We start from the raw sequence: 121,896 nt of genomic DNA, 5'->3' as shown, positions 1-121,896 counted from the left end.
TGGTATGTGCTGTCTGCATCCGGACGTTGGAGACCACCTTGTCGATTATTTGTAGATAACCGCATCGGTCGCAGATGTTCGCGAATCTCAAATGCATACTAATGCTTGTTTGTAAATGTCACTTTGATTTTGATGAGCGCTGTTTTAGACATCTCACGGTCTAGTCTGCTAGTGGATGGATAGGTGTCGGGAGTTTTCTGACATTGGATGGATAGGTGTCGGGAGTTTTCTGACATTGGATGGATAGGTGTCAGAGATATATTAATAATGCATTTCTGCTGCGACAGTCTGAGATTCGGTTTGAATAATTCATAACGAATAAATTTTAAAACGTTGCACAAACAACAAAGAAAAAACATTTTTAAGGTCAAGGATTTTTCTAGCGTTGTGAAAGGGGCACTCGGTTTTTCTTTGTATTGTATATTGTACGGGACTAGCTCCCCATTGCCGGTAATAATCCTTCGCATAAACAAATAGGTTTGATGTCTGAAAAATAGCGAAGAAAATATGTTTACCCTTTCGTGCATAGCTCAGACTCCTTGTCAATGCGGCCCGGAACGGCTACCGCCATTTTGCGGGCCGCACTTGTCGATCCGGCAAGCGTGCCGAGGCCCTTAGTGACTTTTGGGGGAGCGCTGAACCATTCCCTGCGTTGTACCGTAGTTATGGAGACGTGCCGCGTAATATTGACACAATTTATTTATTCGTAAGTGTTTTTCTATTGTTATAAACATTTGCGTGGTTGTTAATTTTTCAGTATGGCAGCCCCGAGTTGTTGTTATTTGCGTCGTGGTGCGGAGCAGTGGGTTGGCACGCGTGTCGGATGGGCACACTAGCGCCCCGACGCGGCAGCTGCGCAATGCCCGGTGCGCAGTTGCGGCTGTCGTATCGGGGGCTAGCAGTGGAGCCGGGGCGGCTCTCGCCCGTTAGGCGTGCGCCATGGCGGCGGCGCCCAAGCTGACCGCTCTGGAGCGAAAGGACCTGGACAAGTTCACCAAGTACTTGGCGCTCAAGTCCGTGCAGGTCATCGTGCAGTCGCGCCTCGGAGACAAGGTCCACACCTCTTCAAAACCGCACACCAGCGCCACCGACTGGGTGAGTTTCCACACGCATCCATATGTCTGCCCTTTTCTTCCAGCTCTTTCTACGCTCACTCGCCGCGCATCGCAATTGTGCAATTGCATGGCGTCGTACTTTTTTGCGCGTATTGCGTCTCATGTCACGCGGGAGATGCTGCTTGCTCTCCACTAAGATGGGTGGGGCTCTTAGACGTCAAACTCATCAAAACATTCCCTCAACACTTTCAATGTCACCTTTGCCCCCTCCCCCATCATTTCATATGAAGAAAACTTTTTTTTTTTTTTTTTTTTTTCTCTCTATCGTAGCGGATATTCTGAACAATAAGGTCTGTTCACAATACATTATCTTTCAAGGACTCTTGATGTTTTTTAATTTAATTTAATCACTTTTCAACAATATATGTAACCATTTATATACACACATCGGATCTACCTCACGGATGGCGCGTTGTACCAATGCCGAGTTGCTAGCCCTGATGGGCAAGCATGTCGAAGTGCTCAAAAGTGTGAAAAGGCATACTTTAGACAAGTGATACAGAACGAGAGATAAGATCTCGTGCGGCTAACAATCCAGGGGAAAATCCCAAGCCAACACAGTCGGTAGTGAATCGCCGACAGTGCTCGGAGATAGAGCACTATTCCGAGCAGCCATTGACAAAATACGAACGGGAAATCTAGTTGCTGACGTTCTGGAAGAGCATGGAACGTGAAGATTAAAAAAATGGGTTGGTTTTCAATATGATAAAAACAACAATATGGTGACCTTACCCGGTCTCCGTGACGGGCCAGAATGTGAAATTACCGAAAACGCAAACATCAGAAGGCAAAGGTCGAAAATCGAAAAGGTGCAAGGTACATACTCAATTTGCGCAAACAGGAACAAGAGGAACAGGGATTTCCTCCCGTATTCTGCGCGCGCACATTAATTCGGGAGGAAAAAGCTGTTCCTCTTGTTCCTTTTGTATCCTGCTCACGCAAATTAAGTGAGTATGTACCGTTTACCATGCACCCTTTTTTTTTTGATCTTTCAACTTCAGAACTTTCGATTTTCAATCTTTGCCTTCCGATATTTGCGTTTTCGGTAATTTCCATTGATGTATAATACACTAGATCCGCCCTCACGTGTTATACTGGCCTCCCTTTTGGCGCATGCAAAATACATGGCGCATGCACAGTTTCTCTTATGTAGTAGGTACCGCTTCATCGTTGGGAAAAAAAACCCAACTTCCCCACTAGCTAAACCCCCCGCACCCCTCAGTTAGTGAAGACAAGACTTAAGACTCTCGACTTAAGATCTTTGCCTTCCGATATTTGCATTTTCGGCAATTTCACATTCCGGCCCGTCACGGAGACCGGATAAGATCACCATATTGTTTTTTTTTTGTCATATTGAAAACCAACCCATTTTTTTAATCTTCACGTTCCATACTCTTCCAGAACGTCAGCAACTAGATTCCCCGTTCGTATTTTGTCAATGGCTGCTCGGAATGGTGCTCTATCTCCGAGCACTGCCGGAGATTCTCTTCCGACTGTGTTGGCTTGGGATTTTTCCCTGGATTGTTAGGCGCACGAGATCCTATCTCTCGTTCTGCATCACTTGTCTAAAGTATGCCTTTTCACACTTTTGAGCACTTCGACATGCTTGCCCATCAGGACTAGCAACTCGGCATTGGTACAACGCGCCATCCGTGAGATTCTCAGCAGCCACATCTCAAAGGGCTGTAGTTTTCTGCACGTGGCATTTGTCAGGGTCCATGCTTCTGTCCCACGCAGAAGGATGCTGAAAACGCAGCATCATAGAAGTCTTAGTCGGAGTGTTATACTGAGATCGCGTGTGGTTAGAACATTCAATTTTAATAAGAATGCAGCTCTTGCTTGCTCCACTCGAAACCGAATTTTCTGTTAACTTTCTAGCAAATTCTATGTCTGGAATTTGATGTATTGCGCTCCATTGTATTGATTAAAAGCAGAAATGTTGAAAATTTTCTATAAATAGAAATAAAACGACATTTCTTTCTGCCTTATCTAATAGAAGGAATGATTAATTTATGTCATTCCAACAAATATGAAAATTTTACTATTTAATTGACGAAGCGAAACAATGGAAAAATCATTTGAATGTAATTACATATGTTACAGTGAAAATGTATCAAACAATGAATTTACAACTTTTCACTCTATAAATTCAACCCTAACAAACCAATCTTAAATTATTGGGGCCAACCCCCTTACTTAACCTAACAAGTAATTCCCAATGCGCCTTCCTGGCCAATTACAAATAATGTGGCATTTTCTATTACATAGAAAACTAGACATCTATGAATTTTAGCTTGTACATAAATTTTATTATACATTTATCATACTAAAATAGTGGTGACATAGTAGACAGGAAGGTTTTTTTTTTTTAGCCGATAGGAACCGTTTCAACAATTAAATCTGAAGAATTGACAAACTCTGATAGGAAACGATCAACTAGTCACAAATATTCACGTCTGACCAGCAGTATTACGGATATACTCTGAATTCTTTTCAATCGAGGTAGATTCACAGGATCGAACCCGGCGCCTCTTGGTACTAGGCAAAAGTCCAACCACCAAACCATGCTGCTGGCTTAATTATTCTTCGGGCAAAGTGGCATATTCGTTTAAAAAAATAGCATTTATTTGCCCAAATGCACCTCTTAATTTCCACTTATTTACTACTGGACATATCTTCTTCCTCATTTGCTCAATGCTGAGCATCGTGGTGATCGATGTCTGGAATTTTATCGACAATCTACTTCCACTCTTCCCGGTTGAAGGACAATCTAGTCGGTTCTTTAATATGATCTGATCATCTCTCGGGAGACTGTCTTCCCGTTCTGGTGACTATCAGCCTCTACATTTTTCCCGGCAATGTGGCCAAAGTAGGAAATAATCTTTTTTGCGCATATTGTGAAGTCTGAAACTGCCATCTCTTTGAGGATTTAAATTTTCATGCTTCTTGCAGTCCATAACATACGCAGCATACAATTTCGAATAGATATTACAACATTGTAAATGTGTTTGATCATCTTGATTCCTCCCCCCCCCCCATTATTTGATTAGTTCTGCAGGAATTATGTCGCTTCCGGGTGATTTGTTGCATTTTGGTATGTGCTGTCTGCATCCGGACGTTGGAGACCACCTTGTCGATTATTTGTAGATAACCGCATCGGTCGCAGATGTTCGCGAATCTCAAATGCATACTAATGCTTGTTTGTAAATGTCACCTTGATTTTGATGAACGCTGTTTTAGACATCTCACGGTCTAGTCTGCTATTGGATGGATAGGTGTCGGGAGTTTTCTGACATTGGATGGATAGGTGTCGGGAGTTTTCTGACATTGGATGGATAGGTGTTAGAAATATATTAATAATACATTTCTGCTGCGACAGTCTGAGATTCGGTTTCAATTATTCATAACGAATAAATTTTAAAACGTTACACAAACAACAAAGAAAAAACATTTTTAAGGTCAAGGATTTTTCTAGCGTTGTGAAAGGGGCACTCGGTTTTTCTTTGTATTGTATATTGTACGGGACTAGCTCCCCATTGCCGGTAATAATCCTTCGCATAAACAAATAGGTTTGATGTCTGAAAAATAGCGAAGAAAATATGTTTACCCTTTCGTGCATAGCTCAAACTCCTTGTCAATTTTTTCCCCTGAGCCTTTTTAAATGACCTTTCCCAGTCCGACATAATTCTTGGGTAGTTTTGTTAGAATCCGATTGTACCAATGAATTTAATGTGTCATCGATTTTTAGAGGTCTTTCTGATTTCACCACTCTCAAAAATTTTCTACCATCATAGGAATTTCCAAATGCTCAAGATGTTGCTCTTCATGGCTCCTTTCGGTTTCACTTCCCTTTTCAAATAAAAATAGCAAAATATGTCTCTCCGATCCCTGGCTTTGACATTTCTGTTTTTCCGCTTTATATATGTATTTCATTACTTCAATTATGGAAAAGTATTTCTTTTTAAATTTTAATATTTGTACGTTTATCCATAAACTATAGGCATATAGTGGCCAGTGGCATAGCTCGGTGGTTGCATTAATGCTAACCACCGAGAGGTTGCCGGGTCTGATTCCGTAGTTAACCTCGATTTCATTGTTGAGTCGTTCCTTCCATCAAATTGGCAAAATCCTTCCTACCCACTATGTCGTCACTATTTGAAAATGAGTGTTTTGTCGATTTTGCTTCAGCTTGAAAGAAATGCAATAATTACATAAATACGAGTCATTAAATTGTCCTGACAGTCTTTTACAAAACAAATAGTTGAACAATTGAACGTGTTCTGTAAATACGGTACGTTTGACCATTCTGTGTGTATGAAATAATAAGAATTGTACTATTCTTATAAATGTTCATTATATATTTTTTAACCTCTTTAAAATCGACGATCTAGCAAATATTGTTTTTACACTTGAAAAACGTAGACAAATCTTGTTGTAGTGCTATTTTGGGGTTGTCTTTTCAGATTTACTGCATTAATACAGAGGCGTGTTGTAAAAAGTAATTTGAATGATTATGCTAGGGTACCACATGAGAGTATGCTACATATGGTGATTAGGATAAATGTTAATCTGGTGCCACTTCAGTATGCGGTCTGCCTTTACATATTTATGTACTTTAGTATGCGATCTATCTTCACGGTTTTACTTAAATATGCGGTCTCAGCTCTCGCGTGTGACAGTGAGACTGAATAATTCCGACCCTAACAACACAATCTTAAATGAATAGGGCCAACCCTAACCTAACCTAATCCTTAAATAAATGGGTGTTGGCTGCCAAGATGTTTCTTTTTGTGAAATAAAACTTAAAAAAAAACATATGTTAGCAGCCAACACCTATTTATTTAAGGGTTAAGTTAAGGTAGGGTTGGTTCTATTCATTTAAGATTTGGTTGTCGGGGTCGGTAATTTCTTCGCTGTTTGATATTTTGATAGAAATGTTTCGACAACCAGATCGTGAAAACGTGATCAGTAATCGATTGTGAGTTCGAATCTGAATCTGATTAGATTCAAAAGTAGATCGCGTACTAAAGTAGCACCTATTAATCTTATGTATACATGGATAAAAAACAAGATGTAGTGGGTTTTTCGAATAAAAAATGCCACTTTGCCCGAAGAAGAAAGTTTTTAATCGAATCGCTTTGCCTGTAGTGAATTAATGGATGGCTGGTTACGAAACTAGAAAATTGAAAATTAGGAAACGCGCAATACATTCACAGAGAGAGAGAGAGAGAGAGAGAGAGAGAGAGATGTAACCTAATACCCGAGAGAATTTAAAAGGGCGCAATACATTTTATTAGTAAGATGCAATAGAAATACACTATGTGTGGGGTAGGTAGACGGATGAGTGTTGTTGTTGCTCAGAACAAAGGAATGAAAGCAGCTGATGGTTGATGAACGATGACGACATACACGTCCGTATATAGTTGAGCTTTTTCAATACGACCACAGAATAATCGCGTTACGACAGATAAGCTCACAGAAGGAATGTTTGTTCAGCATTGTTGTTCTCAGAAGCTGATTCTCGGTTCTTGGGGCTCGTCAGTCCGATACGATAACAATGGCTCCCGAAGTCAACGCACCCAACATCGAGTAATTGATTACAAACATGCGTTTGAAATTCCCAAAACACAAGTACACACACACACACGCGGACTTTCATACTTGGTGTGTGTACGTACGCACGTGTTCTGAATTCATGGAATCAAAATGGACACCCGACCATATTTTTGCCCTTCGACATTGATTTTCGCACGACGCCTGTTTTCTTTTCTTTTTTTTTTCGTCATAGCAACCGCCGAAACCCCAGCCTCGCACAAATACACCGTCTGGATGCTATTTTTATTATGAAGATCGATCGCCCCTTTCTCCGCGTTTATTGCGCATTTATTTCGCCGAGAGGAGATGGCAACGCTCTCTCTTTCTTCTTATCGCATTGCGTCATCGACAGGATGAAGCTAAAAAATAAAAACAACAAAAATGTGAGAGCATCATGGGGAAGGGGGGGGGGTGGAGGGGGGTCAGTCGTAGAAACATTCTTGCTATGTCTTGTTTCAAAGTCGTAAAACCGTCCAATTACATTTGTATGTTTGTACTTTGGGCTCAAAATCAACACGGATCATTGGTGTAAAATTCACACCAGCGATGAGGATACTTGATTTTTTTTTGAATCGTCTCACAGATATGAGCTTTTTGAGAGCGGATGAATAACAGATTTGAGGAGTTGGTATGTGCGGAATGCAATGATTTGTCCTCACTTGAGAGGGCTTGGACACCAGCGCCTTGTTCATACAAACGTATTGGAATTCTCCCTTCTTCGATTACGGCACTAGATAGATTATTTGTAATATGCTATGGATATCCACCATGGCATGTTTCTATCTTTTTATTTTTTTATAGGAGCTAGGAGCCACCAAGTATCTATAGAATCGCCTCGTTTTTACACCCACGCTAAGAGTCCAGCGTGCTAATTTAACGGTTGATTTTTAAAAAATTACGAAGACACAAACTTAGAAAATATCTTTCTCATACCGTTGAATTTTTTTTTTAAATTGGTCCAGTTTCGGATTAGAAAACTGGAGAATACGAAACCTCGATTGTGTCGATTTATAATAGGTATTATCTGGTGGAAGCGCAACTGTCGCATTCACTCAATATATATATATATATATATATCGAAGAAAGGGACTTAGCTTAAGGATGTTATGTGGTAAAGGTCTTACAACCTATGTATGTATCTATATTACTCTGCAATCCTCACGTGTTGTCTGATCTTGATTGCTTGAGCGCACGTTTATTTCTTATTATTTGTGAGACTTTCAAAATCTTTATTGCTTTAGCTGTATTTTTGTCTCTCACGATTCGTGTTACCCTCAAATATCATTATCCCTCTCAATCTGCATGACTAATTGAGTGTATCTGATACTCAACTTTTACTCGATACCCTCAAAGGATACGTATGGAAGTTAAATACTATTTGTTTTTAATTATATCTATTGCTTTAGCTGCGTTTTTCTCACGACTCGGGTTACCCTCAAATATTATTGTACCATTTCTCGATACACTCAAAGGATACATATATCAAATACTGAAACTGACTTACGCAACGAATGCCACTTTATATCTTAATCACCATTTGTTTTACCCCAAACTGTGATTGGTTGAAATTTCCACCCTTATTTGTATATATATATGCTCAGGCTAACTATATTGAAGACCACCTGCGATTGAACTGTCCAACTAGCATTATATCTAAAAGACTTATGATCAAACTGCCGAACTTGTAACCTGTATCTGTAAAAAATAGCAATTTGTGTTCGAGACTTGCTTCATGCATCTCAAAACATGTCTGCATATATCTCACTAACACAGACTGCTTCTTTTGGCAAATAATATATAAACATTCAAATTGTTTGTAAATTATAACGTCTCCCACTCGTCCCCATAACGAAGATTTGGAATTTTGTTCGTCGTTCTACTACTTATTCGGGATATTTTGTTTATTTCTTTTTCATTTTTTTTTTTACTATGTACTTAATTAGTTTTATGTGCTCGGATTTCAAAATGCAACTTAATAAGCAAACAACCGCAAGATATCTCAAGTATTTGTATAAACAAATATATATTATAGAAACATATGTAATTATAAACAAGTCAACATATAATACGTAGACAAACAGAAAATGTGTGTTGCACTTTGTAGCTCTGAGACTTCCTCAGCATCAATCGACAAAGCCCTTAGCCCTCTTGTGGTGTTTTATGGTCTCCAATTTCGTTCCATATCACTGAGCAACAACAAATAAAAATTACTGCCATGGAGACTTCTAGATCTCTACTGAATTTGACCCGCTCAATTCGAACATAACTTGGATTTTTTTGGTTTCTTTTCATTTATGAGACACGAGGTATATTAAAAAATCGGGCAATTTTTACAGATGTTTGGCTTTTGTAGTCTTTAACTCAAAATCTAGTATTGCTTCGCAAAAACTGAGTATTGGAATCAATAGTCTTTTTTCAAATCAATGTTTTTTTTTATATTGATTGCGATTTTTTTATTGCTTTAAAATACTTATAATTTTATTATCTAAGTCAGATTTTTTTTTATACATTTTTTCCGTAATATTACGAACTTTTTCGCAAATTTTTCACTTTACTACGTTTATAAGGATTTATTTTAATTTTTTTTTTTTTTTTATCTAATCGTACTATTTCGACCGGTTAATTGAGTTTAAAATTCTTATGAGTATTTTAAAATCATTTACCACTCGAATTAGTACGTTCAGATAATATAAATAAAATATATTGCTATTGAAAACTTACGCTTTAAAACGTAGTGAAATATAGAACTGGCCCAATAAACCCATGATCGTTCGAGAAATATAAAATATAAATTTTTGACTTACTAGGTGATTAATTATACGTATTTTAAAGCAATAAAAAAATCACAATCAATGGAGAAAACATCTGATTGTTGATTAAATACTTAATTTTTTAAGCATATACATTGGATTTTTAGTTAAGGTCTGCAAAAGTCAAACATATGGAAAAATTGCGCGTTTCCTTTTTTAAACGTTCATATCTCATAAACGCAAAGAAACCAACAAAAATAATTTATTGTCATTCGAATTCATTCAGTCAAACTAGGTAAATATCGATTAGCCTCAGCTGTAGTAAGTAAAAAAAAAATATGATTTTTTTTTTTTGTTGATCAGTTCTCTTTTCGTAATGTTATCCGAATGAGCTATAAGTATGTAAGTGAAATTTCCTTTTGTTCAGGGTATTGTGCAACACGTTATTGCGCAAGATTCCTCTTCGTCTTTTCCAAGAAGGAATTAATTTATGGCCTTTTTTTTTGGCTTGGGATAAGAATGAATGCGTATGTCGAATTCCATGGGATACGTTTAGTATTTAAATAAACGAAAACCATGTGAAATGTATAACAGGTTAGTAAAAAAATTATACCCTTTTTGTGGGTAAGTGCCCCCTTGCATATACGAAGGGTGTCTACATAGGGGCTGTAGCATCTGGATGCGATATTTAAATTAACGCATGCGCACTTGATATGTGCGCAGGATATACCTGGGTAGGGGATGCGTAGTTTTCAACGTTTCGACAGAATATATCAAGCCCAATTGCGATAACTTCACACTTTTGAATTATACAATTTTAGTTAGCAGTTTTCAAAATGACGTAATTTTTTTTTCACAAATTACAATTCGTGAATTGTGGTGTATGTGCACCCTTGAAACAATTTTGAAATGCCACATCTTAGGGGTAGAAACTTGAAGTATTCTTGAAGCATTCTTTAAGTGGATGAATATTGCTTAAGAGAGACTATTAACGTCAAAAAGCTGATGATATCTTCAGCCACCACAATTGGGGTAATATCCGAGAGTTGAGAAAGACGACGCAATATAAGTTGTTCGATTATTATTATAAAAGTATATACGACGTTATTGTGGCACTTATTGATTATTCAAATGATGTCACTTAAAACGTTTTTATTTTCTAATATTTGAGCTTTATTGATTGCTCATTGAATGATTATATGCAATACCTCGCAAAAGAGTTATTGTTTACTAATATTATGAATTTATGCACTGTTTGTTGGTTTAAACAGTTCTAAATCTGTCCTGAAAGCTCAATTTAATGGCACTTGAAACGTTATTTTTCGTCTTCTTTGTATGTTCCTCGATAGTTTGGCTACGTTGTCTCATCTAGACGAAACTTTATTATAAAAATCTCGAAACTATTTAACTTCAGTAAGATATCAAAGTGACCTAAAGAGTGGTTCAAAATCAGATCACAATTTTTTGATTGGCAGGAATGTCTGAACTAATAGTGATGCTGATAAGAAGCTTTCATGCACTAAGATTGAGGATAATGAAGATGCGTACATATGTGTAAATACAATTTTAGCTCTGTTAGTTTAAGATACGATTTTCTAAAGTCAACTTCAATGGTGTAATGATGCCTTTGTTGAGTAAAGCTTTGCGACCCTCCCGAAATCCCTAGAGGGTTAAAAAACCCCCACTTGAAATTCATAAGAAAATTTTTAAGTCCTTGATAGTTGAAATATATATGGCAAGGGTATTGCGTCTAATGGAGAGTCCTTTGGGTTTTCATTTTGTGTGTATTATATACGTATGTGTGTACATGTTTTCTTTTGTGGTGTTTCAGTTCAGCTTGGACATACAGGACATCCCGGACGTAAATGTGGAGACAAAGAAAGTGCTGCAAGGCGACCCTATCACCAGTTGCCTTCCGCTGTGCGTTGAGATATCGCTTAAGACCGTAGACGGCGATCAAATGATCCTGGAGAATTGGATGCTGGGCGTTTTGCCCGACCAGTGCGATCCGTCGGTGAAAGTCACCTGCACCGTGTACAACAGGATGAGCATCATGCTCAAGTCTTTGATCTCCGTCACCAGAGTCACGCCGGCGTACAAACTATCACGACGGCAAGGCTCCGACTCTTACGTCATATATTACCGGATATACATGGGCGAACCGCAGTTTCAAAATCTAGGTCAGTATTCGTTTTTATTCTGAAGTTGACAGATTATCAGCGTTCGTTCTTCCGCATAGATATGTATGTTTTTGCGCAGATGTGTTTATCTCTTTGTCACGTGGATTTTTCTCACTTGATTTGAAATGCAGTTCCACATTTGTATATGTGTGCGCGTGTGAGTGTGTGTATGTGGCTTATCGCGCATTCTTCTCCATATATATTAGGTGCGATCTGTTACAGCCACTCAGTCTGCTTTCAGAACTGGAAGAGATATCACGTGTGGCTAGGATCTAATCTGTGCGGTGTCTGCGCTGTGTCGAGTGGTTTTTTAATACTTGTATTTGTTTCTTGTATGTATGTATTTACCACTACTTGCATTTGATAGCGAATATTGATTTGTTTTTCACCCGGCGATTGTTTTATATTCAAGTGTGTTTTTTTTCTTGCGAAACGTTGCTGTTTAGTTTTAAATACTATTATACTTTTAGATTGTCTGACATGCACTGAAAATCTATCAACTGCATGCATTTAAATATATTTGTAATGCCAAACGTTTGGCGTATGGAAAATTACGAATTACATTTAAAGTGAGAATAAACAATCGTTCAATCTTTTTTCTTGTATATTGAAATGGTTACTTTTTGCTACTATTATAATCCGATGTCTGAAGTCAGTTGATGGATTTTCGTTGTAAATTGACAAAATGATGTTTATTAGAACGTTTGGTCGGTTGCATCGTTACAGGAGACGGCTATAAACAATTTAGAGTAGGCCAGCTTTGTGGCCCGTTGGACACGTTGTACTTAACAGTTGCTTACAGAACGAAGATGACCATAACTCCCATTCAGGCCCAGCAAGAGACCTCGATCATGGTCAAAAGTGATCATTTTCATTCAGATCTTAGTCCGAAACACATCCGATACAACAAACAGAGGTGAGGATCTATTTTGTTCATTTTAAATCCTTTTTAATGATGATATATATATATGCATATATAAAGTCGTATGAAGAATTACAAGAATATATATATATATATATATATATATATATATATATATATATATAAATATATATATATATATAAATATATATATATATATATATAAATATATATATATATATATATATAAATATATATATATATATATAAATATATATATATATATATAAATATATATATATATATATATAAATATATATATATATATAAATATATATATATATAAATATATATATAAATATATATATAAATATATATATAAATATATATATAAATATATATATAAATATATATATAAATATATATATATATATATATATATATATATATATATATATATATAAATATATATATATATAAATATATATATATATATATAAATATATATATAAATATATATATAAATATATATATAAATATATATATATATATATATATATATATATATATATATATATATATATATATATATTTATGTTTTTATATAAATATTTTTAATGTACTGGAGAAAACTTCACTAAAATCGATTCAATCTTTTTCGAAATGTAATTCTTCATACGACTTAATATATTTATACTGTTAGCGTGTATTAGAATCCTCATTGATCGATTTACTCAGATAAAAATCGCCAAGTCGTAAATAACGTATTTGATAATTTCTTCTCAAATCCTTTACGAAAACCAGTCCAGTGCGTCATTGATGAAATGATATACAGCAGTTTGTTTTCGATGTTTTAATTTAAATATATTTGGTTTATAAGCACGGTTGATTTGCAAACTGAATAATCGAACATACATACATATGTATTTTGATGGATGCAACTTTACGAATCTCTTTTGTGCTGCGCAAATGTTTAAATTCTTAAAATTTGATAAATATAATAGAAGCAATTATATACCGCTGGTTCATACTGCTTTTAAAATATCCCTTGAAAGAGTGCTTTGTATTTGACATTGAATCATATCAGTCATCAATGCGTTAGTGTTGTAGTCCTATAAATACTTCATAATTCATGTCACTGTTTAAAGTCTTCTACACATGTACAGTGAATGTGTGTATTACAGAAGTGAATTTGAGTCACTCCCATAACGGATATTGTTCGTTGATTCAGTGTCCTGTGTATTTTTGCAGCGATAAGAAAAAAGTTAACTTGGACAAGCCGATGAGAGCCGGCGCTTTCGTCGATATGTCGAAGATAACTCAGTTTAAAGAAACCGATTTCATTTTACCCGAAGACCCACCCTTTAGTTGGCTACTGGAAGATCCTAGAAGAGTAATGATCCGTTTATTACATATGTGTGGTGTTATAGTTGTATTATGGAAATATTTACAATTTCGTTGTTTGCTTCAGAGGGGCGATAACTTTGACTATTCGAAAATAGACTCGTCTGAAGATCAATTTAATTTTAAGGACGACGAAGATAGCGGTAATGTGAACGACGACGACGACCTCCTGGATATCCAAGAGAATTTAACATCGGAGGAGAGAACACCGAGTTGGTCCCCAAAGGAGTCGATCAGATCCAAACCCGACGATGACAAATTTATGAAAGAACTTGTAAGTTATTTGGAGTTGTTTTCGAAATATGATAATTTGATCGTATTTGCAGACACAAACCGGAACACTATAGAAAAAATGCTTTTGCGTGATATTTTGGGGGTTTTAAATAAAACCAACACTCGAAAGTCATTACAATTTTAAGTTATAAAATAGTTCATTATTTCAACAGATAAAACCAACACCCAAGAGTCATTAAAATGTTAAGTTGTAAAATAGTTCATTATTTTAACACCAAAGTTGGGACAACAAATGGGTTGGGGAGAATTTTAATGGGCGACCGATTTTACGACCAAACACTGTCTGCATTGTTAAAAACTATTGTATCCATTATACATTTTATTAATTGTATCCATTATACTTTCTATTTATATTTTTCAAAAAGGAAATTAATATTTCGCAGCAGCTGTTTTTGATTTTATAACTGCTTTTAACTTGTTAGGCATAGAATCGATTAAATTTTGCGAAATTTCGATGAGGAAGTACATAGTTGTACCAAACCGTTTCAATTATTTTTGTAATAATTTAAGACTCGATATATTGCATTTACTTACCCTATATTTGATTCTTATCCACAACAATCCCAAACCAAAAAAAAGTAAGTAATTGAAATATTATTCTTCTAATGCCTAATCCGTATTCGGATTTAGGCGACTACCATAGGCAAACATTGATGGTCCGTGCGAGATGTGTTCTATAATGGGTAAGCTGAAACAATTTTTCGAGTTCGAGTCCCATTCATGATCTGATGTTCCGGAGCCAAGAGAGCCTCTTTCTCCCAAGCTAAGCCATTTATTTGCCTTCTATTATCGTTTATAGATGGCTAAATTTGGGGCCATGAATAATGTGGCCAAAATATTCCAATTTACGGCGCTTAACCGTGTCAAGAAGCTCTCTCTTTTTATGAATAAGTTGGAGGACTGTTGCGTCCCTCACATGCTCCTTTCATAATATTTTTTATATCCTCCGGTACCACTTACAGAAATAATTATATTCAATAACGTTAAATAATAAGAATTCTCACCAATTTGGTTCGATAACAGAGGGCAGAGCCATCTTCAAATATGGTGTCATCACTATATGGATGGTGTTTTTTCTTCGATGGAATGACTTTATATTTATTTTTCCGTCGATGACACCTAGCAGAATCTGCATTTGATTAACTTCATAGTCAGAAAATGATTCCCACACTATTTAGCTTGGAGGATGCTTCACTGTATATTTTGTGCTCTTCTTTTGTCTTTTTCCAATTTTCTTCGAATGTATGGAAAACCATCAGAGCTAAGAGGTTAAACTTTTGACTCATCTGAAAATATTATTATTCGTTGCCAATCTGAGCCCCGATTTTCATGTTCTTTGGCCTATTCCGGCCTCCCTGAATCGTCTTCTCAGTCTTGTCACTGATATTGATTAAAAAGTCATTGGAGATATTTGTCCTTATCTATTAGATATTTGTTTTAAATCGCTGCTGTAGAGATAATCAGGTTATCAGGAAATCTTGTCTCTTGGTTGTACTTCTCTTCAGTCCAGTCCCCTGTTTACGAACAAAAATTCCAAATTCCTTCTACAATATTCTTAATACAGTAGATATGGAACATCTCATTTGTTTAGAAATTGACCTCGATGATAATCCCGAGTGACAAAGTCATGATTTTTATACTTTCCTCCAATGATGATTGAACGTATTTTTTCATGGTATTTTGTATTTTAAAAGATTTTAATCCTTGAATCTTGAAAGCTCATATGGAACTAAACTTAATTTATATAATCAATCATATTTAAAATACATGATCGCTAAAAGTCACATAAAGGGCAATATATTTTTTAATGCCTAAAAATCGTAAAATAAGCGTTCCGGTTTTTGTTTGCAACTATATATTTTAAGAATTTTTTTTTTATGTTTAAATTCCCAAGAATTTAATACAAAAAATCATGATAGTTTAACATATAGACTTTCTCATGTATGTAGTTTTTGGTTTTGAATTCATACATGTGAAATCTAAGAGTAATACTTTGTTTTTAACGCTGTTTTCAGTTGACTGTTTTGAATTTATTATTCATATTTATACTAAATGCTAGTTTTGCTTTATATAAAGGCAGATTTCCTTTCACACATTCTTCATGTGTGAACAGCCAAATTGGAGGAAATGAGTGTCGAGTATGATTCACGTTAATTAATATGTCTACTTATTGAGTAGTTGTTTTTTTTTGTTGTGTTGAGTAATTGTTTTTTTTTTGATTTGTAAATGCTTTTTATCGTTACTAAATTATGTTTCAAATACATCTTATATCTATTTTAATAGCTACTGATCATTTTCTATTTTACAATTTTAATTTAAATTTGTTAGTAATCATAGTATTGTATTATACTAATGTTAATGTACAGCATAATAGGAAAAAGAGCTCAAATGTCTATTTACAATTCTTATAAATGCTCATAATACATCTAATACATAATAGAGTAATTGTTAAATAAGAGTGACTGTTTCTAAAACGCATATTGCGTCCGCCCTTGCTAACTTTTTTGACAATATTGTTTTCAGTCGTGTCCGTTCGCAACGGCAGGCCCGTTTGGGGAATTGGCTCAATTTTACCGCGAGTGCCATCACGCTCCGCCCCTCCAGTCGTTCATGGGCAGCGAGGTGGACGAGGCCGGCTCCGTGCCGAAACTGGAAGATCCCACGATAGACATCACGAAACAGCTGGAAATGTTCGAGACTTCGCTCCTCGAGTACGACAAGATGGTGTCAGCGCTGTGCCAATCCCCAAATAACAATTAATCGTAATGACTATGTATCTGTATAAGATAAGTTTAGTAATAAGCAATTAGTAATTAGTTTTCAAATGTGTATCTGATGCAATATCAATTATGTACATAAATTAGCGAATAACTGCGCGTTATCATGTAAGATTATTTCATTTGCGTATATTTACAACCCTCGTATGGACTTAACGTCACTTTGCTTATCCTCTTATTTTGCTTAACCACTTAATCGCCACGCGTTCGTAGAAATCCAGCGCCACGTATTTTAAATTATTACAAATATATAGATTTCTAAATTAGTGCCAACACTAGATGCCATCTTTTGAATATATCGAGAGAAAAAAACAATATTCTTTGGTTATTTTAGTACTTCAAAATGTTACTGCAAAGTGATCGAGACTAATTTTTTGAAGAATATTTGAATACGACGTCAGAGCACACCCGTGTGCTTACAGCATTTGCCTACATCGGGCACACATGTGTGCTTACGGCGATGGAGTGGTTCAATTTGGCAGATCATATGTGTATGCGTCATTTGACTATTCATGTGTGTCATTTGCACTCGATGCAATAGTTAAATTTGCTAAAATTCAATTCTGCTAAATGTTATTTATTTGTAGAGTATATTTGCCTCCATACGAGGAGTAATTATTGTGAATTTTAGTTTTTAATGTAATGTGTATATGTATGTATAGGACTGCTTTGACGAATTTTCAAAAAATATTGATGTTTATTTTTAGTAAATTGTTTTGCTGTTCTTTTATAAATAATAGATTATGGATGTTTGCTGTGTCTGTGTGCTGCAGTACTGATTTGGTCTATTGAACAGTTTAATATTTCTGTCGTATACCAGATTTGGAATGTAGTATTTCTTTTGCTGTATCGATATGTTCATTAATTTGGCATTGCTAAATTCAATATACATGTAATGGTTCTCGGCTGTTCGGCGTCACACCTCAAGTTGATTTCAATCTGTACGGAACTAAACATAAATCAAAAATTAATATCTTAGTTTTGATTAATTTTATCTAATTCAATATGTAATATTTTTCTCCTCTGTTTTCATATGATATGCCGAATAGCATGGAATTGTTTATATCTTGACCTTTTTTACTGCCCATCACTGACTTTAGCTACATTGAATATTTCCAAAGAAAATAAAATCTGTTTCAGTAAAAAGTAAAATCTGTGTCAGTAAAAAGGTGTTTATGTTGCAGTTTTACTCGTTTTAATTTTCATTTATTTATTTTAAAAGACTATCTTATATCTTATACTAATTTATGTTGCGGTTATATATATATATATACATATATTATTATTTTTAATTATTGTCATTGATTTGATTGATTATTTAGTTTCATTTTTGGCATTACATGTTTTTTTATAATTTGTCTTTAAGAGGCCAAAATATAAATGAAAAGTTTTTTTGTTTTCATACTAAGATTTAGAACTATACAAAAATTTAAATTTTCTTCTGCCACTTCAGGTTAATCTTTAATAATATAATAATGATTTTAAAAGAAATCATTTATTTTTTTTTTGCTTTACGCTTTATTAATTATTCTGGTTTTTTTCTGCTTTTTCCGGTATGGGTGTATTTGGATTTGCGTCAAAAATGTACATACATATGTATATTTAGAATTATAAGAAAATTTATATTTTCCCCATCATTTTTGACTAAAACCAGATGTGGAGTTGTTAAAAAAAAGGATTCAACTCGGCTTCAATCAGATCACGACATTCTTCACCATTATTCAACCGTTTTCAAAACTCCTTCCTTCCATTGATGTTCAGGATAAATTTTAACATTGTAATTTTTTCATGCTTTCATTTCAATTTTAATTGATTTTTAAAATTCGTTATTTAGATAAAATATGGATTTCATTTAAAAATTTCGACTTCATGCTCAAAAAAAAATTGTCATTTGATCTACAAGGAAGGAATTTTCATATTCAATATATGTCATTTACTTACTTTCTATCTTCAGTAATAAATAATTGTTTTAAATTTAATCTATTTAATTTGGGCCTTATATTCAGATTTAAAGAAGATTTCATATCGAATTTGATAACTACTAAAATCTTTAAGAAAATATATGCGATTTGGGATAAAAATTAAATTTGATACATCAAAATTCGACTACACAAGTTTTACACCCATTTTCTATTGTAAAAAATTGTATTTCCAGATTCTAGTATTTAATGTTGTACATTTGTAAATTTGAGAAAATCATTATAACTAATGTTTTTATGACATAATTTTAATACATAATTTTAAGTAAGATACATAATTTTGTATCGTTTTATGTTTTATGTTTGTAAATTTAATCAGATCATTATAACTACTGATTTGATCTTCGAGGGACAATTGCATAATAATTTACTAGCATAGAATTAATTGATTATATAATTTAATCGTATTTTTTAATTTCCATCTTCAATATTTAGTTTTAGTTCTTATTTCTTCTATTAGAAGAGTAAATTTTATTTAGTTTTGACCACTTCTAAAGAAGCCTTTAGGACGAATTCTCGGAAAAATATTTGATTCATAATTAAATTCTTCCTGTAAATAAAAAAATTGACCCCACGTTCTGCCTCATATTATGTTAGCAACAATTTAAAATTTTCAAAATTCTAGTATTTAATATTGTACATATATAAACTTAATCAAACCAATGTAACTATTGGTTTAACTAATCGGTGGATGACCAGTCATATATGAATATATATATATATATATATATATATATATATATATATATATATATATATATATATATATATATATATATATATATATATATATATATAATATATATATATATATATATATATATATATATATATATATATATATATATATATATATATATATATATATATATATATATATATATATATATATATATATATATATATATATATATATATATATATATATATATATATATATATATATATATATATATATATATATATATATATTGCACATAGACTTGTCTTGGGTTTGTAAATTTAATCAAATCATTTGTAATTATTGATTTGATCTTCAGGGCGACAAGTGCAAAATAATGTATATAGGCTTAGCATAGCATTAATTAGTTATTTAGGTTAATCGTATTTCTGTTTTTAGTAATGGGTTAAAGTCCTTTTTTTTTCTTTTCAATTTTGGTTATTTCTTTTATTAAAAAAGTAAATTTCATTTAGTTTTTGACCACTTCTAGAGAAGCCATTAATTAGGACGAATTCTCGGAAAAATATTTGATTCATAATTAAATTCTTTCTGTATATAAAAAATTTGGCCACACATTCTGCCTCATATTATGTTAGCAACAATTTAAAATTTTCAAAATTCTAGTATTTAATGTTGTGTACATATATAAACTTAATCAAACCAATGTAACTATTAGTTTAGTTGATCGGTGGATGACCAGTCATATATGAATAAATATATATATATATATATTGCACATAGACTTGTCTTGGGTTTGTAAATTTAATCAAATCATTTGTAATTATTGATTTGATCTTCAGGGCGACAAGTGCAAAATAATGTATATCGGCTTAGCATAGCATTAATTAGTTATTTAGGTTAATCGTATTTCTGTTTTTAGTAATGGGTTAAAGTCCTTTTTTTTTCTTTTCAATTTTGGTTATTTCTTTTATTAAAAAAGTAAATTTCATTTAGTTTTTGACCACTTCTAGAGAAGCCATTAGGACGAATTCTCGGAAAAATATTTGATTCATAATTAAATTCTTTCTGTATATAAAAAATTTGGCCACACATTCTGCCTCATATTATGTTAGCAACAATTTAAAATTTTCAAAATTCTAGTATTTAATGTTGTGTACATATATAAACTTAATCAAACCAATGTAACTATTAGTTTAGTTGATCGGTGGATGACCAGTCATATATGAATAAATATATATATATATATATATATTGCACATAGACTTGTCTTGGGTTTGTAAATTTAATCAAATCATTTGTAATTATTGATTTGATCTTCAGGGCGAGCAGTGCAAAATAATGTATATAGGCTTAGCATAGCATTAATTGGTTATTTAGGTTAATCGTATTTGTTTTTAGTAATAGGTTACAGTCCTTTTTTTTTTTTCTTTTTCTACAATTTTGGTTATTTCTTTAATTAAAAAAGTAAATTTCATTTAGTTTTTGACCACTTCTAGAGAAGCCATTAGGACGAATTCTCGGAAAAATATTTGATTCATATTTAAATTCTTTCTGTATATAAAAAATTTGGCCACACATTCTGCCTCATATTATGTTAGCAACAATTTAAAATTTTCAAAATTCTAGTGTTTACTATTGTGTACATATATAAACTTAATCAAACCAATGTAACTATTGGTTTAGTTGATCGGTGGATGACCAGTCATATATGAATAAATATATATATATTGCACATAGACTAGTCTTGGGTTTGTAAATTTAATCAAATCATTTGTAATTATTGATTTGATCTTCAGGGCGAGCAGTGCAAAATAATGTATATAGGCTTAGCATAGCATTAATTAGTTATTTAGGTTAATCGTATTTCTGTTTTTAGTAATAGGTTACAGTCCTTTTTTTTCTTTTTCTACAATTTTGGTTATTTCTTTAATTAAAAAAGTAAATTTCATTTAGTTTTTGACCACTTCTAGAGAAGCCATTAGGACGAATTCTCGGAAAAATATATGATTCATAATTAAATTCTTTCTGTATTTAAAAAATTTGGCCACACATTCTGCCTCATTATGTTAGCAACAATTTAAAATTTTCAAAATTCTAGTATTTAATGTGTACATATATAAACTTAATCAAACTAATGTAACTATTAGTTTAGTTGATCGGTGGATGACCAGTCATATATGCATAATATATATATATATATATATATATATATATATATATATATATATATATATATATATATATATATATATATATAAATATATATATATATATATATATGTTGCAGATAGACTTGTCTAGGGTTTGTAGATTTAATCAAATCATTTGTAATTATTGATTTGATCTTCAGGGCGACAAGTGCAAAATAATGTATATAGGCTTAGCATAGCATTAATAAGTTATAGAGGTTAATCGTATTTCTGTTTTTAATAATAGGTTACAGTCCTTTTTTTCTTTTTCTTCAATTTTGGCTATTTCTTTTATTAAAAAAGTAAATTTCATTTAGTTTTAGACCACTTCTAGAGAAGCCATTAGGACAAATTCTCGGAAAAATATTTGATTCATAGTTAAATTCCTCCTGTAAATAAAAAATTTGACCCCACGTTCTGCCTCATATTATGTTAGCAACAATTTAAAATTTTCAAAATTCTAGTATTTAATGTTGTAAATATATAAACTTAATCAAACCAATGTAACTATTGGTTTAACAAATGGGTGGATAACCAGTCATATATGAATAAATATATATTTATATTGCACATAGTCTTGTCTTGGGTTTGTAAATATAATCAAATCAATAATTACAGTAATTATTGATTTGATCCTCAGGGCGAGGATTGCAAAATAATGTATATAGGCTTAGCATAGCATTCACTAGTTATTTAGGTTAATCGTTTTTCTTAATTTCTGTTTTTAGTGATAGGTTATAGTCATTTTTTTCTTTTTCTTTAGTTTTGGTTATTTCTTTTAAAAAAGCAAATTTCATTTAGTTATATTACCACTTCTAGAGAAGCCATTAGGACGAATTCTTGTAAAAATATTTGATTCATAATTAAATTATTTCTGTAAATAAAAAATTTGGCCACACATTCTGCCTCATTGTTAGCAAAAATTTAAAATTTTCAAAATTCTAGTATTTAATGTTGTACATATGTAAATTTAATCAAACCGATGTAAGTATTAACAAAGTCTGCAGACATTCCGGCCCCATATTCTGTTGGCAAAAGTTTAAAATTTTCAAAATTCTAGTATTTAATGTTGTACATATGTAAATTTAATCAAATTAGTGCTAATATCAATTTGATCTTCAATAATGAAATTCAAAGATCAATTACAAAGGCTTAGCACAGCATTAATTAGTTATTTTTCTGCAGACATTCCGGCCCCATATTCTGTTGGCAAAAGTTTAAAATTTTCAAAATTCTAGTATTTAATGTTGTACATATGTAAATTTAATCAAATTAGTGCTAATATCAATTTGATCTTCAATAATGAAATTCAAAGATCAATTACAAAGGCTTAGCACAGCATTAATTAGTTATTTTTCTGCAGACATTCCGGCCCCATATTCTGTTGGCAAAAGTTTAAAATTTTCAATATTCTAGTATTTAATGTTGTACATATGTAAATTTCATCAAACCGATGTAAGTATTAACAAAGTCTGCAGACATTCCGGCCCCATATTCTGTTGGCAAAAGTTTAAAATTTTCAAAATTCTAGTATTTAATGTTGTACATATGTAAATTTCATCAAACCGATGTAAGTATTGATTTTCCCGATTCGTAGAACAATTTTCATATGTTAAAAAAATATGAATAATAGACGTGCATAAAATACAGGAATAATAGCATAAATTTTTTTTAATAAACGTGCATAAAAGGCATACATTTTTTTAATAGACTTGCATAATATAGACATGCATAAAATGAATCATTTTTTTTCCGTAAATTTAATCAAATTAGTGCTAATATCAATTTGATCTTCAATAATGAAATTCAAAGATCGATTACAAAGGCTTAGCACAGCATTCATTAGTTATTTGTCTGCAGACATTCCGGCCCCATATTCTGTTGGCAAAAGTTTAAAATTTTCAAAATTCTAGTATTTAATGTTGTACATATGTAAATTTAATCAAATTAGTGCTAATATCAATTTGATCTTCAATAATGAAATTCAAAGATCAATTACAAAGGCTTAGCACAGCATTCATTAGTTATTTGTCTGCAGACATTCCGGCCCCATATTCTGTTGGCAAAAGTTTAAAATTTTCAAAATTCTAGTATTTAATGTTGTACATATGTAAATTTAATCAAATTAGTGCTAATATCAATTTGATCTTCAATAATGAAATTCAAAGATCAATTACAAAGGCTTAGCACAGCATTCATTAGTTATTTGTCTGCAGACATTCCGGCCCCATATTCTGTTGGCAAAAGTTTATAATTTTCAAAATTCTAGTATTTAATGTTGTACATATGTAAATTTAATCAAATTAGTGCTAATATCAATTTGATCTTCAATAATGAAATTCAAAGATCAATTACAAAGGCTTAGCACAGCATTCATTAGTTATTTGTCTGCAGACATTCCGGCCCCATATTCTGTTGGCAAAAGTTTAAAATTTTCAAAATTCTAGTATTTAATGTTGTACATATGTAAATTTAATCAAATTTGTGTTAATATCAATTTGATCTTCAATAATGAAATTCAAAGATCAATTACAAAGGCTTAGCACAGCATTCATTAGTTATTTGTCTGCAGACATTCCGGCCCCATATTCTGTTGGCAAAAGTTTAAAATTTTCAAAATTCTAGTATTTAATGTTGTACATATGTAAATTTAATCAAATTTGTGTTAATATCAATTTGATCTTCAATAATGAAATTCAAAGATCAATTACAAAGGCTTAGCACAGCATTCATTAGTTATTTGTCTGCAGACATTCCGGCCCCATATTCTGTTGGCAAAAGTTTAAAATTTTCAAAATTCTAGTATTTAATGTTGTACATATGTAAATTTCATCAAACCGATGTAAGTATTGATTTTCCCGATTCGTAGAACAATTTTCATATGTTAAAAAAATATGAATAATAGACGTGCATAAAATACAGGAATAATAGCATAAATTTTTTTTAATAAACGTGCATAAAAGGCATACATTTTTTTAATAGACTTGCATAATATAGACATGCATAAAATGAATCATTTTTTTTCCGTAAATTTAATCAAATTAGTGCTAATATCAATTTGATCTTCAATAATGAAATTCAAAGATCGATTACAAAGGCTTAGCACAGCATTCATTAGTTATTTGTCTGCAGACATTCCGGCCCCATATTCTGTTGGCAAAAGTTTAAAATTTTCAAAATTCTAGTATTTAATGTTGTACATATGTAAATTTAATCAAATTAGTGCTAATATCAATTTGATCTTCAATAATGAAATTCAAAGATCAATTACAAAGGCTTAGCACAGCATTCATTAGTTATTTGTCTGCAGACATTCCGGCCCCATATTCTGTTGGCAAAAGTTTAAAATTTTCAAAATTCTAGTATTTAATGTTGTACATATGTAAATTTAATCAAATTAGTGCTAATATCAATTTGATCTTCAATAATGAAATTCAAAGATCAATTACAAAGGCTTAGCACAGCATTCATTAGTTATTTGTCTGCAGACATTCCGGCCCCATATTCTGTTGGCAAAAGTTTATAATTTTCAAAATTCTAGTATTTAATGTTGTACATATGTAAATTTAATCAAATTAGTGCTAATATCAATTTGATCTTCAATAATGAAATTCAAAGATCGATTACAAAGGCTTAGCACAGCATTCATTAGTTATTTGTCTGCAGACATTCCGGCCCCATATTCTGTTGGCAAAAGTTTAAAATTTTCAAAATTCTAGTATTTAATGTTGTACATATGTAAATTTAATCAAATTTGTGTTAATATCAATTTGATCTTCAATAATGAAATTCAAAGATCAATTACAAAGGCTTAGCACAGCATTCATTAGTTATCTGTCTGCAGACATTCCTGCAGAATGCAGTTTAATAAACGTGCATAAAAGGCATAAATTTTTTTTAAAAGACTTGCATAAAAGGCATAAATTTTTTTTAATAGACTTGCATAAAAGGAACATTTTTTTTTTAATAAACGTGCATAAATTACTGAATAACAGCATAAATTTTTTTTATTGAATGCATAATTTGCATAAATTCTTTTTTAATAGACGCATAAAAGGCATAAATTTTTTTCAATAGACTTGCATAAAAGGCATAAATTTTTTTTTTTAATAGACGTGCATAAATTAATTGAATAACAGCATAAATTTTTTTTATTGAATGCATAATTTGCATAAATTCTTTTTTAATAGACGCATAAAAGGCATAAATTTTTTTCAATAGACTTGCATAAAAGGCATAATTTTTTTTAATAGACTTGCATAATAGGCATAAATTTTTTTTATTGAATGCATAATTTGCATAAATTCTTTTTTAATAGACGCATAAAAGGCATAAATTTTTTTCAATAGACTTGCATAAAAGGCATAAATTTTTTTTTTTAATAGACGTGCATAAATTACTTGAATAACAGCATAAATTTTTTTTATTGAATGCATAATTTGCATAAATCCTTTTTAATAGACGCATAAAAGGCATAAATTTTTTTCAATAGACTTGCATAAAAGGCATAAATTTTTTTTTTTAATAGACGTGCATAAATTAATTGAATAACAGCATAAATTTTTTTTATTGAATGCATAATTTGCATAAATTCTTTTTTAATAGACTTGCATAAAAGGCATAAATTTTTTTTTAATAGACGTGCATAAATTAATTGAATAACAGCATAAATTTTTTTTATTGAATGCATAATTTGCATAAATTCTTTTTTAATTGACGCATAAAAGGCATAATTTTTTTTTTAATAGACGTGCATAAATTAATTGAATAACAGCATAAATTTTTTTTATTGAATGCATAATTTGCATAAATTTTTTTTTAATTGACTCATAAAAGGCATAATTTTTTTTTAATAGACTTGCATAATAGGCATAAATTTTTTTTAATAGACGTGCATAAAATACTTTAAGAACAGCATAATTTTTTTTTATTGAATGCATAATTTGCATAAATTCTTTTTTAATAGACGCATAAAAGGCATAAATTTTTTTTTAATAGACGTGCATAAATTACTTGAATAACAGCATAATTTTTTTTATTGAATGCATAATTTGCATAAATTCTTTTTTAATAGACGCATAAAAGGCATAAATTTTTTTTTAATAGACGTGCATAAATTACTTGAATAACAGCATAATTTTTTTTATTGAATGCATAATTTGCATAAATTCTTTTTTAATAGACGCATAAAAGGCATAAATTTTTTTTTAATAGACGTGCATAAATTACTTGAATAACAGCATAAATTTTTTTTATTGAATGCATAATTTGCATAAATTCTTTTTTAATAGACGCATAAAAGGCATAAATTTTTTTCAATAGACTTGCATAAAAGGCATAATTTTTTTTAATAGACTTGCATAATAGGCATAAATTTTTTTTATTGAATGCATAATTTGCATAAATTCTTTTTTAATAGACGCATAAAAGGCATAAATTTTTTTTTAATAGACGTGCATAAATTACTTGAATAACAGCATAAATTTTTTTTATTGAATGCATAATTTGCATAAATTCTTTTTTAATAGACGCATAAAAGGCATAAATTTTTTTCAATAGACTTGCATAAAAGGCATAAATTTTTTTTTTTAATAGACGTGCATAAATTAATTGAATAACAGCATAAATTTTTTTTATTGAATGCATAATTTGCATAAATTCTTTTTTAATAGACGCATAAAAGGCATAAATTTTTTTCAATAGACTTGCATAAAAGGCATAATTTTTTTTAATAGACTTGCATAATAGGCATAAATTTTTTTTATTGAATGCATAATTTGCATAAATTCTTTTTTAATTGACGCATAAAAGGCATAATTTTTTTTTTAATAGACGTGCATAAATTAATTGAATAACAGCATAAATTTTTTTTATTGAATGCATAATTTGCATAAATTTTTTTTTAATTGACTCATAAAAGGCATAATTTTTTTTTAATAGACTTGCATAATAGGCATAAATTTTTTTTAATAGACGTGCATAAAATACTTTAAGAACAGCATAATTTTTTTTTATTGAATGCATAATTTGCATAAATTCTTTTTTAATAGTCATAAAAGGCATAATTTTTTTTTAATAAGACTTTCATAATAGGCATAAAAATTTTTTTAATAGACTTGCATAAAAGGCATAAATTTTTTTTAATAGACTTGCATAAAAGGCATAAATTTTTTTCAATAGACTTGCATAAATTACTTGAATAACAGCATAAATTTTTTTTATTCAATGCATAATTTGCATAAATTTTTTTTATTCAATGCATAATTTGCATAAATTCTTTTTTAATTGACGCATAAAGCATAATTTTTTTTTAATAGACTTGCATAATAGGCATAAATTTTTTTTTAATAGACGTGCATAAATTACTTGAATAACAGCATAAATTTTTTTTATTCAATGCATAATTTGCATAAATTCTTTTTTAATAGACGCATAAAAGGCATAAATTTTTTTTTAATAGACGTGCATAAATTACTTGAATAACAGCATAATTTTTTTTATTGAATGCATAATTTGCATAAATTCTTTTTTAATAGACGCATAAAAGGCATAAATTTTTTTTTAATAGACGTGCATAAATTACTTGAATAACAGCATAATTTTTTTTATTGAATGCATAATTTGCATAAATTCTTTTTTAATAGACGCATAAAAGGCATAAATTTTTTTTTAATAGACGTGCATAAATTACTTGAATAACAGCATAAATTTTTTTTATTGAATGCATAATTTGCATAAATTCTTTTTTAATAGACGCATAAAAGGCATAAATTTTTTTCAATAGACTTGCATAAAAGGCATAATTTTTTTTAATAGACTTGCATAATAGGCATAAATTTTTTTTATTGAATGCATAATTTGCATAAATTCTTTTTTAATAGACGCATAAAAGGCATAAATTTTTTTTTAATAGACGTGCATAAATTACTTGAATAACAGCATAAATTTTTTTTATTGAATGCATAATTTGCATAAATTCTTTTTTAATAGACGCATAAAAGGCATAAATTTTTTTCAATAGACTTGCATAAAAGGCATAAATTTTTTTTTTTAATAGACGTGCATAAATTAATTGAATAACAGCATAAATTTTTTTTATTGAATGCATAATTTGCATAAATTCTTTTTTAATAGACGCATAAAAGGCATAAATTTTTTTTTAATAGACGTGCATAAATTACTTGAATAACAGCATAATTTTTTTTATTGAATGCATAATTTGCATAAATTCTTTTTTAATAGACGCATAAAAGGCATAAATTTTTTTTTAATAGACGTGCATAAATTACTTGAATAACAGCATAATTTTTTTTATTGAATGCATAATTTGCATAAATTCTTTTTTAATAGACGCATAAAAGGCATAAATTTTTTTTTAATAGACGTGCATAAATTACTTGAATAACAGCATAAATTTTTTTTATTGAATGCATAATTTGCATAAATTCTTTTTTAATAGACGCATAAAAGGCATAAATTTTTTTCAATAGACTTGCATAAAAGGCATAATTTTTTTTAATAGACTTGCATAATAGGCATAAATTTTTTTTATTGAATGCATAATTTGCATAAATTCTTTTTTAATAGACGCATAAAAGGCATAAATTTTTTTTTAATAGACGTGCATAAATTACTTGAATAACAGCATAAATTTTTTTTATTGAATGCATAATTTGCATAAATTCTTTTTTAATAGACGCATAAAAGGCATAAATTTTTTTCAATAGACTTGCATAAAAGGCATAAATTTTTTTTTTTAATAGACGTGCATAAATTAATTGAATAACAGCATAAATTTTTTTTATTGAATGCATAATTTGCATAAATTCTTTTTTAATAGACGCATAAAAGGCATAAATTTTTTTCAATAGACTTGCATAAAAGGCATAAATTTTTTTTTTTAATAGACGTGCATAAATTAATTGAATAACAGCATAAATTTTTTTTATTGAATGCATAATTTGCATAAATTCTTTTTTAATAGACGCATAAAAGGCATAAATTTTTTTCAATAGACTTGCATAAAAGGCATAAATTTTTTTTTAATAGACGTGCATAAATTAATTGAATAACAGCATAAATTTTTTTTATTGAATGCATAATTTGCATAAATTCTTTTTTAATAGACGCATAAAAGGCATAAATTTTTTTCAATAGACTTGCATAAAAGGCATAATTTTTTTTAATAGACTTGCATAATAGGCATAAATTTTTTTTATTGAATGCATAATTTGCATAAATTCTTTTTTAATAGACGCATAAAAGGCATAAATTTTTTTTTAATAGACGTGCATAAATTACTTGAATAACAGCATAAATTTTTTTTATTGAATGCATAATTTGCATAAATTCTTTTTTAATAGACGCATAAAAGGCATAAATTTTTTTCAATAGACTTGCATAAAAGGCATAAATTTTTTTTTTTAATAGACGTGCATAAATTAATTGAATAACAGCATAAATTTTTTTTATTGAATGCATAATTTGCATAAATTCTTTTTTAATAGACGCATAAAAGGCATAAATTTTTTTCAATAGACTTGCATAAAAGGCATAATTTTTTTTAATAGACTTGCATAATAGGCATAAATTTTTTTTATTGAATGCATAATTTGCATAAATTCTTTTTTAATTGACGCATAAAAGGCATAATTTTTTTTTTAATAGACGTGCATAAATTAATTGAATAACAGCATAAATTTTTTTTATTGAATGCATAATTTGCATAAATTTTTTTTTAATTGACTCATAAAAGGCATAATTTTTTTTTAATAGACTTGCATAATAGGCATAAATTTTTTTTAATAGACGTGCATAAAATACTTTAAGAACAGCATAATTTTTTTTTATTGAATGCATAATTTGCATAAATTCTTTTTTAATAGTCATAAAAGGCATAATTTTTTTTTAATAGACTTTCATAATAGGCATAAAAAATTTTTTAATAGACTTGCATAAAAGGCATAAATTTTTTTTAATAGACTTGCATAAAAGGCATAAATTTTTTTCAATAGACTTGCATAAATTACTTGAATAACAGCATAAATTTTTTTTATTCAATGCATAATTTGCATAAATTTTTTTTATTCAATGCATAATTTGCATAAATTCTTTTTTAATTGACGCATAAAGCATAATTTTTTTTTAATAGACTTGCATAATAGGCATAAATTTTTTTTTAATAGACGTGCATAAATTACTTGAATAACAGCATAAATTTTTTTTATTCAATGCATAATTTGCATAAATTCTTTTTTAATAGACGCATAAAAGGCATAAATTTTTTTTTAATAGACGTGCATAAATTACTTGAATAACAGCATAATTTTTTTTATTGAATGCATAATTTGCATAAATTCTTTTTTAATAGACGCATAAAAGGCATAAATTTTTTTTTAATAGACGTGCATAAATTACTTGAATAACAGCATAATTTTTTTTATTGAATGCATAATTTGCATAAATTCTTTTTTAATAGACGCATAAAAGGCATAAATTTTTTTTTAATAGACGTGCATAAATTACTTGAATAACAGCATAAATTTTTTTTATTGAATGCATAATTTGCATAAATTCTTTTTTAATAGACGCATAAAAGGCATAAATTTTTTTCAATAGACTTGCATAAAAGGCATAATTTTTTTTAATAGACTTGCATAATAGGCATAAATTTTTTTTATTGAATGCATAATTTGCATAAATTCTTTTTTAATAGACGCATAAAAGGCATAAATTTTTTTTTAATAGACGTGCATAAATTACTTGAATAACAGCATAAATTTTTTTTATTGAATGCATAATTTGCATAAATTCTTTTTTAATAGACGCATAAAAGGCATAAATTTTTTTCAATAGACTTGCATAAAAGGCATAAATTTTTTTTTTTAATAGACGTGCATAAATTAATTGAATAACAGCATAAATTTTTTTTATTGAATGCATAATTTGCATAAATTCTTTTTTAATAGACGCATAAAAGGCATAAATTTTTTTCAATAGACTTGCATAAAAGGCATAATTTTTTTTAATAGACTTGCATAATAGGCATAAATTTTTTTTATTGAATGCATAATTTGCATAAATTCTTTTTTAATAGACGCATAAAAGGCATAATTTTTTTTTTAATAGACGTGCATAAATTACTTGAATAACAGCATAAATTTTTTTTATTGAATGCATAATTTGCATAAATTCTTTTTTAATAGACGCATAAAAGGCATAAATTTTTTTCAATAGACTTGCATAAAAGGCATAAATTTTTTTTTTTAATAGACGTGCATAAATTAATTGAATAACAGCATAAATTTTTTTTATTGAATGCATAATTTGCATAAATTCTTTTTTAATAGACGCATAAAAGGCATAAATTTTTTTCAATAGACTTGCATAAAAGGCATAAATTTTTTTTTTTAATAGACGTGCATAAATTAATTGAATAACAGCATAAATTTTTTTTATTGAATGCATAATTTGCATAAATTCTTTTTTAATAGACGCATAAAAGGCATAAATTTTTTTCAATAGACTTGCATAAAAGGCATAAATTTTTTTTTAATAGACGTGCATAAATTAATTGAATAACAGCATAAATTTTTTTTATTGAATGCATAATTTGCATAAATTCTTTTTTAATTGACGCATAAAAGGCATAATTTTTTTTTTAATAGACGTGCATAAATTAATTGAATAACAGCATAAATTTTTTTTATTGAATGCATAATTTGCATAAATTTTTTTTTAATTGACTCATAAAAGGCATAATTTTTTTTTAATAGACTTGCATAATAGGCATAAATTTTTTTTAATAGACGTGCATAAAATACTTGAAGAACAGCATAATTTTTTTTTATTGAATGCATAATTTGCATAAATTCTGTTTTAATAGACGCATAAAAGGCATAAATTTTTTTTTATTAGACTTGCATAAAATAGCATATACATGAATAATAAATAGCATAAATTTTTTGTTCGTAAATTTAACGAAATCAGTTAATATCAATTTGATCTTCAATAATGAAATTCAAAGATCAATTACAACGGCTAAGCATAACATTCAGGAATCAGTTAATATCAATTTGATTTTCCATAATGAAATTCAAAGATCAATTACAACGGCTGAGCATAGCATTCATTAGTTATTTGTCCACAGACGTTCTGACCCCACATTCTGTTGGCAAAAGTTTAAACTTTTCAAAATTCTAGTATTCAATGTTGTACATGTGTAAATTTAATCAAACCAATGTTACCATTGGTTTTCCCGATTCAATAGACTTGCATAAAATACATGAATAATTGCATAAATTTTTTGTTCGTAAATTTAATGAAATAAGTTAATATCAATTTGATTTGCATTAAATAGGATTGAATATTTTGACATAATTTTTAGTCAAAATATTCAATCCGGAATTTAATTCATTCCTTAAATTTTATTTTCATAATTCCAAAATTTAGTATTGAATGTTTTATGTAAATATTGATTTGATGGATGAATTTTCATAATTGATTAACTTAGATTTAACTTGGAATCCATTCATTATGTATCCTAATCGTATTACTTATTTTCAACTTCCACTAATTTGACTTTTTGCCTTTTTCTCTCACTTCCCATTTTGGAAATAATTGTTTTAAATACAATATTGGCTTTTTTTCACTGTTAAATACCATTGAAATATTTCGCGATTTATTTTGGTAACAGTAGTCTTTTTAATTATGACAAGGGTGGTTTTGAAAAGGAATTGAAACTCAATAAAAATAAAGTTAAAGATATACTTTACATGTTGAAGTGGTCTACATCTAAATGTTAGGAGAAAGATTAAAGAAGTTAGGCTTGGATTGGGATTGGAGTAGATTTCTATTTCATTAATTAAATTTTATTATATTCAAATTGAATTTCATTCTTTAAGTTTTTGATAAGGACTTTCCACGAATGGTTTTAAAAAATGGTATTTTTAATTTAATATTGTTTTATGATGTACTGTTATGGTACTTTTGTTTATCATATATATATTTTAGTATAATGCTAATTGAATTTAGTTTAATGTAAATTGCTGGTGTAATTTATTTGGCTATTGGGACAAATTTAAAAACTAGTTATAATTTAAGTCAAAAATGAAACTATCTTCGTTTCACTTGTAAATTTATTTTGTTTGGCTACAATCGACATGATTTATATAAATCTATATATCTGACAATATATATATATAACCGACAACTATAAGAATATTTGACATCTTCTGTAATCATACATTTTTATTATTTTTATAATTATTGATACTTATATTTAACCAAATTAATCGTTCCTTTTAATTTTAAGTATTTCTAACAATAGTTTATTTAACATTGAATAATGGCGTATGCTATATTCAGATTTGTACCATTATATACTCCACTCCAAGAAATCTACGTCGATCCATTTAATTTTTAATATTTTTTAATAATTAATATTTTTTTTAAATATGCTTTAGTGAGATAAAATCGTTCTGTAAAAGAAGCGAATTTGTTTTTTGTTCATGGATAATGTAGTTGGCTTTTTTTTTTTCAAATATATTACACAATTAAATTGCGTGAATTGTTCTGTACTTTTTAATTATAACAATGTGGTACAAATGAAAAATGAATGCTTTTTTATGATTAGTGCTATGTTTTACTGTGATAGGTTTTATATTATCACTTATTCTAGTTTTAAGTTGAAAAAAAAACCATTTAAGTACTAATTTAGTTATAGTGTAATATTGCATATATTATTGCTTTATTCTGCATCAGATACACTGAAGGTTAAATTTTTGCCCATTGTTTTTATTTTATTAGATTATATCATGTTTTTATTTTAAAACGATACTTTAAGACTGGAAGTCAGTGTTCGTATTGGTGTGAATCTCCGCACAAATTCCATGTTTGGGATGATACAGTTTTGTTCTCTAGTGATTCTATTTTATTTTTTTGTTGGAAGGTTATAAGGAAAATAGTTGAAAACGCCTGTTTATTATTTAGCTTATTGGCCTACGCTTTTATATCGCTGTCGTAGGCTAGGTATGTGGATATTATAAGTTTAAAATTGATAGTTAAGTATGTAAGTGCTTATGAAAACTATAACATATAATGTTTTGTATGAAAAATTATGATACTACTGTTAAAAAATTTATATACAGATTTATCTAATTATTTTTTACTGAGATATCTATCTTAAAATGACTAAGTTAAATAATGATCTGAGATTGCAAAGACGTTATGATGGAAAATTGCGTTGGTTGGGCAAAAAATGTAAGGCACCGGCCACGGAACTATCAACACGATCTGCTGTGGTTGTGTGCATTGTGATCGTGTATATTTGATGGGTTAAGTAAAATAGGATTCTAAATTAAGGTGAACTTCATATATATATATATATATTTATATATATATATATATATATATATATATATATATATATATATATATATATATATTATGTAAGATATATTTTAAATAGAAAATAATGCCCCACTGGTGACTAGTAGAGAGCAGTTCAGTTCTTCACCATCTTATCCGCTCCAACTCATTTTCGAATGATACAATGAGACAAAGTTATGCAGCGAATAAACGAAATTTATTTTCAAAATATTACCCTTACATTACATCCTTTGCAGTTTTTTTTATGTAGATTATAATAAAGCTTTTTCTTTACTCGATATTCATATAAATGTCACAATATTATAAATGTATTCGTTTTAAGGACCATCAGAGTCGATTATGTGTCTATTTCTTAAATTATGAATGTCTAAAATTTACATTGAAATTGTTAATTGTATTGAACTATGCGAATGATCGGTGTTTTGATGCCGATGTTGTGGATTTGAATGTATTGATTCAGCGTTTTCCAAATTTCATGTATCGGATAGCTTTATCGTATGTATTTCAAATTCCAGATTATATTTCTTGTCATGTTCTAGAATTTCGTCTTGAAGCGAAGCACACGTATCATAAATGTGTACGTAAGTAAAATCTATAATAGATTGAGATCGGGTGAAAAGAATGTGGGGGGCTCGTAGGGTTTCAATAATTGAAATCAAAACTATGTATGTTTGAATAAATTGACACTTTGTAGATTTGTTTGAATATCATGTTGAAAGAAATTTAAAATTCATTTTCATTGTAACTGGTATGCATATCATAAATTGATAATAAATAAATATGTATAATAAAAATTAATAATTCTTGTGTAGGTTTGACGCCCCCCCCATTGTCCCCAAATTTGGAAAGCGCTGTGATTGATCGTTACATATTGAGTAATAAGTTTAAGAACTGTATTAATGCTGTAACACTTTTTGTAAATTTTTCATACTTCATAACAATTAAAAATTTTGAATGAAACATTGTTTGCCTTTATTAAATTTTTCACAATTAAATCCTATCATATGATACCTATTTTTAAACATTTATTGTATTTGTAAGCAGGCGCGGCTCGTGCATAGGAACTGCGGTGCTGCAGCACCCCCAGAAAAAATACAAGAAAATCACATTTGTATACATTTACAACTTGTGAATATAATTTAAATAAGAATGATTAGATATTTGACACAATCATTATTAATGAGTATGTCAAATATATCTAAATACAAGTTGTAAATGCGATTTTTTTGTAATTTTTTTGGGGATGCTGCAGCGCTGCATTTCCCATGCACGAGCCGCTCCTGTGTGTAAGTACAAAATGTGATTAAAAAAGGTTAATTAGTTGATATATGTAGTAGAGAATCCTCACAGATGAAACTGTTCAGGACCACTGTTGGGATGAAGATCAAACACGTGCGTTTTCAGGCATGTTGTTTATTAAGACGATACGTGCAGAGACTTGAACCGCGCGGAGCACAGGTCCGACTGCGACTAACCGTTACATCTCTACCCCTTTTCACTTCCTTCTCACAATGAGTCGTAACATACCCTTTCTCAGCCATAGCTCATACATCAGCCTTTCGTTCAATTCCAACCCTACATATATATATACATATATATATATATATATATATATATATATATATATATATATATATATATATATATATATATATTTATTTATATCCAATTATTTTTTTAAACCCTCCCCATCCCGTTCACGAATTTATATTATAAAAAGTAAATGGATCAGAAAATTGCTATAAATATAGTATTTTTGTTTTAAATTGACATGTTTGTAATGGACTAAATTTTTTATTGTCTTTATATATGTACATATAAATGTAAGATTTGCAGTAGCGAAATGTTTGATATAATTATGTTTTTCCTCTAAATTGTGTGTGAATTTAAAAAGATACATATTTATGTTGCGAACTTTTTTATAGACCTCTATTGGTGTATATGAATTACAATGAGCAACAAAATTCATTGTCATATTCGAATTCAATGGGGGCAAAGTTAGTAAATATCGAGTAGTCTCTGCTTCGGTATTTTTTTTTGTCGCTCAGTTTTATTGATTAATAATAAAAATAATCACAATGTATGCGAGCCGAAAATGAAATTATTTTCAAAAATGTGCATGATGTGAATAACCAGTTGTTTTAGATTTTTTTTCAAACTTGGAATTTCATAATATGCATGTGATGATAGTTAAACATTCCGTGTTCTTCTATTCTAGTCTTTATCAACGAGTTAAAATTTGTAGGTATCATTTTGTCAATGCGCCCAATTTACAAGCTTTCTTTTTAATTGTTGTATTTATGATTTACAGTTGATAAGACAATAGTAGTATTTAGTTTTAACACTATTTTGGCCGCTGATAGCGAGCGAAAAAAAAAAAGCTGATTTTGAGATTTCTATGAAATTTGATTTTACTCTTATATGTAGCGATATTCTCAGTACAAAAGTTTATTGAACGATGATGATAAGGATCATAAGGATATTAAAACAGGACAAACTATGAATTTGTACTACGTGTTTATTGAAATATTGAAATTATTTGCGAAATGTATAAAAATGGGGAAAAACGTGTTGGCTGCATTTTTGTCGTGTTTCACTTGTTTTGAAGCGATTTTCAACCTGTGAATTTTATTATATGTTGTAAATAAGCTATTCTATTGATAAACATAAAGAAATATATAATTATTTACGTTAATAATTTGTTACTCCACATTTATTTTTTATAACTACCCGAATTCTTCTGGGCATGGAATCAAACGTGCTGTTCTTCAAGATCGATTTATTACTGCTTCTAAAATCAGGGATGAGGTCTACGCTTCAACATCCACAGCAGTACATACCCGTACGATCCAAAGGAAGCTGAATAAATTAGGGTTTAGAGCGATTAAATTCGCGAAAAAGCCACTCCTGGCGGTTTCAATAAAGAAAAAGCGGTTGAAATGGGTCAAGGACAAGAAGAATTGGATCACAATTTTGAATCACGTTTTCGTTTATGACGAAAACGTGATTCAGAATTGTGTCATCGGCCACAAACGATTGACGCAAACGTGATACAAAATTATATAAGCAGACTGATACAGTTCGCGCAGTTGTAAATCATATACATATGTACCAGCGGCCACTAAGCGTTGTGCACCCAACATGATACAAATATGAGTCAGCGGCCGCCATCATGTTAATATTTGTTTTTAATCAGCCAAGAATTTAAGATGATTTTTTGGCTACATCAGGGTATTCTTAAATTAATCCTAAATGAAATCTGAATTATCTTTCAAATTAGAATACATCTCTATGGAGTTAATTTAATTTTTTGATCATGTTTCATTTTGTCTATGAAACGGTTACTTTTTGTATTATATATAATCATAGCGAAAGGAAGTCATTTTATTTTTATTCATTTTTAAACACCACAAAAAATAAAATTCATTCCATTGACCATTGTTCAAATATTGATACATAATGATAATTGTTTTTAAACGACATATTATATTTTATGTAAAATAATGGAAGTCAATATCGCAAATACAATCTGAAAATATGGTTATTTCGTAATTGTATCCGGTTCGAAATAAAATTTAGTGTTATTGTTACCGTAGACTAGGTTGTAGTTGATTTTACTTCCAAAATGGTGAGGGTATATGAGCTTGCGTTTTGTTTAACGTTGATGAAAATCTGTGGTAAGTCATTGCACTGATCTTTATTGTTCTCTTTGAGACCTTTCAAATGCAACGTTTTTAAATTGGCAAGTGTAGAATCGGCACCCAATGCTTCGCCGAAGCAGTGCTATGTTCATTTAGGATGCTTGGATACTAACAATTCTTGGTATTCTCCCAATCGTCCTTTCAACCCTGCAACGAGCTCGCGTGAGTTGATTAATACTACCTTTCAACTCTACACAACCTTAACGAAGGTATTGCATCGAGACTGACATTCTATCAATTCATTTCGATACTGTTAACTGTTTAACCTTTTTCTTTTTTAGAGAGACGGTGAAGATGTGTTTTTGGATTATGAAACGTTCAACTCCAAAAACTTTTTTGAGAAGGCGGAGTATAACTTTTTCATAGTTCACGGATTTTTGAGTTGGGGAAAAGCAGACTGGATATTAGTAATTATGTTTCTATACTAGAAATTCAGATATTTTGAATTTGCAAATAAGAAAAAAAGATTTAACTGATGCATTTGAGATTCTTTTATATGCTATCATCAGCATCTAAACTCCTCAATGGTACTAAACAGATTAATTAATACATTTGGAAGGTTATCTTTGCTGATCCTACAAATATGTCTAAAGCTTCGGTTATCATTTGCACTGTAGTTTAGTCTTCATAGTTTGGATATTATCTTCATAAACTGAATATGACGGTTGTCACTGCCAGCTATCGTCTTTGATTTTCTTTCAACCTTCATTAATTTAACTATGGCAGCTGCTGCCTCACATTTGTATCATGTTGGGTGCACAACGCTTACTGGCCGCTAATACATATGTATATGATTCACGACTGCGCGAACCGTTTCAGTCCGCTGATATATGTTTGTATCACGTTTGATACAAAATTGCATCATTGGCCACAAACGATTGACGAAAACGTGATACAAAAATATATCAGTGGACTGAAACAGTTTGTGCAGTCGTGAATCATATATGCATCAGCGGCCAGTAAGCGTTGTGCATCCAACATGATGATACAAATGTGAGTCAGCAGCCATCATAGTGTTAAATTGATAAATCCATGGTTTTCTTATTACAATTTTCTCTATAAATATTCGTAAAAGAAGCAGGGTTATAATGTCAGGGTTTTTCCAACTCAATTTAACTAAGAATATACATAAGTATGTATATATTAGGCCCTAATACATAAGTACATGCTAATAATTAGGGAGTCCAATTTCCAGTAATTTTCATTTACCGGCAAATTACCGGATTTTTCAATCAAAAATAAATGCTTTTTTTGTACTAAATATATTTGACCAAAAGCGAATACACATAATTTTATTATATACAAAGATATATTGCATAAAAAAATGTATGAGTGGTAATGAGTTTTTTATAAATGGAAATTATACATTTTTCTATTTGTCATTTAAGAAAATAGTGGCGAAGAAAATATAATGTATTCACACTTTGTCCAATAGTTATAATCTAATTATTTCAGTCTTATTTTATATTAAAAATGTCCTTTCTCACAATGTTTTTATTTTTTTTCTGGGCAAATTCCTTTTCCAAACTGATTTCAGTTTTATTTCTAATGGCTAACTGAAGCCTTTCTTTTACTGATAACACATTTAGTCGTAGATGAAACTATTGCAATATCATCATCAGAATCTGAAGCTGATTGATTTATTACATCTTCCTTGAAAATAATTTCTACCATTATTTTCATTAATTTCTTTTTTTTCTCCTGGATGAAGCACTGGGTTGGACCAGTGTTCACAGCAAATAAAATAAAGGAGAGGAATGTGATAAAATGCAGCGAATATGTTTTGTTGTTTTAGCGGTAGATGTAATAACTTAGACGTAAATTACCAAACTATTATTCGGCCATTTACCGGTCATGACCTTCCTAGTATGTAGGTATATATGTATGTACTTTAAATTTAATCAAATCCATATTCACAAATGCAAATATAATTTCAAACTGACACCATTTGTAATTATTAGATAAAACAAGTTAGCAAAAGTTAATCACAAATATAGCATTGAACGATGTATGCCGAGTAACATTTTTTTTGCCCTGAACTTAAATTTAATCGATCACAGGAAATTAAAGATGAACTGCTCAACATTTATAAAGAAAAAACCAATGTTTTTTCGGTCGACTGGTCGGGTCACGGCGTAGACTACGCCCAGACGGCAGCAAACGCCCGAGTCGTCGGTTTAGAAATAGCCAAGTTTATCAACTCCATTTTGATAGACAAATTCAAAGTGAACATGAGCACCATACATCTCATCGGACACAGCCTTGGAGCCCACGTCGCTGGCTATGTCGGCGAACAGGTTCCCAATCTATACAGAATCACAGGTTTCATTTCCAAAATACATACAAAAATATACATTATAATACAATCCAAGCGCCATCACTGTTTGCGCAAATCATTATGAACGATCGTTAAACTATACATTGCAAATACAATATACTGCTGATAATATCGGTGACATTGTCCCCTGATGATGAGCCATGTTTCTTTAATAGAATTCTAAGAAGAGTACCCATTGTGCATTTTTCTTTACTACTTTTATTCATGGATCTTGCTCAATAGTATAATCAGTGACGTCCAGATACTATGTGCATAGTTTAAAATGCTACCCTTTTAAGAGATTTCATAATTATAATATTCTTCTTCCCCTTAATGGCTTGTCTGCATCTGGACGTTGGCGACCACCTCGTTGATATGGCTCGGAACAGTCTTCGGTGCTCATATCGGTCCATATGCGCATGTTTCAAAGCCAAGACAACTTCTTCCTGCCAATCCAATTTCTACCTTATTTTTTTCCCATGGTTAACAAACGGAGAAATTCGTATTTTGGACCCCGTATCATGTGTTCGAGGTACTTCATCTTTCTCTGCTTGATGACAGAAATAAGTTCTCTGCCTCCCTATCATGCTGAGGACAGCTTCATTTGTGATATTTTTGGTTCATGGGATCTTCAGCATACGCCTATAGACCCTCATCTCAAAAGTTTCGATGCGGCTGCGATTTTAATATTAAACCCTCCGATAATATCATAGACGGTTTAATATTAATAGGGGTTGGAGGCGTGATATATGACTTGTATTTTAAAAACATTATATGTAAAATATGAGTCAACATAATTTTAAGATTAGAATATCAAAATAAAATATCTTAATTCAATTGAATAATAAAAAAGAAGCATGCAGAAATCTATTGTAGAATATGAGCTCAATGGGTCACTGTACGAAGAAGAGTATCTTCAAAAGCTATAGAGCTTTTCATATCTTCATATAAGTTGTGTTATTAAAATATATCTATCACTTATTTAATTTCTAGTGTAAATAAATATGTATCATCATAAGGAAAAGATTATTGAGTTCGACTTTCAAAAATGTGTAGTCATATGTTGGTAACATGATTCATTCCAGATATTAGTCAAAGGAGTGCAGGACAATTTGACTCTAAAGCCATTAATCAATGATGTTATCGCCATTAAAAACTTACTCTTTGATGTTTTTTCGTCGAACAGAGGGGAATGAGATTCTTTCCAAGAATTTTATTTATCGCTAACTTCATTTAAAATAAATTTTATTCTGCTAGAATTTGTTGCCTGTAGGAGTTGCCTTACCTAAAAGACTTCACTGATCACAATCACTTCATAAATCGAATTTACAAGTGCCATCGGTTAGCCACCGCTAACCTTGATTCAATTTGAACTATTGAAAAAAGAAATACAGTGATGGGATTTGGACTTATGTAGTATATTTTATTTTGATACGGATACTACAATATAATTACTACAGGACTAGATCCAGCCGGGTTGCATTTTGCCGGAATGCCGTCTTATGTCCGATTAGATCCGACAGATGCACAATTTGTCGATGTCATCCATACAGACACGCAAGGTACCGATGAGACATGTACGTCGAGAACAAGTAAGATATGTGATTGAAAGTATTATATAAACACTATTTCAGGATACGGCACGAATCGTCCGATGGGGCATGTGGATTTTTATGCAAACGGCGAAGGGGAACAGCCGGGATGCGGCGCTCTGAATATGGTAAGTTCCATCTGGTATAGATAATGAGACTTGTGTTCGGTCTGGATTTGTACGATGCTCGATTGCAGTTTCCACAACTGTTGAATCAAGGCATGAACGCAACTCTCCAAGAGGCGGGGACTTGCTCTCACAGCCGATCGCATCAGTACTTTATCGAATCGCTTCAAACTTACAACAAATCGTCGAGAGCCTTCTGCAAAGTCGTCGCGTATCAGTGTCCCAACTACCGAGAAGTCGCCGAGGTAAATATAATCAATTACAGGTAGTCCTCGACTTACGACGGTTCGCACTTACGACCGAAAAAAAATAATATATTTTTTATTTTATCAATTAATTATTTTTCAAAAATTGATTGATAAATCTCAAGCGGATGTGAGTTATGAAAACGGGGAATTCTCTTTCGGAAGAAATGAAACATCGCAGTAGTTTTAAAAATTAAGTTATGACTCATTCCTTTGGGATTCGTCACCAGTCCCAAACTCATAATGTTGTTACTGTTTGTTACATAACTGTTCGTTATTGTTTTAGGATGTTTATTTTCTCAATTTCGTGTTGATTAGTGCTCAAATTTTTATTTATAAGAACATTTATAATGTGTGATCAAGAAACGGGATAATGACTGATAAAGACTTGTTAAAAAAAAGAGAAAGGTGATAGACTTAGAAATGAAGCTTGAAGTGATAAAACAATATGATAGTGGTAAAAAAGTGATGGACTTGGCAAATAATTTGAAATTGTCACATTCAACGGTCTCCACTATTTTTAAAGATAAAGAAAAAATTCGTAAAGCCGTTAAAGGGTCCTTGTCAATCAAATCTAAAATAATAAATAAAAAAAGACTCGGACCCATTCAACAAATGGAAAAATTACTAGTGATTTGGATCGATGACAAGATTGAAAAGCGAATTCCATTGCGTCTCTTAAAGTTCATTATTTAAAAATTACATTTGCGCAAGGCCTTGAAGCAATAGAAGAAGGAAAAACTTTTCAAGAATTTTGGAAAAATTATAATATCCTTCATGCTATAAGAAATATAGATAAGGGATGGAAAGAAGTTACTTCAGCATCTATGTACGGAATATGGAAAAAACTCACCAATCGACTTGAACCCGTTTCTCTTTCCATATACGAAAAAGGAAAAAATGTCGAGGATATTACTAACCTAATCGTACAATTTAGTGAACGTCTACAATTTGACGTAGATAACGAAGACATCAACCAACTTCTATAAAATGATTCAGAAGATCTAAACAATGCAGAATTATTAGATCTTGAAACTCAAATGGTTGCAGAAGAGGATATTGATGAAAATTAATCAATCACATCTGCGGAACCACTGAAAAAATTTGTATTGAAAGAAATGGCTGCTGCTTTTAATTTAATTAATCAAGGAATACAAAAGTTTGAAATGATGGACCCAGACAGTGAAAGATTTTCAAATGTGAACCGCAGGATTCAAGAAAATCTCGCATGCTACCAAGAAATATATAGAGAAAAAAAACAGGATACTGTTCAATCAAAATTAGACACATCTTTTCAAAAAAACTAATTTTTGGGTGTGACCAGTTTTAGTGTGATGGGTGATCACTAGAGGTAGGATAGTCACAGTGCTATCCATTGTTCGGCAAACCTTTAACAATGCATTTACAACTTTTGAACAATACACGGCCCCCTCAGGCTCCGGTGACTAGTGATCACGTGTGACCGATCTAGAGCGACCGGTTGTCCTGTGACCAGTTCACATTTGACTAGTAATCACCGAACCGGTGATTGCCACATCACCTATTAGTGTTAGGTCGACACTATTAATTAGCGATAAGTACACTGTCGGTAGCCCTCTATTTATACAAATTTATATACTATATTAAGGTGGGGAGCGGCCATAATAGTATGAAGATTGTACAGATAATTTTAATGTCAATGTTTTGAAAGAATATTGTAATACTGTGTTTCTGTTTTTAATTAATAAATATTTATGTACGTAGTATAGTTATGTGATAACGAATTTAAATTCGACTTAGTACAGTAAATATACATATCTACTACACATATGTATATATATATGTAGAAATTAACGAATCGATAAGTTTTTCTTATGAATGTGACGAATTTGAGCAAGTTCGGTTACTGGGTTTTTAATCGGTACACTAGCAATCACATATGTGTATACCGCGGATTGTTTATCTGCAGTTTTACCATTTTATTAAAATTTTCAGGGTAAATGCATTAACAATTGCAACCCGAATCAAGAAGGAAAGTGCATGTTCATTGGTCTCGGAGCGAGGCAAATCGCCAATCAAAAAAATGTCATTATGTATTTTAAAACCTCCAACATGAGACCATATTGTCGTGAGTAAATTCAAGTGAGTATTAAACATATGATCACCGTGGCTGATTAGTGAATAATTTTTTTTTATTTGTAAATTTCAGTGTCGCCGTATCGAACTTATATAGACGTTGGGGCGACCTCATCACCGGTTCTGTATACTGTTATATTTTTGACAATTTATGATTCAAAGGGTGCAGCGACCACTTGGACTTATAATGACGGGTATTGTTTACGAATCTTACCATCCGCTGACCACTGGATGCAAGAATTTTCCAAATTTGTCCCATTTCTGTATATCTTGCATAGCTTCCAACTCCTCTGACGTCCTCTAAATTTTTCTTGGCTCATTTTTCTAACCTTTTGCATATACATGTGTAGATACGTACATACTTGAATACCATTTGAACACTTTACGGATCAAAAATTTTACGCTATGTAACGAAAACACAACGGAGAATCAACAACCATAGCAATGCATATGTATAATACGTAGATTTTCGTCGCACAATATAACATGTTTACTGTATCATTCAATGATCCATTTGTCTAATTTTGTGCTTCTTCAGGCTTTGCTTGGTTCATTTTTACATATTACATATCTCCTTTACGTTTCACTTACGATTACAATTCAGGAAAAAATTTGCCTGTTATCCGATCGTTTTCATACTTTGCCATATTGCTCATTTTGGTCATCAATATAAGTAAATGTATCCTCCGCCATTACAATGGTGCAAAAATATCGTGTAAAACGCGTTTGAAATTTGAATTTCTGAAAAGTGCCTGACGTTTATCCAGTTTTTAGTTTTAAATATAGATGGCGGTAGTAAAATAAAATTATTGGTATTTTTATTCAAAACAATAATTTTATATACAAATTATAGAAGAGGTATGTTTTTAAAAAACTATTTTTTATAATATAATTATGATTGAAAATCATTTCACGTTGCATACATATGTATAGGTATAAAGCGTTTTCTCAATGCCAAATATATCTTTAATCTTTATATAACTAACCAAATTACAAATAAAGAAATTGAAAGCGATTTTCATTAAAAAAATTACTCATTGCGCATTTTTATTTATTTAATTTGTATATGTACGTACATATTTTAAATGAAAACATAATTGTGTTATCTAATTATTTGCGTAATAATTTCGCTGTATTTGATTTAGGTATAATAATATTATAGTCATTATGGGTACTGAATACACTTTTATGTAAAATCAATGTTTACACGTTGCGACTTATTTGTATATAAAATTATATTGATTCATATTATATCTTACTTTATGCAATTTTTATCTATTTATGTCATGTTTTATTTATATTCTGTTAAGGAGAGCGTTGAGCTAAGCGATTTTAAGAAACACTAGAGCAGGCATTGGGTCATCACGTGCACAAATAAGTCATGTGATGACCCGGGGGTCATCTCATTTTACAAGTGACCGAAGTTAAGAGATTTTAACTCAATAAAATTTATCTTATAATCCACTAAAAGACTCTTTACATTAAATGAAAATACCTACTGACCCAAAATATCTTCTTAACAGTCACATTTTGGTTAATTTTGACCCGTAGTCAATAAAGGCTGCCGACGCCTGCACTAGAGTCTAATTATATTCACTTGCTCACTTCGTCTATACCTTATCTTGTTCATATGTAATTTACATCCACGTCTTGTGATCTCTTCTCGTTATTTCTAAGTCTTTTAAATTTCATATGACTTAATATTGATTTCCCCCCACCTTTGCATGCATCCAGTCTTAAATATAAAACTAATTACAATCTTACAAACATGTAACATCACTTTTTTACTTGTTTTTAGTCATCCCATGCCCGTACAATCACGTGTCCTCATTTCCACATTAGTGTTTTCATCGTTGGTTTTATCCTCGTCGGAATTGAGCACAGTTAATCTGCATTGGAACAGTAGATTTTATCCTTTCGGACTGTTGAGAAAGACGTTTGTCAATGGGTTCATACGAGTCAAGAGCATTGAACTGACAACAATAGATGGAAAAAGGTACGCTTTTAAATCGAAAAATTCGCTAAACTAATAATGTATGTATACTTTGTAAGCAGATTCAATACTTTAATTTGGAATCCTGGTATGAAATTTTGGATTTTTAGAATAATGCTCTGCCCCAGAGGCGGTGAAATCAGTGTAGATGTGTACGAGTACGAAAAAGTTATGTTTCATCGCGATGCATGCAACAAAGGCAAAAATGCATCAGCAACGGAAGCTTCGACAAATGTTGCGGTACAAACCAGCACCAACGTGACGAATCTCACCAACGATACTAAACAATGATTGGGATTATGATCATCACATGAGAAATGAAACACGTGCAATTCATATTAAATATATTTATTTTTCAAAATAGATGTATAAATTCAGATTATATAATAACTAATCAACACTAATAGGAATACTTTATAAATTTGGTATAAATATAAAAATGGTTCGTTACTTATATAAATATTTTTATTGAAAAACTCATTGTACTCTTATATGTATACAGATTGGGACGGAAACAAACAAGATTATTATAACTCGGCCAACGTCCATTGAAATGTTTCCGCACTACATTCTAGACTATATACCCCTAATGTCCTAATATAATATTAGAAAATAAATATAAAAAAGTTTCTATAAGAAACAAAATTTTCGTGCATAAATCGAGGGATTTGTTTATAACATAATTAATGGTAACGAATATTTCTTCAATTCAGATGAAACTAATCATTGAATACCATATGGGTTTGATTGTTGACTAAGAAGTGATGTACAAACATGGCTTTTTTTCTATCGTATATCGATTTGGATTTATGTTGGGGCGGGTCTCTCAGAAATATCGCGCCAAAGAGGCTGGCCAAGGTTTTCGAGTCGGTGCCGTTCTCGCTGCTGTGGTTCAAGACTTCTTGTAAAAAGCTGCACAGGTACAGGAAGACGGCTTTCTTTGGCGCGGGCAGCTCTGCAATGATCTGCTTGCACAGCTGATAGTTGGACGAGGCGTTAAGGCACGCGTAGTGGTAATTGTACGGAATGATCGGCTCCAAAGTGCTTTCTAGTAGCATCATCAGCGCTTCAGTTATGGAATGTATGGAGCCAGGCAGCTCATCGAGCGATCCGTTGTCGAGCCAGTCGCGAACGCCCAGCAGCTCGCAATGCCGGCCCGGCAGTTTGAAGAGATTCGGCTCATCCAGACCATTCGCATAAATGTGATTGACTAGGAAATACACCTCCTTTGGTATGAAGTATGGATTTTCTTGATTCTGGACTTCTGTTTCTATTAACCTTTGGTAGTGGACTTCTCGTACGGGCGACTTCAAGTGGATTAAGGTTTCTATGGACGTGCCGAAGCAGCTCTTTTGGTATGTGCCGTTTACTGTAATGAATATGTCCTTGCCGCCGTCCAGATGCAGCACGAGGATGTCGTAGAGCTTGTCTTCGCCCGAGTTGAACTTGTACGCAGACTTTTTGTGGATGAAGACTTCGAGTCTCACGTCGCACTTCTCGCCGGGATTCAAGCATTTGGTGTACGGTTCTATGTTCAACCAGTCCTTGCAGTATGTAGACTCTTCAAGCTTTTTGATGAATTCAAACTGGACCGGCACCTGGCCAGTGTTGGCGATGCACACCTCTTGCGTTTGCGGCTCTAGATATTTGACGTTGTCAAAGATTATCTCGGTTGGCTCGACGGTGACGTGCGGCAGGTATTCGTTCTCCAGTTTATCAAACTTTTTGATCACCTCTTCGTGAACTTTGCGGTATTTCTTCAAATCGATGACTTTCACTTGTGAGATAAAGAGCGCGCTCACCGGTTTGTGGTCGCTGATGTTCAGTTTGGGATGGCTCTGGTAAGACAGCTGCTTGATATCCTCACCTTTCCAAAATATTCGATCGCACCAAGCGGGCGCTCTGGCTTTTTCGCTGGTATCCCAATTGTCAGTTCCTGGATCGTATTTATACGTCGGTTGGAAGGTTATAGGACCTTCGATGAATCCGCTCAACACGTTTTTGGCCTCGTATTGAGTCTTCAGCTGATCGGCATTCAAAACTGCCTTTACATTATTCTTCAGTAGCAGCTCTTTAACGGTGACGTGATTCATATTGGTGATTCTGTAATTTAAATCGCCGAGCCAGAATATTTGATTGTGATCCTTTATGGTTTTGTTGGGGGATATTCTTGAAAAGCGGGTCCTGTTGCATATGTCGTGATAGTCTTGATTGCGCCTTTCGTACTCTTCGACGTGTGCCGCAAGATGCGTGTTCACAAAGCAGAACGAAGTGTTGTGAAGTTCAAATCGAATGGAGACTCCTCCTTTGTTGCCCATCTTGCCCATGATTCCCGTACCGACGGTGTCATAAGCAACGTTTTTAATATGATCTACGTGTTGCCTCTGAGCGTATATTATCAGCATCATGCCGACGAGTCGGACCAATTCGACTTTGTGATATTTGGCTCTGGTGTCCAATCCGGCGTTGACAGCGTCCAGCCATTCGTTCTCCCTGATGGTGAAGTCGAACAGAAGCGCCTCCTTTGACAGATCCAACTCTTGAAAGCCGACAGCGTAGATGTCCGGTGGGGATGAATCTATGGTAAGCCAAGTCTTCAGCGACGCTGTCGGCGGTTGCCCGTTGATATTATAAGTGCCGACGAATATCTTGAACGACTGTGTGTCCGTGAAGTCGTGCTCTTTCAACGACATTCGGTATTTTATCTGGCTGTCTCTGATAGCTGAAGTTGTGACGCCTTGGGCGATTTGCTGACGTGAGACTACTATGTCGGGGCTCTCCATCTCGGCTGACGACAGGCCGTTCTTCTTGGAGCCGGTGTATTTGTGCAACCAGGCAAACTCCTGTTGGCGCGCTTCTGGGGACTTCACCGCAACGTCGATGGCTCTGAAGAGCTCGTCGATGAACTCGGCTGTGGGTTTGCCGTGTTTTAATTCGAATTTCAGTTTGAGCTTCTTGGCGGAGACGGTGACGTAGAGGAGGCATTCGGTGTCGGAGCTGGCGTCGTCTATTTCGCATTTGAAACTCGAGTCGACGGGGACCACCCTCTCGATGGAGAGGTCTGAGAATGATGCCGGCGAGGACGACATGCAGAGTAACACGAAGAGGGCATAGTCATCGTTGAAGGAGACCAGCGCTAAGACGTGTTCTCGAGGAAGCCATTCAGCTCCAACGAGGGCTGCATCTCCCAATAATGCAGCCACTCGTTCTCCGCTGGCGAATTTAGCTGCAACTGCAGCAGCCACACTCTCGCTCACGTTCATCGCGAACAACTGACAGATAACAACTGACGTTTCTCGCTCGGCGCTGCCAGTACTAATATTTTAATATGTCAATTTGTTACAAGACTATTTTTAAAAGATAATTAATTATATTTAACACTTTGAGACCCGCTCATATTTGCATTAAACCTAGCCGCATATTTTTCAAGAAATTTGCAATTTTTTTTTGTGATGACGAGGTAAGGTCTGTTCATACGGTAATTGGACTATTCGTCACATTGGGGTAGTCACAAAGACAATTTTTGTCATGAAAATCGCGAATACACAATATTTGGGACTCAAGTTCTCGTTACTATGATAGTTATCGTTAGTATGATGGACTTTTCGGCTGCCAGATGTTCCGTTATAGAGATTTTAGTGACTTTGTGACCAGTTATCACCGAACCGTTCATACCTATCCAGCACGACCCGTATCATGCAGGTGTCATGCAAGTGCGGATAGTATTCTTTGATACATTCTATATGGACGCGCATGAATGCGTAAATGCGCATGCGCGAATGGAGTATGAATACGTCCATATAATGTACCAAAGAATACTATCCGCACTTGCATGACAACTGCAGGATACGGGTCGTGCTGGATAGGTACGAACAGGGGTTTCGTGCAAGCGCTCGACAATTACCAGACAGACTGAACGACAGATAAACTGGATGGCAGCTTTAAATGCAATTCTCGTCTTCTCGAATGATAGATTGCACATCAGATGACGAGTAACCTTTCGATGTGCACAGATGCAATTATTAAAATTGAGTTGGATCTCTCAGGCGAGTTTAATAAGGCAAGATTTGATAAGTTCCGAATCTTGCCTTATTAAACTCGCCAGAAAGATCCAACTCAATTTTAATAATTACCATTTTAATAATTGCATCTGTGCACATCGAAAGGTTACTCGTCATCTGATGTGCAATCTATCATTCGAGAAGACGAGAATTGCGTTTAAAGCTACCATCCAGTTTATCTGTCGTTCAGTCTGTCTGGTGATTGTCGAGCGCTTGCACCACACCGGTACGAACAGACCTGTAGGCGTATGGTCGGTTCGGTGATTACTAAAGGCCGGATAACCAAGGTGCCGTCTTGAAAAAAACGGACCCAGACTGTGCTGTGTATTGTTCATTGCATTGTTAAAGGTTCGCCGAACGTTTTTTTTTTGGACTTTAGCTTTGTAAATAGAACTAAACCGCCCCGATTCCTAGAAAAAGCACTGTGACTATCCGGTGTCTAGTGATTACTCGTCACAAAGTCACTAAAATCTCTATAACGGAACATCTAGCAGCCGAAAAGTCCATCATACTAACGAAACCTTGAGTGCCACACATTGTGTATTCGCGGTTTTCATGGAAAAAATTGTCTGCTTTGTGACCACCGCAATGTTACGAATAGTCCAATTGTCCGTACGTTAAAAGGCGTGAACGGTTCATAACGGTTGGCTTAAAAATCACGCCAAAAGGCGTGAACGGGTCTCAAAGTGTTAATAACATTTATTATCTTTCATTTTATTTTTATTTTAATACAAGGCTATCTAGACCAGGATTGCTCAACTTTTGATTTTCGCTCGACAATTTTAAATTTAATATTTTTCTATACCCTTACACCAGGGCTGCTCAACTTTTGATTTTCGCTCAACAATTTTAAGTTTAATATCTTTCTATACCCGTCCTCCCCAAAATAGTCGCTCGAGAGAAAAACAAATGAAAAGGAACATATGCATATTTTCAAAATTACCCCGTTTATTTTTAAATGACAAAATATATTTCTTAAATATAAACGTATTTAAATAATATATTGTAACGTGGGAACATTATGGGGATTAGCCTCGTCTAAAGTGCATAAGGGGGCTAAAAATGGAGACCCCGCATTGGCCTAGAATTCCTAGAACCCCGAGAGCGTGAAACTCACTTAAAACTGCACGTGTCTAGACAATGGAGAAACAAATGGATCAGGGAAGCTGTAGTGAGCGACTTGTCCTTTATAAGGAGGTACTTAGGAAATATCCTTCGCCATAGCTCCGCGTGGACCTTCTGAATCATTTAATAAATGCTGTGAAGCGATTTTGGCCTTTCATTTGGATCCTCCACCCACCCCCTACGCAACACATATATTTTACAGACATATATACAGGAAGGCCTAACTGGCAAGCCCCAATGCGCCTTCCTAGACAATTATTTACAAAAATTGCATGCAGCATTTTTTATTACATAAATCGCTATATTTCGAGAGGCTGAAGAACACGAAATAAACAATTAATTAATAGCTTAATCGCCACGCGTTTTTAGACACCGATTAGATTGTTTTATGTTTGTGTTAAATGCCAATCCTTGACACTACCTCTTGAATATATAACAAACTAAGGGAAAATATAGACTTTTTTCAATTTCATTAGTATTACAGGATATTTTTAGATGTCACTGTGAAGAAACCAAAATTTATTTCGAATCATAGTCTAAAACACGAAAGAGCGTGCACTGGTGCGCGCTTGGCGATTAAGTGGTTAATTAATGTGTTAATCCATAGAGACATCTATGGATTTAGACTTGTACATAAATTTTTACATATTGTACATTAATCAAATTCAGATAGCGGGTAGGATGTTTTTTGCCAATTTGATGGAGGCACCGTTTCAACAATGAAATCAGATAAATTGGCAAACTCTGATAGGAAAAGATCGACTTGGAGTCACAAACATCCAAGTCTGACCAGCAGTATTATTAATCAACACGGGATCAAACCTGGTAATCTCTCGGTGCTAAACATAAACGCAACCACAGAGCTTTTAAGCGTTTAATAATTTTTTTTTTCTTTATTTAGTGTGATCTTTGCAGGGCCGCGCCTACCATATGTACAAATGTGTGCAACGCACACAGGCGATCGAAAAAATTATATTCCTTAAAAAATATGAAACAAAATATCGTACTTTTTAAAATGTATTTATTGTACATATGTACCAGTTAGTATATGGTAAGATTACACTATACTAACTGGTAGGAATACACGTGCATATTAACCCTCCAAGTACGTACGTAGCCATACGGCAACAGTATTTGCAATGGCGAAATTAAATCCCCAGCGCCCCCACTTATACCTGATTACGGTTTTTTTTGCGCGAGTTTTGTCCCTTTGGATACGCTTAACAGTTATTGGTGTGCTACAGTGGAGGGAACAGCTACCAGAAACAAAGAGAGGATTTACAATTTTCGGTTGAAATTTTTAACCAAAAATGAACTGTTCGAAAACGTAAGTGCATTTTTTTTTAAACTTTTAAATGCCTTTCATTACTTTTATGAATACATTTATTATGTCAATGTGTAGTGGTATAAATGTACATACTTAGGTGCTTTCAAATATGTATTGTATAGCTATAATTCAATCCCAAATGCTTGCGTATCCATATGGCTACGCTAGTCTTTTCCCGTGTCAAATTATTTTGATTACTGTTCGATGTTTTTGGTGTTTTTTTGTTATATATATACACAAAATCTAACGCAAAATTTTGAGCCCATTTCAGATCTAATGAAGACTTAACTGTTGGAGACATATTAAATTTGTTAGAAGAACCTGGGACTGACGATGACGATTTGCTCGATATGGAGATGGAGATGGAAACGGATATATTTATTTGTCCTCCCGAATCGAACGTATTGACCGATGAAGACAGTGCCGAAGAAGATGATGGCGGTCTTGTAAATAATCTTAGTCGTCGTCAACTTGCTGCAAATGCAGAAATGCGAATTAGAGGGAGACAGGTCGGAGGAAACGACAACTTTACGAGCTACGAAGCGAGTACAACACGCATATGGATTGATGGAGAATTAGATCATATATATTAAAAAAATGTTTTCTTTTATGTAAATGGTTGCTTTTTATTTCTCCTTGGTCCTTCAAAGTACCTACATATATAATGATTATTTTTAAGGGTTTGGTATTGGTCAAATTGGTCAAAATTCCGATGTCTTGGGGTGTGGTATGTTTGTAACAATTCACCGAATTATTGTTTTTACTCAAACCCTTAGCTTGCAGGTATATTTTGTATCTGACAAAATATACTGATTTTATAAAAAAAAAAAATATGGGGTTATAAATAGACTAAGCACATAACTAAAGGCATCTTGGATTTTTTTCTTTTATCTAAAAATATTTTGGAGGGCAGGATATTCGTCTAGCGTATTGCGATCTGTTGTCGCGCGGAATTACTGACACGCCCCCTGTAACGACGAGCGCAGCCATATGGCTACATGGATTTTTACCTGAAAGCGCTTTAATTTATTTTTTATTATTATTTTTGCTTGATTAAGATGAATATTTGTCAAAGAAATATGGTTGAAATATTCTTTTATTAATGAAAAAAATCTCTCGTCTCCGGAGGGTTAATTCGATGTTAATGCATTATTTTAACATTTCCCAACGTTTATATAATATTTAAGAAAAAGTAGCACATCTTATAAATCATATCTTCCATTCAAAATGATACTATAATATATAAATTCCAAATCGTTTATTGTTTTAATACCTTTTTTTGTATGTATTATATTATACCTATAGTGAACACATAGATCGTAATATTTAAAACAATAAATCATTATTGTCTAAAAAATAAAATTACAAATACAATCTATTTAATATAATTTTCATGTGGATGCATTCTACGATAGGTGTTTTCGTCGATGCGATTGTACGAATTCCAGCCATCGTAATGTCTCAAATTTACAGCATCTGAAATAATGACATTTGTTAAAATCATCCTCCACGTTTCGTTTAAATTAACACGAATCGTTTAATGATATTAATTACTTAGATAATTCGCCCCCTTGTGAGTGTAGCTTTCAGGTCTCGTCAGATGTTCGTTTTTAGGTTTCACCCAATGCAAAACGCATCCTCTGGGCACGTGACTCTGAAATCGAAAAAAGATCATTTTATTTGTAACTAACAAACAATCATTCGTCTGCTTCAACTTCGATTTGTCTCCTTTCTGAGCATCATTCATCCATCTCACCACATTTTCTTTATTTCATCTGCCTTTCTGCACTGTCTTTGGTACTATTCGAGCACTTCTCTTGTCCACCTTTATCTCATCATTTTAGCTACATTGCCATTTCAATATCTTCACTTATGTTTAATATGTTCCACTATGTCAACCTCCCATTCATGTGTTTCGTTTCCTGTTTCCTCATTATACCGAAAATACAACGTTCCATACACCTTTGAGTAACATTTTGGCAATTCATACAAAATGTTCGCATCCATACCTCATCACCAAAGGGTCGCGGATGTTTTTGCAAATAAAAATAGACTGCTCCATTAGTGTTCAAAGCAAGATAGCAAAAAAGCAAGGTTTCTCTAAGAAATTAACAATTTTTTGTGCGAAAAGAATTCATCCACCGCTAGTGACTAGTCATCACTAAACTTAGGAGTTGGCTTGGTACTCGTTAAATAACAATAGACCTCTCCATTACCGTACAAGCCAAGACAGCAAAAAACATGGTTGATATTAGTAATTAACAATATTGAATCATTTATTGTTCATAAAGCATTGTCCGAACGCTGCTCTTTAGTCATTACCTGATTTAAGGCGAAATCACACAGGAAGGAAACGTGGCACATGGTTTTTTTTTTGATACTTTTTAACGTGCAAAATAAATATGGCATGTCTTATGCTGCGTACGCACCGGGTTTGGTGCATCCGCTCTAAAATCGCCAGATTAACAGAACGGCAGCTTTAAACGTAATTCTCGTTTTCTCGAATGATAGATTGCACATCAGATGACGAGTAACCTTTCGATGTGCACAGATGCAATTATTAAAATTGAGTTGGATCTTTCTGGCGAGATTAATAAGGCAAGATTCGGAACTTATCGAATCTTCCCTTATTAAACTCGCCTGAAAGATCCAACTCAATTTTAATAATTACCATTTTAATAATTGCATCTGTCCACATCGAAAGGTTACCCGTCATCTGATGTGCAATCTATCATTCGAGAAGACGAGAATTGCATTTAAAGCAGTCGTCCGTTAATCTGTCGTTCAATTTGTCTGGCGATTTTAGAGCGGATGCACCGCATCCGTACGCACCAAACCAACGAACGACCCCCAGGCCAACTTTTTAAACCAGTAGCGTACAAAATATCGAAATAAAAATAAAATTTAAAAATTGAAATTAAATATCAAAATTAAAACTATTATTATTATATTAAAATTAAATTCAAATATCAAAATAAAATTATAATCATTATATTAAAATTAAAATTAAATATTGAAAGTTAAAACAACATGCACAATTTAAATAAATTTTCGATATTGACCTAAAATTAGATCATCAACAATCATATACAAGTAGTCCTCGACTTAGATGTTTTGACTTACGAAGATACGCACTAAGATCGAAAAAAAATCATCCTGATCGCCTAAGTCTTATCATCACTGTCACACCCATTGATTGTAAACAGCGTTCATTAATCCAAATGTATTTAATTCTAATTTTATACGTCCTCTTCTACACTTCTGAACATATCAAAAGTTTTTCCTGAATAAATATAGCCATTAACTGCTTCTACTGGCTTATTATCTATTTAATAAGTCTTATATGACTAAAAAAATACACTTATAATAATTTTACCAGTTCGCCCGGGTGAGTTTTTCTTGGCGATTGTCCTGGACATATGAGTACTCCTTCCCTCACGCGAAATTCTTCAACATCACGATTAGTTTCTAAGCAAAAAATGTTCATTATTAATGACGATCCCCATGGTGCTATTATTAAAAGCTATATTCATCAAATTACCTATAACGTTTATGGTGAAGTGGCAATAAGCTCGATTTCCCGCACTATCGGTTGCTATGTAGTCCACGTGGTGTATGCCACTTCCGACACGCGCTCCAGGAACCTGGAAACAATTATTGAGAGTTTGAACCTTTAGATCGATCTTTCATTCGCTGACACATACTCAATCCTCTTGGAATTCATCTAGGAGTAATGTATCGTTTTAGCGGCCTTAATGGTTGGACCAATTTAAGTTGGCAGCAACACACACATATATAACCATTTTTTTACTAACCTCTTATACAGTTCACATGATTTTCGTGTAAGTGGTAATTTTTTATATCTCTTATCTCTTATTGACGTTTGACTATACTATATTCAGTGCCGGCTTTACACCCTATGGCGCCCTCAGTCAATTTTTTCTAAGCGCCCCTAGAAAATTGTGACATTGTAGACCGGAGATAAGTTTCAATTTAAAATATCAATTTAAGTTTCGCCTTTGGCACTCTAATCTAAAATTTTTTAGGGTATTTGGCACCCTAATTTTAAATTTTAAGGCGCCTCTGGTGCATGGAGTGGCGCCTTAACATACTCGGCGCCCTCGGGCGCCGCCCGACCCAGTTAATTTTACATGTTATGACTATATTCATAACATGTAAAATTAAATGAAATGGCTGGCCGAGTTGATTAGAAAAGCAAAAGGAGAGGCAGAGGTCAGAAGCGATACGAGCGTAGGTTACTTTGTACGTCAAACTACGAATGAATAAGTGTGCGTGTATAATATATAACGTATAATAACCGTATAATATATAATGTATAATAACCAGTTTAAGTTGGCAACATGCCATGTTGCCAACTTAAACTGGTCTAAGCGTTAGATACACTAAAACGGGTTCGGTGGTTATTGGTCACAAAGCACTCGTCCAAAAGTACCTAAAATCTCTATAACGGAACATCTGGCAGCCGAAAAGTCCATCATACTAACGAGAACTTGAGTGGTTTTCATGGAAAAATTGTCTTTGTGACCACCGCAATGTGACTAATAATCCAATTACCCTAAAACGATACATTACCCTTCTAGGTATGTCTTGAGAGAAACATCCGGCTTACACAGTGGGCACTAAGCAAGTGTCAGTTAATGTTGCTGCCAGCTTAACCAAGATGAGGTATTCATGAGAACTTCATATTTTTATTTTATTTCAATCTAACGTACATACATTCGCATTTACAATCGCTCCATAGAGTGTACTTATACATATACAATACAAGCATTTTGCACAATGCGAATTCATACAAACAACAACCACAGTGATATCTATGGAGAAATTTTTGCAGCATTTTATTATATAGAAATTGGCGAACCTTAAGACGCTGAATAATTTCAAATTTGCAAGAGAGATTGGAAAGGAGATGCCAATTTACAGGAACCGTTTCAATGAAATCAAGGTCTGGTTAACAGCTACTAGTGGGAATCGAACCGTGACCTCTCTGCTTGTAAGCATAATATGCTAACCACTAGTCATAAATTGAAATCTGCATTTATTTGCCATCAACTTAAATTTGAAATCAGTTTTTGATTGAATGAAAAAAGCTGCCGAGAAGTGCATACATATGAATCGACGAGATGTAGACGTATATACATACGTACATACGTTATTAACAATAAATAAAAAATAAAAGCTTTACCTTGGATCTATGTATTTCATTGATTCCAACATTGTCGTTAAATTGAGGCTCATCCCAAACAATACGACGAAATTGTTCTCCTTGGTTCAATCGTATTTCTACAGAACTAGGACAATATTTCACAGTTGGATTTTCAGCATCTTAAACGTGATAGAGATTAACAGGAATGACGCGTTGAACGTTTTTATTAGTATACAATGTAAATATATAACAGATAAAAATGGTAGATATGACAGCTAAATGTCGCAATAATAATAAATATTTATGTACATGCTACGCTACGCATCGAAACCCAGCGGGGTGCTCAAGTCTAATCGTGTACACTGTGGAGCAAGATTCATTGGGTTTAAGACCATATTTTTTGAACATTTACCGATTACAGATATGGTGAATTTGCACGATTCAGTGGTATCATTTCGGGCATTTCGAACTTGATAAATCACGGGGGTAACTCCAGGTCCGAGGCGACGATGTCCTTGCTTGGCCCAAGTTGGATCAGAATCTATATATCTGAAATTCAAAAAAATAAATATAGAAAATATTCGTATATATATTTGATGCTTTTTTTTGGCATAAATTTAACATATCAATAAAAAATGCGCCGCAGAATTTTAGAAAAGTAAGCCTGTTTGCTATAGACAACCTGACCTTTGACCCAAATGGGCTACAAGTAAAAATATTTGATAATGCGCTGCAGTTGATTGTTTTATGAAATGGTTAAAATGTGTTTCGCATTAAATATCAGAGAAATGTTATTTTCACTACAGAAAATAATATAAAAGAAAACATGGCGAAAAAATAAAAGAAAACATTTTTAAAAATTTAAAAAGCACCCAATATCGCATCAAATATCATATTGTTAGTTACATTTATACGATAAATACCTCCACCAGTCCATATTGGATGTAGGCCTTGGTATAACGACATCGACTTCACGTTCTGAAGATCTCAGCTGAAGCTTAACATCTTGTGGACACTTTATGTACGGCTTGAAAACCACCGAAGCTGGAAAAATGCAAAAACTTATACATATTTAGAGATTTGGACGGTGAAATCGAACCAGATTTAGATTCCAAGTTGTCAAATAAATATTTATGGTGCACAACAATGCAATAGGTTGAGTTAAGAATGGTCGAAGGTGAAGCTGTGAAACTTAGAAGCTGATCTGGAGCCATAACTTAGTGTTTTCATACTGCTATTAAGTTGAGCTATAATCTTACGTTTGATCGGAATACAAGTAACGGGCAGATTGTATGGTGTCCATTTGTTGTTGTGGGTGCATGTGAGCATTCTGGCACCTTTGGGCTTGTGACCAGGTTGGCAAACCAATGTGCAAAATTCAGATGGAAAGGTGTCACCATTGGTGCAAGTAGACGGCGTGAAATAACCGTAGTTTGGCTTTGTCAAACGTGGACAAGGATGGGCTGAAACAAAAAATAAAGTTATATTTGTATCGAGAATCTTCCATATGCCTTAGGCGTATCCTCCAGTTCTTTAGACACATCGTGGGGTGAGACCAGAACTGCCTGAAAAAAATGATCATTATGTGAAGCGTTGAGGGAAACAGAGGAAGAGAATAATCCCCAACAAGATTTGGATATTTAATTTTGGTGGTTGAAATTAGAGTGACCAGGTCAGGGCTGTCATTGGAGAAACTGTAGTCGAGTCACCGCGAGCTGCAGGGTATCGAGAGGGTATGACGGGCTGCATTATGGAGATTAGAAGACAGGGAAGTCAAGACCCTCAGACACGAGGAAATCAACCAGGTGTGTCAAAATCAAACAAGTGAAGGGAAGCCCTATAAAAAAGATACCTTTGTCGATAAAGTATGATTTAAATAGTCACGAGTCTCGTTCTGTCGACCCAGACCACTTGTTCCACGTGATTGAATCTTAAATACATAATCATCATGTTGCACAAAATACTTGAGGTTTAATGTACTAACGTATACACTGGGTTTCATCTCCAACCCAGACTCCACTTCCATTACAATGACGCACTACTGATCCTTTCAATTTGAATCCTTTGTCACACCAAAAACGACATCTCGTTCCGGACCGGAATCCTCCCAAGCCGTCATGAGCGCATTTCATGTTGCCATGCAAAGGCACCACCAATGGTGTACATTTCTTGGCATCCGCTAAAACAGAATTAAAACGGTAAATAGAACATTGATAAGATGTATAAATCGACCTCCACGAAGAAGCAAGACATACCCAAGCAGATAGACATTGTGCCGTTCACTCGTAGCGAATAGCCCATCTTGCAAACACATTTGAAGTTTCCAGGTAAGTTAACACACTGCATGTTATCACCGCAAGGTGATGCGTCTCTGCTGCATTCATCGACATCCTTACAAGATCCTCTGTATTCGATGAATCCCTCTTTGCAAGCACACTTGTAACTTCCTGGCGTGTTGATACATTTGTGTTCACATTTTGAGGTGGATTCAGAGCATTCATCGATGTCCAAGCATGAAAGTGCATCTTTTGGATCTACTTTGAATCCCGGTACACAACTGCAAGATACTTTGCCGAATTTTGGCTTGCACAGTTGTGCGCATCCTCCGTTTTTGAAAGAGCAAGGATCTTCCAAAATACACGACCGATCTTTTTGTAGGGCGTACCCTTGATTGCACGAGCATTGGAACCCTCCTGGAAAGTTTTTGCAAGTTTGGGAACATCCACCGTTGTTTGAGGCGCACTCGTCGATGTCTAAACAGCTGACTTCGTCCAATGCCAGAGCGTACCCCTCGCGGCAACTGCATTTATATCCTCCTATTAGGTTGATGCATTTTTGAGTGCAGTTATGAGCTGAGCTGCACTCATCCACGTCGGCACAAGTATAAGCATCATCAGACAGAGCAAACCCAGGAGGGCAGAGGCACGTATAATTGCCTTTTGAGTTCAAGCAATCATGAGAGCAACTATGCAGATCTTCGCTGCATTCGTCAATGTCGGTGCAATTGGAATTGGAATTATCTAAAGCGAACCCATCGAAACAATCGCAAAAGTAAGCACCTGCAGTGTTGATGCAAAGCTGTTGACATTTATTGTAAACAGGCAAACATTCATCTACGTCATCACAGGTTTTTTTATTCTTAGACAGTTGATAACCAGCATTGCACGAGCATTCAAATCCACCAGGTGTGTTTTTGCAATCAAAATCGCAAACCCCTGTAAGACACTCGTCCACGTCATCACAATTCCTTTCATCCGCATTCAGGGTATAGCCTTCAGGACAAGAGCAAAAGATTCCACTAGAATTGTCAACGCATTTATTCGAACATCCTCCGTTTTCTATTTTGCACCTGTCGTATCTTATGCAAGTGTGATTATCATCAGAAAGCTTGCTCCCTTCGAGACACGTGCAAAAGTAACCACCTTCGTAATTAACGCACTTATCTGAACAATCGTTTGCAACTTTTGAACACTCATCAATATCGTCGCAAGTGATTCCGTCTTCGTTTAAAACGTATCCTTCGAAGCAAGCACATCCTTCATTTTCGCATCGTTGAGCACATCCTCCATTATCCTCAAAACATGGATCGGCATACTTACATGTTGCATTGTTGGAGTCTAGATTGAATCCTTCAGGACAGGCGCACTCGTAAGAGCCTACTGTATTTAGACAGTCGTGAGTGCATTCTGCTGTTTCAATTTTGCATTCGTCTATATCGAAGCAGGTTGACAGATCACTAGAAAGGTCGAATCCTGAGTAGCAACTGCATTCGTAGCTTCCATAGCTGTTTATACAGATTTGATGACAAGTCGGAGAATTCGAGACGCATTCGTCAATATCGTCACAAGTAATTTGATCTGAATTCAGTACAAATCCGTCGTAGCATGAGCATGGAATTTCAGAAGAGCTGTTGCACTTTTGGGAACATCCTCCATTGTCCAAAACGCAAGCGTCGATGCACTTTCCATCTATTAAAATTTTCCCCAAGGTACATTCGCAGTGAACAATTCCGTCAATGGTGATGCAAACATCAGAACAGTTTCCATTGTTGATATCGCAGGGATTTTCAATTTTGTCGCAATTAAAACCGTTTCCAGAGAGATTGTAGCCTTCAAAGCAGCTGCACACAGGTGCACCAGAAATTTCCTTGCATATTTGTGAGCACATTCCATTATTTGCCAAACAACTATGCATTTGAACGCACTCAAACCTGTTGATTGGAGATAAGGTGTGATTTGCAGGACAGGAGCATACTATTTCGTCATCGATTGCGTGACATTTATGAGAGCAACCTCCGTTGTCGATGTAACATAGATCTTCTATGCATTTAGTGCTGTCCTTAAGCTTGTACCCCAAAGGACATTCGCATTTTATAGTACTGTTAGCAAACTTGCATATGTGAGAGCAGTTTGCTTTGAGCAAGGTGCATCCTTGCGCCGATGTCACACATCTAGTTTCGTTGATTAAGTGATAATTAGAAGGACAAGTGCATATTCCGTCGTCGACACATCCATGAGAACATCCTCCGTTATTCTTAGAACAAGTTTTAACTATTATACAAGTAGTATTATCATCGTTAAGAGTCATATCCTCAGGGCATCTGCAAGTAAATACTCCGTCTGAGTACATACACGTATGCGAGCATCCATTATTCTTATTTAAGCACATATCTGCGATGCAGATTTTATCTGATTCTAAAACGTATCCCTCGGGACAAGTGCATACTCCATCATCGATACAACCATGAGAACACCCTCCGTTATCATTAGAGCAAGAGCTAACTTTTATACACGTGGTATCGTCATCATCAAGAATCATGCCTTCAGGACATTCGCAAATGAATGATCCATCTGAGTACATGCACGTATGCGAGCATCCATTATTCTCATTTGAGCACATATCAGCGATACATACTTTGTCCAATTCTAAAACATAGCCTTCGGGACAAGTGCATAGATATTTTTCGTCCTCATCTTGCTCGCAACTGTGGCTGCATCCGTTTGAAGTGCACACGTTTTTACAGTTAGTTTTAGATGCGTCCAATGTGAATCCTTCAGGACATCCACAATAGAAGCCACCTTTGGTGTTTGTGCATTCGTGAGAGCAAGACGATTCTTCTTGGCATTCGTCAATGTCAATACAATTCCGCATATCGTCATCTAGATCGTATCCTTCAGGACATTCGCATTGTGCTTCTCTGCCTACATCCACACAAGTGTGAGAGCATGGATTGCTTGAGCAAGGGTTAATGTTTTGGCAAATATCGTCTATGATTTGATATCCTTCTTTGCAACTGCATTCGAATGATCCTGGGGTGTTGGTGCAGATTTGGGAACAATTTCCGTTACTTACTGAGCATTCATCCACGTCTGAACAACTGTATCCATCGTTGGATAGTTTGAATCCTGAGCGGCATGCACATTCGTTACCTTCAATTGGGAAATGAGAGCAATTTTTATCCTCCAAACATATGATACCATCTTCATCCGAATGGAAACCCACGTTGCAAAAATTCTTAACATCGTCCGTGCAAGATCTGGAATCTTTGTTGAGGTGCATTTCCTTGGGGCATGTGCAATGGTAGGAACCGATGGTGTTGACGCACTTATGCGAGCATAGTTTGTTTAGTTGACGTTTGTTGGCATTTCTCTTTCTTCTCGTATCTTCTTTGTAGTCTTCTTCGTAAAATTCATCTTCCTCGTCATCGTCGTCGTCTTCAACTATGTCGTAATTTTCTGCTTCTTCAGCACATTCGTCAATATCAGTGCAAGTCTTATCATCATCGTCCAAATCGTATCCATCTGGACAAGTGCATTCAAATCCTTCACCTTCTCTGCAATCGTGCGAACACCCATATACAGTTTTGCATACATCTAAACAAAACAAAAAAGTAAAAATATAATATATACGATGGAAGGATACCAAAGGGTTATTCCTTAAAATTAAAATTATATTTGTACTTAACACTTGTACTTTATTAAAGAACAGGTAAAGATATCGGTTTGAAAATCAAAATACGTTTATTGAAGTTAAATTGAAGCATCATGTGGATGTCTATAACTAAATCAGCCGCAACTGGTTTCCACGTGTACCAACACACCCTTAAGAGGGCTGGACACCTGCGCCTTGTCCATACAAACGTATTAGACTTCTCCCTTCCTTAATTATGACACTAGAGAAATTATTTTTTAATATGGTATGGATATCCACCATTGGGTTGCATCTATTGTTTTATTTTTTTGATTAGTAATTTTTTATAGGAGCTAGGAGCCGCCAAACATCAATAAAATCGCCTCTTTTTACACCCACGAAAAGAGTCAAGCGTGCTTATTTAACGGTTGATTTAAAAAAAAAAATACGCGCATAGTTGCACAGAAAATATCTTTCTCATACCGATGATGAATTTTTTTTAAATTGGTCCAGTTTCGGATGAGAAAATAGGAGAATACGAAACCTCAATTTTGTCAATTGAAAATACGTTTTATCTGGTCGAAGCGCAACTGTCGCATTCACTCAATATATATATTGATATATATTGTCGCATTCACTCAATTTATACATTCACTCAATATATATATCGAAGAAAGGAACGGCAACAAAATTAAGGTTTCGAGTGTACAGCCCTCTTAACACAACACAATGAGTAACTTTCAGATTCAAAACTACAATAAATCAATAGTTAATCACTGTTTATCTATTGATTTATAAATGTAATAAATAGGCGAAAAATCTCTTTGACATATTATTGAATCTTTTAAATTGAATTAAATTTAATTGAGCAGGGACGGCTCGAGACTTTAAAAACAGGAGAGGCACGATTTTTTTTCAAAAATCCAACTCTTAGTAACATTTTATGCAAGGAAAATTTCTTTTTTTTTTTAGCAAATTATTGACTTCGATCATTATGTATTCTAAAAAAGCAAAAATGTGGTTAATAAAAAATATTTAATTATAAAATTGAAAAAATTGACATATTGTGATTGACAATCTAAGCATACCTTGCAAAATATAATTGAAATGTCGAAAAATATTGACGGTGGCGTGTATTTTTCGAATCGTATAGAAAATTTAAACGATCGGGGCTAGCGTATTCTGTCCCAAAAATACCTTTACGCGGCCAACTAAAAGCAACCCTCTTTATACGGAAATATGGTTCATTTTATTTTTTTGACTCATCAACTCGACTCATTTTCTACAGTCTAACCACTACCATTCGCAAGTGCACTATTATTAGGCAAACCGAAGCTGGCAACCACGGTAACACGCCAGGAACTGGTTCAACTTACCGAGTGGTGAGCGGGATAAAGAAACGGCAATTGGATTATTAGTCACATTGCGGTGGTCACAAAGACAATTTTTGCCATTCGCGAATACGCAATATTTGGCACTCAAGTTCTCGTTAGTATGATGGAATTTTCGGCTGCCAGATGTTCCGTTATAGAGATTTTAGTTACTTTTGGACGAGTGCTTTGTGACCAATAATCACCGAACCCGTTTTAGCGTCTCTGACGCTTAGACCAGTTTAGGTTGGCAACATGGCATGTCTGTATTATACACGCACACTTATTCATTCGTATTTTGACGTTCAAAGTAACCTACGCTCGTATCGCTTCTGACCTCTGCCTCTCCTTTTGCTTTTCTAATCAACTCGGCCAGCCATTTCATTTAATTTTGCATGTTACATTTTAGTGACTTTGTAACCAGTGCTTTGTAACCAGTAATCACCAAACCAAAGAAACACTTCTTGACTCTTGATGAGTCACCAACAATGCACAAATTTATTTTTTTTAGGAGAAATTTGTGTGGGCCAGTGTCCCGGTTACCTTTAAAGACGAGCCGCCCCTGTGTATAAGTATACAGCCAATATATTAATATTATGACAATTCTAAATTAAATCCGGTTAAAATGAATGTACGTAAAACATGACGAAGATTCATTAAGCCATTTTAACAGATTAGGTAGAACAGATTTTCTTATTTACATGAAATTGATTTGAGTGACCTACTAATTAATAGTTTTCATAGCTTTAACACATTTGTAAATATGAATCACTTCTAGTTTCAATTAGAAACTATTTTACTTACCGACATTCGTCGAAATCGTCGTTGCCACTACGTCATCTTCACATCTGTAACTTCCAATCGAATTCACGCAAGTATGGTTTTTGCACTCATTTTCAATTTTGCATTCGTTTATATCTAAAAAAAAAAATATGAATTAAAAAATAAAATTTATTTTGAATATATTTTTCAGATTTTTAAATAGCAATTTATACGTAGGTATGTCTTACCATGGCATCTTGCAAAATCGTCGTCGTCCAAGCGAAATCCCTCGTTACAGGAGCATCTTGGCTTACCATCTACCATTTGACAGTTGTGATCGCAATTGTCATCCTCGCAGCTAATGATGCTCTCGCTGTCTTCTTCCAGATCACCACTGCCCTCATCCATTGACTGGGCATCTGATAAGACCAACAAGTTTTTTCAACCAAGTTCAACTGAATGCTCATCCTACACATGCACGTACTCACTGATATGATCCATGCAATAGTTATGTTGGATAAATTGTATCTATTTACTTGGTTATATTAAATATCCTTTATAGTTATTATACATCCATTATATTAAAGTGAATTTGTTGTTTTATAATATTATAGTTGAGAGTACAACAACGGTATATACATATTTTATAAAAACGTTTAACTCAAAAAATATTTCTTCACAATTTTACTTCCATAATCACAATCAGATTTATTCAGCTTTCATATACATACATACATTTGTAAGTATTTCATATTTCAATTAAGTGAACCAAAGCAAAAGGCGTAGTTTATTTATTTTGGACAGGAAAAATCCCATTTCTGTACGTCATATAATATAAATAATAATAATAATAGAAAACAGTATCAATAGATAAAAGCAATGAAAACAATAATATCGGATGTTACATATATTATTTATTTACTATTTGTTTTTTTATACATATCTATGTACATCCTGTCTGTTGATTTTTCAATTAATAAAATAAAATAAAATAAAAAATAAAATAATATGCTGTTAATCATATGACATATGTATGTATGTATATGACAAAAAATATAAAAATGAAAAAATAGTAAAAACCTAATGGATAAGATAAAATAAGAGAGCACTAATAAAAATAAGGAAAAACAATATTCTGAATGGATCTAATAAACTGACTAAAAGTCACACTACATAAATATGTTGATGCCCGTCTGGTCATCTACATACATACATATATGGTTAAATCGCAAATGGCTGTGCATATAGGAGTATTGAAAAGAATGCTAGATTTAGCAATAATAGGTGAAAACAGAACATGTTTATGTACTCTAAAATAGTTTTGGGTGCATAAAAAGTGAATTCACTGAAAATCGGTGGATTATAAATAATTCCACGAAGAACATGTGTCGTTATCAGTGGCAGTTTATCATATCATGAACAATAGATACCCCGGATTAAGCTAACTGGACTTAGTGTTTGAACAAAGAATACGCTGGAGTTCTCACAGACCTGGGCGAGTGCGTGCGTAAACAATAGACTCGCCAGGGTAGACCTTTAAGTGCCTAGACAATAAAAACATTAATGGATCGGGGAAGCTGTGCTGGGCAACTTGTCCTTTATAAGGAGGTACACACGGTAGATCAGATTATTCTGGAGTACGCGGTGGATCCTTATGGACCTCTTGAATCGTTGAATAAATGCTTTGAAGTGACTTTGGCCTTTCATTTGGATTCTGAACCCACCCCTACGCTACACTTTTTCCATAGTTATTTTTTAAACAGTACCTATGTATTTTATTCCAAAAACTCAGTACATATGTACATATAGTAAATAAATAAAAAAAATATGGTTTTGTAAAATCCTAATGAAAAATCATATACTGAAAAGCACGGTAAAAAACGATGATAGCATTTTTTTTACTTAAGTGGGGGCCTCAAATTTCGAATGCGCCTGGGGCCCCCCATTTACTTGATCCGACACTGGTTGTAATAATAAAATACGACGACGAGATTCAAAACTAACTAAACCCGCAATTCCCCAAATAAATTTGCTTCGATATAACTAAGGGTAGTATTCATGCATTTTAAAATAGAGAAACCGACAAAACTTTTTATGGACTTTTCCTATAAATTAATATACATTTTTTTTTGCTAGGTGACCAAATTATGCAGTTAAACTCCAATATGGACCTAATAAAATAATTGTAGAGGCAAATAATCGAATTTAAATTAGACAACAGATAAGAATGTCTGATTACGAATGCTTAATGTTTGTTAGACTTGTTGAAAATATTTAAAATTTTATTTTAAACGTCACCAAGATTACGAATCATTCAAAATCGATTTAGAACAATCTCATCCATTGAATATTGCAAACATGTAAAGTTTCAAAAGTAGTTCAGTTTATTCCAAAAATAAACATCTTATGTAAATATGTATATGTATGCCTATACTTAGCGTACTCGTAAATAAATAATAGTTCATTGGAAGAAAGTATACACCAGGTTATTAACCCTCTATTGTTTTCATACGGGGAAAGATTATTAATACGTTTCCATTGCTAAAATAGCTATTTTATGTACATTGCAATGGGTAGTTGGAATGGACAACATTTGAAGCTGTGGTATACATATATTAAATTCCGTCTTTGAAGATTTAGATTTTTTTTTATAACATACATACAAACGGGGATTACAATACCGGTATCGGGGTAAATCGGCAAAATTTTGCCATCGGTAAATTAAAAATTGGATTTGGTTGTATGGAATTTGTTTTTTTTAGTATTAAATATGGCAATTTCAAATTCACTGGCAACACCGACCAACCAAATTGTAATAAATGCGATCAAACGTTTGTTTCATTTATGATCGAACCTTTCAAATGGTTCAAACTTTAAATAAATAAAATTTATTTATTATTAAGAATTTATTTTAAGAGGGCTGGACCCCAGCGCCCTGTCCATACAAACGTATTAGACTTCTCCCTTCCTCAATTATGGCACTAGAGAAATTATTTTTTAATATGCTATGGATATCCACCATAAGCATGTTTCTGTGGTTTTATTTTTTTGATTAGTTATTTTTTATAGGAGCTAGGAGCCGCCAAACATCTATAAAATCGCCCACGAAAAGAGTCCAGCGTGCTTATTTTTAAAATTAATACGAATACGAACACACAAACATAGAAAATATTTTTCTCATACCGTTGATGAAATTTTGTTGAAATTGGTCCAGTTTCGGAGGAGAAAACTGGAGAGTACGAAACCTCGATTTTGTCGATTTAAAATACGTATTATCTGGTCGAAGCGCAACTGTCGCATTCACTCAATATATATATTGATATATATTTTCGCATTCACTCAATATATATATCAAAGAAAGGAACGGCAATAAAGTTAAGGTTTCGGGTATACAGCCCCTTAATGCAAATTTATATGACATTATTCACCTGAGATTTATTATTATTTATTTACGATTTAATCTAGATTAATGTTTTTAGGAAAAGTAACCACAAAATTATCCAATCCACGATTTTTTCATTTATCGGTAAATACCGGTATACCGGTAGTATGAAAAATCACTCGCCGTTTACCAGTTTAAAAAATTTGACGGTAAATTGCAATCCCTAATATGTAGGTACACAGTTTTTTTTTTAAATATGAAACTCTTCCCAAATAAACGAATACTAATTTAAAACGGAATAAATATAAAATAAGGAATGCGAAGTCATGAAAGTTGAACTTGTTAAACTATATAATAAATTGCCACGTGTAATGTAATCGCCATATCGACGTACATACATACCTACGCAGTTTTATGTGAGCAAGATTTACGACTTTTTCGCTGTAGCTTGGTCACATTTTAAACCTCCTCGGAGACAATGGAAGCTTCCAAGTGATAAATAAGTGTGTCCTCTTGCGAATTTACAGAGCTACAATACGCTGTTAAGCGATTTTAATGATGGAAATAAATTGAGAATCAGTTACATGTAGTACGTATATGAACTTTTGTGCGTGTTTCTGAATGCGGACTTCTAATCGATTTAACAGCGAAACTAATATACGAGGTGTCATAAAAATGCTGCAAGCACAAGCACTATATATTACGTATCAAAAGTCGGCAAACTTTAAATAGTGAAGTTGTCATGGGAAAGGTTTATATTTGGGGTGGTCACCCATTAACTTATGGAGCGAAAATAATAGAAAGTGGGATGGATTCTGATTTTGGTGGCTAATATGGATATTTTGGTGTTCATTTTGTATGGAACTATCTTATAGACAGGGAGAAGGGTCCAATAGGTCCAGACTGCAAACATAATTTCTATTAAAAAAAAGATTTTCAGTGGCGTCACTTAATAAAAAAAAGTTTTTAAAAAACTTACCTCTTCTATAGTTTGTATATAAAATTATTATTTTGAATAAAAATACCGATAATTTTATTTTACAACCGCCATCAATGTTAAAACTAAAAACTGGATAAAGCACTTTTCAGAAATTAAAATTTCAAACACGTCTAAAATGATATTTTTTCTCCATCGTAATGGCGGAGGATACATTTACTTATATTGATAATCAAAATGAGCAATATGGAAAAGTATGAAAACGATTGGATAAGAGGTAAACTTTTTCCTGAATTGTAATCGTAAGTGAAGTATAAAAGAGGTATGTAATATTTAAAAATGTCTTTTTAACTGTCATGACTTATGAGAGAGAAGCGCCAAAAGAGAAGCTGAATCAGTCAAGCACTTTTCAGAAATTCAAATTTCAAACGCGTCTAAAATGATATTTTTTCTCCATCGTAATGGCGGAGGATACATCTACTTATATTGATGACCAAAATGAGCAATATGGCAAAGTATTAAAACGATTGGATAAGAGGGCAAATTTTTTCCTGAGTTATAATCGTAAGTGAAGTATAAAAGAGGTATGTAATATGTAAAAATGTCTTTTTAATTGTCATGACTTATGAGAAAGAAGCGCCAAAAGAGAAGCTGAATCAGTTAACCTTCTTTCCTTTAGGTATATACATATATACATATGTACATACACTGATTTCTCAGGAATTCGAACAAGAGCCAATTATGGCTCATATGTTATTATAAGCTGCACCAGACGGGTTTCGCGGTAGCTGTATAAATACAGAAAGCTGTGTATATACATAAATTGCAATGACGAAATTTAACAGGAGATTGTTGATTTGGATTTTGTAATACTCTAGGCATTATCAGCAGCAATGTGTTTATGATAATCATCGAGACTTTGATTCTACTATTCGACTGGTAAATAATTGCTTTACCAATGAGCTATTTTATGGGTAATAACCAGGACTGTGGAGTCGAAGTCGTAAAAAATCAACCGAGTCCGACTCTTTTTTTATTATTTTCGTTAATTAATAGTATTTAATATATGTCAACCTCTGCTTTCATTGAAGTATAAATCTCTGATTTTAAGTAAAGTAAAGCCTCCGATTTTATTGAAGTATAAATCCACCAATAAATTGAAATTTAATACTATATTTATAAATAAAATCGTTGAATTTCACGTATTTTAATTTAATTACCAATAAATAAATACCTATTTAATTACCAATAAATAAATATATTGGATTACATACCAATTTTTAGTGATTTTTTTTTAATTCTTTTAATTTTTTTATAATCTCAAAAACGCTATTATTTTTACAACTAACAATTTTATTCGTTCAAATTTGAGTCGGAGTCGTAGTCTGTAAATTTTGAAACGACTCCACAGACCACAGCGTATATTTTATTTTAAAGTTACGATAGGAGTCATATTTTATATGACGATATGGAGAGTTGGGGGGGGGGGGGGGGGGTTATTTTTAGTTATTTTTTTTTGAAAATAAAAGGTGTAAAAGTTTAAATTTTAATTTCAAAATATTAAACATAAAGAAACATTGAAAGACAGTCAGCTGCAGTGAATTATGAAAAATTATCATTTTATACTAAGCCCTCCGATTTATTTTAATCTTATAATCGATTTATTTAAGATTTGAGTACCTTCTCAGAGTAATTTACTATTTTGTTCTGACGTTGACCCACTTACAAAAGTACATAAGAGTGATTGAAGATCAAACTTTGTTCGAGATTCTGTCAAAATGAAATCAAGTGTATGATTCAATGATTTTCTTTTAGTGAAATTAATATAATGTAATAAATCAAACGGTTCATTTCCCATTGGTTATTCAATCAATTCCACTAGCATGCGATTGAATATCAAGCTCGAAAGGGTTTCGATAAAGTTATACATACGTATTCAGGTTCACGTATAATTTGACCGGAACATAAATCTACGCGACTCTATCGAGAACGGAACGAAAATAAAATGAATGAGCCTTTCTTTCTACGATTCGAAAACTTGTCCGTTAGACCATTTAATTTTTATTTAACATCAAATACCACGAACATGTGAACTTACATACATGTCGCGTGAAAGCCGTTGGATTGATTTTGTTAGGGCGTCACCTAAAGTGAAACACTACACGTCACGGACTTATATGCAATACAATATCGTTCACTCATACGCAGTGCTTCTACAATATAAAATATGGTCGATTTGAATCTGAAAAGTATACCGATAGTGAAACTGGTAAACGGGTTTAATTGTAAAAGTGAACCGCTACCAGGATAAACCGCCGCTATGAAAATTGCGAGCGCGGATCGCCTGGCGTACGAAAATTTGGCGTACATCCTGCGTATCCTGGTAGTTATCCTGGTAGCGATTCACTTTTGCAATGTAATCACCGAACCATATATGTATTTGTATATATTTTTTAATTGTTAAAAAGTATTGGACATCAAATTAAAGTATGTATATTAATTATAGAATATGAATTAGTGAATAATACAAAATTTAGATTTATTTACCACTAATAGATAATTGAGTTTAAGTTAATAATCTAATAAATAATGGTATTAGAGTTAATAAACTAAATTGAAAACAAACATTAAAAATGATAAAAACGATAAATGGACAACAAAAGAAAATATAAAGCACAAATTTTTCATTGTGTTATTTTATTTAATATAAAATGTTGATTTCACGTTTCCAATATTAATAGAGTAAATAAATGTATAACTATTGGTTTGAAATATTTTAAGAGAGGAACTTCTATTTTTAGCAATACACCATTTTGTGTAAGTTTACTGATAATTTTTACAATAGAATAGCAATATTTTGGGACATTAGCCATAGGGGGTATTTATAACATTAACCCTCCCTCACCGAAGGGGGGTATGCAAGTGCCCCAATTTTTACGTTTTTCGTAATAACTATGTGGTTTTCAAAACTATACACCCTATATTTATTGTATTCTTAGAATGAACGAAAAGGAATTTATTTGAAAAGATTTTTTATGATTTAGAAAAGGGGTACATCGTAAAAAATACATTTCTACGTTCCAAAGTATGATTTAAAGGCGTGTTTTTGACTGTTCGCTTGCATATTCTTGTTGATCGATGAATCAATGCGAGAGAAAGAGACAGCTATATTTTCGTAAGCTATTGTTTTCGTCGCTTTCGGCGCGTGGCTATTGAGCTGTGCAGTCGCCTATTGTCCTTACCTATGCGCGTTTGCGTGTTGATGCTTGTCGTTATTTTTTAATACAAAAATAGTCAAAAACATGCTATAGGACTAAAACTTTTTTATGTTGGTGTATAAAATGATTAATAAGATGTATATTGAACCCATTTGTATTGAGAATAGCTGTATTTTGACTAAAAAATACTCGACCCCGGTTCGGGACACTCGTTCGATCTCGATGCTCCATCCTTCAAAGGTTAAAAAAAAGGTTTAATAAAAAATAAAAAATACAAAGGGGTGCTAAATTAAATATTTGCCATGGGCGCCAAAAACATTGCTATGGCTCTGAATCAGGAATACAGCAATGCTATCACCAAGTAATCGCTTGTAGTTAGTATGGGGGCTATCACCCGTGTAAGAAGATGTTGATGATTCGTTTATTGTTTAAATTATTTTTACAATTACGGAGCAACAGTCTTATTAACTTTATGTATCGTCAATAGTTTGAAGACGGTTTACGCGAACCACAGTTTGAAGGCTTGTAGTACAACATCGCCGTGTGAAAAGTGAAAAATTAACATCCCACGCGCCGGACGAGCAGGCTTTAAAGGGCCCACAAAAAAGACTCGGTCCATCAATACAAATTAACACATCAAATCGTTATGTTTCACTTTTAATTCGAATTTATTGTATGTACGTATGTTTGGGATTCTTTGTCACGATCAGACGGTTACGAAACCTGAAGGGTCCATTTAACCTTTTTCACCCCGATTATTGTTTGTTTATTATTATTAAGCTGGTATTTTTTTTTATAAATAACAACGTTCTTCAGACAGCTTGTGTAGTCCAATCCGTTGACGATTAACGTGTGCGTTTTGGAATAGATAATTAAAACCACCCAATACATTTTATATTGTAGAAATATAACATACTAGCTGTATAACCCGGCTTCGCTCGGTATTTGTAATATAAACCGCTTAAACATGACTAATCTAATAGTAAACATTATATTAAATTTATTTGAATAGTTTTATTTTATATAAATTTATTTGAATACTCATTTGTTTTTTTTATGAAATTGACTGTCACGAACAAACAAACATACATATATAGTAAGTCTCATATAAAAAATTATATGTATACCAGAATCCGGCGCCTGCGCCCCCGCGGCTTCACCCCCGGAGGCTTCGCCCCTTAGGGCTCCGCCCCATAGATACTAGCTGAACCCGGGATGCGTTGCAATCATAAAGTATAATGTATAGAATAGTCATTCCTAACAAAAGTATCGCTTAAAAGCGAGCCATCGAAGAGAGAGACGGAAAGTCAGAAGAGAGACAAAAGAGTGTGGAAAAAAAATTCGTGGAAGTGATCGTCCCTTACAACAACTGGACAAAGCAGCTGACATCTCCGGGCACACGGATTTTTTGTGGCAACATTTTTAGGGGCTGAGAGCAATTCTATGCATACTACTTCAATGTAGATAAAGTAATAATTAGTTTTAAAAAAGAATACGGCCCTGTTTTTCAATGAGTGAGGCTGGTCCGAACATCTAGCACGTGCACATACAGATGTTCGGACTTTGTCGAACTAATACTACCACACAATTTCACTAGTAGAGCCTATTTCAAAGAGATCCTACTGCTACAGAGTTTAACAATCAACTGAGCAAAACAGCCGAAATCTCCGTTTGCACGGAGTTTTTGTAGCAACATTTTTGGAAGCTAAGAGCGCTTCTACCCATTCTACTTCAATGGTTGCAATGCTAGAATAAGGCATGCACTTTCCGTTTCCGTTGCCCCGTTTCAAGTGATTGTTGGAGATAAAATAACGTGGTCACCAACGAACACATTTCCTTGACTACACAATGGCGCTTCAAACTTTCGCGTTGGCTTAATCGTAATTACGAATATTATTATTACGAGGTTTCTTCCCGTTTTTTTTCACAGTAAGCTTCCCGGACATGCATACAACAAATCCTGAAAGTTCCATCGTAATCAGTTGAGTGGTTTAGGAGCCTATACGAGATAGACAGACAGACAGACAAACAGACAAATAGACATTCAATTTTATATATAGAATATATAAATGCCGAGAAAAAAGTGCCGGAACGCCGTTCCACCGCATTACATGGGAAAAAAGCCCTGTATATAGCTATGTATATAACATATATGCGAACTTCATCTACGACGGTTGATGCTCTGATATTTGACGTTTTCAAAAGTTTATCTGATTTTTTTACACTTTCCCATGCATGTGAGTGTTATTTTGTATATTATGTAAACATAATAATATGAGCCGTTTTATTTGAAAGTGGCGGAAGTCTAATTTTCAGTTCTAAAAACACTATTTCAGTTTGACTTGATTCACGAATTGTTTTCACTACTTTTAATTCGATATGTCCAGAATCTCGGAAAGGCAGAATAAACTTATTACAGGCAAACAGCATTTTAATATATTGTAAAACGCAAAATATAATATTGAATGTTTTGCGAAATATTTCCCGAAATGAAGAAAAGCGGGCAAAACTTGACAATAACAGATTTCCGGCACCTTGACATATATGTACATATGAACATATACATACATACATATGAACATATGTAGTTATGTAATGTTTAGTTTAGTTATGTAATGTGCTATTTAATCATATTATAGCTTTCATTCTTTTCCTTTTCATTTGTTTATTTTGTATTTACCTTTTTCATTTGTTTTATATTTGTAAATTTCAATTTCTTCTTATATTCTATTTTATAACCTTTTCCAAATATTTTAATACTTTAGTTTAATTATGCAATGTTCTACATATTTTGTCATGCCTTTATTCTTTACTTTTTAATTTGTTTTCCTTATATTTATCTTTTTCATTTTTGTAAAAATCTATTATTGGACTCGGATGTTACATATATTATTTATTTACTATTTGTTTTTATATACATATCTATGTACATCCTGTCTGTTGATTTTTCAATTAATAAAATAAAAAATAAAAAAATAAAATAAAACATATCGATGGCTTGGTGCACAGATATTGTATGTCCATTTATGTAATAATGTATATAATAAGTAATTTAATGTAGTAAGTAATATAATAAGTAATTTACATATGTGATATATGTATGTACATATGTATATGTACATACATAAACTACATTGAAAGGAAAAATTTTGAACATCATTTGAGAAACACTCATGTCAATATTTTGCATACGAATTTCATTTTGAAAGTTTTATGGTCTTTTTACTTTTAATATAATTTCTTAAGTCAAAATATGAATAATGATTTAGGTCACAAATTAGAGAGCTTCAAACTTCTTGCTTTGAAAAAATCGATTTTCTCAAAATAAGGATTTTTGACTTGAAGCTTTCTGCCATTATACCGATGATATGTATACAGCCATTCATAAGATTTAACTCGAAAAATTTTGTTTAAAGAACATTACAAATTTTACGCCTTTTTGGGGTTGATACATTAGTTTTAATTAGTTTCAATGTTCATTTTTTGTACTTGTGTACATATATCCATGAAAGAAGAAAATGAAACTTTCACTAAAATATAATACTTTTACAAAAAGACAAAATATTGATATGAGGGACACTTAAAAGCTCACCCGTCAACGGAAAGGTCAGCAAGAAAAATATCAGAATGGTCCAAGAAGTGTATCCAAAGGTTGAAATCATGGTCGGTTCGCAACGACCAGCCAGGAACGGCACGCGAACAGCAACTGAGGGAGAACTCTCCTCCACTTGGATTTATGGGGACTGAGACATGGCCCTCTCCACTGAAGGTCCCGGGGACCCCGACGGTCCTTCTCCATCAATCAGTTGGGTCACGCATGCCGCGGGGGGGCCCTTATTGGATGAGGGATTCTCTCAAGTTCTCACCGAGAGGGACTCTCTAACTCCTTTTGATGAACCTCAGTTATCATTGATAAATAAAAAAGTGGCTATGTGGTATGAGGACTATCCGCAATCGAGTATTTTTTTTAATTATACACATGTCCATACATACAATATATACAGTGGTGTAGTGCTAAATAAAAAAAGAACCAGGTCGGTGTTTAATTTTTATGACCCACCCCCCCACTTTTTTTCCTTACTAAAACAAAAAGTTGTATCCTAATATTGGTAGTCGAAATATTTATAAAAAAAATCAAATAATAATTAACAAATATTCTTACTTGTTGAAATTATAATGTATTTTTTTTATATTTTATAAAAACTTCCATGATGCACCCTATTCAAAATCTTTGATTTTGAAAAATCCGTGTTTGTGTGTCAACAGCAACATTTGCTTTTAGCAATGCCAAAACCATGTATGTATGTATGTATGTATAAAAAACTATCAAATTTTAACATGTGAATTTAGATATGACTATTCATTTAAGCTGAGTTCCCTCATTTTATCTATCCTCAAGTGCGTATGGTCAATAGTTCAAAGAATGTTTTCTATAGAAGTTTTGGGTGGTTTTAGATAAAAAAATCCAATAAAGTTCATTAAACGTCTTTTAAGTTTTGATCGAGTGTCAGAACGAGAGTCTGCTCACAATATTTGGAATACAAAATTTTATATGAAATTTTAATCAAAATATTTTTTAATTGTGCTCGAAAAACAATGTTTATATGAAAGTGCCAGGGCAGCGACCTGGCTCAAAATAAAGTACCAGGTCGACGACCTGGCCCGACTACACCACTGCATATATAGCCAGCAGTACAGATCAGTAGTTGGCCTATGTTGCTATCGACTGAGAGGTCCCGTGTTCGACCCCTGGTTAAACCTCAATTGAAAAGAATGATACATTGTATGATTCATGTATTACTAGCTGAACCCGGCATGCGTTGCAATGCCAGAATAAGGCATGCAATTCCTGTTCCCGTTTCAAGTCATAGTTGGAGCTCTACTAACGTCTCTTCAACGCCGTTTTGTCATAAACCAACTGGTAACATGATTACCAACGAACAAATTTCCTTGACTACACAATGGCGCTTCAAACTTTCGTAATGACGAATATTATTTTTAAGAGACGAATATTATTATTCCCGTTTTTTTTCACAGTAAGCTTCCCCGACATGCATACAACAAATCCTGTAAGTTTCATCGTAATCGGTTGAGTAGCTTAGGAGCCCATACGAGACAAACAGACAGACAGATAGACATTCATATATAGATTAAAATAAAAAGAAAATAAATCTAATATAAAATAAAAAATGAAACATATTTGTTTCATCGACCAGAAACGATTGACGAAAACGTAATACGAAAATATATCAGCGGACTGAAGCAGTTCGCGCAGTCATGAATCATATATGCATCAGCGGCCAGTAAGCGTTGGCACCCGCATGATGCAAATATGAGTCAGCGGCCACCATTGTGTTAAGCAGATGTGTGGCCGCTAGTACTAATAGTTAGTACTACTGTTGCCAAAATATAAAAAAAATCTAGTCAAACAGCCAGACGAAGCATTGAATTTGTCTACTAATCTGTGTCTGTGTATTTTGGGGATTTTTTGAACACCGTTAGTCCTATCGAACCAAAACTTGGTATCGGGTACTGAAATTCTTATGGACATGACGAAAACTTTTTTCAAATTTTTAAGTTGACCGGAAATGGTGCCTCCCCTTATAGGTGTCCTCTTTTTTTTAAGTTTTTGAATTTAATTATCTCCCAAACCGCTAACTGAATCGGATTAAATTTATTTTACATGTAATAGAAATAATAATATCTATAACCTTATATTTTTTAAATATTTTTATCTGAACCGGAAGTAGTAGTTTTACTCTAGAGAATCGAGGTTTTTTATGTTTTTCCCAGAAACCTTTTAGTTTATTGAACTGAAATTTTATATCTAGAAGTTTAAGTGTAATAGGAAGTTATGGATAAAATTTGGTAAGCATACCTCAACCGGAAGTGGCAGTTTACTCTTGTTCGATTTATCTTCCACTATGTTTTTCGACCCCTTAAACATGTGTGATCTTCACGAAAAAATTCAAGTATACTTTTTATATTAATGTGATGAAAATAAAAAAAACATCACTAAATTTATTTTGTTTAACTATATTTCGAACAGGTATGTAAATCTGAAATATTAATAGCAAAGAAAATAATTTCACACACAAATTATTATAATTGATAATAATTAAACATAAGTATGTTCGAAAAAATCTGATCTGAATACACGCACTTGTTACTTCTGAAATAATTGAAAAGCGACTGAAAGAATTGACGCAATAGTAAAATAGATTTAATAAAAAGGGAACGAAAAACATTTCTGTGTGACATAATTTGTTTCAAATAACACGCATGCTTACGATCGCAATCAATCCGTGCGTCTCATTATCATATCACAACAAAATTTAATTAATTTAAAAAAATTAATTAATATTTTTCAAGTACGGATAATCCACAAACCGGATAATCCGCACCCGGATAATCGAGAGTACACTGTATATATATGTAGATATGTAAGTATTTCTGCCCTTCGGATATTTGTGATTCCAAGTCGATCGTTTCTTATCAGATTTTGCCAATTTATCTCATTTCATTGATGAAACGGTTCCGAATAAATTGGCTACCTACCCTCTATTTGTCACCACTGTCTGAGACATTGACTATCATTTCAAAATTAATTCTCAATTTGAGGCAACAGTATGGGTAAAAAATAAATAAAAAACGACATATACACATTTTGAAAACGACTGGCTCATAGAAGCAAAATTTTTACTGTATTTTATTCAAATCGTGGATCAAATAGTATGTACGTAATTTCATCAATAAAACAATATTATATCACCATTCTTAAAATTCTTGTTAATAGAAATGGAAATTGAGAATATTGGCTGATATATTGCTATACGTGGGGCAAATATATATCAATTGCAAATATATCATTGCCTAAAGTAGTGGTTGGGAAACTTTTTTTGATCAAAGACCTAAATAGGAAAAATATCGCGAAATCAGCAAATTCATATCAAAATACTTGCATATAAAATAATTAAATTTCATATAAAAATTATTCCGATTCAATTGATATATGTATGTATGTATGCATATGTATATTACTGTTAAATGTTAAATCCCGTAATGTTTTATTACAAATATCAAAAATGTTTAAATGTACATATGTATGTATTTTTTATCATTATTTTGAAATATACTAAATAAATACTTATTATTGTTGGTTTTTTTTATTGTTTACTTCTTATGTTTACAATCCATCTTGTCTATTATAAGTTATAACCAGCAGTTTGGCTTAATGGTAGCGTATATGTTTAGCACCATGCGATCACTGGTTCGATCCACCAAAACTGCTGGTTAGATTTGGGGGTTTTGTATGATCGGTTTGGGACTCCAAACCGATCGTTTCTCTATCAGAGTTTTCTAATTTTATCTGATCATTGTTGAAACGGTTCCTCAAATTGGCAAATAAATCCTTTCCTGTTTTCATAAAAAATATATAATTTGTATAATCGTATAATTTGTAAAAATTATGTACAAAACTCTAAATCTATAGATGTCTCTAACTCTAAATCTATAGATAATTGTAATAATTGTGCACAAAATCTAAAATCCATAGATGTCTCAATGGATTAGTTCTGTACTTAATTAATTGTTAAAATTAATTCAATGGTCCTTGCGGCCGTATATATGTATGTAAAATAAATAAAATACAAAATAACATGTATGTAGTTTCTGCTCTGGTAATTAATGGTGACAGAAAGTTAAGCAATTTCACATATTACAGAAAATTATTTACTAGTACCAAATTTATTTAACTGCCGTGTATTTGCTTGTGTTAGTGAAGTGTAAATATTACAGTTGAAGTGTATCTTCAAGTTGTAATATATGTATTTTGACTAGTTGGAATATATGTATTCCATCGAACCTGGTGCCAACTGTCGTTATAGTTGAAGTGTATTTTCAATTGTAATATATTTTGACTAATTGGAACATATTCCGTCTAGCCCACGTGAGTTGATTCATATGGCGAATTACATTCCAACTGGTCAAAATATGTATATTACAACTGAAAATACAATTCAGCTATAATTTGGTGTAGATGGAGAGGTTAGGTTTTCGTGAAAACGTCCCTGCACTAGTAAATTGAGTTTTAAAGTCACATTTTTGTTTTGAACACATCCTTAGAGTTAACATAATACGGTAATCATTGCCTTTATTCGTAATATCCATCAAATATTAACAACGCATTATTGAATTCTTTAAAGCATTCGTAAAAGCATAAGAGCTGTCAAAATTCAACTGTTGTATTATAACTAGTCACCGGACCCAGAAGGTGCCGCGTATTGTTCAAAGGTTGTAAATGCATTGTTAAAGGTTTGCCGAACCTTTTTTACAAAGGATTTACAACATTGGAACAATAGATAGCACTGTGACTATCCGGTGTCTAATTACAACTGTCGCGCATTGTTGAAAGTGTATTTGCGCTTATAGAGTAGAGAGACATAATTTACTAGTTGAATTGTATTCGAATAAGAGTGACCTAAAACGTCAGTTGGAATATATTACAACTGAAAATACACTTCGACTGTAACATACATATGTACAAACAAATATTGAGTAGATTATGTACATACATATCAACATATGTTATGTAAAACTTTATATTTCAAACTCGTTTGAAATATGTACATACGGCGGTCTGTAACTTGATGTACTGATCTAGAATAATATTCCTTTGAGGAGGCGTTTTATGATGCTTGGTCAAATGATTATGCCACTGTCAATAAACTTGTAAATGTCAGACCACAAAAAAATTGAGAGAGTGAACAAAAAAACATACGTGCACATCCCGAAGATGTACAATCTGTTTGAACAATTGATATATTGTGAATTAATTGATTTATAGCGATTCAAATTAAAAGGGGCTACATATAGTAATTTTGTTATTATTTATCGAAATCTCAATTAAGTGCAACTTTCCAAAGAAATAAAAATGTGATTAATGGATATTCTCACTGGATAATAGCGGACACGGAATTTAAAAAAAGCCATTTGTAAAATTTCCATTTTATCACCATATTGATAAATTGGTGATAAAATGGAAATCGTTTACTTCGTGATTGACGAACTTAATTTAATTAATCGTTTACTTCGTGATTGACGAACAACTATTTATGTCACTGATATTAAACCTTATCCTACTAGATTTGTTAAATTTGGAACTGATTGGTTTTTTTTCGGTTTTTAGCGTATTTTTTTGTCTACAATCTACATATTATATAATATAATGTACATATGTAGCTAATTTGGGTATAATCTAGTACTAGGGATTAAAAAATACCGAAATTTCCGATTCCAGTATTATCGACATAAAAAAGAACGATACCAGTATTACCGGTACTTTCGGTATTTATTTTTTGATTAATTAATTTTTAATAAAAAACAAACATTGATTCCGATATCCCCAGCTTCGCTTGCGTGTTTCAACATTTTTATTTAAAACACTCCAACGTCAAACATTCAAATACAGGATATTCGGGTACAAAACTGTGAAGTAGGTACGTCCCAGATATAAAAGATTATAATGTTTCGTAGAAACTAGTGTTTATTTTTAGTTTTTTTTTTGCAATTCCGATTTAGGTTTATCAGATACTCAATCATCGCTCATTGGAGATGGAAACGAAGAGTCGACCATCAGCTGGGGAACTACATACAAAGACAAATTATATATTTTTTTCCATACATTTATTAGAAAAATACATAGTCTCTGTTGTGGCATCATTGTATATATATGATATATATCGTACTGAAAAATGTAACAAATAATATATGTTATTAAATTTTCAATGTATGTATGTATGTAATTAAAAAAAAATCAACATTTTATAGCAAGCATTTTCTTATTTAAATTAAAATTGAAAATGTTTGCAAGCTTGAGAAACATTCTAAAGGGGGCCGCGATACCAAATATATTGCCGAAAATTGTATTTAGCGATATATATCGGAAAAAAGTAAAAATCAAAATAATTTTACAGACAAAGATACATGCAAAATATATACGCATCATAAAGATATGGAGATTTTGCCGTTTTCGACAAATAAAATCTACGAATTTGAAAAAAATCGATACGACCGGTATTTCATTTTAGAATACCAGTATTACAAAAGGCTGATTTTCGGTCAGTACCGATACTACCGGTATTGGTGCTCTCGGTATTGCAATCCCTACCCATTATGACTAAATTTGGAATTTCTTCTGTCCGATTCTCTTTGGGATTTCTAAGTTTAAAATAAATAACACAGTTCCTTACTTACCTGATATGGAATTAGAAAGGAATAAGTTTTTTTTGCAAATTATGTCAAATACGTTTAGGGATGCTCAAACATACATTTATAATCTGGACGCCGTTTGAATCATTAATTGTGTGAATTGTGGCAAAGGGGAAAGTTACAAAGTGAAAGAAAAGGTATGTATTTAAAATTATAATTTTAATCATACATATATGTGCATAAGAAAGAGCTCTGGATTTAGTACTGGGTAATCGCCAGCCCCAATTTTTCAAAGTTTTAGTACTTTGAAAATACATACATACATAATATGAGCAACACTGGAATTCGATATAACGGTAGAAATCAATACAATATGGGATTAGATCTTTTTCTTTCAAAGTTTTCAGTTGTTGATTAATAATGTAATTTTGATTGGAATTACAGATGTGTTATTCAACATTATTTTGGAGTGCTTCTCAAACTACGAGGCACTGTAAATTTTAAATACATATGTACGTCGAGCGCTAAGTGGAAACAATTTTAATCGAGGCTAAAATGCTAACCGTTTTTTTGTCGAAGCCGCGTCTTATTCAACCATCACTTATATTTTGGAAAAATAATACATATTCTAGTTTATTATGAACTAGGGGTTTTATTCGGCTCCCCTCGGTATTTGTATTATCATTGATGTATAATACACTAGATGGGCCCTGACGTGTGATTTTGGTTGGAGATCTTGTCTTCACTAACTGAGGGGTGCGGGGGGTTTAACTAGCGGGGAAGTTGGGAAAAAAATGGTTTTTTCCCTACGATGCAGCGGTACCTACCTACTGAGAGAAACTGTGCATGGGCCATGTATTTTGCATGCGCCAAAAGGGAGACCAGTATAAAGCGTGAGGGCGGATCTAGTGTATTATACGTCAATGTGTATTATACTATAAATCGCTTAAACATGGCTAATCTAATAGTAAACATTCAGCATTTTCAATTTTACTAATTCGGGTAATAAAGGTCTCGCAAATTTCGAGGTTTTCAGAATCTTGAAATTAGATGATTTATATAAAAAAATGCTCCGAAAATGTAAGTATATCAAAAAAATTCGGTCTCGGTGACGAGACAGAATGTTAAACGACAGAAAATGCAAATATCGGAAGGCAAAGATCGAAAATCGAAAGATCTTAAGTCGAAAGATCAAAAAAAAAATGGTGCATGGTAAACGGTACATACTCACTTAATTTGCGCGAGCAGGATACAACAGGAACAAGAGGAACAGGCTTTTCCTCCCGTGTTAATGTGCGCGCGCAGAATACGGGAGGAAAAGCATGGCAGGCTTTTAACAGAGAAGACATCAGCACAATATTAAACCAAAAAAAATATAATATTGAAATTCCTATAAACACGTCGATGTTTCCCAGAAAATAAATGTTAACTTCCAAATATATTTTGTTTTTTTGTTTGTCTAGCTTTGAAAAATATTTGTAAAACTCGTTTGTCCTTTAAAATTATTTTACTGTTAATTTTATTGATAAAAATAAATAAATAAAAAATGATTAAAAGAAATAGCTAAAATTCATATACACTCATTTTTTTTTAAATATAATACACAACCCACCCTAGCAATTCATTTCTCAAATTTTAATAATATAAAACTTTTAATGATAATTTTTTTAATAATATATTGGGTACCATTTATCGGCCCGGCAAATAAAAAGAATGCCAGTCAAAAAGAGTGTCAGTCTCTTTGAAGATTTTCTCCTCCACCATATAAAAAATAAGGTTGGCATTTAAGATGACGTTGTTAGTGTCGATATTTATTTTTGTTACTAACAACCTATTTAACGTTTGATTTTCCGGGTGAAAACCGAATCTGTCGTGCGAGCGATTTTAGAGATGTTAATTTTACATTAAATGTCGTTTTGGCATTTGTCATGTAATTTATTTTACATTCGTTCCAAAAATATTATCCCTAATATATTCGCGCGTAAACTGATTTGTAAACTTACCGAATATTGACTTATTTGAATTGTTGTCATAAAAAAATTGCGACGCACTACAACTATGTTTGTACGGTTCGGTGATTATTGCCCACAAAGCGCTCACCCAAAAGTCACTAAAATCTCTGCAACGCAACATCTGTTCATCATACATACTAACTATCATACCAATGAGAACTCGAATACAAAATATTCCATATCAACAAGAATATGCAAGCGAACAAAAAATTGTTATTGTATTGTAAAAATTATCAGTACACTTACACAAAGTGGTGTATTGCTAAAAATAGATGTGGATAAGCGCTGAACTTACGTTCATATCTTCCCCTCTTAAAATATTAAAATAGTCGAAAACATGACGTATCGCTACCGCCTTTAAATCATACATACTTTGGAACGTAGAAATCTATAAATGTAATTTTTTATGATGCATCCCTTTTCTAAATCATACAAAATCTATTAAAATAAATTTCTTATAGTTCATTCTAGGAATACAAGAAATATAGGGTGTATAGCTTTAAAAACCACATACATAGTTATTACGAAAAACCTAAAACATTGGGGCACTTCGGGGAGGCAGGGATATTCGCGATTTTCATGGGAAAAATTGTTTTTTGGGCGATCGCAATGTGACTAATAATCCAATTACCATATGTATTATACGGGTCTACCTCACGGCACCGAAAGTGAAAAGGTCGAAAAGGAAATATCGGAAGGCAAAGATCGAAAGATCGTAAGTCGAAAGAACAAAAAAATAGGGTGCATGGTAAACGGTAAACGGACTACTTGTCATATGTGAACCAGTCACAGGACAACCGGTCGCTCTAGATCGGTCACACGTGATCACCCGTCACACTAAAACTGATCACAAGAAAACTGGTTACACCCTAAAACTGGTCAGGAGAAAACTGGCCACACCCTAAATTCCTGGTGCCCCCCCGCAAAATATTTTAAGGCACCCCTCCCCCATATATTCATATTTGCAAAATAACTTTCCAAATTAATAATTTATACCTTTTTACGTATCGGTATATGTACCTATATATCAAAGTGCATTAATACTTTAATCTGGACGACGAACAAGCAGTGCACAATCTAATGTTTAAAGTAACTGATGGTGAATTTTCCTTAAAAACTTCCGACCTGTTAATGGTGACAGCGAAAAATTTATAAATTTATAAATTTTATTGGTTTTAATCATATAATTTTGTTTTATTGTTTAAACATTGAAAACATATATACAAGAATAAGAGAATTCTCAGCTAATGGGTTGAAGTGGCACTGATGTTCAAAAGATGGAAAAAGACGGTAGTCTTATAGCCCTATTGGCATAGATCAATTACACAATGAGGATAAATTCAAAATATGTTAATGTATGTACATACACATATAGTACAAATAGGTTGAAAAATAAGAGAAGTTTTTAAAAAAATTACGGAACAAATTAAAAAATCCGTAAAAAAGGCGCGCTTTGTGGCGCCCCCCCGCATTGCGGGGTCTGCGGGCGCGGTAGATATGGTAGGTACGCCACTGATATGTATAGAATAAAAAAATATTTTTTCTCTCCTCGAAAGCCTCCCCTCCTCTGACTTTCGGCGGTCGGATCACCTGCACCTATTGGCAAACACCACTGATGATTCATACACCATTTCTAAAAGGGGAGCGAAAATATAGCCCCGTCTGGGCTCACACAGCCATCTCCAACAGATCAATACTCAAATTACAGACTGTTCAAAACAAATTCTTGCGTGCCGCGGGAAACTATGACTGGTACACAAGAAACACTACTATTCACAATGACCTAAACACTGGCTACCTTGACAAACACGTACACAAACTTGCCGTGAACTACTTCAAGTCTCTCGGCAGGATAGACAACCCCCTGATCAACCAGTAGCGTGGTCTAGTGGTGAATGTTGAATTATCTCGTACTTGATGTTACGAGTTCGATTCCCGCTAAGTCTCGTTATTGGCCAGACCTTGATTTGTCAAGGTCGATCGTTTCTTATCGGATTTTGCCAATTTTTCTGATTTTCATTGAAACGATTCCTGTAAAATTGGCGTTTTCTTCCCAATTTTCTGTTGCGAACCTTTAGTTATTGTTATATCTTAGGTTTCGCCTTCCTTTGAAAGAGATGGCTGCACACGTAATGGCATAGTAAACGAGATCTTGGTGAACAGACGGGGTGAGAAAGAGATGGCCGTATACGTAATGCCTGGAGCGCATCCTCGGTTTACGGAAAATCTGTGAACGAGTTGTCAGGTAACCCCTTTACTCAAGTCGAACTTTTTTTAGAGTTCATGCAAGTGTACAAAAACTATAACGCAGTAGTCAGTAACGTTTTTGAAGAATATAATAAACATATTTACGCTCGTAGAGATATATCTGATTTAACAGTTGAATTGTATTCGAATATGAATGACCTGAAACGCCAGTTGGAATATATTACAACTGAAAAAAATACACTTCACCTGTAACAATGCCCTCCCTGAGTGTGTCAGGTCTTCTAAGACAGTGGATACATTCTTGCGAGGTAAAAGGAGACACCTCTGTGAGAGACAGTGCATATAAATTTAATTAACTAATTAATAGAATGCATTTGAGTAAAATAGAAAGTCTATTAAATTTGCTAAATAGCTATAAATAAACATGTATGTATATACTGAATGCTCAGAAAAATAATATACAACATCTGTCAGTTGTCACGAATATTATATGTATGTGTAAAAAAAACGCCTGGAGCGCATTATCGGTTTACGGAAAATCTGTGAACGAGTTGTCGTGTCACCGGCTGCGTTGGGCCTTCATGCTCCAGAGAGTGTGATATGGACCCGCCATCGTCCCCTTTATCACACTCCTTTGGCTAGAACTGTGGCATTCAGTTATTCTCCCATTCCTCGCGGCCTCCGTTTCTTAAATTCACTGGATGGTGCCATTGACATTTTTGTCACGTCTCTCTTCATTCTCTGCACCAATTCCTAAGTTATGGAGGTCGCGACCATTTAGAAAGGTGGAGTTAGTGTTTTTAATTATTGTAACGCGACGTTCTCCCGAGTGTCCCTTCAGTTGGTAGCGGTAGTAATATTTAGAGTGGCACCAGTGATTTAACCGCGCCAACACCATGCTCCTCTCGCTCGCGTCGAGAGCGAGTCTCTCACCCGCCAGCCACCGACGAAGAAAGATCTCTCCTGTGCACGTCTCCAAGGGGGGAACGGGGCCCAGAGATCTACCATCTTGCTGAAGAACCGCTGTGAGGTCGAGTGCAGCATCACTCCCTCCCCTGAGTTCCAGCACAACGTCCCCTGTATTCCTCACGCCGTTTCCGGAGAAACATCAGCCGTGAGAGGACCGCAGAGCCAGCTTCCCGACCCCGAGGAAGCTGTTATCAACGAGACGATTTGCAGTCAGGAACCTCCCCGACTATATAAACTGTCAACGTTAGTCAACGTTTCCATATAACCCGACCCTTGGAAGAAGAACGACGTATGCGCCCGCTGGACCTCCCACCGCGAGATCAGATAAGCGCGTAAAACCGTTCGTTACATTATGATTTTATTATGATTTCATGTTTTATTTTGTAGGCATATAGTACAACTGAAATGATCTCATCAGGTCACTGCGACACATATCCAGGAAAGTCATTAACGCATGGCACACGCTCGCCTCGTCAAAGGGTCGACACGTGTTTCTATACACGTATCTTGGAAACAAAGGAAGAACTCACTGAACCCATAAAAACCACGAACTACGTCCAGGCGTATGAACCCATAAAACCACGCTCGCGAGTACCAAGAACAAAAGATGTGCACACCACACACTTCAACCCAAAACGTTTATAAAGCAACGCAGCAACCTCCACCGGCAGAGTGAGCCTCTGGAGTTCAAACAGATCACTTCTCCGAAGAAACCTCTTCGTACATACAATAACCATTGTACCAATTGAACAAAAATAAATATCCTCTTTCAAACTACACAACACGTGTTTCGTTAGACCGGGATACGGTCAACATACCTTCCCTGTCTTACACTGATGACCGCCGACTACTAAATTGGCGATCTTACACTGGTGACCCCTGTTTTACAATTTAGTTATCCTTTCCTTATTTAATTTGTATATTTGTATATGTAATTTATTTATTTAACTTGTATTTTTTATTATTATACTTCTTAATCTTTTTAGCACACTCGTCGCTTTGGAGCAATCTGTTAGACGAGTGTGCTTGATTAATTGATTTTGTAAAATAAAATAAATAAATAAAATATTAATAACAACCTAACCCCGACAATATCCCACATATGATGCATTAATTTTGCTTAGTGTTTTAACCTGCCAGCCCGCACTTCAATGTCAACGAGATATCGATCGTATAAAACACTATAGATAGATAGGTCAAGGTAGTATCACTACCCGAGAGACCTATCGATAAAATGCAGTCATAAGTACTGAGCGAAAATAAAAAAACACGCCACATTGGTGCTAGCATCCAACAAGTGCTGATCGCGCAAGTGAGTTGGCAGCCCTGCCTGTCAATCGTCGTGTGCGGCTTTGTGGTGTTTCTCCGTTCTTCGATGTTTTCCTAGAGCGACGATCTCCAGCCGTCGCCAGCTCCACGTAAGTGTCTCCCGACCCTCGGCTCCATCACCACATGTCCTGGTCTTCCGCCGACCGCGGCCTCCGCGTGCCGACATTTTGGCCGCTTCGATCGAAACGTTTCGCAGAAATTTTCATTATCATCGACGACCTTGAAACCTCACAGTACATCACCCTCGCGCCATATCATATTGAATTACACACACTTTCATATTATTTATAATATATCGTTTTTACAGCTACAATTAGTCGACGGGGTTTTGCCATGTGTTGGCGATTTCGCTATAGATATCAAACTGCAAATGTGATGACACCACTGCTTGGCTAAATTGAGTAATCAATGCGGCTTTGCATCCGATTTCATATTTTATCGATTTTGATACGAGCTCTATATATGCGACGAATAATGTTCCACATATGTGACGAATGCAAGTTTATTCTCAAATTGAAATCACGCATCAATTACTTTGAAATGTTTTCGATTTTTGAAAGCTTTTTATTTTTCATATACAGTAGAACCTCGATGATTATCCGGACTATTTGGGCATGAAGATAATCCGGATAGTAGAAAAAATCACAATTGACAAGGAAAGACGTACATTCAGTATGAATAATTTTTATTCGTCTACATTTACATATATATATATATATATATATATATATATATATATATATATATATATATATATATATATATATATATATATATATATATATATATATTATATATAATAACATGAAGATCAATTTTAAATTATTCTTTATTAAAAAATTAAATTATGGATTTTTGCTTAAAAGTTAGTTAATTACTAGAGACACGTATTTTGGGCATTTTGCTATTAATGCTTAATTGATGCAAAATTTCGGAATAGATGCTAAAATAACAAACAAAGGTGAAATTTGCATAAAATTAATAGACAATTTAGAAGGGTCTTCCTATCTCTTTGCCCATTTATTATGTGAAGAAATTGAGGGGATAAAACAGAGCTTGCAGTTTACCATAGACGGTGTTTTTCTTGTCAAAACCAAACAACTGCTTTTGTCTACTACTGTAAACAAAGAACAGTTGGAGCTGTGTATCCATACGGCTGCTCAAAAAAGCGTCTTAAGACTAGACTCGCTCTCAAGACTTAATGAGACAAATCTATTCCTTTCAAATATTGAGTAAACTATTCAATCCATCTGTGGCAGGTTCAAAATCTAATATTAATGTTAAAGAAACAGTTTTGTTTTATAGAAATCTGCCATTGTTTAATGTATTAACAAAGGCTCAATGTTTGGAAGGATATCAGCACTTTTTTTTAGACAATTAATAGAGAATATAAAAAGTGAATCCACGCCGGATATTTTGCTATTATTGATGGCAATAAAAATGAAATATGAAGAGTTTGGTTGTGCAGCTCTAAAATCTATTTGGTGTCCCGTCAATAATGTGGATGCCGAAAGGTATTTTAGTAAATACAATATAATTGTTACCGATCGTCGCACGAATCTCAAAAAATAATCTGTAGAAATATGCTCCATGTTGAGTTTTAATAAATTTTAATCGGTATTATATTTTTATATTCATATTTTTTGTCTTTGTATTTTTATATTCATGTTTTTTTCATTGTCATTTTAATTCCAAAACATTTTTGAATTTTTCGCTTATTTTTTAATTATTGTGTTGTCTTTAAATTGTATATACATATGTATATAAATTTTATTAAAATTCATCAAATTTTTTTATTATTTAAAATTACACTCTTCTTAAAAATATATGCTAAAATTGACAAAATAGATGCCCAAAATACTTGTCTCTAGCTATTACTTATACTTTTAATACAATAATGGACCAGATTTTGGCTGTCCAGACGATCCACATAAAAATAAACTCTTCGACTAATTCATTACCTGATTTGTTCATAACCTCACGCTCTGGCTTCCATCTTCTGGCATTAAAGAATCAGTAAACTTCATAATGGTTTCGCTTTGTTTTTTTATATCCGAGATCGTTGACGTTCCAACACCATAAGTATTTGACAAAAAACGTCCTAAGACATCGCTTTTTAAATCATCGATAGTATCTTATTTGTCTTTTAATGATAATATAACACGTTTTCTTTTCCATATTGGTAATATTAAAAATAAATATTTAAAGAAAAAAATTTGAGTATTGAATTTTGAAGACAACTGATTCATTTCCCAGTGTTATTTTAGAATTTTTATGTTACGCATTTCAAAGCACGAAAATCGTAAAATTTGTGTTTGTTTTTGACAATTTGGATAATCGAGGTTCTACTGTATAATACATATTAGTTCACAATACGTTTTAAATATTTATTTATTTAAAGTTTGGACCATTGTGGCATTATAGGAATCTGATAGAACTCCACATTCGTACTATCTGCTGGATTTGAATTCTCTTATTGATAAATAAGATAACGTATTGAGACGTATGTATGTCTGCGCTACAAATGATTGCAAACCAAGCGGGCGCATGCTTATTTCGCTGCATGCTCATTTCATACTTTTGTCTCGGCTTTTGCCATTTTAAACTTGCCAGAAAGATCCAACTCAATTTTAAGAATTGCCAATCATCAATGTACACCGAAATGTCATCTGCGCAACCCCATGAATATCTCGTCTTTCGTACATGCTGAAATTCAAACAGTCAAAATTCAATCGAAATGAGCATGCAGCCGGGTGGTTTGCAATCTTTTGTAGCAAACCCATGTATAATATGTATACTGATTTCATCGTTGACATATTGTCGAAACGTTATTCCGAAAATGATTGGTTTTCAAGAGGAAGCCTTAAAACGTCGCTCTGAACAATTAGATTTTGTAGAATCTTAACTATATCGTTGTTCTTTTTCTTTCTCGTTTGCTCAATTCTGAGCGTCGTGGTAATTGATGTCGTCTGGAATTTGATGGACGATCTTCTTCCACTCTTTCAGGTTCTGTGCCAAGTTGAAGGCAGCGCTGAGGGATGTTCCCGTCAGTTTTTTGATTTGGTGTGACCATGTCTTGAGAAACTGTCCTCACGCTCACCATACCTCTAGTGTTCTGGTGACTACCAGCCTCTCCAGACTTTCCACATTCTTTAATGCCAAATTAAAAAATAACCTCTTTCCTACATTTTGTGGAGAGTCTCTCTGAAACTGCCAGCTCTTTGAAGATATAGATATTCGTGCGTCTGCGGTCCATGTTATGAGCAGCATCCGCCTCCAACATCACATTTCGAATGCATCTAGCATGTCCCTTTCTCTCTTTTTCAGGACCATGTCTCAACTCCATATAATGCAATGTAGATCGCACTAGACGGATTTTCGCTTTTCTCATAATAGAGCGGTCTTTGTCCATTTTGTCCAAAGATCCATGTCTTTATCAGACTGACCATCATCGTTTTCGCCATTCCTACTCTTATGCGGATTTCCGATTGGCATCCTCCTTCCCTTGAGATTAAGGCACCCAGGTAGATAGAGTCGCCGGCTTCCTTGTAGTCTTCTAAAGCATTGGACTTTATGAGAGGCTCAAATCTGTCTATGAATAGGATTTCTGTTTATCTTTAGACCCAGGTGTCTACTCTCTATTTCTATTCTACAAAGTACTCCAGCTATTTCATCCTCATTGCTGGCCATTAACATCGTTTTTTGATATCTCCATACTTGTCGATGCACTTACTACGTGCCTTACGTTTTTTATATATATATTATTATTTTCTTAAAACTTGGCGTATCAGAAAAGCAGATCTACTTACTCTGGATGTGCATTAAACAAAAAAACAGTCTTTGATATAGACAATGTACATAAAGAATAGTTCAAAAATAGATTTTTTTATAGTTCAAATATAGACTTGTATAGTTCAAAAATAGACAGTGAACGAAATGCCACCCTTTTATCAAATATATAAATCTAACGAACAGTTGAAATGTGGTAATTTGGTCGAACCACAATTGAAACCAGTAAAAATGATAAAGTTTCGGTTTGGTTATCGCTTAAAGTTAGAAATCGCCTAATGTGTTATGTTAATAATGGGGTATGTTCATAAATATAGAATTCTATATAAATAGTTATTCTATATTCATGGGTATGTTATTAATAACGGATTTCAATATTGTAAATCTTACTTTTTGCAAGTGTTTTTTTTTTTTTTAATAAAAATACTTATTTGAAAATATGTCGTTTTCAGGTCTGGTAAAAATATGGATAAGGCAACTATTTCTAAGAAAGAGTCGATTGAAATTGTTTCAATAGAAAATGGAAACAAAAAGGCGAAGAAGCACAAATACAAGAAAGATAATAAGAATGTGTTAGATGTAAAGAGAAAGAAACATAAAAAAGGTAAGAAGCAGGGGAAAGATGTCGAAAGTTCATTGTTGTTGTCGCCTGAAAAAGTCATAGTAAACAATGTGACTAAACGGGAAGTAAAATTTGATATTGATGAACAGCCACCTTCCAAGAAGCAAAATATGCCCGACGGTGAAATAACTCATCTCACATACGATTTAAGTTTGAAACCAAAGAAATCGCTTCTGAAGAAAACCAAACCTGTGAATTTACATATGCCAGAAGTGTTCACTTCAGCTTCGGACAACGATCACCCACGCAAAGCGAAATTTCTGGACATTTCTCTGACCGATGTCATGGTCGAGGATGACTTAAATCTTGAGGAGCTTATAAAGAGAAAGCGATTGTTGCAGGCGCGATTGGGTGCTTACTTGTCCGACCCCAGCGAAGGTGAGTCTTCGCCGGATCGAGCAAAATCCGATAAGAGCAATCCCAATTCTTCCAGATCGATTATATTGTTGGACTCCAGTGACGAGTCTGCAGTCAAGAAAAAGGTTAAAGTCAGTAAAAAAAGCCAAAGAAAAGTAGTATTCGCAGACGATGTCATAGAAAAGTGTGATAGAGCTAAGAATTCGAAACAGCCACCCGCACTTAAACAGGTGGAGAAAAAACGCGATGGAACAAAAAAGAGCAAAGATGTAGAAGACTTACGTTGTCTTTTGGATAGAGATAGTAGGAGAAAGCGTTTGGAGGATGAGTTGAAGAGCTTGGAACGAGAGAAAAGGTCAAAAGACAAAAGGGAAAAAGATAAAAAGAAATCGAAGGATGCCGAAGCTGAAAAACGGCTACGAGAGCGTGAAAAGGAACGCGAAAGGGAAAGGATTAAAGAGAAGGAAAAGGTAAGGGAGAGAGACAGGGAACGAGAAAAAGAGAGAGAACGAGAAAAAGAAAAGGAAAGGGAGAGGGACAGAGAAAGAAGAAAAGATAGAGAAAACGATAAAAAAGACTTTGACCGAGATAAGCATAGGGAAAGAGATAGATTTAGAATTGAAGAGCGAGACTATGGGAATCACAGAAATCCGTATAACAACTACGACGGCAAAGATTATCGAGGTAGGTTTTATAGATCAAATGTTGACCGATCAGATAGATGGGGCTCGAGATCTTCGCGATACAGAGACAGAGATCGCAGTCATCATCGCAAAAAACCAACAGATAAATTTAAGGTTAGCTTTAGTAAAATTTATTAACTCCATATCACTTTTGATTCTCGATTTATATTCACACATGTATGCATTTGTTTTGATTCAATTAGGATTCATTAAGCGAAGGAATTAAACCGGATGCGGAAAGTTCCAGTGGCGAAATTGATATTTCGTACGATACCGACAGTGAAGAATCTGAAGAACAGATTATTGAAAAGAGACGCAAGGAAAGGGAAAAACTTGTGAAGGTTTTTAAGTTTCAATGAAAATTTTGCTTAAATATCTTGTGTATTTTATTTTATTGTTTGGTATAATGATAATTTTTTTATCATTTTAGCGACTCGGTATAAAAGAAAGTAGCTCCTTACAATCTAAAAAGATCAGTCCGACGAATTCTGTTCAAGATGTAATAGCTAAACCTATGACACCACCAGGCGACGATTCTGTGCCAAATTTCAAGACAGACGACTCTTCACCTGTACCTGAGAACTTTACAGAATCACACACACCCGTGTTGCCGTTAAATAATTGTAATAACAATTCAAATCCAGATAATCCTAAAGACAATCAAAACTCTTTATATATTAAATCTAAAAATTTAAACAATTCCAAAGCTAACGACTGGGATATGTTTGCGGAGCAGGACAATAACCACGAAAGTAACGAAGTACGTATCATATTATATATATTCTAAGTTATATGTAGACAAGATTTTAGCAAGATTGCATTACAACGGCAAATATGAATGCTGAACAACGCCGTTCGGCTTGTTATTATATTATATTTCATTATAGTTCATTCATATTATAGTTATATATTTCAATAAAAAGTAGGCAGTGGAAGTAATTGATAATTGAATTTGCAAAAATGGTGAAGCTGTTTTATTTTTAAAGCTTATTTTTATTCCTTTGTTTACAATTTCGCTTTTGAAAAATGGTAATTCATGATGCGCTGACCTTTATCAACTTGCTTAACCTTACGATGGCGGCTACGATGTTCAAAATCCTAGCTAGAAATGCAAACATTTATAATATTTTAGAAGAAATAAAATTTATTATTTATTTACATACTTCCTTGGCCAAGCTCGCCGTACTTTACTGTACATTATATTTGAAACTATACATTTGAAGCGGGTGTTTGGCAGCTCTCACTCTCTTTCGTGGTTGTAAATGCGAGTGAGATACAATAAGGGGTGACAGTTAATGATTTTTGTATCGTAAACATTTGGTGTGCATTTTAATTGCATTTAATTTCGCGACGGCTCGTGACCTCTATAATAGAAAACGATTTTTTATTGTTTTTGATATTATTTTATATTATATATTATTATAGATAAAAATAGTGGAATTAGAAAACTATTGTTTGCGTTGATATAAATATATATGTATATAATAACAATAAATTAAATATATGTATATAGAAAATGTTTCATACTAATGATACCCTGGCTTACAAGTAAGTATTCAAATACGCCCATTATGACGTCAACACGATTGTGTCAAATGTCAACGATTGTGATCGTTGTTAGCAATTCTCGTCATTTTCATACAAACAACGATATATCGTTGTTTGTATGAAAATGATATATCGTTGTTTAGCGTACAAAGAGTTAATACGAATATGGCTGTAGCGAGATTTCGTCTTATTTATCGTAATTTTTAATATATTGCATTATTTATTGTTTCATAAGTCTCCTACTATCGGCATTCTGGCCGTTGATAATAAACAGCTCGAAAATCCATCACTCACGGATAATTGGGATGACGCTGATGGATATTACAGGTAAACATTGACATGTCTATTAGATGTGGCTTAGCTCGCTGGTTAATTGATGGGTTGTGGATTGAAATCGGGATCAAAATCAACAATTTATTCAATTCAAATGATTACAATACAATGTCTATCAATGTTGGCAATATCTGGATGATTATAAAATGTAGATCTCAATAATTGTTGAAGCAGTTTCATTCAATTTGCTCATCTTTCTGCTCCCGGAGGCAAATGAGATATCATTAGAGACCTTAACTAATGGTGTAAATGTTTGATATGATGTGGTTATTATTGATGCTTCTATCTATTCACGCTTTTTACATATGTAGATTAGAACAGTTCATTCTTCTACTGCTTCCATGATAAGGATGCTGGGATGATCGTTTCCAAATGATAAATAACAGCAGTTTTAATATAAAATTGATTTGTTTTTAGGGTTCGCATAGGAGAGACTTTGGAGAATCGCTTCGTCGTCTACGGGTATACCGGTCAAGGTGTGTTCTCGAATGTGATCAGGGCTAGAGATCAAGCGAGAAGTATGAGCGACGTTGCTATAAAAATCATCCGTAATAATGAAATCATGTAAGTTGATATTGTTCATATTTTTTTAGGGTTTTTTGTATGTATTATAGATGTTACAGTCGAAGTGTATTTCCAGTTGTAATGAATTCCAACTGGCGTTTCAGGTAATTCATATTCGAATACAATTCGACTAGTAAATTGTATCTCTGCAAGCGAAAATACACTTGAGGTTTGAGAATTGTGGGGTTTTGATAGCTCTGATGTTCTTACGAATGCTTGCGAATTCAATAATGCATTAATATTTGCTAGGTATTACGAATAAAGGTAATGAGTACCGTATTACGATAACTCAAAAAATGGGTCATGGTCCTCCATCCTTCTCGATACCCCACAGCTCGCAGTGACTCGACTACAGTTTTCCCAATGAGTCCTGATCTGGTCACTCTACCTTGCTAGGGATCGTCCTCTTCCTCTGCTTCCCTCAATGCTTCCAGAACGACCAAATTTTCCAGGCTCTCCTGGTCTAGCCTCGCAATGTTCCCAAAGAACTGGAGGATACGCCTAAGACAAATGTACGATAGTCTATTTACCAACCCTCAGCTTTTGCAGGATGAAGGTATTGGTTCTTCTCACTGTCCAGGGGATTCTAAGCATCTGTCTCCAATAACACATCTCAAAAGCGTCTATTTTGGCTTTCTCGAGCTCGTACCATTCATGTTTCCACTCCGTATAGAAATAAAAATAACTCAAAGAATGGGTCAGGGTCCTCCCGTCCTCTCGATAGCTCACAGTGACTCAACTACCGTTTTTCCAATGTCAGCCCTGGTCTGGTCATTCTATCTTGATGGAGATCATCCTCTTAATCTGCTTCCTTCAACGCTTCCCAGAACGACTAATTTTTCCTGGTCTCGCCTAGCAATTTGCCTAAATAACAATACATCTCAAAAGCGTCTATTCCGTCATCCTCGAGATTGTACCGTTCATTTCTCCACTCCGTATAGAAATACGATGCCCTGGTTTTTCTAAATTTTGCACAATGAACTTTTCGCCTTCTTATTTTAGTCTCACACCATCCGTCATCCATAGCGTTGATTTGATTTAAATAAATTCGTGTACAACATCAAGATTAGATGGAGCATCTGTCCTCACGAGTTGATCATGCCGATCCATCATCATAGTCTTTGTTTTCGCTCTGTTCATCTGGAGTCCAAGTATTCTGCTTTCGTGTTGCAGACGTAGTAGATTTGCCATTTTCTCTTCGGAGTTGGCTATGACAGTATTACTTGAGATTGGATATGCTTTAACCCCGCCATTTTTACCCCTTCTCATGATGCATAAATATTGAACATTATTGGAGACAAAATATGTACATCCTTGACGCACACTCTTGTAAACTTAGAGCTTTGAACTTATTACTGATATTAATGATTATTACAAGGAAGTGTTGTTGTATACAATGAAATTGAATGCATTTCTTGGTGTTTTCAGGCACCAGACAGGTTTGAGGGAGTTGGAAATGCTCAGGAAGCTGAACGACGCCGATCCCGAAGACAAAATGCATTGTGTGCGTCTTCGGTGTCATTTCTTCCACAGGCGGCATTTGTGTCTGGTGCTAGAGCCGTTGTCGATGAATCTGCGCGAAGTTTTGAAAAAGTACGGCGGCGGAAGTGGCCTGAATGTAAAAGCAGTGCGTAGCTACACGCAACAGCTATTGTTCGCCCTTAAACTTTTAAAGAAAGCGGAGATATTGCACGCAGGTATTGTATTTTTTCCTGAAATTATTTTTACAAACGTGAATGAATTCACACTTTGAATATTTTAATATAACTGATGCATTTTATTATTCTTGAATTGTGTTGTAGCGAATCTTCGAAGTAAGTTGGTTGTATTTTACTTTTTAGTACTAAACTGTTTTGCTTGCTCTTTACGATTGGTTCAGATGCTATGTCGTTGTTCAATTAAACTGCGCATTGTTTCATTTTATGTATGGTAGATAGTCTACGGCAGGCCTAGAGATACTTTCAGTATCACGATTTAAGTTTATGATCGAATCTGTAGCTCAAAGTTCAATAAATCATGTATCAACTTTGTCAAAAATTAGGGCAGTTTTCATTTAAATGGGAATCGACATGAAAGGTTTGAAATTTAGATCTCAATTTAATTTTTTTTTTAAATATATCGCTTTGTCTTGTAATAAGTTATCTAAGAATTCAGTGCGCTCTGTTCCACCGATTTGAAATCTATTGACACTCGTTTACTCGACTTTTCGACTCGTTTTTTTATAACAATCGTGAATTTAAACTACAGTATAATGCAACGGTTTCCAAACTTTATGCTACTACGCCTCCCTAAAAAAAATTTTTTTTTCCGCGCCTCCCTACCTTTTATTTTTTAATATATATAATAATATAGACACGTTTTAAATAATAAACCTTTATTTAAAAAAAAATACTGAACACTACAATAGACAGAATAATAAAAAGGTTTTGCTATAACATAAATTTATACGAACACGTATATTTATTATTATATTAAATTAATAATTAAACTACATCTATCACATCAAAATTTGATGCGAATGATGTTGTTGTTTATTGGCACAAAGTTTATCAAATCTTGGGGGCAATATGGAGAGTGCCACTCGTAACTCCTTTTCGGTAGAAACACTTGCATTGCTTTGCAATACAAAGATTCATACTCTCCACTAAGATTCATCCAAAATTTAATTATGGTTTCATTTTGAAACTTTTGTTTTAGTGAGCAATCGCATGATAATTCTATCAATTTTTCTTTTTCGATAGTTCTCAGTTCGAATTCGCCTTCTTCATTGTAATTAAATGGATTCTGTATACACAAAAACTTTGAGAAATCAAGGTCAAGTCAAGGCAATAGTCAAGGGAGGCGCGCCTCCCAGTTTGGAAACCGCTGGTATAATGTATGCACGTATTTTCGCCAAAACCGATTGGTTCCTTTCATTCTTTATCATTGATTTATTTGTGTATCAAATTCATACACACACACACACACACACACACACACACTATTACTGTACCTTGTTTTTATTTATACCTATTTAATTATCAATAATTTAACAAATTGGATTACATGTCAATTTTTAGTGATTTTTTAATGCCTTTAATTTTTTTTTACTAATAATTTTTTACGTTGGCAAGAAAAATCGATTTTATTAAAATCGTTAAAGTTGGAGTCAGAGTCGGATTCGAATCATAAATAAAGTCGGGTGTCCAAGTCGGTAAATTTTCAAACCAAGCTACAGCTCCTGCAATTGGGGTTTGGTGCACCCGCTCTAAAATCGCCAGATTAACAGAACGGCAGCTTTAAACGTAATTTTCGTTTTCTCGAATGATAGATTGCACATCAGATGACGAGTAACCTTTCGATGTGCACAGATGCAATTATTAAAATTGAGTTGGATCTTTCTGGCGAGTTTAATAAGGCAAGATTCGGAACTTATCGAATCTTGCCTTATTAAACTCGCCTGAAAGATCCAACTCAATTTTAATAATTGCATCTGTCCACATCGAAAGGTTACCCGTCATCTGATGTGCCATCTATCATTCGAGAAGATGAGAATTGCATTTAAAGCAGCCGTCCGTTAATCTGTCGTTCAATTCGTCTGGCGATTTTAAAGCGGATGCACCGCATCCCTGCAATTGATACACTTTTAAAGATATCTAAAAAACGTTAAATCTATTTATACTATATTTTTTAATAGTTAATGTTTAAAATAAGTACTTCACTATTTAAAACATTTTTTGTATATGTACTAACTCGACAATGACATACACCAAAAAAGTCAAGAAAACGAAGGTCGAGAAATTTCAAGTCATCGCAAGATATTTTCAATATTATTTAATTATTATAATCCAAATAATTTATCCAAGCTTGTTATGAATTTTTTTTGAACGCCATTCTAATAAAGGCTTTCATCGAAACACAGTTGTTTGAGAGACATTTTTCGAATCGTAATTTAATTCGAACAGTTTGATAAATTGCCATTCGAATAACTCACTTCGACTAATTTACCTACTAGAATCGTTTTGTAGTGTTTCATACTAACAAGATAAAATAAATAAAATACACATAAACGATGGACTCATCTAGACCTGACGGCGTATAAAATTTACATAGACTTTAGTGAATACTAATCATAAAATGCGCAGTATATGTGTATGTACATACATCTCGTATATATGTACATACATATGTATATAAAACGTTATACCACGCTTGGGAATAAAATGTATATAATATTAATATATGTTGCTATTATAATAATATTTATTTGCATTGATACGAAAAGTAAACGAAATCACTTATTACCTAGTTACATTGTGTTTTTTGTGTTTAGATATAAAGCCGGACAACATATTAGTAAACGAGAGCAAAGTTCACCTCAAGTTGTGCGATTTCGGCTCGGCGACGAGTATAAATGATAACGAACTGACGCCATACTTGGCATCGAGGTTTTACCGAGCGCCCGAAATCATCTTGGGCATTCCGTACGATTACGCTATCGACACATGGTCTGTCGCGTGCACTATTTACGAGCTGTCTACCGGTAAAATTTTGTTCAGCGGGCAATCCAACAATCAAATGCTGAAGTACATTATGGACCTGAAGGGGAAAGTGCCCCACAAACTGATAAGGAAGGGATTGTTTAAGACGCAGCACTTTAACTCCAACTGTGATTTTCTGTACCGAGAAGTCGACAAAGTTACGGAAAGGGTAATTATTTTGAGTACGGTAGAGCTCGATTGTTATGATGAATGGGTCTGTCGACTTGACACAGTAGAACTTCGATTATTCATTTATTCATTTATAATTTTGGACCATTGTGGCATTACAGGAAGAACTTAAGAGGGCTGTACACCCGAAACCTTAATTTTGTTACCGTTCCTTTCTTCGATATATATATTGAGTGTATGTATATATTGAGTGAATGCGACAATATATATCAATATATATATTGAGTGAATGCGACAGTTGCGCTTTGACCAGATAAAACGTTGTTTAAATTGACAAAATCGAGGGTTCATATTCTACTATTTTCTCCTCCAAAACTGGACCAATTTTTAAAAAAATTTCATCATCGGTATGAGAAAGATATTTTCTGTGCATCTATTGGCGTATTTTTTTAAAAATCGACCGTTAAATAACCACGCTAGACTCTTTTCGTGGGTGTAAGAAAGAGGCGATTTTATAGATGTTTGGCGGCTCCCAGCTCCTATAAAAAATAATTAATTAAAAAAAATAAAACGATAGATGCACCCCAATGGTGGATATCCATAGCATATTAAAAAATAATTTCTCTAGTGCCATAATTGAGGTAGGGAGAAGGATAGTACGTTTGTATGGACAAGGCGCTGCTGTCCAGCCCTCTTAATGCGCCACAATGGCCTCCATAAGAAAATAAGGGAAGAATAATAAAAATCATACTAATAATAGTAATAATTCCCCTGCGCTACAAACGATTGCAAACCAAGCGGGCGCATGCTCATTTCATACTTTTGTCTCGGCATTTGCCATTTTAAACTTGCAAGAAAGATCCAACTCAATTTTAAGAATTGCCAATCATCAATGTACACCGTGTCCAAATGTCATCTGTGCAACCCCATGAATATATCGTCTTTCGTATATGCTTAAGTTCAATCGGAATGAGCATGCAGCCGTGTAGCTTGCAATCATTTGCAGCAAACCCTAATAATTCATACAAGATTAAAAAGAAATAAAAGGTAAAAGCAGAAAAATACTATAAAATATAAGAAAAATAGTACATAAGGAAAAAAAAAATATCCGGACTAATTGGGGATTAAGGTAGTCCTGATAATGAAAAATCCAGATAATCGAAAAAATCAGGAAGTGTTCATTCAGTGTGAATAATTTTTATTCGTCTACATTTACATACATATATAATAACATGAAGATCAATATTAAATTATTCTTTATTAAGAAATTCAATTATGGATTTTTACTTGCAGTTAGCTCTTCTTTTTGAAGTTGCTAAATCGCGAATACTTTTCATACAATAATGGACCAGATATTGGCTGTCCAGACGGGTGACACGACAACTCGTTCACAGATTTTCCGTAAACCGAGGATGCGCTCCAGGCATTACGTATACGGCCATCTCTTTCTCACCGCGTCTGTTCACCAAGATCTCGTTTACTATGCCGTTCACCGATAACAGACGGTCTGTGAAAGAGATGGCTGCATACGTAATGCATACGTAAACGAGATCTTGGTGAACAGACGGGGTGAGAAAGAGACGGCCGTATACGTAATGCCTGGAGCGCATCCTCGGTTTACGGAAAATCTGTGAACAAGTTGTCAGGTAACCGTCCAGACGATCGTCTTTGAATGAACCACATAAAAATACACTCTTCGACTAATTAATTTCCTGATTTTTTCATAACCTTACGCTCTGAGCTTCCATCTTCTGTGACATTAAAGAATCAGTAAACTTCATAATTTTTTCGCCTTGTTTTTTTATATCCGAGATCGTTGACGTTCCAACACCATTAAGCATTTGACAAAAAACGTCCTAAGACACCGCTTTTTAAATCATTGATAATATCTAACTGGTCTTTTAATGATAATACAACACGTTTTCTTTTTCCATATTGGTAATATTAAAAATAAATATTTAAATCGCTATCAAATTTTCAAGAAACACAACCGTCTTTTGAGCAACTGACTCATTTCTCAGTCTTATTTTCGAATTTTTATGTTATGCATTTCAAAGCAGTAAAATTTGTGTTTGTTTTTAACAATCCAGATAATCGAGGTTCTACTGTAGTCGAGTTCTGTTATTCATGTTGTTTGTATCCATGTATGTTACAGTATGTTGCTAATGGGAAATTTTGGCGTGTGATTTCAGGAGAAAATTGCCCTTATCACGTGCGTCAATCCGAATAGAGATTTGGTGTCGGAATTGACCGGCTCGAGAAATTTGCCGTCGAATCTCATGAAAAAAATGGAACAGTTGAAGCAACTGCTGGAGCAGATGCTGATGGTGGACCCGGCACGCCGCGCTTCAATAGCGTGCGCGCTGCAGCACCCTTTCATTAGGGAGCCCGTTTAGAACTCGAAACAACGTGTGTAACATGTGTTTTCCTTTAATTCAAAACTATTCATTTTACACATATATATTATATATGTTCACTTTTGTAACGATTGTCACTTATTATTATTATTTTTTTACTAATAATCGATGCATACATCTTTTTTAAATTCTTTTCCTTTTTATTATTATCTTTTGTGATCGACCTGTATTGGAAGTCTATAGAATGAGCCTCGATTCGTCGTCTTTCGAGTTGATTTTATTTAAATTTTTCCTATAATGATTGTATTGTTGTTTATAAATTTTGGTATTCAACCCTTTGGCTGCTAAACGGCGATATTCCGTCGTTTGCAGTTTTGCCCAGGACTGCCGAACGTGTCGTCGATGTCCTCATAAGTATGAAATGGATCACTACTTTTCTCATCGCCGAGTAGGATGTTTTCGTTCAAGAAATGATAACATTTTTTGTAATATTCTATTGTTTTTTATTTATTTATGTGACTATTTTAGCTAATTATACTAATATTACAAACTTTACTGAGTATTTGTCAGAATATAGAAAAACACTTAATGTCATTCTGAAGCCTGAACATAAAAAATTATAAAAAGCATAAACTAAGTTTGAAATACATATGAAAATTCCAAAAAAAAAAAAATATATATTGATAAGTATTTGCTTTATATAAAACAAGCGAAGAGTTTTAGGAATATTGTCTGACCGATAAGCGAATTAAACCTTATTTATTTATTTATATAAATTTAGACCAAAAAAATACAGAGAGATGAGAAAATAAAAATATATTCATATTTATTTATATATAAAAAAAAGAAAAAATCTTATATTATTATTTACGATTTGTTTTTTTTTTTAATGCTTGTCTAATGCGTGCGTGCCTGCGTGCGTGTGTATGAAATACTCGCTGTTAACACCATGCTCCGTCTCTTTCTCCCCTTGGAGTCGTATATCGTGGAAAGAGACAGAGCTTGGTGAGTGTTTACGAAGTAATCACTCACCATGCTCCGTCTCTCTTTCTGCCCTTGGGATCGTATATCGTGGAAAGAGACGCGGCATAAACAAAAGAATAGATTAAAAAAATACGATATTTTTTTTCAAAATTATAAATTATATTTTAAATTCGAATTGCGATATTTTAACGAGTGCACAATTATGTGCACTAGTATATATATATATATATATATATATATATATATATATATATATATATATATATATATATAAAGCCTTGCAAAAATACAATGCTTTTATGAAATCAAATGTGTGTAAACAAAAAAAAAATGCACGTGTCTCTAATAATATGGGAATCTTCTAAAGAAGAGAGTAATATATGTATGTTGTTTTTATGGCATTAAATGCGTTTTTGGTACGTACAGGGATATCTTAAATGAAGTGGTGATACAATGAATCGACGATCCGTTCGGCAATCTTGGACAGTGATCTTCAAAATGCCTCGGCAATCCAAAGGGTTGATTACATAGTGTGTGTGTGTGTACGTGTTTATATGTATATAAAGATCGGTGCCGATTACATATGGAATATTGATTCGGTGCTTTCTGTGGTGTTCATATGTTCTGGGTGGAAAGGTGTCGCTTGCAATGATTTTTAATTTATTAAATTTTTAATTTATTCACTTTAACCGAGTTTGACGACTGCTTATTTTCCGATCACACCACGTATTTTTGCTCTGTCTCTTACACATCACAGTCTGCACCGTTATGTTTGCAATTTACTCGTCATAATATTAGTTATTAATATATTGTTTATTAATTAGTTCAAATATGAACTTTTTTCATCATTCTGAACTCTACGTAGTGTATATTTACATATATTAATTTATTTTTTTCTGAATGCTTTAGCGAATTTTTGGTAACTTTGCTGCGATATTTATATATAATAAATACATATATTATGTGTATCCACAAGGCATCCGTTTGTTTGAATATTTTTCAAAAAGTTTCATTGACGAGTTTCGATTGGATAATTTAGGTTGATTACAATGTAGCAATTAGTATATGGGTTATATTATTATTATATGTGTTGATATAATATGTTGTATGTTTATTTTAAATAAACGTACAGAAAAAAATATTTGTATAAAAAGTATTTGTAAAAAAATATTCAGACGTGTATACACACGTATCGGTTACAATTATTAGTTGATGTGTTTTGAAGGTTCTTGAATGTATTGATTCACACATATATGTAAATACACTGTACTGTAATGGCCTGAGTTTTATAATTAGATATAAATAATCCTTCAGTAGCATTTGATTTATTATATAGGAAAGCTGGGAAGTGCAATCATTTGTGGGCGGTGAGTTTGAATGATCGGTATTTGACTTTGTGTGAATCATTATTGACCCATAGTTATTTGTGCAATTTAGTCATATGCATAGTTGATACTTTGATTGAAAATAAATACTTTTTATCATCCCTATAACCCTTTGCGCCGATCGGCGTTTTGCCAACAAGTCCATGGGAAAAACACCGATATGCGTTGTATAATATTTTGAGCATGTGCAAAGTAAACAAGAATGCTACCCGTTAAGCCTTTCCAGGTGACATTGAAAACAAACTGCATTGAACATGGGTCGTGTAATCCGTGTCAATGTTTATAAAGACTGGTTTACACCGGAATTTCTGAATATACAACCATAGCAGAATTTCCCGATGGAAATCCCTAAATGCTGAGTATTTTAGATTGTGGCTTGGCATTTAGATTGTGAGCATTCCATTTTGACAACAGTGAAGAAGATGAAACTAGTTTTGGAAAGATACATTCATTAATAGACTTATTTTGTTTATTTTATATTGTTGCAAGATATATTAGAGAGTCTAAACACACCTTTACAAAGTTCGAAATCCTCAGCAGTAGTTGTCTAGGGTTTGTTTGGATTAACTACAATTTTTATACCGGCTCTCTATTGGATTTATAAATAATTCTAGTAGGAAATGTTAATGTTAATATTAGAATATGACAACACTCAGGCTTTTACAGTTGTAAATATATGTATGAATGTATAAATGGTATGTAGCATATATTTTTTGTGCCATTTGATAGTTTCGCCGAATCTTCATCACTTTCGTTTATATGTGTATAGGGAAATCGCTTGCGTATTTATGATTTTATTATTGAAATTTTCATATAATATAATGACATTCTACAAAAAAAAAAAAATGCATTTTTGTATGAGAGTTATTATTTATTTACATATGTTCTTATATCAGATAAAGTGGGGTTTGCTAGGTCGGATACAATCTGGGGTTCAAACATATTATAGCAATCACCCTACTGTACACGTACGCGTCATGGTCGATGTACGTAAACCGGTGAATGTACAATGTTTTTACCCCGCAAAGGCGTACTTTTCCAATTGTAATTTTGGCAGGTTTAAAATGTGAGCGGTGATTGAAAAACATGTGTACATTTTTCGAGGCGAATTCATGACGAAACACGCTGTTGTGGGATAAAAACGCTGTATACATTGTGTTTGGCACATTGCAATATACATATGTTTGGCTTTGACACGTACGTACGTATTTGCCGATGCCATTAAGTCTAGATTAAGTACTTAATGACCCCGCGCTGAACACGTGTTCACTGTTCACTCTTTCATTATATGTACTCTTGATTAACCATAAAAATATTTTGTAAGAATATCAAAGGTTGTTTTATTAAATTTCACCCGTCAGTGTTGGATCGAATTAACCGAAGGGTACATTATTAACTTGTAGTTATATATATATTTTTTTTTTTATATTCTTACATACTTTGGCTTGCTTATGTCGAATTGTGCACATTTATCTAATGTTGGATTTGTTTCAGATGACTTTGGTAAGTCACCGAAATTGAATTGACCAGTTTCTCTGATTCGTATTGTCAGATCCTGGTACAAAGGTACAACCCAAACGAAAGACAAAATTCTTGAAAATATACGCATTACTATCAGTACATATGAACGGTATGCCAAGTTGTACGTCAATGTTTCTTTTATTTAAAACCTTTGCACTCTGAATTGATTTCATTTAAAAAATTGCCGTATTGATATGCAATTTAAAAATTTTCTATGAAGATTTTAAACGTGTCGGAGAAAATTTGCTCAAAAATCAGTGTAGTCGTTTTTTTTACACATACATATAATATTCATGACAACTGACAGATGTTGTGTATTATTTTTCTGATACATTTTTTTCGGTACTTGTTGGTTACATGGGCGCAACTGAGCATTCAGTATATATATATATACATGTTTATTTATATAATTTTAGCTAGTTAGCAAATTTAATACACTTTCTATTTTACTCAAATACATTCTATTAATTAGTTAATTAACTCTAAAATTGTATATATACTAAATTTGGTGGTGTCTCCATGCACCTCGCAAGAATGCATCCACTGTCTTAGAAGACCTGACACACTCAGGGAGGGCATTGTTACAGGCGAAGTGTATTTTTTTCAGTTGTAATATATTCCAACTGGCGTTTCAGGTCATTCATATTCGAATACAATTCAACTGGTAAATCAGATATATCTCTACGAGCGTAAATATGTTTAGTCTATTCTTCAAAAACGTTACTGACTACTGCGTTATAGTTTTTGTACACTTGAATGAACTCTAAAAAAAGTTCGACTTGAGTAAAGGGGTTACCTGACAACTCGTTCACAGATTTTCCGTTGACCGAGGATGCGCTCCAGGCATTACGTATACGGCCGTCTCTTTCTCACCCCGTCTGTTCACCAAGATCTCGTTTACTATGCCATTACGTATGCAGCCATCTCTTTCACAGACCGTCTGTTATCGGTGAACAGTCTGTTATCGGTCTGTGAAAGAGATGGCTGCATACGTAATGGCATAGTAAACGAGATCTTGGTGAACAGACGGGGTGAGAAAGAGATGGCCGTATACGAAATGTCTGTTATCGGTGAACAGACGGTCTGTGAAAGAGATGGCTGCATACGTAATGGCATAGTAAACGAGATCTTGGTGAACAGACGGGGTGAGAAAGAGATGGCCGTATACGTAATGTCTGTTATCGGTGAACAGACGGTCTGTGAAAGAGATGGCTGCATACGTAATGGCATAGTAAACGAGATCTTGGTGAACAGACGGGGTGAGAAAGAGATGGCCGTATACGTAATGTCTGTTATCGGTGAACAGACGGTCTGTGAAAGAGATGGCTGCATACGTAATGGCATAGTAAACGAGATCTTGGTGAACAGACGGGGTGATAAAGAGATGGCCGTATACGTAATGTCTGTTATCGGTGAACAGACGGTCTGTAAAAGAGATGGCTGCATACGTAATGGCATGGTAAACGAGATCTTGGTGAACAGACGGGGTGATAAAGAGATGGCCGTATACGTAATGTCTGTTATCGGTGAACAGACGGTCTGTGAAAGAGATGGCTGCATACGTAATGGCATAGTAAACGAGATCTTGGTGAACAGACGGGGTGAGAAAGAGATGGCCGTATACGTAATGTCTGTTATCGGTGAACAGACGGTCTGTGAAAGAGATGGCTGCATACGTAATGGCATAGTAAACGAGATCTTGGTGAACAGACGGGGTGAGAAAGAGATGGCCGTATACGTAATATCTGTTATCGGTGAACAGACGGTCTGTGAAAGAGATGGCTGCATACGTAATGGCATAGTAAACGAGATCTTGGTGAACAGACGGGGTGAGAAAGAGATGGCCGTATACGTAATGCCTGGAGCGCATCCTCGGCTTACGGAAAATCTGTGAACGAGTTGTCGTGTCACCGAGTAAAGGCAACCACATAACAAAGGCTCAAAGTAGGTTTTATAGGAAAATTGAGAGTGCAAAGAGTCAATCTGAAGAATAGACCGGCTTATATATATATATATATATATATATATATATATATATATATATATATATATATATATATATATATATATATATATATATATATATATTTATGTAGACTTTGACGTTCAGCTTCGTTCGCCGTCGCAGTTTTGATAATTGAGAATTTTGTATTTTAAAAAAATAGCGAATTTAGACGAGTTGCATTTCTTTTGTTATTGTGTCTTGTTGCTTTTAAGTAGAAAGCGTCACCCATTAAACATCACATTGACGATATGTTTGAATTTTTCAGTTGCGTTTAAGTGTTTACGAGGCCGCGATTGGACTCAATTGCAAGCTTGCAAATAATAAGAGTGGATATACGAATGTGCGATGTACTTTTTTTTTCCCTCCCCGCTAAATTTTTCACTCGGCCGTTGCTTGCGCTCGGCATTTTAAAACGGTAAAGAAAGTACATTGACGTACATAAATCACGAGGGCAAGTACTCGATTGAAAATTATTTTGAACATTGAAATACATACATATTTTTTTCTATTATTATTATTAGTATTAAATCAAATGAATATTTAAAGATGCGTATGCGAGTGACCGAATGTAATTAAAAACGATGTGTATTTTTTTCAGCGAGCTGGACATCTGTGTTATTCGATCCACTTATTCAATTTAACAGAGTATATTGTCTCATCAACGAAGACGCATACATACATATATATTTATATGTTACATAAATGTATTGTGTGCATACATATATATATATATATATATATATATATATATATATATATATATATATATATATATATATATATATATATATATATATATATATGTACTATATATTTATATAAATATATATGTATATGGTCGCCTGTAGTGTTGTTGCATTACAACGTATGTACATGCATACATACATACGGATGCTGTGTTTTGAATCGAATGTTTATTTTTAATACAGTTTCGGGGTCATTAGCACTTTTGCGAATTTACTATAGAGGAAATAGAACACGATTCAAATTCAACGTTTCAAACAGTAAGTTAAACTAAAGAACGCGATTTGCCCTTTTATATATCATTTCTTTTATATACATACATAGTTTGTTAGATTTTCTTTAGGTAAGTTCTAAAGAGTCATAGATTTACTTTTTTCCATATATTTTTATATAAAAACCATGTTGCATGTGAACACGAACATCAAATCTTGTGTTGAGATACATATATGTTTACGCTTATAGATTTTTAGTTGAATCATGTCCAATTTAATATGTCTAATTCTACTGTAAACGTTATTAATTAGATATATTATGTATACTTACTGGTGAATGTATGAATAAAATAAAATATTTAAATAATTTTCTTTATGTTTTAGAATAAATAACACTATCGAAACCGATAACGACTCATAATCGATTTGAAAAAAAAGATTTCACTTATCTGGTCAGTATTTTTACTATACGAAGCTGTCGGTATTTGAGTTTACGGTCAGTTTTATTTCAAAAGGCGGACGATGGTAATCGAATGATCGTTTTTACACCGATTTACGGCTAGCTACTTATTTTAGTTGACACAGTTTTCAGAAGTCAATAATAATTTGAGTTAAAATTACAAAATAACAAAATTCCATTTATTAACGGTTGTGGCTATTTGCAAGTACTATATCTGCAAATTATTGGCTATTTGTAGGTACTATATCTGCGAATTATTGGCTATTTGCAGGTACTATATCTGTGACAGGCGCAAAGCCTTCTGCGCATGCGCGTGAACTGTCACTGTCAGCGTGTTTACTGATAAAATTTTGTTTTAAACCTCTTTAAATTTAGTTCGAACTCGTTAAGTGACGTAGTATGAACGATTGATTTAACAAGTCTAGCATACATTAAATGTAGAAGGCTTTGCGCATGTCGCAGATATAGTACCTGCAAATAGCCACAACCTTTATTAACGTGGTTCAAAATCTTTTAAGCCATTTAAAATTTATACCGACCATTTATCAAAATACTGCCCATATATCTATTGTATTCTCAGGTCTCAATATACATATATAAGAATTAATAATATGTATTTGCTCTTTAAATTGTAACGCAACGATTAAAAGAGTCTTTAATCTTAGAATGATTCCTTTGATTTTGAATTATTTTTTTTATAAACACTATCAATAGTATGAACTTCGGTTCAGATGAGATAACAGTAGGTTATGTTAAGTTGTCATGATCACATTAGTAACTTGCGTGTGTAGTGTACTAGTAAGTATGTATAATTATCGAATTAATTGCATATACTATTATATAATATAATATATTGATATTTAAGTCAGAGTGTTAGTTACAAGTAATCTATTAAAGATTGTTGTATTATTTGGATGTTCATGTTCATGCTAATGTACATATTATACTAATAAATTCACCCCATTATTTATAAATCAATGTTATTGACGTTAGAATTGAATTTATTCCTATTTTTAGTATAATAAATAAGTTATGCTAATTTCTAGATGTTGAACTGATTGAGTTAAAAAAAAACGGAGGCGTGTCTTAAATTTTTCATTTGTTTGAAAAAAAAATTGTTAAACACATCCTCCCCGAGTCAAGAGCAAGGAAATTCTAAAGAAAGGACTGCTAGATACATTGTATATGATGGTGAATTTTGAATTACTTTTGTTTGGATAAAGTAGTCAAGAGAATATATATGATATACATAAATGTCTAAATGGTTTGTCTATCTTATATTTAGCATATGAAGTTGATGTTTATGTTAAAAAAAATGCATTTGCAAAATGAAATTGTATGTTTATGAATTAAAAATAAAAATTGTATAAGTTTGACGATTTTTTATTATTTATTTTGTTCAAAAGTTCCTTTACTCCTTTTTACTTTGGAATTATTTACAAATTTTACATGTGTTTTATTTAGCACTTGCCGTACTGTGTTGGATAGTGAGTGACCAGTTTATTTTATTTCTTCAAATATACTGAATGCAGGGTCTTTATATTTTATGTATTCCTCATCAAAACCTCTATGATTTGAATTATATCGCGAAATATTGAACTAACGAGAACTCGAGTTCCAGATGTTCTGTGATCTTGATTTTAGTGACTTGTGCGAGATCGCTTTTTGCGCAATAAACCGTTTACCATTCAAAACAACACATTTGGACTATTATGTTGCTATTGGGGTCGCTTTAAGGGGTGCTCTTTTCTATTATGCTGTAGATTAACATTAGAATAATATAATACTGTGATTACTAACCAAATTAAATTAAATTGTAAAATAGAAAATGATCAGTAGCTATTAAAATAGATATAAGATGTATTGTGAACATAATTTCGTAATAATAAAAAGCATTTAAAAATCAAATCAAAGGGGTGTTTTGAGGGTGCAGAACAAACGGGGGCCAAAGCCCCAAAGGGCGCCAAGTTTCGCGAAAATAAAAATTATATATAAAAAATATATTGACAGCTTCCGTTAAACAAAAATTTAAATAAATTTGCAAAGTCGCCAAATTCTACGTTTCGTGTGCAAAAGTGTGGGGAAAAAAAGAAGCGATGGCAGATATGCACATTGACTCAATTGCATTAGATCAATGCAATTAGATCGAAAGTATAATTAAATTGTCAATGATTTAAGTGTTTGTTGAGTTACATCAGTTAATATGTATATTACTTTAAGATATAATATAAATATAACTACGAAAGGCCTTCAATTTTGCATAATAAGGTGAAATGTTCGGAATAGATCGTATAGGAGGCGCACAAAAATATATATATTCTGATAATAAGCGAGGTGAACAACAATGTTTGATTTTTTATTACTAGTTGAACCCGGCATGCGTTGCAATGCCAGAATAAGGTATGTAATTCCCGTTCCCGTTTCAAGTGATGGTTGGAGCTCAACTAACGTCTCTTCAACGCCGTGTCGTCATAAACCAACTGGTAACGTGGTTACCAACGAACACATTTCCATGACTACACAATGGCGCTTCAAACTTTCGCGTCGGTAAAATCGTAATTACGAATATTATTATTAAGAGGTTTTTTCACAGTGAGCTTCCCGGACATGCATACAACAAATCCTGAAAGTTCCATCGTAATCGGTTGAGTGGCTTAGGAGCCTATACGAGACAGACATTCTTTTTTTTAGGGGGGGGGGGGGGGGGATAAAATTTTGGATTTGCACCCGGCCGCCAACTATCCTTAGAGCTGCCCTGGTTGCAATGACTCAGAATAAAGTTATTGGTTAGGGTAATTTGGTGGGTGTGAAACGATGGAGTTGTTAAGACACGACTATTTAATGTGACGGCCGGGAAGGAAGTAAAGTAGCAACGAACCTGGATGGTGACCGAAACTCGACCATGTCACAGTAATATTCAAATAAAACATTGTAATCGTCAATTATAACTTTATTCAATCATCACAGGTCCCGTAACATTTTCCACGATGGTTTTACATTATATCGTTTAAAACTTGCAAAAGTATTACAAAGTATACTTCCATCTATCCTTATTACATTGTACGTACCATACGTAAACTCTCAGCAAAATATACTTATTTTACCGTAGCTGTTTTTACCATGAACATATATATTTATTCTGTCAGCATTCGTTTTTTTTTCTTATTTTGTTTAATATAATTTTATGCTTAGTTTAACACATTTAAGTACAAGCAACAGGAACGCGAACAGAATATATCAGCGTTTCTTAAGCAATTGTAGGGTTTCTTAAGCAATTGTAGGGTTTATTAAAACAATTGTAAATTTTTATCGATCATTTGATAGTTATAAAAACCAGCAATAGAAATTGTTTTCCATGTTTTGATTATTGATTATTTGGATTATTACAGCAACTGCATCAGGAATCCACTTATACGGTGATATAAATTCAAAAGTCTTCTCAATAATACCTTGAGCTTTTAAATAGATCAATTTAACATATATTTCCGTTTTATACTAAGTATTTATGTGAATTCAAAGTCCAGAAATATGTAAGATTTGAGAGGAACACTTTCTAACAAGCGGACAATCAAGATTTTTTCTATGAGGGTGAAAATTTATTTATTTTACTAACGCTTAAGAATCGCTGTAGTACATTATTTCTATGGGGTTTATTTTTGCTTTACAAATATGTAGTATGTTTTACATTAATCGTACACCATCAATCACAGAAAGATTACATTACATCTTTTACTAATTATATGGGGTTAATATGAATTTGGGATAATTTCAATAGCATTTGATATGAGCCAACCGACACATGGGTGTTTTAAACTCACAATTAAATTACTCATTGAACATTTCTGAACATATTTTGATTCAAATACTCATTTGTAAGTCACTCGTCGGTCGATTGCCCCATTTAAGAAGTTACTACATTTAAAATACAACATACAATTCAAACATTTTTCTATAAACTACACATTCATTTATCATTTTCATTATTTTCAACATGAAAACGGTATTCCAATATTGTTTTTCTTTGATGAAAAGTATACGTACATTTTAAGCACACTGTAAAATACTTTTTGCTAAGGACTAAAGCTGTCCTTCAAGTAAGTCAAGTACTGATGAAATCAGTCACTAGACTCTCGATCTCGTTTTTGTGAATCTTTTTTCATATATAAAACTTTTACCAAATACAATTTTGGGATCACGTTAAACTATTTCGTTACATATTACACCCACGTTACAAAAAATCGAAAAGCTCACTGAAAAAACAAATATTTTGCTTATATTGTTTGCAGATAAGTTGTTAGTGACTGAGAAATATGCAGATACGACTAACAAATTATACAAATCTCTCCGTCAGTGAGCAACTTAAGACTACGGGCCAGCTGCGGCGATTGTTTTCGACCCAACTGAAAGTACAGGCTGTAAATCAAGTAAATCAAGAAAGTACAGGCTGTAAAAATAGGCTGTAAAGTATGACTAGCCTGTCAACCTCCCCTTCTATTATTCTGGAAATTAAAACAACCAAAATTTGATGATGATTTCTCATTGCAAGTCGTTATGTGTAATTATAAGTTTAATTGACGAATATACTGAACTTATATATTGAATATACTCGATTTTTACACATTGCGACGTACGAAGTCGCAATGAAGGTTTTGTGTTTGAACGATTTTCGCACCAATCAAACGATGAAACAATTTGCCAAAGTGCAAAGTGTTCGTTGAAACCAGTCAGATTGCACCAGTCCGAGAAAAATCAACAAAGTATAGTACAATGTGTGCAATTACCACAAGCAAACGGACATTGATGTAATTAAAATGGCATGAAATGATCTATTAATGAACACAACACATATTCAGGGAGACCCTTGTTATATCTATAGTTTAAATTGACTGGATTTCACTGTTTTTAATATATATATATATATTGAGGTTTTAATGAAACCCTCCCAAATATCAGAATTTAAATATCAAGTGATGTTTTCTATCGCCACTCAATGGCAATAATAATAAACTTTATGAATTCAACGAGTCGTGATAGTAATGCCCGTTCATCGAAACAATTCACCAGTTAGTTGGATAACTCTGGGCTTTGATCCAATAGTTGGATTCTGTCAAAGCGATTGAAAGCTTCATGTGCATATCTCGTATAGTTTTCAAATGATAGTAGTTAATATAAAATTTTTATACTTAAATTAGTAATCAACACATTAAATTTTAATCAAAACAATAAATTCATCAATGTAGGGGAAGAGTGAAAAAAATTATAAAGGTTTGTTTTCATATATTAGAGTTTGGAAGCTTCGTTGCAATCTCTGGACCAAAAACAATATGTATGCCGGCTTGAAATATTCACACAAATAATAATACCATACATATTGTTTGGTTCCGAGAATTTTTCAGCAATGAAAACATTGTTGAATGTTTACACATTTTATATATATATTTTTTCGAAAAAATTATAATAACAATAATAAATTTAATAAAAACAATACCATTTTAAGCACCCTTCCTCCAATTATAATTAATATTAATAATAAAAAAAAGAGAAAACAAACACCAAATGGAATGTTTTAATCTACATATATATATATATATGGATTTAATATACTAAAAGAATACGAATCATTTAAATAGTTTTTAACTATCAAGGCTAATATAATCAAAGTTTGTGACCCTTCATTATTATAATATCCAAAAATATCTTCTCAATAAATATTATTTTATATAAAATATTACTGTAAATATTTATTTTATATCATATATATTATATATATATATATATATATATATATATATATATATATATATATATATATATATATATATATATATATATATATATGTATACTACATTTGTGATGAAATGGTTTTATTTTATGTAGAATCCGGGCCTGACAAAAATCATTTATGATTTACATGTGAGTTGAACTTTTTATAATGATAATCATGAGTTTAAGAATGTTTATATATAATATATATTTTTTATAATTCTTACTATAATATATATCTATGTAGCACATTCGCTATAACAGTGAGAGATAGCATACATATATACATAAATACACACAAAATTAAAACATCGATTTTTTTGTTTTTATTGAAGATAATTAAGGTGTTTTATGTTTTTACAATCAATTTATATACGTAGGTATTTATGTATGTAAGTTTTTTTAAGACAGTCATTACGAGTAAGCCTTTCTATCTAAAACCCTGATCACAGACACACCTTATAGCACTCTTCGTGGTCAGGCACATTCTCATAATTATAATGGTTTTAATTATTAATTAATATTATTAAGTATTTACAGAAGTCATTAATGTGGATTCCCTCGGTCTCAAAACGAAAACTTCAAAAAGCGTAATTTGAATTGGTCAGTAATTGATCATAATTAAATCGTTTAATACTAATAAAAATAATTAAAAAAAAGTAAATAAACACATAACACAACCCTTCCGTTTTAAAAATAATTGATTTCAATTGAAATTGCACATTCCACACACTGTCTTTGAATGTTTAATTATCATTGACATTTTGTCACAACCATAACGATACATTTTTGCTGTCGTTTTGAAACCAAGAGATACACTTATTTTCATTTACAATAAGAAAAGTTTTAGTAGATATTTTTGCAATGAACATATTGTTGGCCACTGATACTTTTTTTATTATATAAGAACCCTGTAACATGACCGGGAACCTTTTGTGCCCTTGATGGTGCTGCTGTTCACTATTAACACTTTGCACTCGAAGATTTTTTAGGTTTTATATTAAAAAAATATATATTTTTAATTTTATTGACGAAAACACATTCGAATGATTAATAGAATAGCCATAGAAATTATTTTTTAATTTTTTTTTTAAATAATTGAACAATATAGAAAATATTTCCAAATAAAAAAAATGATATTTCTGCTAGAAAAAATAATGACTATTTCTTGCCAGTTCGAAACACAAAACAAATAACCCAATGCGTGTAACACTGTGTATTGATGGCGATTGGCATGGATCCAAATTTCAAATTTTATGACCCGTAAAATGTTGCAATATTGCACTGAAGTGACAACACGTTTTATACTTGTACGAATTATTAACTTATTATTATGCATTCATGCTAGAATTATCTTTGTTGTCAACATATAATGGAAATTTAAACATTTAGAGTAACCAATAAAAGTATTAATGACACCAATGTAATATAGTGACACTAGAGTAATACGGCAAACCTCAATGCCGCCACTATGGCGGCATTTGAGTGCAAAGAGTTAACTGATTTTTGTCATCAATTGTTTTAGTACAAGTGAACGAGAAATATACATGTAATGGCCAACAATCGGAGCATTGAATTTATACATTTAATTAAATCCTCATACTAGAACAGTGGCTCTCAAGATTTATGACTTCTTCCAAGTGATTTTCTTAAATTATATCCCTCGTTTCAAAAATATGTTGGTGGATTGTTTTAGTTATCGACAAAAACAATGAATTTTGTACATAGATTGTAAAAGTTTGGCAAAATAGATGAAAATAAACAATGATTGTTGATCGGAAAGGTCCCAATGTTTTGATCTGTGTCCAATATTATTCGCAGAAGTAATAAAATCACTGTTTGGGAATCACTGTACTAGATGAAAACCTTTAATTCACACATTAATTTTAAATCTGATCATATTTTACATCTTCAGCAGTTATATCAATCAATACCTGTTTAATTATCAGAGTCAGAACATTTGATTGTACATTTTGGACCTCATGACCTGATCACAAGATATTCTCACACAATAACTACCTACAATCTACATATATATATATAACATAATTGAAATATTGTCAATTTCTTTATATGGCCTAATTTTACATGTATCCAAAATCAAATATCGGAATTATATATGTATTTACTATATAGGTAATTAAGAACCCTACCCAATCCAGACGTATTAGTAGATTATTATGTACATTTTAATCGATTCTCAATGCTCAGCCCTTTAAGTTTAATAAAATTTCTAAATAGCTAACAATTACGTATCACGTACAAGACGGTTATTTTAATTAAAAAAGTACTCTTCTTATATTGTAATAAACATTTCAGGAAAACCTAAGTGACGCTTATATACATTTGTATTTTACACGATTCTGATAAACATTTGAACTTTCAATATTCAATTAGGTATAGGTTTTATCAGCTCCACTGTTATATTTTTAAAGATATTCGATATTATTGATCTAAAGATGTGTTTCAAGAAAAATTCTTGAGTTGAATGTTGAATTTTTGATTTTGTTAAATATAATATTTGAAGTTCAACATTCAATTATATACATACTTTTGAAGTGGCATTCAAAATTATCGATTAATTTCTAAATAGTGTGTTTCTTATAATACAGTGAATATTTGAGAAGTG

General features: G+C 32.9%; 4 protein-coding genes and 1 pseudogene across 7 annotated transcripts; 3 read left to right on the top strand and 2 right to left on the bottom strand.

The window, feature by feature from the left end:
* Nucleotides 1–757: 757 nt before the first annotated feature.
* Nucleotides 758–36,173, top strand: Atg13 (Autophagy-related 13). Of its 2 annotated transcripts, XM_077445941.1 has the most exons (7): nucleotides 758–1,095; nucleotides 11,292–11,640; nucleotides 12,367–12,556; nucleotides 13,754–13,895; nucleotides 13,974–14,180; nucleotides 16,724–16,962; nucleotides 36,029–36,173. In XM_077445941.1, exons 1-6 carry the CDS (start codon nucleotides 940–942, stop codon nucleotides 16,958–16,960), a joined length of 1,281 nt encoding a protein of 426 aa, XP_077302067.1. In that variant the 5' UTR covers nucleotides 758–939; the 3' UTR covers nucleotides 16,961–16,962; nucleotides 36,029–36,173. The 2 variants fall into 2 exon arrangements, with proteins under 2 accessions (XP_077302067.1, XP_077302066.1); XM_077445940.1 differs by lacking the exon at nucleotides 36,029–36,173 and having other exon boundaries at nucleotides 16,724–18,098.
* A 5,654-nt stretch (nucleotides 36,174–41,827) lies between these two features.
* On the top strand, nucleotides 41,828–47,757 carry LOC143922618 (lipase member H-like). Its single transcript, XM_077445947.1, has 7 exons — nucleotides 41,828–42,796; nucleotides 42,869–42,954; nucleotides 43,023–43,196; nucleotides 45,171–45,303; nucleotides 45,385–45,505; nucleotides 47,110–47,307; nucleotides 47,415–47,757. Exons 1-7 carry the CDS (start codon nucleotides 42,727–42,729, stop codon nucleotides 47,593–47,595), a joined length of 963 nt encoding a protein of 320 aa, XP_077302073.1. The 5' UTR covers nucleotides 41,828–42,726; the 3' UTR covers nucleotides 47,596–47,757.
* LOC143922612 (type II inositol 1,4,5-trisphosphate 5-phosphatase pseudogene) lies at nucleotides 47,645–50,567 on the bottom strand (annotated as a pseudogene). The gene has a single exon (XR_013261600.1). The product of XR_013261600.1 is annotated as a type II inositol 1,4,5-trisphosphate 5-phosphatase pseudogene (transcript).
* A 4,494-nt stretch (nucleotides 50,568–55,061) lies between these two features.
* Nucleotides 55,062–65,030, bottom strand: LOC143922406 (uncharacterized). Its single transcript, XM_077445631.1, has 11 exons — nucleotides 65,003–65,030; nucleotides 61,240–64,857; nucleotides 60,969–61,163; nucleotides 60,244–60,447; nucleotides 59,908–60,028; nucleotides 59,397–59,533; nucleotides 59,024–59,163; nucleotides 57,359–57,461; nucleotides 57,194–57,285; nucleotides 55,372–55,471; nucleotides 55,062–55,293 (listed from the first exon to the last, which is right to left on the bottom strand). The coding sequence occupies exons 1-11, from the start codon at nucleotides 65,028–65,030 to the stop codon at nucleotides 55,193–55,195; spliced, it is 4,839 nt and encodes a 1,612-aa protein (XP_077301757.1). The 3' UTR covers nucleotides 55,062–55,192.
* A 26,081-nt stretch (nucleotides 65,031–91,111) lies between these two features.
* On the top strand, nucleotides 91,112–106,976 carry Prp4k (Pre-mRNA processing factor 4 kinase). Of its 2 annotated transcripts, XM_077445934.1 has the most exons (10): nucleotides 91,112–91,379; nucleotides 95,532–96,855; nucleotides 96,945–97,082; nucleotides 97,172–97,364; nucleotides 97,449–97,501; nucleotides 98,525–98,616; nucleotides 99,040–99,186; nucleotides 100,615–100,883; nucleotides 103,499–103,875; nucleotides 106,028–106,976. In XM_077445934.1, exons 2-10 carry the CDS (start codon nucleotides 95,545–95,547, stop codon nucleotides 106,229–106,231), a joined length of 2,784 nt encoding a protein of 927 aa, XP_077302060.1. In that variant the 5' UTR covers nucleotides 91,112–91,379; nucleotides 95,532–95,544; the 3' UTR covers nucleotides 106,232–106,976. The 2 variants fall into 2 exon arrangements, with proteins under 2 accessions (XP_077302060.1, XP_077302059.1); XM_077445933.1 differs by having other exon boundaries at nucleotides 97,172–97,501.
* The last annotated feature ends 14,920 nt before the right edge of the window (nucleotides 106,977–121,896 follow it).

Source organism: Arctopsyche grandis, chromosome 2, assembly GCF_051622035.1.
Source record: "Arctopsyche grandis isolate Sample6627 chromosome 2, ASM5162203v2, whole genome shotgun sequence".
In the NCBI taxonomy this organism is placed as follows: domain Eukaryota; kingdom Metazoa; phylum Arthropoda; class Insecta; order Trichoptera; family Hydropsychidae; genus Arctopsyche; species Arctopsyche grandis.
This window is presented reverse-complemented; position numbering and strand designations above follow the sequence as displayed.

Coding starts and splice junctions, on each gene's coding strand:
- Atg13 (XM_077445941.1), top strand. CDS start 940: ATGGCGGCGGCGCCCAAGCTGACCGCTCTGGAGCGAAAGGACCTGGAC. Junction 1,096..11,291: donor ACACCAGCGCCACCGACTGG/GTGAGTTTCCAC, acceptor GTGGTGTTTCAG/TTCAGCTTGGACATACAGGA. Junction 12,557..13,753: donor ATCCGATACAACAAACAGAG/GTGAGGATCTAT, acceptor GTATTTTTGCAG/CGATAAGAAAAAAGTTAACT.
- LOC143922618 (XM_077445947.1), top strand. CDS start 42,727: ATGCCGTCTTATGTCCGATTAGATCCGACAGATGCACAATTTGTCGAT. Junction 42,797..42,868: donor CATCCATACAGACACGCAAG/GTACCGATGAGA, acceptor ACACTATTTCAG/GATACGGCACGAATCGTCCG. Junction 42,955..43,022: donor GATGCGGCGCTCTGAATATG/GTAAGTTCCATC, acceptor GCTCGATTGCAG/TTTCCACAACTGTTGAATCA.
- LOC143922406 (XM_077445631.1), bottom strand. CDS start 65,030: ATGATGCTTCAATTTAACTTCAATAAAC. Junction 59,534..59,907: donor TCCAATATGGACTGGTGGAG/GTATTTATCGTA, acceptor TTTGAATTTCAG/ATATATAGATTCTGATCCAA. Junction 55,472..57,193: donor AAACTCACCCGGGCGAACTG/GTAAAATTATTA, acceptor TTTCGATTTCAG/AGTCACGTGCCCAGAGGATG.
- Prp4k (XM_077445933.1), top strand. CDS start 95,545: ATGGATAAGGCAACTATTTCTAAGAAAGAGTCGATTGAAATTGTTTCA. Junction 96,856..96,944: donor AACCAACAGATAAATTTAAG/GTTAGCTTTAGT, acceptor TGATTCAATTAG/GATTCATTAAGCGAAGGAAT. Junction 100,884..103,498: donor AGCGGAGATATTGCACGCAG/GTATTGTATTTT, acceptor TTTTGTGTTTAG/ATATAAAGCCGGACAACATA.